The following is a 134,253-nucleotide window of genomic DNA, read 5'->3' on the forward strand; positions in this document are numbered from 1 at the left end:
CCAATGCAGTTATCTGTGTTATAGCTCAACCTGAATCCTAACTGAAAAGAATCCAGATAAACAACCTCATCCAATGTCCTTTATAGTGGGAGCCCACCTCCTTCTCTGCAACCTTTTTTAAAAAGGGAAGGAGATTGGACAAAAGTTATCTAAAACCAAAGGGTCCAAGGATGGCCTTCTGAGGATGGCGAACCACCACCTCTTTCAAGGCTTGTAAAAAGGCATTAGTCCAAACTCCAGGTGACAAAACTACAGCAGTAGAACCTCTGTCCACTTGCTCACAATTGACCACCTCAAACTCCTCCTAGATAACAGAGCTAGGATGTGACTTGGCTATTTCAGCTGGAACTGCCTAGCCAAAGTCCACTCCAAACAAAGACAAGAGACTTTATCCAACAAATGCCTAGAATATTTCTAACCATTGTCGACATTATTGTTGACTTTAGCAGAACATTTGTAGATTTCTACAGCCTAGATGGCTTCCTGTAAGATGTCTGTTCCAAAGTTGAGCTAACTTAAACAATATATGTATCTCTGCCAAAGGCTTTCAAAGTTTGAATTTGAGATATCAAGGATTCTTCTATTCTGACTATATTTACTGCTTCATCCAAGCTCAAGTCATGCTATATGAATAATTTCTCTTTCTGAATGGTGGAATATACACTGCTCACAATCCTGTCCTTTATAAACAACATAGGCAGTTCTCCAAATTCACATGTTTAAGAAAGTCTTTTTGGCATACAATCAACATAATCTCCTTTACTCTTTGAATCCTGATATTTAAAAAATGCCTTTCAAAAATTATGCCCTTCTAGGTGTAGGAATTTAGCACCCACCCCCCTCCTAGAAGAATGAAATATTTTAGAAAATATTTAAAAGGCAGAATATATTTCCCTGGATGAGAAATGGAGAAACATGTTTTAAAGACAAAGCAGCTTCCTGACTCCCCCCCACCTTTGTCAATGGGCCATTAAAAGCCTCAGCTAAGCTCACTCATTCTCCCCACCTTTCTCAATGGGCCATCATCATCTGCAACATAATAGAACCCATCTAGAACAGAAACTCACCACATGGCACCTGGGAAGATTACATCAGCCAGCAAGGCTAGCTAAGACCCCCACCCCCTGGGAGTCTGACAACCAATCAGGGTACTCTTCCTGTGCCCCAGAAAGTTCAAAGCTCAGAAAAAGCATAAAACCAGGGAGCACACAGGATCTCAGCCCTTTTCTGTTCAGGATCTCAAGCCATGTGATCCTGACCACCATTAAACCATCTTTCCAAGCAGTCTCCATGTTTCCAGTGTCTTTGTCCCCACTTGGAACTGAACCCAGATGGATATTTCTTCCAACATAGGATCAAAATACGAAGAAAAGGTGTCTATTATTGTTTGTTTATCCACCTTCTGCATAAACAGGAACAGATTATAAATCATCTCTGCCTGTTTGCAAGCAAAATACAAATAAAGCTCTGAAGTTTATTTTCTTCTTGCTAGGACCTGCAAACAATCAGACTGAATTGAAGCGCTGGAGCCAATTATTTGCAGTTTTCTTCTGTGAGCAGGACACAGGAGATTGGAAGTGAGGCCATTTAGAGTACATTCATTTTTGACCCAGAGTAGCTTTCATTAGCCCAGCATCATCCCAAGGCTCTACCTTAGATCTGAGGTCCCCAGACAGTTTGGATGGCAAGCAAGTCCTTTTAGTCATAGGAAGGGAGCCAAGCACACACAGCGACCAGTGTATGTAAAGTGATTGTGAAATCACTTTATATAAAAGTAGCTGTCTAATGGGCATCTGCTGGCTATCAACTCTCCTTAAAAGCACAATATTCTTATTCCACATTGTAGCATCCATCAGTTGTAGCACTGCAGAAGCCAGATCTAAGAAGATCTGGAAAACCACATCTCCATTTCTGGTCTATTGGCTTTCCAAAGACTTTAAATCACTTTAAATTATAAAAGTATATATTGCTATTTGATTATAAAGCTTTTGGTCTTAAAATGTTGAAGTATATGTTTCCTTTTCAGTCTCATGTTGAAACAGTAGGTCATGCTTAGTCAACCATTCATGCTATGTTAATATGAAATTTGCAGGATATTTCAAGAATGGCGAGATTCAGGAGATCAGCCTATAGAGGGAAAGCTAGATATCCTGTAACTTTTTTGTGCATTAAGCCATCCAGAGTTACCTTATAGCAGAGATAGCTGGCATAAACATTTAATAAAGAAAGAAAAATTAAATATAATATGTAAGCATTTCAGCACTAAACACAAAACATGAATTTACTGATGCACATGTATATGCATGGGGAAACCTATCTTATAAAAGAAATTTCTCTCCCTGCAACATCAGAAAAAAATGAAATGGACCAGATTCACAAATCATTGTATCAATCAGTTATAAAAAGAAATGTAGTCTTTCACAATTGAATACATATTTATGTACAAATAGCCATAAGCACATAAGTAGTATCACCCTTCAGTCTTTTAGAACTGTGCCTATGTGGCTGACTTATACATTCAAACCCTGATGCTATTAAAATGCGCCATCCAAATTGGGACGCACAACTGAGATGCCATGAATCAGCTTTGGTAGAATAACTGGTAGACTTTCCCTTGTTTGGCTTAATTGAATAGGAACGTATTTGAGTTTAGGTGGCGGACGTGGTATTTTGTAACACAAAGAAGAAAGATCCAAGATTCCTTCTTGATTCAAATTCCAGGAATCATAGATTTCAGCTGTAGGGCATGGATGTGGAGGATGTACCATCTTCATGAGTTTGGGCTCCATCACAAGTTTTAATAGATCTTTCTTAAACATTTCCCAGGCATTCTGTCGAAGGAAGATCTGACACAGCTCATCATCACTGAAAAGTAAAAGCAATATTGAAAACTGGATTCCTCTTTTTAAGCAGCAGATCTTTCTATTTTTCTAAGTGCCTAAGTATTGTTTCTCTATATTTAAATGAACTCATCAGACATGATTGTCACATCCCACCAGCATCTTTCCCTCTTCCCTGTAGTATTTAGAAAGTCATGATGACTCTCCTTGTTTCCTTTTGTTTCTTTTGGTTGAAGCTTATCATCTCACTTGATGCCTGACTTTTTATTTGTAAGTTGAGATATGGCATGTATGCAAGATCTAATCTGGATCGGTCACCAGGACCGGAGGTTTACTTTTCCGAGTTTTCAAACTTGTGCTGGAGCAGGGAACTTCTCCCTATTGGAATATGTGTTTTGGGCTCCAGTTCCCTGTGGATGGGCTGCAGCACGAGTCTGAAAGCTCGGAGTTATGATATTTCCAATAAAGCTATTCTTTGAGGTATCTACCTGCTTTGGAGTTGGAACCCTAACACCAGAAAAGTAAACCTCTGATCCCGGTGACTGACCCAGATTGGATTTTGCAACATTATCCTAGGACACATATTTGCCTTTGTTTATGGCATGCATGTATACATTCATTATGTCCACGGGGAGAGCATTTTAGATACTGTTCTTTGTGTCTACACTTTATCTTCTTCCTGTTCTTGACAGTTAGTCAAGTACCTTTGCATAGTGGGGAGGAAAGGGGAAGTTAAAGTGCTCATTGAGATTTGATATACAAAAGTGCTGAAGCCGGGTCAGCTGGATTCCAGTCTGACAGTTTGTGGTTTTCCACCCATGTCTATAGAGATTCCACAATGCTGGACACACAATTCTTTGTTACAAGGATGAGAATCCTTCTTCTATTAATCAGCTCTCAAAACTCCATCAGGGCCCTTTTTCCTTGCAACCATCATACTAAAATTGCTTTCACCAGTACACAGATCCTCTTGAACACTCAGAGGTATTCATAATGATTTAGTAATTATTGTTCAGTATTTTGAAAAGGAGCTATTCCTGGCTAGAGCTGCTGCTTAAAGTTTTAATGCTTTAAAACTGTTTTGGGAAATACCCTGAATAATTTGGGAAGGATAAAAGATGTGGTCAAGGAGAAGTTTGGTATTTGGAGGATAAGGAGACCAGTAATGTAACACCACCTTTTCTATCTTTTGCTTTCATACCCATCCATCCAGTTGTTTTCCAGCTTACTTACGAACCTGCCCTTATATATTACAGTGCTGCTAATAAATGCTTATTTGGATTCAGAATTATGAAGGGGAGGACAATGTATGTCTATAATAGAGACTTAGATACTGGAGGAGAACGAGGAAGTTAAATTTACATAGTTATCCATAGATTACCAGTTTAGGCCAGGAAGCCCTTTAAAAGAGAAGTAGCTTTTGAGGAAACCCATGTGTAGCTGTGGGTAAATGGAATATTTTTGCTCAAAGAAAAAGAAGAAAAACCCGACCTTTGTCTGTTTTGTCCTTTGGAAAGAACAAGCATGAGCCACTAACCAGCTGTTGTGACCCAGGTTCCTGGACCCGGACTCCTGGACTCGGATGATTCAGAAAGTGAGGGAGAAGACCTGGCAAGCCCTGCTTCTCTTGAGCCCTTTCCCTCCCTGGCACCCACTCAAAGGGAGGAGGAGGGGCCGGCAAAGCCTGATTCCCTGGAGCCTTCTTCTGATTTGGCAACGCCCCAAGAACAGTTTTGGAGTGATGCAAGACTGCGTAGGCGTGACCGCCGCGCGCAGCAGACGAAGCGTTGGGACAAAGCCAAGTCATAATTGTCATGCAGTGACATCTGCAGAGACTATAAATAGGAGGCGGGACTTCCTGGTTTTTTGTCTTGGACAAAGCAATGAATTTGCGCGGGCAAACTGTATCAATGGAGGGAAGAATATATTTGTGAGTAATTCTGGCCTTATCTGTAATTTCCTTGTTATCTCCAGAAACTTGGCAGGCCCGTGGGTAGACGTGGCCAGGACATTTATATATATGTAAATAAATCAGAAAAGGAGGCCTCTGACTGACTCTTTGCTGGGAGTATTGGGGGAAGGGAAACAGAACATTTTGTCCAAGACCCCGACTAAAACATCTTCCACCAAAGATGGACCAGCAGCAGGTACAACAGCAGTTACAGCAGCTACAAGCGGCTAATCAACAGCTCCAGCAGCAAGTGGCTCACTTGGCAGGCCAACTTGCTGCCGGGAATGTGCCTGCAGCCCCCCCCCAGTCCTCCCACTCCTCCTCCTCGTCGCAAGTGCCCGATAACCGTGCCGGATAAGTTTTCTGGGCAGCCTGAGATGTTCCCGACCTTCTTGGGACAGTGCCAGCTCTACATGGCTATGAGGCCAGAGGATTTCCCAGATGACCGGGCTAAGATGGCCTTCGTGATTAACCTTCTTTCTGGCTCGGCTGCTCGATGGGCCATGCCCCTCTTGCTCCAGGACAGCGACCTGCTGGCAGACCAACAGCGTTTTTGGCAGCACCTGCGCACCATGTAAGAGGACCCCGTTCGAATGCTGACGGCAACCAGGCGCCTTAAGGAACTCTGTCAAGGGAAACGCCCCCTGCAGGAGTACATCGCCGAATTTCGTCTTTTGTGCCAGGACTCTGACTGGAATGATGCAGCGCTGGTGGGGCGTTCAGGAGGGACTCTCAGAGGAATTGCAAGATGAGCTGGCCTGGGTGGAGGCGCCGCGGACCCTCGACAACTTGGTGCCCCTTTGTCTCCGACTCGATGCCCGTCTGCAATGGCGACCGTCCGTCGCACCCCGGGACCCGCCGTCGACATCTGCACCCCACTTCGTGCACCACCAACACCCCGGGTCGTCCCACCTTTTGTAACCGCTGCGGAAGAGCCCATGGAGTTGAGGGTGGCCAGACCTCGCCTGGCAGCCCACGAGCGGAACCGGAGGCGCCAAGGGGGAATGTGGCTGGACTGTGGGAGCCGGCCCGCCGCTTCTTGCCCCAAGCGAAGTGGGGCACGCCGCGGTCCCGAATCACAGCGTGACCAATCGGGAAACGGAGCAGGCCTGACCTCGGGAAAACCCTAGGTCGGGCACGTACTAAGCCCCCACTGGACGTTGCGGAAGTAGACTCTGGGCCCCCTCGGCATCTGATTCTGGACACACGGATATGGTTGGGGAACCAGTCGGACGGGCTCCAGGCGCAGGCGCTGGTGGACTCAGAGGCCACAACAAACTTTATGGACCAGGCCTTTGTGACCCAGTTTGCGGTCCCCGTGGTTCCGGTGGACCCTCTGATGCGGGTAGAGACAATTGATGGATGAGAACTGGTGTCCGGCCCCATTAAATTCGCCACCGAGCCTTTGCACCTGGCTATTGGGGACCATGAGGACGCGATCCAGTTTTATGTCACAGCGGACCTTCATTTTCCCTTGGTCCTTGGGTTGGCCTGGCTTCGGACCCACGATCCTCAGGTGGCCTGGTCGCGGAACGCCATTTCTTTCCCGAGTCTGCAGTGCATCGACCACATCCGCCACACCTGTGCTGGCCAGAACATCCCCACCCCTGCCATCTCCTTGCCTCCTGAGCTGATGGACTTCGCTGACATGTTCAGCGAGAAGGAGGTGGACCGATTACCCCCACATCAGCCCTACGATTGCCCCGTGGATCTTCTGCCCAATGCACCGCTGCCTGTGGGATACCTGTATTCCGTGTTGGAACCTGAGTTGGCCGCCCTCAGGGTCTTCCTGGACAAAAACCTGGCCCGAAGGTTCGTCCGGCCTTAGAAGTCCCCTCTCTCGGCCATGGTCCTCTTCGTGAAGAAGAAGACAGGTGACTTGCACCTGTGCTGCAATTACCACCAGCTAAACGCCATTACGGTGTGGAATTGCTACCCCCTGCCGCTCATCCCAGAGCTGCTGGAGAGGTTGCGGGAGGCCACGATCTTCACCAAGCTCGATCTCCCAGGGGCCTACAACCTGGTGCAGATGTGAGAGGGAGACGAATGGAAGATGGCATTCGGCACCCGATACGGACACTACGAATACACTGTCATGCCATTTGGGTTGACCAACGCTCCCGCCGTTTTCCAGCACTTCATGAACGACGTGTTCCGAGACATGTTGGATCGGTTCGTGGTTATCTACCTGAGCGACATCCTGATTTACTCCCGGTCCAGGGAAAGCCACCTTCGACACGTCGGTCTGGTTCTGCAACGCTTGCGGGAGCAACAACTCAATGCAAAGCTGGAGAAATGCGTCTTCTTCCGGACTTCCATAGAATTCCTCGGGCATATCATCTCGCCCGAGGGCATAGCCATGGACCCATGCAAAGTAGAAGCTTTGTGTAGCTGGGAAGCCCCTCGTCGGGTGAAGGATGTTCAGCGCCTGCTGGGCTTCGCCAACTACTACCGGACCTTCATCCCGGGCTTCGCCACACTGACAGCTCCACTTACCCAGCTCCTCAGGAAGAAGGTTGCGTTCCGGTGGGGTCCCCCGCAGCAAGAAGCATTCACAGCCCTCAAGAAAGCCTTCGTCACGGAACCCGTCCTGAGGCATCCCGACCCGCTCCGGCCTTTTGTGGTGGAAACAGACATGTCCAATGTGGCTCTGGGAGCGGTGCTGCTACAGGCTCCGATGAATGGCGGCACACTTTTTCCCTGCGCTTACTACTCCCGGAAACTCAATCCTTCCGAGCGCAACTACACCATCTGGGAAAAAGAGTTGCTGGCTATCAAGGCTGCATTCGAGGCTTGGCGACACCATCTGGAGGGGGCCCGACATCAGGTGGAGGTCCGAACGGACCATCGGAATCTCGAGCACCTCACCACAGCTCGGAAGTTGAACCAGCGGCAGATCCGGTGGTCGTTGTTTTTTGCCCGGTTCAACTTCCGCGTGACCTACATTCCCAGCGGTCACAACTGGAGGGCAGATGCCCTGTCCCGCAAGCCAGAGTACCTCTGCGCCAAGGACCCCCTTCCTCCACGGACAGTGCTGCCGGCAGAAGCCTTGGCCGCAGCACGGGAGCCAGTGGACTTGCGGGCCCAGGTGCGAGAGGCGCAGCGCCAGGACGCCTGGTCGCTGCAAAGGAGAGCAGAGGTGGGCCCCGCGTCTCCTTGGACCTTGGAGGAGGACTTACTCAAGTTTTGGGGGCGATTATATGTGCCTACAGGACCACTCCGAGCCCTCGTCATGACCCAGTGCCACGACAACCCTGCAGCAGGACATTTTGGGTTCTTCAAGACCCTCCACCTGGTGACACGGACCTTTTGGTGGCCCCGAGTGCGGCATGATGTACATGCCTACGTGACATCCTGCGTACCATGCCGGCAAGCCAAGGCCGCCACGGGGGCCCCTCCCGGGCTCCTCCAGCCCTTGCCGACACCCGACAGACCCTGGGGGGTGATCTCCATGGACTTCCTGACGGACCTGCCGCCGTCCTCTGGGTTCACCACGGTGCTGGTGGTGGTGGACATGCTCACCAAGATGGCACACTTCATCCCATGCCGCGGACTGCCCACAGCCGCAAAAACGGCCCGTCTCTTTCTGCAGCACATCTTCCGCCTCCATGGTCTACCGGACAGGGTGGTTTCGGACCGCGGAGTTCAGTTCACAGCTCGCTTCTGGAAGAGCCTGATGGCTGCGTTGGAGGTGCAGGTGTGTCTGTCGTCATCGCACCATCCGGAGATCGACGGGGGTACAGAGAAGGTCATCGGTATACTGGAACAGTATCTCCGTTGCTTCATCAACCAGCAACAGGACAACTGGGCTGATTACCTGTCCCTGGCGGAGTTTGCTTTTAACAACTCTCAGCACACCTCTACTCAGATGACCCCATTCTTTGCCAATGTGGGGTACCATCCATGCTCTTCCTCTGGCACCACCGGACTCTCCTGTTCCCGAAACGCAGACCTTCCTGACGGAATTGCATGCGGTCCAACAGTTGGTACGTCAGCAGCTGAATCGGGCAAAGGAGGACTACAAACGGTCCGCCGACCGCTCCCGACGGGCAACGCCCCCGCTGGCAGTTGGAGACCGGGTGTGGCTCTCCACCAAACACCTCCCATCCGACCGACCGGTAAAGAAGTTGGACCACCGATTCATCGGCCTGTTCCCTGTCGAGGCAGTCATCAACCCGGTAGCCTACCAACTGACCCTGCCACGATCCATGCGGATCCACCCCGTTTTTCACCGGTCCCTTCTGGTTCCTGAAGCCACACCGAGTCCCCTTCGGTGCCCAACAGCACCCGTCACTGTCGCCGAGGTCAGGTCGGAGGAATACGAAGTCCACAGCGTACGAGATTCCCGCTGGCTGAAGGATCGTTTCCAATATTTGATCGCGTGGAAGGGATACGGGACTGATTTCTCCTGGGTAGATGCCTCCGACGTTCATGCCCCTGACCTGGTGCAGGCCTTCCATCAGTAGAACCCAGCCCGACCGCATCCCGATCGTCAGCCCCGGGGGAAGGGCCCTGCGGTGAGGAATAGTGTTGTGACCCAGGTTCCTGGACCCGGACTCCTGGACTCGGATGATTCAGAAAGTGAGGGAGAAGACCTGGCAAGCCCTGCTTCTCTTGAGCCCTTTCCCTCCCTGGCACCCACTCAAAGGGAGGAAGAGGGGCCGGCAAAGCCTGATTCCCTGGAGCCTTCTTCTTATTTGGCAACGCCCCAAGAACAGTTTTGGAGTGATGCAAGACTGCGCAGGCGTGACCGCCGCGCGCAGCAGACGAAGCGTTGGGACAAAGCCAAGTCATAATTGTCATGCAGTGACATCTGCAGAGACTATAAATAGGAGGCGGGACTTCCTGGTTTTTTGTCTTGGACAAAGCAATGGATTTGCGCGGGCAAACTGTATCAATGGAGGGAAGAATATATTCGTGAGTAATTCTGGCCTTATCTGTAATTTCCTTGTTATCTCCAGAAACTTGGCAGGCCCGTGGGTAGATGTGGCCAGGAAATTTATATATATGTAAATAAATCAGAAAAGGAGGCCTCTGACTGACTCTTTGCTGGGAGTATTGGGGGAAGGGAAACAGAACACTACAGGTTGTCCTTGAGGTACGAAACTAATGGAGCCTGCCCATTAGGTTGGAAAGTCAAAAAATTTCTCAAATGAATTAGACACAATTTTATGAATTTTTAAAATCAGATTCATTAATTGACTCAAATGGATCTTTAAATGAATGAAGACTATTTCCTCTGATTCATTAATTGATTGCTGCCATCATTAACTGAACTGAGAGACTTTCCCACCAGCCGCCTATCAGCTGTTTCCGGTGCAGCCTTTGGCTGAGGAACTAAATTGCTCTCTGTTTGCAGTTGCTTTTTTAAAAAACCCATTTGCTGCTAGTCAGCTCAAGCTTCTTCAGACAGCTGGCTGGAGGGGATCAGATTCCAGTTGCTTTTTTTAAAAAAAACACTTGCCACTAATTAGCTTAAGAGTCTCCAGAGAGGCACCCAAAGGGAGATGGGGGAGGGATTTACAGAACTCTCAGCTTGCAACAGTAACAGAGAGATGGAAGGGACTTGAAGTCATCTAATCTAACCCACTGCTCTCACAAGAGAGTATTTCTGATAAATGCCTATCCAGTCCCTTCTTAAAAGCTTCCAGTGATAGGGCGCTCACAACTTCTGGAGGCAATTTAAATGTAAAATCTATGAACTACGGTAATATACACTAACAAGAGCCATGGTGGCGCAGTGGTTTGAATGCAGTTCTGCAGGCTACTTCTGCTGACTGCCAGCTGACTGCAATTTGGCAGTTCGAATCTCACCAGGCTCAAAGTTGACTCAGCCTTCCATCCTTCCATTTTACCTCATTGGTAAAATGAGGACCTAGATTGTTGGGGGCAATATGCTGGCTCTATAAACCGCTTAGAGAGGGCTATAATGCACTGTGAAGCAGTATATAAATCGAAGTGCTATTGCTAATCTCTAAAAGAAAAACAAGGAAAAACAACCTTATAGAATGCTTTGTCTAGGTGCTAGCTAGTATTTCTACAAGCAGTTTCAAGGCAAACAAACTTTATCTTTGCAAAGTACTGTACTTACAAACACAATAGTTTGCAAAAAATAGTACTTAAAAAGCAGAGCAAAGTGCTTACAAACAGTACAGTACTATAGAATAACAAAAAATAATATTTTAAAATACTTACAGAAGCAATTCTAGCCCGGTCCTCAATCCCACGCAGCATCAAAAACAAAAACAAAAAACCAAACTCGGCACCGTGCCAGCTGCAAAAACCACCAGATCTTGTTTGGCCATGTGACCAGGAACAAAAACAACAACAACAACCCGACCAGCTTCAGGAAACTGCATGTCATAACCCCAAATGGCATAGGCAAGTCACAGAATTAAAAATGGCAGTCATATGGCTGCAGAGGCCTCTTTTTGGTTGCATTTGGTTTAATTTCTAACGTAAGTACCTTTCTGAATAAATTCGTTCTTGTGAAAATTCATTAAATGAAAGTTTGTACCTGGGGGATTACCTGTATTATTTAGTTGTTCAATAGATAAATTGTCTTTTTCCAGGAAAACAAGGCAGCTTCCATAGGGTTCCCCCTTCATTTTATCAACCACAACCACAGTTCTGTGAGATAAGGGAGGGCTGAGAGCATGGGACAAGCCCAATCACTCAACGAGTTTCCATAGCTGGAACCAAGGTCCCTCCAATCCTAGAAGAGCGTTTATCTGCTGTATCACACTGGTGATAATTCTGTAGAATGATCCTTGGTTTCTTTTTCATCCCAAAGAAAAAAGTAAGCCAGCTGCTTGGAGTTCTACACGAAATTTTTAAATTTGAATTCTATTCATACTAAGGAAGTTCTGCAAGACTTTCACTAGATACAGTAAATGATGCATAAACCTCTTTGACCATAATCCAGATGTGGGTTTCAGCAGGTTCTGACCAGTTCTGGAGAACTGGTAGTGGAAATTGTGAGTAGTTCGGAGAACCAGTAGTAAAAATTCTGACTTGCCCTGCCCCCATCTATTCTCTGCCTCCCAAGTCCCAGCTGATCGAGAGGAAATGGGGATTTTGCAGTAACCTTCCCCTGGATTGGGGTAGGAATGGAGATTTTACAGTATCCTTCCCCTGGAGTGGGGTGGGAATGAAGATTTTCCTTTCCATGCCACGCCCACCAAGCCACACCCACAGAACTGGTAGTAACATTTTTTGAAACCCACCACTGCCATAATCCAATGTTGATCATGAGCATTTTCACACGAAATCAGCAAATGCCAGCCTCAGCTACACCTACCTGGGATATTTAACCTTTAGTTTGTTCAATTTCATGAGAATAACGTCATCAGCCCATGCCTCAATCTTTTCTTTTTTCAGTCTGATTAGCTCAACTCCTTGACTGACCATAACGATGACACGACTGTCATCTAGATTTGCCTAAGAAATACAAACCATGCACCTGTCAGCTTATATCATTGATACAATGACCATATGTTCTTTCTTTTAAAGATCATTATTTCAGAAAGCTATCCTTTGGATTTATTTTTCAAAAACTCACTTTTGTCCTTTATTTTGGTGATTTAACTTTTAACCTACAAAGAGTACCATTTAATGCCCAGTCTGCAAAAATACTTGCTTCTAATAGCGTTTCATGCTTTTTAGATATTTTTATTAGAACATGTGTTTTTGTAAAAATGTTCTTGGTTTTCCTCTTGAATCTTCCTTTGTATAGCAAAGTTATAACATAAGCAATTAAACATTTTTATCCTTAGGAAGCACTCAGATTTTCCCCCTTTTTTAGGTTTGTCCTTTATTTTTTCCAAGAAAATATAATCATTGTAACCATGGAGTAACTTTTGAATGTTTCCAATGGTCCAATGGGATATGAGGGGTGGAGGATCCCAGTGCTATATATAGACCATACATACATCCACTTCCATATAGGTTCAGATTTTTTACACAATCTAACTTTAAATCTTTAAACTTGTATTTTATTTCTTGATATAAGGAAAGATGTGCAACAACTGCCATTGTAGTTGCTGAGTAAATACCAGCAGCTTCCTATCCCACTATTCCTATTCGTAGAAACGCCTCACTTATGTTGGGTTATTTTAGAACAAAATCTACATTCTAATTTCTAAGAATTAGAATTAATTAATTAAGAATGAATTGTACCTAGAGCAGTCATTTGTCATGAATTAGATTGGAGTCCAGCAGGTGGCTATACATATTTTCTTTTTTTTTTTAATTGAAAAAGTTTTACAAAAACAAATGAATTTACCCCCCTCCCCCCACCCCCTCCCTTCCCCCTCCCTCCAACCCCCCCCCCGACTTCCCGGAGCAAACACAAGGTATAGTTCAATAAACAAACATTCATACACTAAATTTTTGGAATCTAACACAATTATAATCCTTCTCTTTAACATAACCTGACTTCTTCCATTAAAATCAGAAACGACATCCTTCATTCAAAGGCACTTCCTCTCAGATGCCATTTTTTTTCCCTTCACTAAGTTAAAGTGAGAAGAAGTTCTTTCCTTTTAAAAAAAGGGTAGAAGTCAGCTTTCTTCTTGCTGCCCCAATAATTGATCACTTGTATTTGTCCCGTCTGCATCCAGTATTCAAAACAGAATCATTCGAGCAGAGGTGGACGTCTTCCTCTCGTCCTGCTTAAAGCAGGATCGTGCCGAGTCCGGAGCGGGGCTGGGTTAGGCAGGCTCCCCTCCAAGGCTCCGCTAAACAAAGCAGAGCCCCTGGAAAGATCTTCTGCTCTCCAGCCGCTCTTTGCTATTTCCTTTCTCCCATGGAAAGCTTTAAAGCCGACTAACAGCTGGTATTCGCTGTTTCGCCGGCTTTTTACAGGGTCTCGGTTCAGGGTGCCTTTCCAGGCGTCCTCCGAGGAAGACGGAAGCCACCGGAAGTCGTGGCTATACATATTTTCATTTTGGTTGAAACTACTGTTTTCTTTGTTTTCTTTTTTTTCCCCCATGGAGCTTTGATCCATGATCAATTTTTACTTTTTAAAAATGGAATTCTAGTCATTGATCCTGATAAAGTACTACATGCACATACACATAGCCCTCATGTGGCTATCAAAATATATAATAAATGAAGTAAAGGAAATACATTAAATCACACTTATTCAGGATTATTTTTGCTTCTTTTGTGTTCATTGTATCTTTATCACTATCCCCAACTGTCAGTTTACAGATTTACTTACTATGTAATCTCCTTTATAGAGTTGATCTAGTCGGATATATACAGCTGCGGCAACAGAATTTGGCATTTCTCCATAGGCTGAGTGTGATTTCTGTCTGAATATTCCTGATACAACATTCTGCACCAGCTCTTGTTCTTCAGATGGTACCGATTCATAAAGGATGCTTGATTTAAGCAGATAAACTTATATATTAACTCTTGCTTGGTCGGTGTAGGGTTTTAGTCTCAAAGACCAATGCTTTCCCCTCTGAATTTACAACAAGAACTAACTGAGCCTCTGGTGGCTCAGCAGACTAAGTCTGTCTGTTATTAACACAGCTGCTTGCAATTACTGCAAGTTCAAGTCCCACCAGGTCCAAGGTTGACTCAGCCTTCCATCCTTTATAAGGTAGGTAAAATGAGGACCCAGATTGTTGGGGGCAATAAAAGTTGACTGTATATAATATACAAATGGATGAAGACTATTGCTTAACACAAGTGTAAGCCACCCTGAGTCTTCGGAGGAGGGTGGGATATAAATTCAAATAAAAAAAAACTTTAAAAAACAAACAAACAATGCACATCTTCATAACAAGGCAGCCCCTGCTGTTATTTTCCTTCCCTATATCAGCCCTTGGAGAAAGACCAAATCAGGAAGCAAATTCTGCAGAAGGACCAGAATTCTACTTTATTTAGGTGAGTTCTAATGCAAACTCCTGCAAATCTGATTCTGTTTTTTCTCTCTCTCTCTCTTATACCCTGGGAGGCAGGGAGGACTCAACCTGAGTCTCCTCTTAAGACAGTCTCCATTCCCAAGATTTAAGGAATGCACCTGTCATCAGTGTTTGAAGATTTGCTTCAAGGCCATTTCCTTGGCTCTCTCTATCCTAACATTCAGATGAGTCTGAACCACAAATCTCATAGTCCCCAGCCAACACATGTCATGTTGGGCAGCAGGAAGAAGCAACCTAGAACTAAGGAGAAATTTCCTGACAGTTAGAACAATTAATCAGTGGAACGACTTGCATCCAGAAGTTGTGAATGCTCCAACACTGGAAGATTTAAGAAGAAATTGGACAACCATTTTTCTGAAATGGTATAGGGCAGTGGTGGCGAACCTATGGCATGTGTGCCAGAGGTGGCACTCAGAGCCCTCTCTGTGGGCACATGCGCTGTCGCCCCAGCCCAGCTCCGTTGCATTTCTCCGTCGCGTGTCTCGCTGTTGTCTGCAGGGAAACAAAAGTTTGTGGGACTAAAAAAAAAAGTTCACTCAAACAATTCCAACTTCTTGAGAAAGAAAAAGATTTCACAAAGTTGGAATTGATTAAGTGAACTTTTTTTTTTAATCCCATAGACTTTTGTTTCCCTGCATACAATGATGAGAAAAGCAACAGAGAAACGCAATGGAGCTGGAAATCAGGTAGACAAAGAAATGCTTGGGGGAAGTGAGGGCATCTGGGCGGTGGTGGGTGGGGCAAGCTTTGTGGCGCAGAAATGGCAAAATAGGCAACGGAGCAGCAGGTACCAGGTAAGGAGGCAGCCACTTTTCCTCTCTTCTCCCTGCTCTCTTCCTGAAATTCAAGGGTGAGAAAAGTAAAGTCTTCTTTAGGCAAAAAAAACCAAATGCACATGTATAGAGCAGGAGCTATTTGGCTCAACAGCAGTAATTGTGAGGACAACCATTTCAGTATGAGACAGAAATGTGCTGCAGCTGCCAAAAAAGCAGCCAATAGCAATCCTAGGCTGCTTCAATAGAGGAACAGTATCAGGATCACATGAGGTGTTAATACCAGTACCATTTTATAATACCTGGTAAGACCACACTTGGAATACAGTGTCCGGTTCTGGTCACCACAATATTAAAAAGATGTTGAGACTCTAGTCTTCGTAAGAGTGCAGAGAAAAGCAACAGAGATGATAAGTGGCCTGGAGGCTAAACTATACAATGAACAATTGCAAGAGCTAGTTATGTCTAGTCTAACGAAGAGAAGGAAAAGGGGTGACAGATAGCAGTGAATGGCTATCAATACCCTCTTCTCTGGCTGTCATTTGAGAGTAGGACAAGGTATAATAGGTGAAAGATTATTAAAGAAAAATTCAGCCAAGAATTAAAGAGAAATTTCCTGACAGTGAAAACAATTAATCAGTGGAATGGCTTGCCTTCAGAAGTTGTACTCTATCAATGGAGGTATTCAAGAAGTGATTGGACAACCACTTGTCCAAAATGGTATAGGGCAGTGGTGGGATTCAAGTAATTTAACAACCGGTTCTCTGCCCTAATGATTTCTTTCAACAACCAGTTTGCCAAACTGCTGAGAAAGTTAACAACCGGTTCTCCCGAAGTGGTGCGAACTGGCTGAATTCCACCACTGGTATAGGGTCTCCCGTTTGAGCAGAGGGTTAAACTAGAAGGTCTCTTCCAAGCTTCCTTCCAACTCTATTATTCTAATGTTCTACGCTCTGTGTTCTTTGTAAACAAAATGGGCATCTGTAAAAACCTACTGTACCAAGGGTGGCATTCAACCCTGATATGCTGCTGATGGCCATCAAGCTGATATGCTGCTGATGTTTCCATCTCCTGTTTCTTTCTGGGTGGGGATGATGGCTGGAGTGGGGGCTTGTTGCAGATCATGTTTCCTAGGAATTTGACCCCCAGGTCCAAATTAAGATAATCCTGCCTTGGATCTCATTCATATAAAAAGAGGGTAAGGAAAAACATGTCAAGCTTTCAAGATATTCTACAATTACAAAGTTCCAGTAGTCGCTGGGTCTGTTTCCAAATCTACCCAAAAGGTTGACATCAGGGGTGAAATGTAAAAATTTTTACTACTGGTTCTGTGGGCGTGACTTGGGGGGAGGTAATGTGACTGGGTGGGCATGGCCAACTTTTTTTTTTTTTACTTTTAAAAGCATTTTTTCTACAACCTCTTTGGCCAAAGAGGGTGTAAAAAAATGCTTTTAAAAGCCTGTGATGATCAGGCAACTCAGTTGAGATCGCCAGAGGAGGCTTTTAAAAGCATTTTTTTACAGCCTCTTCGGCCGAAGAGATTGTAGAAAAAATGCTTTTAAAGGGTTTTGATGATCCCAGCTGAATTGCCTGATTGCTAGAACTTTTTAAAAGAATTTTTTTACAGCCTCTTTGGCCGAAGAGGTTGTAGAAAAAATGCTTTGAAAGGGTTCCGATGATCCCAGCTGAGCCAAGCGATCTATAGCTGCTCATCTCAACAAGCAACTCTGGGCAGGGTACATTATAAAACATTAAAACAATTAAGACAGCACAAAATAATACCTATGATACCAAGTAAAACTGTTACTATGGATGATATTACAGCCAGGCAACAAGGCTCTTAGCACACTCGGGGCTCCAGGCCTGAGCACACAACCAAGTCATCACAGCCTTGTGAAAGGCCCTCGGTGTCGGGATCATCTTGATATCTGAAGGGAGAATATTTCAGAAGGCAGGGACTGTGGCAGAGAAAGAACATCTCCAAGTCCCTACCAACCAGTATTCCTTGGCTGATGGGATATACCAAACCTGCCTGACCAAACTGGATGGATAGAAATGACTGGGAGAAGATGGTCCCTAAGGTGACCTGGCCCCAAGCTCCTCTTAAAGAAAAGCTACATTTGACAAAGGTGGTGTGGAAGTACACCAGCAAGAGGATGTCAAGATTGCAGTGGGAGATTTGGTGTGGCTTTCCTCTGGATTTTTACCTTCTGTGCCCTTTTTTTAAGAAGCTGGACTTAAAGTTCATTGATTCTTCCCAGTAACCCAGTAAATTAACCCAGCCGCCCTTGGTATAAAAGTGCCCACTTTGGTAAAAATTCATGCCGTCTTTGGCAAAGTGAAAAACTGGCCTCCAAAAGTATTTCTATGATTCATTTATCTTCTACACAACCATATCACAGCCTTATAGCCCCCAGTTCTTGATCTCCAGCTTTTTCCTGATCTATCTTTTACGCACACACGTCTTCAATCTACCTGTATCATGCTTGGGACTCCAAGGCAGCTTGCCCTCAGCAAGGCCTCAGACCTCCCAGGAATGAAAACTGAAAGTGACAACAAATATGCCATCCTTCAGAGACCCAAGCAATGCTCTTTGTACCTTTTCTCAGGCTTCTGCTCATCTATTACTACACTTTTACAACTCTTATTGGAACGACAGATCTCCTTTTCATAGCTTTTATAGTTTTCACAGGATAAATTCTTCCTCTGTAAGTAATAAGTTTTCAGGTCCCTCAATTTGTGTCCAGAATAGGAGCTCCACATACTGCTTTTAAATCTATCAACACAGGCAATCTCTGGAAAGTGGAAGTGGTGGGGGGGAAGAGAAAAGATATTGCAGAAGTTATTCAATCCAACTCTATCCTTTGTTTTCATACCTGATATGCTTTTAAAGTCAGGAGTTAAATTAGAACATTTTCACATTTCTTGTTTGTTTGTTCTTACAGTGTTTTCATCCATGCTATACTGTATTAAGATTCGGGCAGAACATAGAAAAGGCAAAATAAATATGGTAAGAATGAAGATTTGCTAATAGTGCTGCCATGCAGTTGAAGCAAACTTTTGGGTAAAAAAGTTATTAAAGCCAAATGCTGGTTCTGAAATATGGAAAAAAGGAAGGAATAGCTTTCAGTTGTGAAGGATGGGCATTTTTCTTGTTTTTGTCTCTCTATTCTTCAGTAAACTTTGAAAATGATAAACTAACAAATAAAAAATATTTCCTGTTTTTTTTTCCTCCCATTTCCCATTTCCTTCATTTTACTCCCCTCTCTCTCCCTCCCTCCCTCTCTCTTCAATGCCGTATATAATATAGGATATTTTAAAGAAAGCCCCTACTTTGTTTATTCCTTCCTTCCATAGTTTAGGTGGGCTTCCAGTCTTTCAACTATTTTTTGTTGTACCTTCTTTAAATAAATAAGTCATTTTCTCTCTATTGACAACTATTTTAAAAATAATGTTTATTAAATTTCTAACATATAAAACACAAAATAAAAAATAAAAAACCACAGCAAAAATTTAAAACTAATAACAGCTTTTCCATATCAGTATCTCTATCATAACAAACATATTTACAAAGATTCTAATTCTATAATTCTAATTCTATATATCTCTATCTTAAATTACACCCATATTTAAATTATAGGAACATCTATTCATATCCTATGTTTCTTCAACAGTTTTACCTTCTACATATTATATTTAACAAATTATCCCTTAGGTTTTACATTTACTCTCAAGCCAGAAATACCATCTGTTCCAAATTAGATAGTACTTGGTTTCTTTCCTCTCCCTCATTTCCATAGACAATCTATCCATTTCTGCACAGTCATATATTTTTTTAATTATAATTTGGTCTGGAGGAATATCTGATTGTTTTCAGTTTTGTGCTAGGACACTTGCGGTTAATATATGTAATATATATATTGTAAGTTTTTCCTCCATTTTCCCCTCAAAAATGCCCAAAAGGAATTGCTCCGGCTTCATCTCTATCCTCTGTTCAGTTATCTCTTCCAGCCATTTTCTTATCTTGCACTACTATTTTCTAATTTTAGGGCAGGTCCACCCACATGTGGTAGAACGTTCCTTGTTTATAACCACATCTCCAACATTCATGGGACCTGTTCAAGAACATCTTGCCCAATCTCACTGGTGGCAAATGCCATCGATAAAACATTTTGTAAAGATTCTCCTTATATGCAGCTGACATCGTTAGTTTGTAGTTTCTCTCCCATAATTTATCCCATTGATCTAATTGAATACTGTGTCCAAAGTTTCTCGCCCAACTAATCATTTATCGACAACTATTTTAAAGCAACAGGTTTCTCTAGAATTGCACAAGACTGTTCCAAAGAAATGTAAACTAAATTGTTTGATGCTTTCCTGAAAAGCATTTCATTCAAAGATTAGCAAAGGAGAATAAAACCTGATAGAATAGTATGATATAGTATCTGCTTTTTATCGTAATCAAATAAAATTTTAGAGTCTAATATTTTTAGATTTCCATTTGCAAATTAAATTGGGGAAATAATTTAACACAGGCAAATATATAGTTGCACAATAAAAATGATTTGTGTTGGTGTGTATACATGTGTATATACACAAAACATCATCAATAAAAAACAAACTAAAAAGATTAATTATGATTGCAATTGTGACTGGGAACCAAGCAATGCAGTCATGAAGTGTAATGTCACATGACCACATCACTTAGCCATGCCAATTCCAAAATCTCAGAAATTGCTATTACATGACCAGGGCTTGCTGAAATATTGTAATTATAAATTGGGCAGAAAGAACCTTGATCATGATAATATGATTGCAAGAAAGCTGAATTCTAAAGATTCTTTGCAAGCTCCCCTTATTCAGCACTGTTGTAATTCTGAAAAGTCATTGAAAAACTGGTCATAACCCAAAGACTCTCTGGAGTTGATACTTTCTCTCTATCTTCAAATCAAAAAGTATTTTTGCCTTAAATATTTTGCCCACAAAGAACTAATTATTTGGATTGTAAAACCAATACCATTGCCATATGTTGTGTTTACAAGAATTACACCTTTATAAAAGTCAACATGTAACATACCAGAATCCATCTGCTGCCTTTCTTTTGTGGATATTTTGTTTTTGGGAAAATGCAGTTGTTTAGCGATCCATTTTTGATAAGATGGACAAATGCTGAGATTCACAAGTCGCAATACTTCACAAATGCCCTGATGAAACAAAACAAAAACAAAAAGCAGTTGTTTTGGCTTGTTGAATGGAGGTCTCTGAGGTGAATGAATGAACAAATGTGATCCCAAAATGTAAGCATCTTATATTATCAAAAAATTTGTTCACCTAAATTATCAGTCAGTTTTAAAAATCAATATCTAAACCAATAATTAAACCAGTGATACAGAATCCATATATGATCCAAGACTGGGAGTTCATTGACAGTCCAAGGTAGACTAGTGGATTACAGTAACAGAATCTTGCAAGTCTGAAAGTAATTCACCCCCATCCAACTTTATGCTAAAGAGAACTAGGGAGGATCAACTCTGAATACTTTCTCAAATTACATTTCTGCCTCAGAACCAAGATTTCTCTTATCCGAGGGTTTCCTTGACTGCTCTTCCTCCTGTTCTTCAAGGTTATTTGCATATCCCATTATATTCATGTAGTTTCCCAAGAGCATCTAAAGTTAGCAATAAATTACCATCATTCTTTTATGAAACATAGGTGAAGAAACAACTTATGTATTTGTCCAACATGGTACAAGTGATGCAAATTACATAATTATGTTATTTGTGGGATATTATGACATGCATGCCATCAATTTGACATCATGATGGCCTATAATAGCTACCAATGATCCAGGGACCACCAGTAGTCTGTACTAATGGATTCCCTTATTTTGGCATAGATATATTTTTAACAGATACCTCTCAAAAAACTGCAAAACCTAACTAGATTTTGGTGTTCCAGATACAACATCACTGAAATAATCTGAATTTTGCATAGATCATAGGTTCATAGATTTTGAGTTAGGAACTGCTGTGCAAATCCACCCATTTTTGAATTTGTAGATTTAAAAAAACTGTAACTAGTAGAAACAAAATGGTGAAAACCATACTATAAAACATGAAACTAAAGTAAATCTCACCTTGGTAACAAATACCATACTGTGGGTTTCGGCAAGGTCAGTTGTAATCACCTGTCCAGAATAGAATCTCTCAACTTTGCAGTAATTAGCTATTTTATCTATTGAAGAATCAGGCAGTGTTTGAAAAAGATCTATAGCCCTGAAAATAAAATAAAAAATGTGACTATTCTCATCAACTGTTTATGTAACTACAAATTGAAAACTTTTGACTAACTACAGATCAAAGCATTCAGTTATGGCTGTGAGATATTCACCTCTAAATTCATGTCTATTCAACTATGTAAGGAATTCCATTAAAGATAAAGGGGAACACAGGCAAAGAAAACCCAATAATCACTTGTTTCTAAGTCTAGCACCTGAAACAGATTTGTTATTTTGTTGGCTTGATGCAGCTCAACAAACAACCCACCATTTAATTTCTCTGAAATGTCCTATATATCAATGTGCACACTGTGCTGTATTCTGGAAAAGTGAGCATGATGATTAAGCCTGGAGCAGATGTTTAAGATCTAAATAATATATATCACCACTGCTGCTGCTCTTTCTTCTTGTTCCCAAGCTAACAGCAACAAATGACAAATAAAGAGGAGGAGGAGGAGGAAGAGAAAAGGGAAGCCCAGGAAGAAGAAAAACTGAAATAGTTCCTGCCAGGTTTCTTTAGGGAGCCTTGGAGATGACCTTGAAGAAACCATCCAGCAACTGTTAAGAAAACAACAGGTGCAAAAGATGTTTGTGTTAAGCTCTCAAGACAAGAAGCTACTCAGGCCAGCTCCCCTTTGACTCTGGAGCATAAAAGATATGGCAGGGAAAACATAAGTGACTTGCAAGATTCTGCTACTAGCACAGATCTCAATAAAGCAGAATTCTGGCCTTGTCTGTGGAATCCATTTTCTGATCTGGTCCACCTATAGGGCTGAAATCATTTTTTCTCTAAGCTTTTAGAAATTGTGGTTCCTGACAATTTCAAATCAGCAACGTTTGATTTGTGAAGCAAATGTTACAGGCAAGGTAAAGGGAAGGTCTAAAAGGCCCTGGAGCTAAATTTCAGGTGTATTCCTATCTCTGCAAAGAAGCCATGAACTGTGAAGAGTAGCCTGCAATAATCTGAAATGGTCTAGTCTAGCCCAAATGGACAGGAATGCTTGAGGCAACATAATTGGGGAAAGTGCACTGCAGAAACAGGTGAGTGGGGATTTAGAGAGGGTGAAGCTTCTGCCTTCCAGAAGTGGCTGCCTGGATGTTCTAGGGATAGGCAATGGAGCAGCTGAGTTGATAAATATACCAAAGCAATTTGCTTCAGGCAGCCTTCTGAGGAAGATATCATGAAGGCAGAAACCAATGTCTGCTGCTGCAAAATTATTATTCGCTTATTCTAGATAGGGGAGTGGCATCGATTTGGATTTTCTTTTCAGGCAGCAGCATTGGTGTTTTTCTCTCAAGGCCCCTCTTTTATGAGACTCCTGAGCAAAAAACAGAGATCAACAATATGGACAATCTCTGTAATGCTGCTTTATTAATTAAAAACAAACAATCAGTGAATGCTTAACAACATGATTCTTTTTCCATCAATAAAATGAGTCAAAATGAAGTGATAAAGGTGGAATGATTAAAGGGAGATTATAAAAGGCTGAGTCAGAAAGAGCTGCATGTTTAACTCTCTGTAAATGGGAAAATAAGAATAAAAACCCCAACTGTAATTTCTGCAGCAGTGTAATAGTAGCTAACTTATTTTTGTAAATATGAGCCCAAATCATCCTTAATTTATCTTCAGCTGGTTGAGGGCGTATTCATTGAAGGTCATGGCCACAATTATTGGCCCCAATTTACCACATTAGTTCAGTGAAACTTGGTAGATGGATGTTTTCTGAATTCCCAGCCTGAGAGAGAGTTATTGGCCCAAATCATCCAACTGGCTTCCATGCCTAAGGGAGAAGTGGAACTAGGATCCTTCCACTAAGTTCACACTTTAACTGCCACAGTACAATGGCTGTCAGACAGATAAACAGGCAGATTATTTTATTTGTGTATTAAACAAGTTTATTTAGGCTTTCAACTCACACACAGTGACTCTGGCAGGCGTACAACATTAAAAATCCAGTTAAAAGTCCAGAATCTATAATCCCACCTCACCCCATGGGGCATCAGCAAAAACAAACAAGCCACTTGATTGGATCCAAATGGGATCCCCAAGCTGCTGGCAAAACCATGTCTTCAAAGCCTTGTGAAAAAGCAACAAGGTTGGAGCCAATATTATCTCTAGAAGAATGATCTTCCAAAGGGAGGGAACCACCACAGAGAAGACCTTTTTTCTAAGTCCCACCAGATGTAGTTCCTTGATGGTTGGGATCTGCAATATACTCTGCCTTCCTGTTCTGATGGGCTGGGTTGATGTAATTGGGGAGAGGTGGTCCATCAAATAACCTGGCCACAAACAATGCAGAGCTTTAAAGGTGATAACTAGCGCTGTGAATTGTGCCCAGAAGCAAATTGGCAATCAGTGCAGTTCGTGTAAGAGTTGACACTTGTGCAAATTTGGACTTGCACAAAACCATGAACATGGCTGCATTTTGAGTCAACTCAAACTTCTGGATGCTGATCAAGGGCAGTTCCATGTAAAGCTCATTATAATAGTCCAAATGGAAAGTGACTACTTTGTAGGTGACCAGGCCATTGATCCAGGAATGGGAATAACTGGCACACCACACACAATTGTGGAAAGGTCCTCCTAGCCATGACTGCCACTTGCTTTTCAAGCACAAGTCATGAGTCCAGGAGAACCTCAGATTATGAACTATGTCTATCTGGGGCAGTGCAATCCCATTTGATGATCAAAAATTGGACTTCTCCAACAAAGCAAGAAGCCCCAGATCCAAAGCCACTCAATCTAGCCAAGGGTTAGTATTAAGCTGCTCCTCCTCATCCAGACCTCAAAAGCATCCAGGCACTGAGAAAAGTTAGTTGCACCATAGCTTACCTCACCACAGACAGTGAAGTACAATTGAGTATCATCAGCTTATTGATGATATCTAAACCTATGATAAGTGATCTCATCCAGCAGTTACAGGTAAATGTTAAATGAGGACGGAAAAAGCACTAACTCTTGAGGAATCCTACAGAGCAGGGGTCTCCAACCTTAGCAACTTTAAGACTTGTGGACTTCAACTCCCAGAATTACCAGGAACTCTGGGTGTTGAAGTCCACAAGTCTTAAAGTTGCCAGGGTTGGAGACCCCTGCTACAGAGCACTCCTGATCAACACCAACTGGAAACAGTCTCAAAGAAAGGAGGTAAAACAAAGCAATACTGTGCCCCCACTCCCAGTCCCTGAAACCATTTGAGAACGATACCACAGACAATGGTAGCGAAAGCTGCTGAAAGGTTGAAATGCTTGATGTCTTATTGAAAAAGAAATACTCCTTATCTATGGACTTCTTTCTATAAAGGTTGATTAGTTGGACTAAAGCCAAAACCATGAAACAATGGACAAGAATGATATAAGGAATACCTCAAATAATCATAGCGAACTTTGAATTCCCGTTGAAGTTCCTTATCTAGTTTATAGGCAAAAAAATCCTTTTTATCCACCACCAGCAATTCTGTTTCTTCCATACAGACAACAGTGGCATTTCTTTTTGTTTTTTGTAAAAGGGCAATTTCCTGTTAATAAGCAAGGGATAAACAAAAGCGAATATTGTCATGGTTGATTCTTCCTCTTTTCCTATTATATACCTGGTCCTTTTCCTTTTATTTAATTTCTCTCTTCTCATCCTCCTCACCGGTCCACTACCCCTTCATATTTCCTAAACTGTTTCCATTTTTGCCTTTCCTTTTGCTTAGACAGCAGAATAAATTATCAATAGAAGCCTTCCTGAAGCCACCATCGTTTTTACTCTGTAATGCCTCTGAGTCTATCTGGAATCCTACAACACTTTAGAAAATACAGATGATCCAGGATGATGGAGTTGGCTTCACAGTACGTCACTTTATTTTGAAATTTATGTAAAATTCATTTTTGTGGTAAGGATTTTATAGCCCCTGGGCACTTTCCATTGTCCTATCTTTGTAACTCATTCAACAAGATTTTCTGATTATCAATTTCCCTGAAAGTTATCTCACTTGACAATGCTGCTTGCTGGATTCTGAAGCTGAAACTTCCCAATGCTTGGGAAGAGCAACATCTTCAATTGGAAAAGCAATAGTATAATTCTTATATATTGAGAATGCTCAGAGGCATAAAATTTGTTGAAGCTTGTAAACTTCTATAGATACTTCCTTTGTGAAAAAAAGTGTGTGTGTATGTATCCGTGTGCATATGTTTCTATTATGGAGAGAACCATTTTCTTTGCTAATACTGAAAAGTTGAGGACCGCAGCTGCAGTTCACACTCACACCAAAAGAAACACCCCTCTGAATCGTAGTTGGAGCTGTTTCCACAAAGGCACTGCTACCATCATCATCATCAGTGATAGCGACTGTACCACAATAAATGAAGTAAAAGGCAGTTGCTTCATGCCCTTTTTTAATGATCACTCTTCTGCGGCCAAATCTGGAAAACAGATCATCAGGTGACATCACAAGCTGGCAAAAATGAACCTGAACAAGAAGACTTAAAACACTAGTAACAGTTCGCTAGCCTTCCTCCACCTGATGCCCTTTTAAGTGTCGATTTATTTATTTATTTTTAAAATTTATACATAGTAGCTGCTCACCTCACAAAAGAAGGGACTCTGGGTGGATTTACAGTTTCAAGAATTCCAGGCCAACAAAGCTAAAAGTGGTTTTTCTTTGCCTTACGTTTCTTTATAGATTCAGTGACAATGTAGATGTTACAGGGGGTGTCTGCATTACACCAGCTGTGCAGTCACAGTCCTCATAACTTCACACACAGATTAAGGGCACCTTCACAAACTCTTCCTCTGACATGAGATACGCCATCAACTGCCAGCAGTGTCTCTCTTTAATGGAAGGTGGGAAGGATCTTGGAAGACAGGAGGAAGAGCTGCTGCTGAGACAATGGTCCGATAAGTGAAATTTTAGTCTGAAGAAGGACAGGTAGTGAAAGTGTCTCAGAAGGAACCCTCTCTAATTTTGGAGTGAATAAAGATGAGGAATGGGATGCCATTTTCAAAATGGTAAGATTCTGTTAATATAACCTTACAAAAAAGATAGAGCAAGTACTCCTGATTAGGCTTCTTGTCTGCATTAACTTACAAGACTAACACCCTCTGGAGTCTAAGTAGCAAACTATGATGCAAACTTTCTGTAGAAGAATAAATGCACATGTTTGATAACAGGACTCAAGACAAGGGCACAGTAATAACTGCATTTTGACCTGCCAATATACTCTGTAACAGACCATAAAGGAGCTATTCAGGAGCAAAGAAACTTCACCAGCACAATTGAGTAAAAGACTGCTGAATCGTTGACTCAGCCTTCCATCCTTCCAAGGTTGGTAAAATGAGGACCCAGATTGTTGGGGGCAATACGCTGACTCTGTAAACTGCTTAGAGAGGGCTGTGAGGCACTGTGAAGTAGTATATAAGTCTAGTGCTGTTGCTATCACATGTATTAATCTCAAAAGGACTCAACAAACACAATGGGTTTTTAATATAATTCAAATTTTAATTTATAAGGAACCTGTAATCTGTGTCTGCATAACTACCATCTTCTGACTTCTGCTTTTTCCCTTGCCGCCTCATTTCAGTTTAAATCCTACTTTAATTTGGTCATTTCTTGTATCCAATTTATGACTTTTTAAAATAATATGTTAATCTGATAAGATGCTACCAGACATCTGGTTTTTCAATTTGGGACATATCCAAATCATGTAATTTTCAGTTGGACACTAAAATAATACATAGCTTATATTCCTCTGCCTTTCTAAATCCAAGAGATTTCTTTTGTTTGCTATTTCATATGTAGTATGCCACTGCTACATTTTTCAAACCTGAGAGGGTTAACAGGCATCTTTGTTTTTGTGTCTGAATAAGCATCCTTCTCAGAGAACAATAAGATCATTATCTGTTCCTTTCTTCTTCATTAATGTCAGATTATTTATTTATTTATTTATTTATTTATTCGAATTTTTATACCGCCCTATCTCCGGAAGGACTCAGGGCGGTGTACAGCCAAATAAAAACATAAGAATAATACAAGTAAAAACAACAATTAAAAAACTAATTAATTAGGCCGAAATTAAAATATCACTAAAATAGTATAAAACCCCATTTAAAACTAAATTTAAAACTAAAAACCCTAGGCTAGCCCTGCGCAAATAAATAGATGTGTCTTAAGCTCGCGGCGGAAGGTTCGGAGGTCGGGAAGTTGGCGCAGCCCTGGGGGAAGCTCGTTCCAGAGGGTGGGAGCCCCCACAGAGAAAGCCCTTCCTCTGGGTGTTGCCAGTCGGCACTGCCTGGCGGACGGCACCCTAAGGAGTCCCTCTCTGTGAGAGCGTACGGGTCGGTGGGAGGCAATCGGTGGCAGTAGGCGGTCCCGTAAATAACCCGGCCCTATGCCATGGAGCGCTTTAAAGATGGTAACCAAAACCTTGAAGCGCACCCGAAAGGCCACAGGTAGCCAGTGCAGTCTGCACAGGATTGGTGTAACATGGGAGCCACGAGGGACTCCCTCTATCACTCACGCAGCTGCATTCTGAACCAACTGCAGCCTCTGGATGCCCTTCAAGGGGAGCCCCATGTAGAGAGTGTTGCAGTAATCCAAGCGAGATGTCACGAGTGCATGAGTGACCGTGCATAAGGCATCCCAGTCTAGGAAGGGCGCAACTGGCGGACCAGGCAAACCTGGTAAAAAGCTCTCCTGGAGACGGCCGTCAAATGATCTTCAAAAGACAGCCGTCCATCCAGGAGAATGCCCAAGTTGCGCACCCTTTCCATCGGGGCCAATAACTTGCCCCCAACAGTCAGCTGTGGGTGCAGCTGACTGTACCGGGGTGCCGGCATCCACAGCCACTCCGTCTTGGAGGGATTGAGCTTGAGCCTGTTTCTCCCCATCCAGACCCGTACGGCTTCCAGACACCAGGACAGCACTTCGATAGCTTCGTTGGGGTGGCCCGGGGTGGAAAAATACAGCTGAGTGTCATCCACGTACAGATGGTACCTCACCCCAAAGCTACTGATAATCTCACCCAGCGGCTTTATATAGATGTTGAACAGGAGGGGCGAGAGAATCGACCCCTGTGGCACCCCACAAGTGAGGTGCCTCGGGGCCGACCTCTGCCACCCTGCTGACCTCTGCCACCCTGCGACCGATCTGAGAGATAGGAGGAGAACCACCGATAAACGGTGCCTCCCACTACCAATCCCTCCAATCAGTGCAGCAGGATACCATGGTTGATGGTATCAAAAGCCGCTGAGAGGTCTAATAGGACCAGGGCAGAGGAATAACCCCTATCCCTGGCCCTCCAGAGATCATCAACCAACGCGACCAAAGCCGTCTCCGTGCTATATCCGGGTTGAAAGCCGGACTGGAACGGGTCTAGATAGACAGTTTCATCCAGGTACCGGGGAACTTGACATGCCACCACACTCTCTACAACCTTCGCCACAAAGCGAAGGTTGGAGACTGGACGATAATTACCTAAAACAGCCGGGTCCAGGGAAGGCTTCTTGAGGAGGGGTCTCACTACCGCCTCTTTCAAGGCGGCAGGGACGACCCCCTCCAACAATGAAGCATTTATAATCCCCCGGAGCCAGCCTCGTGTCACTTCCTGTGTGGCCAGCACCAACCAGGAGGGGCACGGGTCCAGTAAACATGTGGTGGCATTCAACCTCCCCAGCAACCTGTCCATGTCCTCGGGAGCCACAGGAACAAATCCATCCCAAACAGTCTCAACAAGACGTGTCTCCGACATCTCACCTGGATCCACCCAACTTTGATCCAAACCATCCCAAAGCTGAGCGATTTTATCGTATAGATAACCACTAAACTCCTCGGCACGTTCCTGCAACGGGTCATCCCGCATCCCCTGTTGAAGAAGGGAGCGGGTCACCCGAAACAGGGCGGCCGGGCGGTTATCTGCCGATGCAATGAGGGAGGAGACGTAAAAACGCCTCGCTTCCCTCAGTGCCACTAGGTAGGTCCTACTAAAGGACCTAACTAGTGTCCGATCAGCTTTTGAACGGCTAGGACCTAACTAGTATCCGATCAGCTTCTGAACGGCTAGATCTCCAGGCATTCTCTAGGTGTCTTCTCCGGCGTTTCATCTTTTTCAGCTCCTCAGAGAACCAAGGAGCTGGTTGAGACCTACGCCGGGTCAGAGGCCGCAAAGGCACGACACGGTCAAGAGCCCCAGCCGCGGCCAGTTCCCAAGCCGCGACTAGTTCTTCGGCCGTGTTGTGGGCAAGATCCTCAGGAAATGGCCCAAGCTCCATCAGGAACCTCTCTGGGTCCATCAGGCGCCTGGGACGGAACCACCGTATTGGTCCCGTCTCCCGTCTCCCTGTGGTGGTGAGTGGCGGTCTGATTAAAGCCAAAAGAATAAGATCTTGTGACCACTTGACTGAAAAAACAATCAGCTATTGGATATCTTTAAAAAGTGGGGGGAAATACAGGACAACAGTTCCAGAAAGCAGCCTGAGACCTTGCAAAACTTTTCCATAGAAACTGTCTAGGATTTTGATAGGTCTTATGTGATACGGACAGCAGAGGAATGCAAAGTAGGGGGATACCTTAGGCTATTCCAATCCCTGCAATAAAATATGTTGGGTAACCTTGATGGAACATTACCTTTAATTAGGATATTTGGAGAATTTTAAAGCTACAGACCTGGTTTGGATTGCTCCAAAGCCATTATTATCTTCCCCAGCCCACCTTCCCTTCCCGATTACCGTTCAAAGCGAATCACTTTGGCCAACAGATACTGCAGCGTTGGGCTATATTGGCGGAAACTTTCTAAAAGCTGTAAGCGGTTGCGCAAGTGCTTTATTTCTGATTCAGTCCTCCATGTTGGTGGCTTCTTAGTTATTTGGATTGCTCTAAAAGGGAAATGTTCCTGAAGGCAATATCAAATACATTTTAAAATAGATATTCGCAGGGGCAGCAGTAAAAGATGGCAATATCGTTCTCTCAAGACTCTATGCATCATTAGTCCTCTCTTGCTCTCTCTTTTTCTTTTGCCTCCCTTTAAAAGATGTAACTTCAAAGTTCTATTATTGCTTGCTACTTTGATCAGCATTTTATCAGGTCTCCTTGCAATTACTTCTCAGTTCCATGGAGAATTGTGTGATTTGCAACTTCACAAAATAGCAGTAAAGTTCCATTGCAATAATGGCCTCAGAATTTCTACAGCTTTCCCAATCCACCCAAGCTCTTCCCATCCCACAGTCAGTAAGAAGCCTGTGTAATAAGCCTAAATTAATGCAAATAATTTGAAGTAATGAAAGTAACAAAACAGAGAATTATTGCTTTCAGGGAAAAGCTTATGTACTGTTGAGGCATTCTTGCAACTAAGAAGGAAGCCGGCTGTGGAAGTAATAAGCAGAACATCAGCAGGAGAGAGGGGACATTAAAGTGGATTTGGGTCTGTATTAAAACTTTAAAAGAGGTGGGTCCTTGATCATGCAGTCACAGAGGCCATTTTGACACTCTCCCCCCACCTGCAGATGCTCTTGGAAATAAGATCCTCTCAGGTACTCCCATACTTCAGCTATACTGCTTACCGTTTGCCTTTAATTTTTAACAAAGTATGCAAGAATGGCTCAGATGACTGTGAATTGGATTTCAGTTGAGCAATTATATGAATGCCTGGCCTTTTCCTATGCAGCTATTGGACTATAATTCCAGCATTTCCAAGCCCACATGGTCACTAAGGGATTGTGGCAGAGATAATACCAATCAATCCAAGGATTCAGGAAGACAACCTTTAGTCCCCGTGCTCAATCATACTGAAGTGCATCTACTTCATTTTGTTCCACTCACTCTTTTGCACACCTTTCCTCCCTCAAGCATTTCACACTCGCCTCCAGTCAAGCTCAACTACTGAATCCGCTGCAGCAGGCACACAAAAGTTTTTGCTACTGTGATTCTGTAAAGCAGGACTAAATAATAGTAACCGGCTTGCAGGAAGTTGAGAGTGTATTTCACCTTAAACTCAAAACCGAATAGCTCAACTAAAACTTTGTGTCAGATTCAAGACATTTTGAATTGTTGTTCTTGTTTTTATCTTCTGAAGAGATATTTGTTCAGTTTCCCTACTTTATATTCCTACCCTTGTCCTCTGTCTGTCACTGCAGATGCAAAACAAATCCAAAAAAATATATGAATATATGGCTTGTCCATACCTTTGAAACGCTGAATTCATGTCGATCAAACACAATATTGGCACTTTTGATGTCCTAAAAAGCAGACATTGAATGCCAGTTAATTTTACATAGAATTCTGTAAAATAAAAAAAAAAGGCTTAAAAGTATTCTACACTTTCATGTTAGTTTTTAACAAATAATTCCATTTTATATTTATAGTTTGTGATTATATTATGGAATAGCAACGGAAGTTAATGTTAAAAAGCAATAATAAATAAAATCAATAATAAATAAAAGATCTTCAGTTATTTTTGTGGAACCCCTTACACCTTCCATTTGTCGACGACAGTCTTTCTCTATTAGGTCAAAACCTGCGAATCCTTTCAATGCGCTGCGGAACCCTCGGCATGCTTTTATCATCAGAATAATGTTCACGATGAGCCTGCGAAAGTTCTGGGGGGAGGGGCGGGAAGGGAAAAAGGCAATAAATTGGCCATATATTAAACATTTGTCAGCTGTATCACCATAAATCCTGCAGCAGACAGCCTTAGGCATGCTATCCTCACTGTCCTCTTTAATACATGTTTGATCCTTGGAGATAAGAAAACAAAATATAACAAAATCCCAGTAGTAGGATTTACAAGGGCAGCTAAAGCAGATTATTGTGTGGAGTTTTTCCTTCAGTACAATGGCTCCACTTTCTAAAAAGCTGATAATCGTTTTACCCATCTCTTCCCTCTCATCAGCCTTACATGTGGCTACAGAGAAAATCCTTAGAATAAACAAAACAGGTAGTCCTCAACCTACGACCACAACTGAGCCCCAAAATTTATGTTGCTAAGTGAGAAATTTATGAAGTTCCATTTTACAATTTTTTTCGCCACATTTGTTAAGTGAATCGCTGCAGTTGTTGAGTTGATAACATGGTTGTTAAAGTGAATCTGGTTTCAGGATTGACTTTGCTTGTCAGAAAGTTGCAAAAGGGGATTGTGTGACCCCGGGACACTGCAACCGTCATAAATGTGAGTCAGTTGTCAAACATCTGAATGTAAATCACATGACCATGGGGATGCTGCAGCGGTCATAAGTGTGAAAAATGGTCATAAGTCACTTTTTTCAGTGCTGTTATAACTTCAAAAGGTCACTAAGTGAACTGTTGTAAGTTGAGGACTATGTGTACATTGCAAATAGATCACCCAAATCTGTATATATGTTAGAAAATGTTCCTTCTACTCTAAGCATACAGGTATACAAGGTACCAAGACTAGATATAGAACTACTCTCAGGTGTCTTGATATTTTTCACATTCTAGAAATCTGCTGTGAAAAAAAATTAAATGTACCTTCTCAGAACTGTTTGGGGAGGTGTTAGAGAAAGGGCAGGAAACAGGATCAAAGAACATCATTGATTATGAAATCATCCCAAATGTCTAAAAAAATATTCACTTAGAAAACAAAACAAAACATGGTAGAAGATTTGTTCATATCTTTAAAGATTTATATTTTACCATTCTAATGCACTCATTTCACTGAAAGTAACTGATTACCTTAAAATTCAGTGCAGCATTTAAAACGTTAAACATATTTTTAAAAAATACTAAAAAAATCTATATAAACAAAACACAAAAATATCTTTAAAAAATTACAAAGCAGACAATAGCTTCTGCTTTTTTTAAGTTTCGTTAGTTGGGGGAAAAAGTAGTAAGGTAATTTCTCCATTTATTGCCAAGGTAGAAAGTTTCTACCTTGAAACTTTTTTTTTTGAAAGGACGCAGTGGCCTTTTGTTGATCAAAAAGCCAGCAGTTCAGTGGTTCAAATCCCTAGTGCCACATAACGGGGTGAGTTCCTACTTGTCCCAGCTTCTGCCAACCTAGCAGTTCGAAAGCACATAAAAAATGCAAGTAGAAAAATAGGGACCACTTTGGTGGGAAGGCAACAGCGTTCTGTGTGCTTTTGGCGTTTAGTCATGCCAGCCACATGACCACAGAGACTTCTTCAGACAGCGCTGGCTCTTTGGCTTTGAAATGGAGATGAGCACACACCCCTAGAGTCGGGAACAACTAGCACATATTTGCGAGGGGAACCTTTACCTTTTTAGAAAGTTTCAGAGTTTAACAGAACAACAGAGTTGGAAGAGACCTTGAAGGTTTTCTAGTCCAACCCTCTGCTCAAGCAGCAGACCCTATGACATTTCAAACAAATGGCTGTCCAATATCTTTTTAAAAATCTCTAGTGATGGAGCACCCACAGCTTCTGAAGGCAAGTCGTCCCACTAGTTTATTGTTCTCACTGTCAGAAAGTTCTTAGTTCTAGGTTGCTTCTCTCCTTGGTTAGTTTTCATTGTTTCTTGTCTTGCCTTCTGGTACTTTGGAAAATAGGTTGACCCCCTCTTCTTTGTGGTAATCCCTCAAATATTGGAACACTACTATTATTTCACCCTGATCCTTCTTTTCACTACAGTAGACATACCCAATTCTGCAACTGTTCTTCATATGTTTTCGCCCCCAGACTGCTAATAATCTTTGTTGTTTTTTTCTGCACTTTTTCCAGAATCTCAACATCCTTTTTATATTGTGGTGACCAAAACTGGATGTAGTATTCCAAGAGTAGTCTTATAAAGGCCTTATAAAGTCGTTAGATGTAGTCATTCTGTCATTCCAATCAAATATGCCTGTTCTAGAAGTGGGACATAATGACTCCTCTATCAGATGGCAGGGGAATAAGCAGGCCAGTATGGGAGAGGTAATTTCTGAGATACTATGTACCTAATTTGTTTGGAGTTTTAACATTTATAACCAATATTCTGATTTGTCACTGAAAACAAATTGGCAGCTATCATAACTCTTACAGAATGGCATAATATAATCCTCCCAATTTTTTTGTACCCACCTTCAAGATTAGTTATAGTTTGCAGAGATTTTTCAAATGTATTTCTGAATATAACACATTGTATTAATCTGATCTGGCTATAACTATGATACCACAGAAAGGTATGACCAGAAGGATACCCCAGTCAAAGGTACTGAATGCCACTAAGAAGCCCAGCAGAACCAAGTAGATGTATTCCTCCTCTCTCGTTCATGATGTAGATAACTTCACTGAATTGTGATCGTAGTCTCTGTTCTGGATCTACTCCTGGAATTGGACTGAAACCTTCAGAAATTTGCAGTTCTGTGCTAAGGATTTCTCCCTTAATAGATTACCTCTGTTCAGGCAAAAAACTGATCAGAAATAAAATATTAACTGATAACAAAAAATGAAAATTTTGAAAATACATTGTAAGCCGCCCTGAGTCTTCGGAGAAGGGCGGGGTATAAATGTAAACAAAAAAAAAAAAATTATGTCTTCAATTCAGTTAATGATAGTCCATAGTAATAATCTTTTACTGGGAACCTCCTAGAAAAAAGGACTTCTGCTAGTAAGATTTAAATTAAATTATTACTTCTCCCAACTCATAAAATAAGGTGAAGCTGGGAAATACATGGAAGACAGATTTTTTACGTGGGATAAAGGTCCCCAACTGAATTCCTCAGAAGATACACTGTTAAAGATACTCTATTTCCTGATCAGATCTTTTAAATTCCATACTGTACTATCTCAGTCACAATTTCTATCCACATAAATTCTGCACACATGAACAGCAGAGTGGTACTTGCTCATGGGAAGTCAACAGTCTTTTTTCATATTTATTTCTGATCAGGGATGAAATATTAATTATATAATTAATTATATAATATAATTATATTAATTATATTATATATTATATAATATAATTATATTAATTATATAATAATATTAGGTCCAACGATCTATTGGTATGACCGGAACATCTCCGCCAGTCAGGGATGGACATCTTCTCGCTATTTATTGACTATTTCCCATGAGATACTCGTTGCCGAACTACTACGATCGAGGTTCCCCGCCACTGCAGGAATGGCCCCCCAAATTATCGAGGGCTTACCTTAACGAAGGGTCTTGGGACCCAGAGAGGTGGCATGCGGCTAAGAAGAAGTTGTGGGGCTTTTTAAATAGTTTTTTAAATAAGGGTTTTTAAGGGGAGGGATGTGGCGGTGGGGTGAGAACCCGTCGGGGAGGGATCCAGCCCTGTGCTAGTTCGCGACACTATCCCATCTAGTCTGAAGGCAGGGGAGGACGCCCAGGTTTAGTGGGTTGTCCGATCTGTACGGTAAGTGGGAGAGGCAGATATGGCGGGGAGGCCGTGCGAGTTGAGGGAGCACGCGTTCGATGTCTGCGAGCGATCGCGTGCTCCGCCTCAGTCCCACCTGCCCCTCGGGTGGCCATGATCCTCAGAGCTTGGATCTTCGGCTGATGTTATGTAATGCTCGGTCCGTGGTTAATAAGGCCCCCCTGATTTGTGATCTTATTCAGGGGGAGTCCGCGGACCTTATGGGCATCACGGAGACCTGGTTGGGCCCAGAGGGGGGGGTCCCCCTTGTCGAGATGTGCCCTCCAGGTTTCCGAGCATTTCATCAGCCGAGGGTCCAAGGTAGGGGTGGGGGGGTGGCGGTTGTCATTAAGGAGGATCTAGAGCCGAGGGAGACCACTGTTCCTCAGATTGCCGGCTGTGAATCCCTCTATGTGCGGTGGGGCTATAGGAATCAGTTGGGCTTGGTGATCGCGTACCTGGCTCCTTGCTGCGTGACCACAGCCCTGCCTGAGCTGTTGGAGGTACTCGCTGCTGTGGCGGTTGAGACCCCCAGACTTATAGTCATGGGGGATTTTAACCTGCCATCAGTTGGCTTGTTATCGACGGCAGCTCGGGAGTTCCAGGCTTCCATGACGGCCTTGGACCTGATTCGAGTAAATGATGGCCCTACGCACACGGGGGGAGGCACGCTGGATCTGATTTATATCTCTGGACAGTGGCTTAATGATCTGGTGTTAGATGATTTAGTAACAGAACCAATGTCATGGTCGGATCATTTTCCTTCGCCAGATTTCCGGACCGCCATTCACCACGCAGGGAGACGGAACCTATACGGTGGTTCCGCCCCAGGCGCCTGATGGACCCTGAGAGGTTCCTGACGGAGCTTGGGCCATTCCCTGAGGATCTGGCCCACGGCACGCTGAGGAACTGGTCGTGCCTGGGAACAGGCCGCGCCGGGGCCTTGGACCGTGTCGTGCCTTTGCGTTTCTGACCCGGCGTAGATCTCGTCCGCGCCCTTGGTACTCCGAGGGGCTGAGGGAGATGAACGCCAAGAAGACGCCTGGAGAGCACCTGGAGGTCCAGTCGCTCGGCTTGATCGGACACTAGTTAGGTCCTATTCTAGGACCTACCTGAGTGGCAATGAAAGCGAGGCGCCCACGCCCACCCTCATTGCGCGGCAGATAACCGCCCGGCCGCCCTGTTTCGGGTGACCCGTTCTCTCCTACATCAGGAGGTACGGGATGACCCCTTGCAGGGACGAGCCGAGGAGTTTAGCGGTTATCTATACGATAAAATCGCTCAGCTGAGGGACGGTCTGGACCGAATTTGGGATGATCCAAGCGAGGGAGAGGAGGCACGCCTTGTTGAGCTCATTTGGGATGAGTTTGACCCTGTGGCTCCCGAGGACGTCGACAGGTTGTTGGGGAGGCTGCACGGCACGACATGTTTACTGGACCCGTGTCCTTCCTGGCTGGTACTGGCCACTCAGGCGGTGACACGAGGCTGGCTCCAGAGGATTATCAACGCTTCTTTATTGGAAGGGGTTTTCCCTGCCGCCTTGAAAGAGGCGGTGGTGAGACCCTCCCAAGAAGCCCTCCTGACCCAGCTATTTTGGGTAACTATCGCCCAGTTCCAACCTTCGCTTTGTTGCGAAGGTTGTAGAGAGTGCCGTGGCCGACAGCTACCCCAATACCTGGATGAAGATGTCTATCTAGACCTGCTCCAGTCCGCTTCCACCCGGATACAGCACGGAGACAGCTTTGGTCGCATTGGTTGATGATCTCTGGAGGGCCAGGGACAGGGTTATTCCTCTGCCCTGGTCCTATTAGACCTCTCGGCGCTTTGATACCATCGACCATGGTATCCTGCTGCGCCGGCTGGGGATTGGGAGTGGAGGCACCGATATCGGTGGTTCTCCTCCTATCTCTCCGACCGGACGCAGACGGTGTTGACGGGGGCAGAGGTCGACCGCGAGGGGCCTCACTTGTGGGGTCCCACAGGGTCGATTCTTCTCGCCTGTTGTTCAACATCTACATGAAGCCGTGGGCGAGATCATCAGTGGTTTCGGGTGAGATACCAGCAGTACGCTGATGACACCCAGCTGTATTTTTCCACCCCGGCCACCCCAATGAAGTTGTTGAAGTGCTGTCCCGGTGTTTGGAAGCCGACGGGTCTGGATGGGGAGAAACAGGCTCAAGCTTAATCCTCCAAGACGGAGTGGCTGTGGATGCCGGCATCGATTCAGTCAGCTGCAGCCGCAGCTGGCTGTCGGAGGCAGTTATTGGCCCCAAAGGATAGGGTGCGCAACTTAGGTGTCCTCCTGGATGATCGGCTGTCGCTTGAAGATCATTTGACCGTCTCCAGGGGGCCTTCCACCAGGTTCGCCTGGTTCGCAGTTGCGCCTTCCTTGATCGGGATGCCTTATGCACGGTCACTCATGCGCGCGCTACCTCTCGCTTGGATTACTTGTAATGCTCACATGGGGCTCCCTTGAAGTGCACTCGGAGGCTTCAGTTAGTCCAGAATGCAGCTGCGCTGGTGATAGAGGGAGCTACGCCGTAGCTCCCATGTAACACCGCTCCCGCGCAGACTGCACTGGCTGCCTGTGGTTTTCGAGTGCGCTTTAAGGTGTTGGTGACGACCTTTAAAGCGCCCATGGCTTAGGACCTGGGTACTTACGGGACCGCCTGCTGTTACCACATGCCTCCCACCGCCCAGACGCCCCATAGAGAGGACTTCTCAGGTGCCGCCCGCCAAACAATGTCGGCTGGCGGCCCCAGGAAGGGCCTTCTGTGGGGCTCCCACACCTGGAACGAGCTTCCCCGGTTTACGCCAAATACCTGACCTTCGGACATTCCGTCGCGAACTGAAGACCCATCTTTTATTTGCTGGGCTGGCTTAAATTTGGATTTTAATAAGGGGAATTTTATTAATTTTAAATGGGGTTTTAACTGATGGCAATTTTTTAACTTTGGGCTATTTTAAATAAGTTTTTTAAAGGGTATTTTAACTTGTATATTTGTATTGTTGGTTTTTATCTTGCCTGTACACCGCCCTGAGTCCTTCGGGAGAAGGGCGTATAAAAATTAAATTAAATTATTACTTCTCCCAACTCATAAAATAAGGTGAAGCTGGGAAATACATGGAAGACAGATTTTTTACCTGGGATAAAGGTCCCCAACTGAATTCCTCAGAAGATACACTGTTAAAGATACTCTATTTCCTGATCAGATCTTTTAAATTCCATACTGTACTATCTCAGTCACAATTTCTATCCACATAAATTCTGCACACATGAACAGTACTTGCTCATGGGAAGTCAACAGTCTTTTTTCATATTTATTTCTGATCAGGGATGAAATCTACTTACCTTCCCTATCAGTTTGGAAGTGTGCACGCCACCTGGGCACCCACTCTCCGCTCACTCACACGCCATGGTCACGTCCAATTTTTGACCCTCTGCACATGTGCAGAAGGCTTTGCGCATGCACAGTGTTAAAACCAGGAAGTAACGACATCCGGGCTGCCGTTGCCACCAGTTTGCCAAACCACACGCCACTGCTGCTACTGGCTTCTGTGAGCCAGACAGAACCAGCAGGATTTCACCACTGTTTCTGATGCATGCACAATCCTATCTTTATGAAATCATTCACAGTCTAACTCTGGTTTACCCAACACACTAAGCCATAAAACTATGTTTGACTAACATACACAAAAGAAAACAAAGGCATTATTGCACGTGTGAATGCAAATTAACTTAAACCTATATCTTTACATTCTCCTGTCAGTTAGTAACACATCTGTTTTCATTATCACTAGCTATTGATGTTAATGTTGATACTTTTCCTTGTTCGAAAAAAATCAAAATACGTACATAGGAGAAGTAACATACCTTAATTCCTCTTTTGTGGCTAGCCAATTTCTCCTTGTAACCTGTAAAAGACAATGGCTATGGACTTTATTTTTCTTTAATATATTATTTAACATACTCCCATTTTCTTTGTACTGAAAATATCTGTATGCACACAGAGATAAATATTTCTTCCTTATTTCTCTCGTCATGAATGGAAAAATATACCAAGAGAAAGGAAAGATTTCCCAAACATATGCAATAGCCTATATCCTTTTTTACTCTTTTTCCATTGTTTATCAGGTTGATCAATTCTAAATGGAACAAATGGACCATCATAGGACCAGCAAGGAAAGACATGGAGTATTGTTGGATGTAGTTTGTATAAAGATTTGACCGGCAATTGACATCCCATGTATGAGAAATGGCTGCCAGGTACACAGGCTGTCAGTTTACTCTCACTCCGCCCTCTACTGGAATTGAAGAAAGGTTTTATTTTTACTTTTTAACACAGAAAGAGTATAGTATAGAATTGGGTTTTTATCATCCCTAGCAGCATTGATTCACACTGGGTAATCCAAGCGTGGAAGTCTATGCAATTGAGGCAAAGGGTGCTGCTTTTATTTGCCAATCACATAGTTCCTTAAATTGCTCCCTTCCAGATATCTCTGAATGATTGATTGAGGTAATGGTCTGAATACTTAGTAAGATACCCCCTGGAGTATAGGTGATGGCAGCAAAAATTATCGACCTGCTGAAGCAAAGCAGGAGGGAGACCAGGATATGAAGAACTTGAGGGCTTTCAGTAGATAGGGTTCGAGACCTCCTGCCTTTCACAAAACAGGCTTAAACACTTGCATATTTAAAAATTCAAATGAAAAATATCAAGTGACAGTATGTGAAATTTGGTAAAGGCTCATATTCGCAAGAAATGCCTAATGGTGGTGAAGATGATCTACAGAACATTTCTCATGGTCATGGTTCATTAGCCACTTCATTTTTGGTCAAATCCCAGCAAACATTGTGGTGGCCTGTAAAATTAATCACCAAAAGCCCATATGGTTAAAGCCAACAACTTCAAAGGAGGAAAATTAATTCTACCTGCAGCCTGTTACATTTTCACAACAGAACCTCTGTTTAGCATTAGAAAAGGTGAAAAATAAGCAGAGATACTGTTATAAGGAAAGTTCAGCTTTGCTAGTATCCCTAACCCCACCACTTTTGCCAAGGACAAATTCCTGGTTAAACACAAGCTATTATTAGTTCAGATCTGCACTACTGCTTAGCCTAACCCATCTGGCAAAATAGCCAGAAAGGTAAAGAGATCATGATTGATGATGACGATATCATATACTTCACTCCAAACTTTCCTGAGAAGACTATATGAGACAAAGAGGATATAAATAAAATGATGATTTTTAAGAAATTGAACTCTCAAGTAAATGATTTCCAGCTAGGAGTGATGAAAAATGGATGAAAAAAAATATAGTATGCAAATACAAATTTCCTCTTTCCCTTCCACCAGATAAGAATAAATTATTATATTCTGTCCAATGCTCACTAAGCCAAGGACGCAGCAGGAGTCGTGTAGTAGGCAAACGTTTTTTCCATAGTGAACTAGGCATATTTAGGGATTTTCTCTAGGCATCTTTCTTGCAGAAACTAAGATGACTTAACCCAATGCATTTTGTAATAGGATCAGAACCAACTGTAACAGAACCATCTAACAGAATTCTCCAGACAATCTTCATTCCATTTTTTTTTTCAAAAAAGCTCCTATGAATTACAGTACATATCTACCAGATTGGAAGTCCACTTCATACAACATTCTGGTTCAGTAGCAAATTTTCCAAATAATGATGGAATTTTATAACTAAATGAAGAAGACAGTAATTCCTTCTTCTTTTCACAGCTGTGACTGGTGTACATGGAAATAGCAATAGCACTCAGCATTTATACTGTTTGTCTCTTTCCACACTCAAAACCTGGGGCTATAAGGGATTAAGAAGCTCAGTATTTAAAAACTACTTAGCAGATGTATCTCAATTTCTTACAATACACCTAGAAAATCCCCCCCCCCAAAAGCATTTAACAAAAATAGTAGTTTCTTCAGAAACTTCATACCAAACCTTGAATTTAATCAGTATCCTTCTTTCTGATGTTTCGTTCCTTTCTTGGAATATGTATCTCTCTCTCTCTCTCTCTCTCACACACACACACACACACACAAACTCAAAGATCATATGGATCTGTGAATAGCCGGTGCTATGCAAAGTCAACGAGACACAAAGGGCATTCTTCAAAAACTCAAGGGGACTATGAAAGACAACACTAGAAATCAACTCAAGACAGCTCATATAAGTGGTCATCAAGTGTGGCGTATACCAAAGTGATGCACTGTGCCCACTACTGTGCTGTATAGGGTTGAACCCCCTCAGCCAGATAACCACAAAGACTGAGTATGGATATGGGTTCAAGCGTGACTACCATCAGCCACCCGTCTACATGGATGATATCAAGTTGTATGCAAACAACGAATGAGAATCAACTCACCAATCCACCTGACACAGATCTACAGTAACGACATTGGGATGTCATTCACATTTAAGAAATGTGACTGGATGATAGTGAAGAGAGGGAACTTAATTAAGACTGATGGGATGGAGCTACTAGAGAGCCACATAGCAGACATGCAGACCAGTTACAAGTACCTTGGTATCCCACAATCACATGGGAACCATGAGGCAAAGAGGACAGCGACCTCCACCAAAGGATCACACAGGTCCTGAAGAGCCAGCTCAATAGGAAAAACAAGATCCATGCAATTAAAATATAAGCCCTGCCATCAGATGTCCTGCTGCTATAGGTAGCTGGCCAAAGAAAGAGCCAGAAGCTGCCAGTGTGAAAATCTGGAAGCTCTTCACAATGTACAGAGATTTCCACCCTAAGTCCAATACCCAGGAACTGTAAATTAGATGGAAAGAAGATGGTTGGGGTCTGGTGAGTAACAATGAAAGTATCATTGTTATCCAGGTATACCAGAGTATCCAGGAATACATCAGTAACAGGGCACCCAAAGATGAGCTGATGAGAGGCAGCAGTAGACATGATAGGAAGATCAAGCAGGAGAAGTGGCATGGAAAGACAAGAACCTGCATGAGATGTCGCATCAATAGATAGACATTTGGAAATCCTACCAGTGCTGGAAAGGGCTGTACAAAAAGACAGCACTGCGGCACTGTCCAGAACAGCACAGAAACAGGCTCTAAGCTCCAAGTCCATAGAGGTTGGAGTCTACCATACTAGAGGTGCAGACTATGTAGAGGCCTCAGAGACACTCCAACACAGTGGCAGGGTGATACAGGCAGGAACAGCATACAGTGAATGGTACAACCAAGGAGCTGGCATTGTGTACAAGAACGTCTGCACAGAATATGGACAACGAGACCATCCTATGTCTGGATGGGAGATTCCACAGAACACTGTGGAAGATAAGAAACCTAAAAGCCCAGATCCAGACAGACAGATAAATACTAGCCAGTCAACTAGAACTCATGAAAATAGACAAGAACCAAAGACAATGGTGGTGATAGATGTAGCAGTTTCAAGGGACAGTCACATCAGGAAGAAGCTGGAGAATTATCAGGACCTGAAGGAGAAACTGGAAGGAAATGGAATGTTAAGGCCAAAGTGGTCCCTGTGGTAGGAGCATTTGGGACTGTGTCTCCTAAAATTGGGGGAGTGACTCCAACAGATACCCTACTGTACCCTACATCAATTCAAAAATTGAAAATTCCATGAAAATGGAAATTGGTGATTATCTAAAAAAGGCCTATTTCTAAATAGTGAAATGATCATAATTATATTTTGAACATAATATCTAAGATGTATCATAATTAAAATATTAGCTTTATCATTTCAACTATTTTCTTTAGAAACATGAAATTTTATGTAAAAAGAACCTGAGGTTTGCATTTCAATAATAATATTAACAAAATCAAGTGTAAATCTTTTCAGCTTAAAAATGGTTTATTCTAAACCATTTTAAATATTTAGAAGCTACTATAGAAAGTTAGCACACCACCCCACTCTTAGAAGAAATATCTTGAGTAATATTTAAAAAGGAAGAATATTGTATTTCCCTGGATGAGAAATTGAGAAACATGTTTTTTAGAGGGAGAAAGCAGCCCCCACCTTTCTTAATAGCCTTCAGCAGATGTCAGCACTTAAGAGATAAAGAGCTTATTGAAAAAAGCCAAGTATCTAGGTAGTTCTATTCATAGGCAAAAATTCCCTGCAGCAAGGTCTGAACAAAGATAGGATTAGCCCTCAGCCACAATAGGAATTGCCCAATGCCCCTTCATTGCATCAGCAATCCAAACTTCAACCAAACTTAGCTCAGACGAACATGACCCCAAACATTGGCCCCATAGAAATCTGACAAGTCAATAGAATACATGTTCTTGCACAGGAACAGGAAGCTCAAGTTCAAAGCCCAAGAGAAGGTATAAAAACCCCTCACCCTCAACTCTATGTGATCAGCTACCCAGAATCACATGTGCTTGGCGGTTCTGCTTCATCAATAAAAGGACCCCCTTTCCAATCAGCCTCCAGCCTCCATTTTGTCTCCAGTGCCTTTCTCCCGGCTTGGAACTGAACCAGATGATATCTCTTCCAACACTACTAATAGCAAACAAGAATGTTAAGCATTTCAGAAAGTCTCTTTGCATAGCTACAGTATTAATTTGTGCATAACTTGTGCTTGATCCTAAATTACTTTCATTTAACTCATAGAGATCTGAGTAAGAATCCCAATTTTGGAATTCTATTCCAAGCACATTGATTGTTCATTGTAAAAGTGGACTTTTGACATTCATTAGTCTGTGTTTACTCTTTCCCGCTAACAGTTTCAAATAAAAGGAACAGCAGCTGCCAATGTATCTTTATGACTCATCTAGAAAGATAATGGCATCAAATGTACTTTTATATTTGAACAAAAGCTACACCATTGATTTCTGAACCAAGATCCCAAGTATAAATGAAATAAATATTAGATTTATTATGAGAGCCATCAAAAACTCTGGATCATCAAAGTGAGTGTTGCCAATTCCACATTTAAGGAACTAAAAATCAGCTTGGTTAGCATGTTTCTCCCATAACTGCATACTAAAAGAACTGCATTATTAGTGATATTGTTGTTAATTGTTAAGTGTAAGGAATTGCAGCTCTTTAGAATAGAATTTAGAATATAATTTTTATTGGTCAAGTGTGATTGGACGCACAAGGAATTTGTCTTGGTGCATATGCTCTCAGTGTACATAAAAGAAAAGATACCTTTATCAAGATACAACACTTAATGATAGTTATAGGGTACAAATTTAATACTTAATTATATATATATATATATATATAAACGTCGCCAAGACACTTCCAATTTTACACGGGAGAAAACCCGAACAACCAAAGACCTATATATATATATATATATATATATATATATATATATATATATATATATATATATATATATACACACACACACACACACACATAAGCAAACAGGAACAACATCAGTATAAATCATGAGGATACAAGCAACAAAGTCACAGTCATAAGTGGAAGGAGATGGGTGATGTGAGTGATGAAAAGATTAATAGTAGTGCAGGCTTAGTAAATAGTTTGACAGTGTTGAGGGAATTAGTTGTTTAGCAGAGTGATGGCCTTCGGGAAAAAACTGTTCTTGTGTCTAGTTGTTCTGGTGTGCAGTGCTCTATAGCATCGTTTTGAGGGTAGGAGTTGAAACAGTTTATGTTGAGCATGTGAGAGATCTGTAAATATTTTCACAGCCCTCTTTTTAATTCGTGCAGTATACAGGTCCTCAATGGAAGGCAGATTGGTAGCAATTGTTTTTTCTGCAGTTCTAATTATCCTCTGAAGTCTGTGTTTTTCTTGTTGGGTTGCAGAACCAAACCAGACAGTTATAGAAGTGCAGATGACAGGCTCAATAATTCCTCTGTAGAACTGGATCAGCAGCTCCTTGGGCAGTTTGAGCTTTCTCAAGAAAGAAAAGAACATTCTTTGTTGTCCTTTTTTCATGACGTTTTTCATGTTAGCTGTCCATTTTAGATCTTGCGATATGGTAGAACCTAGAAATTTGAAGGTTTCTACTGTTGATACTGTGTTGTCTAGTATTGTGAGAGGTGGCTGTATGGAAGGGTTTCTCCTAAAGTCTACCCACCATTTCTATGGTTTTGAGTGTGCTCAGTTCCAGATTGTTCCGGTCGCACCACGAGGCTAGTTGTTCAACCTCCCGTCTGTATGCGGATTCATCATTGTCTCGAATGAGACCAATCACTGTTGTGTCACCTGCAAACTTCAGTAGTTTAACAGATGGATTGTTTGAGATGCAGTCATTGATATACAGAGAGAAGTGGGGAGAGCACACAGCCTTGGGGGGGGGCTGTGCTAATTGTACAAGTATCTGATGTGATTCTGCTTAGCTTCACATGCTGCTTCCTGTTTGTTAGGAAGCTTCTGATTCACTTACAAATCTGTTCAGGTACCTGTAGCTGGTTTAGCTTAGTTAGAAGTGTGTCTGGAATGATGGTATTGAATGCTGAACTAAAGTCTACAAAGAGGACCCTTGCATAGATCTTTGGAGATTCAAGATGTTGTAGGATATAGCGCAGAGCCATATTAACAGCATCATCTGTTGATCTATTTGCTCAGTATGCAAATTGCAAGGGGTCTAACAGTGGATCTGTAATGGTTTTCAGCACTAGCCTTTCAAAGGTTTTCATGATTATAGATGTTAGAGCAACTGGTCTGTAGTCATTCAGTTCCTTGATGGTGGGCTTCTTTGGCACTAAGATGATGGTAGAGCATTTGAAGCAAGAAGGAACATAGCACATCTCTAGTGATTTATTGAAGATATGGGTGAAGATGGGGACCAAATGGTCAGCACCAGGGGTGAAATGCTCCCGGTTCGCACCGGCTCACCCGATTAGGTAGCGATGGCAGCTGCTGGTTCAGAGGATCGGTAGCAAAAATCCCTGGCCCCGCCCCCTGCCTCTGCTGAGCCGAACCATCAGCAGGTTTTTGTTTTTTTTAAAGTTTTTCTTCAGCGGAAACATGCCTTTAAACGTAAAAAAAAAACCCTCCTCTGATGATCGTGGGGCTGAGCAGAGATCATCAAAACCCTTTAAAAAATTTTTTTAAAAAAACCTCTTCAGCCGAAGGGGGAAAAAAAACAAGAAAAAAACCGAGGTTTTAAAAGCCTCCTCTGAGGATCCCAGAGGAGTTTCCTGATCCTCACAGGCTTTTAAACTCACTTTTTAACAGCCCCCACTTACAAGAGCCCCCACCCATGCCCACCCAATGCCCCCTCCTCACTTACCTATAATTACTGCTCTTTCGGGCTGGCATGCTTTCTTCAGCTACTGAAGAAAAAAAAAAAGCTTGCTTTGACTTCCTGCTTTGCTGGCTGAGGAACTCTGGGATTTGAAGTCCACAATAAAATAAATAAAATAAAATAAAATAAAATAATAAAATAAAATAAAATATTTGTGCAGCTTTCTGAGATTTGGTGTGTTTCTGTAATGTTTCACTCTAACTACACAAACACACAAAATCTCAGAAAGCTGTATGTGGCATTGTGTGTGTGTGTGTGTGTGTGTGTGTGTGTGTGTGTAAAGTGTGAAAGTTGGTTTTTGAGCTTTTTGTGGCTGTGTGAAGTGTGAAGTGTGAAGTGTGAAGTGCAGCTGCTTTTACATTGCGAGTCAGTTGTGTTGTGTTGTGTGTGTGTAAAGTGTGAAAGTTGGTTTTTGATACCTCTTGTTTTTTATATATTATTTTTATTATTTATTGTTATTGGCCACGCCCACCCAGTCATCTGACCACCAAGCCACGCCCACCAATTAAGCCACGCCAACAGAACCTGTAGGGAAAATTTTTAGATTTCACCCTTAGTCAGCACAGACTTCTAAGCAAGAAGGAGTTATTTTGTCTGGGCCTGGAGCTTTTCCTGGCTTAAGTCTTGCACTTCCTTTTTGGTGATTACTAGAGGTTGTGAACCCAATGGGATGGGATCAGTTGTAGGAGGCTTGGCTGTTGTTGGTGTGTCTGAGATGGGGGTTGTGGAGATAGGTGGCTATAATTTTCTTTCAAACCTGCAGTAAAACACCTTCAGGTCATCTGCCAGTTGTTGATACCCTTCAGCCTGGGAAGGAGGTTTGCCATAGCCTGTGATATTTTTAAGAGTTTTCCACATGTTTATATACTTCTTGTTAACCTGAACTCATAAAATGTTCCTTCTCACACTTCCAAGCCACAAATGAAACTTGCATCCAATGCTCCAATTGCTGTTTGTGAATATACATTTCCAAAGTAACAAGACAGAGAGTATCAAACAGTATGGCAAGTACTAGGAATCAATCCTACAGAAATGATACTTAAGGCAAAAGTCTTATTGGATTTATAAGATAAATGATAGCTTGATGCTGCTAATGGAATGAAGATTTAGTTATCCATACAACAATATTTGTAATTAATGGGGAACATAACATGAAACTGTAAAATACAACATTTGGAATAGTGAAATAATATTTTAACATTTTCCCAAGCTAGAAATGGAGCAATAAGATTCAGAACTTGTTTAGAAATGGGGGCTATGAGGAAGCACCTTAATGAACCCCACTCCAATCATCCCTAACTTTAAAGGAAAACTTTCTTAGGAAACTGATTTCATACAAGGAATAAAATAAAGCTTAGAAGGACTATGCATGTACATTCAGAACACAGAAATGAATTTACAAATACAGAACCATTACATTGTTTATTGTTTGAATCTCATAAATTTCAGTAATGCTAAATTCTAACTTTATACAGTTAAATATTCTACTATAGTTCTTTAAAATACAAGCAAAGTAATCTTCTGACTTGTTCAGAGCTCTGAGATCCAATCACTCTTTCACTTTGAATTTCATGACTTTTCAGAGAAAGGATTGTGCATTTAAAAATTTTTTACTGTGGAAGAAAAATGCAAAATACAGATGAAGCTCAAATTATTCAAGAATAATTCAAGAAAACTATAGATAGGACCATAATACATTTCTTCTAAAGTAAAATGTATTAAAGATTTTTTTCTGCACAGTAAATTAAAAAGACATGCCCTGGTATTCATCTTTTTATCCAAACCTATCTCAGAAAGTACAGGATAAACAGCACAAAGCTGAAATGTAATTCACCAGGTTTTCACCAAAAGTATCAGATGTACTTAGTCAATATGCCTAAGTTAGAGGTTAAATGCATTGGATGAGAAAGTTTTTCTTCCATAATTATTTTGTGACTTTTATTTGTCATTATTTGCCATTTATTTGCCATTGTTTTCTTGGAAAGTACTGTAATTTCTTTTTCCAGAATCTGCTCTCTCCCATATTCTGCATTTTTACTTTTCATCCCACCTCCAAAGAAAAAGAAAAGGGGGAATCTACCTATTATTTTTTGTAAAACAATCTCTATTAGATATTGGAATTGAAATACTAAAAAAATATCCATGTCTGTATCCCTTGGTTAAAAAATATGACATCTAGCAATCCAGCAACTTCATATGAGAAATTTGAGATCTCAAAATCAGCCATAGAGTTGTGGAGAAGGTGATCCAATGGTAGCTGCAGAGGACCTTGGATGAAATAGATTATTATAACCCCTTTTACTCCAAGCTACAAGTCCTCATTCAAATTATATAAGTCTTCAGACTCATAAAATATCAGAGATAAGATTTAAATAAAAGGCAAAAGCTGCAGTTTTTCCAATTACAGTGCAGATCAGAATTATTTCCCCCCAAATAGAATATATAGTTGTTTAACCTTTTATTCTTTTAAATAGTGAATAAATCAGTTATCTCTCTGCTCAGAAGCTTTTATAACATCCTACTACCGAAAATGAACTCTGCTTTACATTTTTAAAATATTTATTTATTCAATTTATATGGCTGCCCATCTCACATGACTCTGGGTAGTGCACTATTTTAAAATAAGTAAAAATATATAAAATAACTAAAATGAACCTAAACAATAAAATACACATATAAAAATAAAAGGACATTGCAGCCAATCATAAAATGCTTTTAAGATAGCCAGAAAACTGTTATATTCAAGTGCAATATAAAATATTGTCAGCTTTGGATAAAAACATAATTTATAAGCCGAGTGTTTTCTCTATTTGATGAAACAAAGTAACTGAAACAAGAAACATGCAGATCTATGAGGACACATCATTCTGTTCTTTAAAATGGCAGTTTATTCAGCAGTCTAACCAATGGTGCTTTTTTTGCAGAGACTACAACATGGTTCTTAAAGGTTAAGATAACCACATAAGCCAGGAGATGGCAACTCAGACCTATGGTTACCATTGCACAGCCATAAAACCACAAATTAATTTTAAAATTTGAAGTTTAAAAGATTTTGGTGTTCATATTGTTGGAAGAAATATCCATCTGGGTTCAGTTCCAAGTGGGGACAAAGACACTGGAAACATGGAGGCTGCTTGGAAAGATGGTTTAATGGTGGTCAGGATCACATGGCTTGAACAGAAAAGGGCTGAGATCCTGTGTGCTCCCTGGTTTTATGCTTTTTCTGAGCTTTGAACTTTCTGGGGCACAGGAAGAGTACCCTGATTGGCTGTCAGACTCCCAGGGGGTGGGGGTCTTAGCTAGCCTTGCTGGCTGATGTAATCTTCCCAGGTGCCATGTGGAGAGTTTCAGTTGCTAGATGGGTTCTAGTATGATGCAGATGATGGTTGACAAAGGTGGGGGGAAATGAGTGAGCTTAGCTGAGGCTTTAATGGCCCATTGACAAAGGTGGGGGGGGGAGTCAGGAAGCTGCTTTGTCTTTAAAACATGTTTCTCCATTTCTCATCCAGGGAAATATATTCTGCCTTTTAAATATTTTCTAAAATATTTCATTCTTCTAGGAGGGGGGTGGGTGCTAAATTCCTACAATGTCTAGGGATTACATAGCATTTAAAAAAAAATGATTGGGACCAGTACTTCTGCAAATGCCTTTACTCCACAGTTCAGAAAACAATGATTCAATCAGCAAAATCTGTTACAGAGCTAAATAGTGTCATCAGAACTAAGCATCCATTTGACATGTGAGAATGTTTAACATGTTTACAAAGTACAACTTTTAAAGAAGGAACAAGCAAATCACGTTAAATATTTGCTGATAGTTTCCACATGCAATTATCGATATTGTAAATTGAATCACTGCAACTCTTGTGCATCCTTTACTTAGATCTATGTCCACTACCTCTCTAAGTAAATGAATTTATGATTAAACTTTAATTTCAGCATTAGCCAAAATTGCAAATATTACAATCCCATGCGTTTTTAATTAAAAGAGATTTCTTTTTCTATTCAGTGCGGGTCCCGTTCAGCAAAATGAGTCTTGCCTCTAAATTATTGTAAACTGCACGGCATACTGGGTTTTGTTTTGTTTTTAATTTTCAAAAGTACTGTCCCATTTTGTATTCCAACGCCTTGGTAACGGGCGATAATGGGAATTATAATCCAACACTAGAGTTTGCATTGCAATACCTGGTTACAGAAGAATGGAAGGCTAATATCCGTCCACTACGGGTGACTAACAAATCCTACAACCGTCTCCTCCCCTCATATTTCTGTCTGTCCTTTGAATAAGCAAATTTCGACATCGGGGACATCTTTACACAGCGATCACAGGGAACAAGCTTCAACCAAGCCGAAGGAGGCTGGAAGCTAAGGAACAGGACTCCAACCCTGGCATGGGGAAGTCTGACTTCGCCTACCCCAGGGAGCAGGAAGGAGGCGGCGGCCACTAAATTGAGTGCGCGACTCAGACCTGATTCAGCACGCAATAGGGGATGGGAAAATCCAAAGCGAGTCTACCCAACCCCGTCTTGGGACTTTGCACTTACGTAACCACTCGTACCGCGCAGGAGCAGTGCTTAACACTACGCGAACGCTTTTCAAGGCAACCTAATGGGCCACCGTACTTCCCGGAAATGGATTGTCAGTGTTCACCAGGCTACTGGAAGGCCTTTTTGTTTTTCATCTTTTCCGGTTCCGATGAATTTTAGGCTATTAGCAGAGATTTAGAGACGTTAATAAATAAAAAGCCGATCTTTGTTTCCCCCTTTGCTTCACTGATTGTTGGAGGGATTTTATAAAACGTTATTAAAGAAGTTTAATAAATAAAAATAAAGTTTAATAAAAAGTTTAATAAATAAATAAGAGATTTAGCCTTCAATGTGTGGCTGGATCGATCGGGGAAAGATCACACTCAACTTTGCTCTAGGTCTAGGCTTTCTCCTGATAAGCGCAGGCTCTTGAGAGCGCTAGCAAAATAGGTTTTATTTCCCCAGTGAGGCTCGTATGTGCTATAGATTATTTCTTAATCATAGCTATTGGCAACTGCATTGATTATAATAACTACCCAAAGTGTTCAGTTGTTAATCGTTCAAAAGGTTTGAATTAATAGTATAATCAATTTGTTAAATGTTAAGATTACAAGAGAACTACAGCACAAGCATTCTCAAACTTCAATAATTAGCATTCCTACTGATTTTCATTCTTGTCTCTCCAACTGGCACTTTCACTAAGATTTCACTTTCTATATAAATGATCATAAACAGTTTTATGAATGAGATATTTTTATATGATTTCCAGAGAGAAAACAGCACATTACAACTGTGGACTGGAAATCAATTTTTAATAGATTTAGAAGTACACTCGACTGTTGCAAGTTGTGGAATTGCAAGGTTTTTTTTTAAAAAAGAAAATTGTTTGGAATGCCGTCCAGTGCCAATATATAGTACAGTATATACACAACATACTACTAAAACTCAGATTCTTGTAACCTTTAATTGGGCAAAACGGTGCACCACAAGGCAAAACTTTTTGAATCAGGGTACCTCAAATAGCCTAATGAACAGAATGTGTCCAAAATCTGGGACTTTTGACTCTTGTGGAATTGAAATTTGTCGAATTTTATAAAACATTTTATGGGATAAACATCAAAAAGCAGTTTATGATGCAATATAAAAAGTCATAAAACATTTCCTGTGCTGAAGTTCGTGCTGTACAGTTGAACATGTTATTTTCAAAGCAAATACATTTCTGAATGTATCTCAACTTTTGCAGTGAAAGCTAAGAAGCTCTGACTTGTTGAAGATACTGAGGATTATGATAAAAAACGATGACCCAACGGGACACGGGATATCTAGTAACAAACTATACTTGAAGTAAACTACGCATTCAAAAACTATATTATATGGGCATATATCGAAGTTCGAATTTTAAAACAATTTTGTCCAATATTTTCATCCTGCATACCCGAGAAATCTATCTAACGCAGCCCGGAATTCATAATTTATATATTCAGTATAACTTATTACTGTAAACAGCCCCCGCTTTTGTCTCAGATAAAAAGAGCATGGAAGGCAGGCACTGAAATCGCTGCTCGAACGTATGATACGGTCGCGAGTTGCATCATGGGAGTTGTAGTTTAAGATAGCTGCGCGTTTGATTCATCTTGTTCTGTTCTAAATATACGCATTCTCCGTTCATTTCATATTCTTTTAGCGGAAGAAAGCGGGTGCCTGGCTTAGAACTTCAATTCGACGTGACTCGCCCTGACTAAAGAGGGGTTTACTTCTGAGTAAACACGCCTAAATCGTGATCCTCCCGATGGGAATTCGCCTACTCCCTAAAAGAGCTTTCTTAAGTCTAATTCTGCAGAGGGTTGAAATTATAATCAGCTAACGAAATAATGAAAATGAGTACAGTAGCTGGGAAACTCGGGCCTCATCAGAAAATTAAGGCAGCTATATCAAGCCTGTTGCACTTCTGATAGAGATGGATTTCAGTTCTCCTAAATTCCCAGGCATTTGAGAAAATACTAGCTTGGAAACGGCTGAATTACATTATCCGACTTAACCGAGTCTACAGAAATGCTAGTTTAAAGTGGGGGGCGCCAGCAGTAAAGCAAATGTTTGCAAAAACAAAACATGGACATACAAAAAAAAACATATCCCCAAATATAACGGTCACCATTCGGCTACTCTAGTAAATTACAAAAATAAAAGACAAACTAAACTCAGAAGACGGAGAACAAAGTACAAGAGGAAAAAAAGGACAGGGAAAAAATTAAAAAGAGAGAAGAAATAAGTTAAAAAATGACTTTCAAACCTGGTTTACGTCAAGTGCCTGATCTTCGGACTTTTCGCCGTGAGCTGAAAACGCATCTATTTATTCAAGCGGGACTGGCTTAGAAGTTTTACTAAATTTTAACTGGGGCTATTTATATTCTAGGGTTTTAAACTGTTTTAAATTTTGGCCATCTTGTAATATGTTTTGTTTTAGTCTTGTTTTAAAGTGTATATTGTGGATTTTTATTTGGCTGTACACCGCCCTGAGTCCTTCGGGATAAGGGCGGTATAAAAATCGAATTAAATAAATAAATAAATAAATAAACTTCAGGACACATTTAGTTATTCTTCCCTCCATTGGGTTACTGTATTATCAGTGCTACGAGAGAATAAAATATAAAATACTGAAACTGACAGAATCACCCTCTGTCTGGAATTGTACGAGCAAACTACGAACGACCGCTGCACAATGTCAGGGCACTGTTCGTATTTCTTAAAGAATAGACGTGGTGGAAGCTCAGGGTTGCAAGACCACTTCCACGATAACACGCGGGTTAGAGAGGAGAAACAGTAAAAAATAAAAACAGCACCGGGGAAGAAAATGTTCTCCAGATCAGGGCTCTCTCCTTCCTCCTCGTGGAAAGAAGAAATATTAAAACTCCAAGGCTGAGTTCTGACCTTTAAGAGTAGACCTTACTAATCACTCCAGGAACTATCCATCAGCCTTGCAGGACTGGGCGAAGGGGACTCTCAGCCACGTGGGATCTCCGGATTTGGAGAGGCCGGGCATCTGTTCGCGTGTTGCGTGACCGCTGTGGAGCTCGCCAGCCGCAATCTTTGCTATGGCACAGCTTCAGGCTCGCTTCTTCACCAGCGATACGAAGTAAGTGGAAACGGAAAGACTCCGCGAAGGAGAATCGGAGCTGTAACTTTTCAAGGGTCTCCTTGCATGGGACCATCACCAATTGAGTTTTGGCTCCCTCCCTCACCATTTTTGGCCGAAAGTGAAACAGAGCTTTTGCCCTCTTCGACTTAAAGTTCGAATCAAAGCCGAGACGGAGGCAGAGGGGCATGCCCGCCTCCCCCCCGCCCCCACGCAAGCAATTTTGGAAAGCGATCTCCAAGATCCTGTGCTGAGAACGTAGCCAGAGCGCATCTGGGCTTTGCAAATGTATCGTCTACTAACCAAGCTTTTAATAGTAACTATGGCAGTTGGATAACTTAGGCAGTTTGTTTTGGAATGGCCATGTAGGTTTTTGTTGGGGAAGCCCAAATGTAATTTGAATGATTAAAAACCCATCATCCACGATTTCAGGGAGCAACATTATATACAATAAACTTTAACCAGAAACTGTCTACCATTCACCTCACCCCATTCCTAAGAGGTCTATAAGGGGCGTGATAAGTGCACAAAAGTGCCTACCGTCCCTGTCCTATTGTTTCCTTTCATTGTATGTGCTTGTATATAATTTTGTGACAAAATAAAAAAAAACTGTATTGGTTGCCGCTTCTTGGAATGACAGTCAGCTTATTTGTTAACCACTGATTACAATAGAAATATAATTAAAACAAAAACGGAATTTTGAAGTGATATTGGTTGCAGTTAGCACTCACTTGATAGTACATAACCAACTATATCAGTCTGTCTGCAGAGGAGTTCCGGTGGGCAAGAATTCTTGTTCCCTGATCAAACCAAGGAAGGAAGGAAAGTAGACAAGATTGGGGAGGTGTGCCTACACAGTTCCATAATAAATGGAACTACACCTGCCTTCTATCTTGTGGGAAACCTGTTGTAAGTAGCTGATGGTGCCTGTTTTGTAAAAATACTCATGGAAAAATTGTATAATAGAAATAAAAAGAAATGGTAAAAATTATTAACTCATTTATAGATTTTCCAGGCAAGTTATGTGAGTGTAACTAATAAGCCCAATGAAATATAGTAAAACTTGTATAAGCAGTTTGGTGCCATCCAAACAGTTGTATTTTCTGTTCCCGCCAAATTCAACTTGCATGGCTAATGACAAGGAATTTAGCTTTAGTCCAAAACTAACTTGCTTGGAGAACATGATAGAACTATAGTTTTGCAGGCAGGAAAGCTTTCTACCATGCTTATTTCTATTGTACTTGGTTTCTCTGAATTGGTTGTAGCATTGTGGTGCCACTGCCATTGTGTTTCTCTGAATTGGTTGTGACGTTGTGGTGCCATTGTGATGCCCTGTGAGGTAGACTAGCTTTATACAGATTGGGATTTATATCAGGAAGTTATGGTTTTAATATCAACGCTAGGATTTGAAAAGTCATGTGAAGCCTGTATCCTTATAAGCATTATGATTTATGATAATTTATATTATGATTTTATGATAATTTATAACTTATGATTTATATTGATATATTGTCCATCATTTGTGTTGTAAATGTTGTACCTTGATGAACGTATCTTTTCTTTTATGTACACTGAGAGCATATGCACCAAGACAAATTCCTTGTGTGTCCAATCACACTTGGCCAATAAAAAATTCTATTCTATTCTATTCTATTCTATTCTATTCTATTCTATTCTATTCTATTCTATTCTATTACAGTTGTATTGTGTTTATCATACTGGTTCTCTTAGAATCATATTACTACAAAGTGTCAATTTTAGATCATTGAATCCAACCACCAACTATAAGAATTTAACTTAAAATATCTAGACAGACAGTTGCCAAGACTCTTGAACACATCCAATAAAGGTGAATTTTTTGTAACATTGCATTTGTCTTCCAATTTGGTGAGGAATAGTTGATGGGCATTTATAGAGTACAACTTTCCTGAAATTGAGATATAATACAGAATGTCCACACCGATCAAGTGTGAGATAAGAACTAACCTTGTCTAGATAATTCTTAATGCCGACTTCTGGAAAGTCCCATACTTATTATGTTGTTTCTAAGATCAATATAATCTTCTCTGGAATCTTCCTAGGTATCAATTCCAGACTGATTGATTTATAGTTCCCTAAATCCTTGTTGCTAAATTTAGAGATGTTTACTTTTCCCAGGCATCTAGCATTTCATTAGTATGTTAGAATTTCTCAGTGATAGCACCTAAGTATTTAGCCATGAGATAATTCTTTCATTACTCTAATATATAAGTTAGCATTCTGGAGATACAAACTCATTGAAAGGCAAGAGGAATTCTATGACCATGTTTCTGTCAATTTCAAACTTGCTTTTGGTTCTTATTCTATCTCCTACTTTTGTTTCTATGGTTGACTGCCAATTTCTGCTATAGAACCAAGGTTTTTTTGTTTTGTTTTTGATCGAATAAATCTTTCTTTACACGCCTTAGTGGGTGGTATGTAGGCTTCAGGGAATCAATGTCCAGGTGTTAATCAGAGTTTTTTTCAGGATGTTTCACTCACACCCCAGAGAGGCCTTCTCAGTGCAACCATTCAGAAGCGGGGATTGTCTTGTAGGATTTCTAGTAGTGTCCAGCCAACTATTATAGCCTACAAGCTTGCATTGGCTATAAATACATGCTTTATTCAGGCAGGAAGATAAATATGCTACAGGAATTGCAAGTCACAAATGCAGATTGCATCTATTAATCTTTGCTTTGGCTGTTTAGGGCACCACCAATACAAAGGCTTTCATTTTTTCCATGTGTTCTCCTCTGATCATTTCACTTAAGGAAAAAATTGTAGATATTTTCTTGGCGAACTGCTGAGTCTGCTCTTCTTGGAACCAGGCTGTATTATATTCCTCGTAAGAGTTGCTGGTTACTCTGTAGGAAGTGGTTGCCAGTCGCCCACCCTGGCAATGAGCATATCTCAGTAGTTCTTGTAAACAGAAGCCATTCAGGAGAGCACTGTTTTTATTGCTCACAGCTAAGCCCACCAGCATGCAGAATACAAGACTTTGAAGTTATTTTCTTCCTCCTCCTGTGGAATTCTTATACAAATGAAGTCCTGTGAGTCCTGTTAGTGTTCTCTCTGAGCAGAGAGGAAGTCTTGAAAACCCAAATTATTAACCATATTTTTCCCTGAGAGAGCTGAAAGTGTGAGATGCCATGTTTGCTTAAAATATGTGATTCTTTTCTCTCTATAGATATACAGTAGATGATGTTCCCTTTTCTATCCAAGCTTCCTCTGAAGTTGCTGACCTCAGTAACATTATCAACAAATTGTTGGAAGCCAAAAATGGTATGTTTATATTGGAGATGTGGTGCCATCAATATTGATTCTAACTCTCGGGGGTATTGTAAAATCAGGTATCAAAAACATACAAATGATCACATTTATTTTGGATTTATAATTATGCAGACTTAACTTATTTTGATAACTGATCGCTTACTATAGAGTTTTCAGATTCAGTATTTAATCAAAAAATTAGACGTGATTATAATGTAATCCATGCATTAAATTATAATGGATTGTTTAACAGTTGATCTCTCTCTGCTTCGTTTCACCAATCCAGGATATGAATATGGTGTCTCCCACAGTATGGAAAAATAGATTAGACTGAGGGATAGTGATGTCAGGCTGGGTACTCCATTCAAAATATAGTAGTATTTACCTACGATTGAATGTTCATTTGCTTGAAATGAGAACAAACGTTAGAAAAAAATCTTTCTTTCCCTAGATGCTTCTCTACACAGACAAATTTTTATCTCAGCAGCTTTGGAATGAAGCCATATTGTCTGCAATAACAACTCAGTTTTGTTCTCATGATTGTTTTTAAAAAGCAGTCCAGAGGAAGTAATATATCTTGTAAAGGAGTCTAGCAAAACGCGTGATTGGAAAAAAACCAAGGTTCTGCATTCCATTTTATGTATATTGGTAATATTACTAGTGGTCTGGAAAGCAAACTTGTTTAAAAAAATAGGGCTATTCAAGAGAAACGAAAGAGAGACTATATCTTAGAGACGATCCATTTTCCAAATCTGCTCTTAATGAAAGTTATAACTTATGTAACTTGATACCTTTGATTTGTTTCTAGATGACCACAAATATGTGGAATTTGACTTCCTTGTCAAAGGACAGTTCTTGCGTATGTCTCTGGTCAAACACATGGAAATGGAAAATATTTCAACAGTAAGCCATTTTAATGTTTTTTGAAGAAAGAGGTGAATGTTATGAATTTTTAACATTTCTCAGAAATGTATTTTTAAAAATGCAGTGCAATTTTCTTCCTGGAAGCAATGCAGAAGATTTGAATGGGTATGCTGCCTATTTATTTATTTTTAATCTCTGCATTGTAGAGTTTTCAGATACATAGTGTCAACCAGTATTCACTTACATTAATAGCTACATTGGTAGCCACTTCTAGTAATGCCTTTTATAATGATGACTTAATCTGTCAGATTTGCAAGCATACAGGTATAAGACTAAAACACTACAGGTGGTTCTCAATTATTGACATCTCATTCAGTGACTGCTTGAGGTTGTCATGGCATTGAATTAGTGGCACTTATGGGCGGTCCCCAAAATTACAGTTGTCCACGGTATCCCCGCAATCATGTGGTTGTGTTCCAGCCACTTGACAACCAGCCTAGTATTCCATGGTCATGTGATTGTGACTTGCAATCTTCCCTGCTGGTTTTCCACAAGCAAAGTCAATAGGGAAGCCAACAGGAAGTCTAAAATGAGATTTTGCTTAACAGTAGTAACTGAGTACTGTTCCAATGCCTATTACCATTTTTAAGCAAAGACTCTGTTTTTTTTTTTTTTTAAAGTGTAAGATTCAGTCTCATGTGAATAGATTGAACATGCCCAGCAGCAGAGTTCCTACCTGCCCATACTCAGCACCACCTGGACAAAAGTGTCCCCCAACTATCTGGAGCATATTTGGAAGGAAGAAAAAAAATTAGATCTATTCCCTTGTGCCCGTTATGCTGATTGAAGACAAAACTCAATACAAAGAACATTTGTTCAACTTTTCCCAAACTCAAAAACACTGTAATGAAAAGTGAATGACCGTGAGAAGTTACTTTTTTTAAGGTTATATATTTAACTATATTTCTGACCACTAGAAAGGTGACTACTACTATTCTGATTCTAACTCAGTAATGTCCACCATGGAATTGACAGGTTCTAGAATTCAAATGCAATGGATGAGCGAATGGGCAGTGGCATGTTGATTTGGAAATATAGTCCCTTGGTTCCATTGAACCAAGGGACTATATTTCCAAGGGACAGTAAATGACAAGGTTGGGAACTTGTCATTTTCTAGATGATGATGATAAAACCTCCCAGCATTCCTAAGCACTGGCCATGTTGATTAGGGTTGATGGGATCTATTTAATACAGCAACATGTTTTCTGTTCCTAGGAAGTGAGATTATAGGCTTAATCTCTTATCTCCTAGATTATGTTTTATAGTACAGTAGATGATTTTTCTTTCTTTCTTATGCGTACAGGAAGATGTAGTAGAAATTGAATATGTAGAGAAGTATACAGCACCCCAGCCTGAAGAATGCATGCTACATGATGACTGGATCAGTTCCATTGAAGCCACAGAAGAATGGCAAGATATTTTTAAATTAGCTTTTGGCACTTTTTCATTTCTGATTATCCATCTTTCCTTGTCCCTTTCTCTCTTGTGTATCAATAGTTTAGGAATAAGGTGCTCTTGCCAGCTATATTAGTATTGTCATTGTCCTTTGCCAAAAGTCTTTTAAATCAGTTTTAAGACTAATTTCTCTGAGGAACTATTGCTTCTTTCAGAAATTCTTATAATCCATCTTTTTCCCCCTACATCGGGGTTTTAGGTAAGTGATTAATTCAATGAGCGTTTATCCTACACTAATATAGCCAGGCAAAATAAGAACATTTCTATTATTTAGACATTTCATTGCTATTTAGAAATAGCAGTGAAATTGAGCAGTGCAGTGGCCTAGAAGTAGAGCTCTCGGCTGTGAGTTTGATCCTAGATAGCAGACATTTCTCTCTCTGGATGCAGCTGCAAACTCCACATAGGCATCAAAAAGGGCGTCCGGCCAGTAAATGCTTGAACTCCATTAAGTTGCCCCGATTCCACTCAAATGCAAGAGATTACTAGGTTGTTAAAAGAAAAAAAAATGAAGCAGTGAAATTAAATAAGGTTAAAATTGTTTTCCAGATATACAGCTGCTGTCGTAGAAAAAGTTGAGGCCTCAAAAGTAAGGGTAGAAAGCCTAAATTACAATAAGCTCTTTCCATTCTTTTCAGACAAATATGATTTTCTGTTTCCTTTTTTCTTCGTAAATTAATGGGAGAATAAATGGGTATGGGGTGGAGTTGGTCATAAATTTTCAAATTTGTAATAGCCAAGTTCTGGCCTGACTTAAATTGTTTTTGTTAACAAATCACAAATATGGAATTTCTAAACAGTGCGAAAGGTGTTTGAACCTCATAAACACCTTGACATGGCATTCAAATAGTAAACAGTAATGATTGCTATATGGCTATAAAGACAATAAGAATTATTGGGGAATAGCTATATTTTTCTAGGAAAAAATGGGGGTTGCTTTGAACTATGCACAGTGTTCATAATTCATTACCAGTCACATCTTGGCATTACATTTACAAAAATACGGCTTTGCATAGAATCTGAAAGTTCTGTTCAATAGGTATAATTGAAATTTTTAGAGGCAAAACTCCTGTGCACAGCTTCAAAAACGTTCTTTGCTTTTGACTTCCATAGGATCTTGACTGGTTCCTATGATCAGACTTCCCGGATTTGGTCAGTAGAAGGCAAACCTATCATGACACTTGCTGGGCATGTAGATGTGGTAAAAGATGTAGCTTGGGTTAAAAAAGGTAAGTAAAATTCGTTGTCTGTAGGAAAAAATACATTTTGTCAAAAATCTTGTGACAGACTTTTATTATGGTCAGTCCAGGGGTTTTTTGTTGCTGTTTTGATTTCCACTAAAGGATGGCTGTCTCTTTGTAGCTAAATCGTCAGTTGTCTTTAGAATTCTTTCACATTTGTTAAGGATTTTTGGGGAAAAAAGATCTGCAGCTTTCACATCTTTCACAGATTTGACTGGTCTGTGTTACTTTTGTCCTGGTGTTATTTACATGCAGGAACAATAGTGCAAGAGGCTTCAGATCAGCGGTGAAATGGATCCAAAATGGGACCTAATGATGTCTGGATGGGTGGGCAGAGCCTCCCACCGCTCAAGCTGGATAGATCCGGCCAGATTTCACTGCTGTTTCAGATTTCTGCTTACCTGAAGTCATGACATTTCTCCTGGCCTCTCCTGTTTTGAGAGACAATTCATGAAACTGGGGAAAGGGGGAAGCGTTTACGTTATTTAAGGCTGAGCTACATGCTATTTTAAAATGCATAAAAATGTGGCTTAATGTTTACTCTAGATTTAGTGAAAAGGACCCAGTTCTGACCCAGCCTTAGTATAAAAGAGGATGTTTGACTGGCTTTTATCCTTCCGCTGTGCTTCTGACATAGATATGGCTATAGCAGTTGGGCTGTATCTCTAATTTACAGCACCAGAAAGTGCTGTGTTCTTAATACTATAAGTTTATGCAACATTGATCCATGTTGGCATTTCAGCAAGATGCAAAGGAATATAGTAGCTGGAATTCTGTAAGTTTACTGAAAAGTAAAATAAAAAACAACCGGGTTTTAAAGCAACATCTAGATTTCACCTTTAGAAACATAGGCAATGTCTGCCTAAGAGGTTGTCCTTCAAAGGCTAAGAGGAGCTGTATGAGGTTAAATGATTCTCAGAATCCCATATATTCCTATTACTTTTTCAGACAGATAATACTCATACAGGATTATTGGTTCACAAATGGTAATCACTAGTTATGGATTACCACTGATCTTCATATTCCTTAAAATGTATGTATTATATTTCCTTTAGGTGTAGTGGACTGTCCCATTTTAAATACCCTAAATCTGATTATGGTTTTGCTGTACAGTTTTGCTTTTTTTTATCCTATTACTTGATTCTGGGGTAGAGTGAAATTGGATGATTGGTTTAGGAAATGCTCAGTATACAGTATTTCTGTCCTTGCCTATATTCTTCAGACAGCTTGTCATGCTTGCTGCTCAGTGCCTCTATGGACCAGACTATCTTGCTCTGGGAATGGAACGTGGAAAGGAACAAAGTGAGGGCTCTTCATTGCTGCAGGGGACACGCAGGAAGCGTAGAATCTGTAGCTGTGGATAGTTCAAGGACCAAAGTAAGTTATATGCCTTCCTCCTCTGCTCTCGTGTTCTAAAAAGTAGACAGGTGTGTTGTACTGTAAGTACTACTGCAGTTCTTTTGAACATTCAGATCAAAACCTCATAACATGGCCTTGTCAGGCTCTGAAAACTAAGAAAGACAGATTGTGATTCTTGTGAGCAGATTTCTTTATTGCTCCTCACTTATAGACAGAAATCTTGCCAAACTAAAGCAGACTACTTGCACCATAAATCATTTATCCCGGGAACTATTAGGGAGGACTCATCTGCACCCTCTTTCTCTCACACAGACTATCTAAACTACATTGTCCCTTGCTCTTCTGGAATGTACTCCTACCCTCCTGGGAATCTAGGTAACATTCCATTACAGGTCTTGTAAGATGATGGCTTGCATTGGCCCTCTAATTGTTTTTAAATAACATCAGTTACAATTGCCAAGGGCTTTAAATGCATTTGCTTCCAAGGTTTTAATGAAATACAGATGTTTAGAGTTTGCAAAAGCTGATGGATTAGGACTAGAGGGGTGTAGGTTCAGGTAGGGGAAAGGAGGGATATATACTGTATCTAACAAATAACATATGCTGGTTTTATGTCCTCCATTTCTTTCATTCCTGAATTTCTAGGGATTCCTGTCATATCATATATGAATTGCATTGTTGACTTGTTGATGACACTAAAATCTCTTAATCTGAGTTGGAGTTGGATTAGTGAAATAATGGGGGCAGCAGTGTTGAGGAACATTGTGGCAGCAGAGATTTTACATTTTAAGACTATGAAGATCCTGGAGGCTTCTATACATTCAGTGTTGTTGGAATCACTGAGAATATTTTTCTGCCACTGATGTCTGGAAGTAATTGGAACATCAGCTTCTCTGCTGCTGCAGCAACACTACCAGGGCAGGTTGGATAAGCGGGGAGAGCTGATGATTTATTTATTTTATTTATTTAATTGATTTCTATACCGCCCTTCTCCCGAAGGACTCAGGGCTGTGTACAGGCAAGAATAAAACAGACGGTACAATATACAAATTTAAAATGCAGTTAAAAAACTTATTTTAAAATTGGCCTGAGAAGTAAAATATATAATAAGCTAAAAAACCCCATTTAAAATTAATTTCTAAGAATTTAAAAATTTGTTAAAATCAATTTAAGCCAGCCCCGCGCGAATAAAAAGATGTGTCTTCAGTTCGCGACGGAATGTCCGAAGGTCAGGTATTTGGCGTAAACCCGGGGGAAGTTCGTTCCAGAGGGTGGGAGCCCCCACAGAGAAGGACCTTCCCCTGGGGGCTGCCAGCCGACATTGCTTGGCGGACGGCACCCTGAGAAGTCCCTCTCTGTGAGAGCGTACGGGTCGGTGGGAGGCATGTGGTAACAGCAGGCAGTCCCGTAAGTACCCAGGCCCTAAGCCATGGAGTGCTTTAAAGGTAGTAACCAACACCTTAAAGTGCACTCGAAAGGCCACAGGTAGCCAGTGCAGTCTGCGCAGGAGCGGTGTTATATGGGAGCTACGCGGAGCTCCTTCTATCACCCGCGCAGCTGCATTCTGGACTAACTGAAGCCTCCGAGTGCACTTCAAGGGGAGCCCCATGTAGAGAGCATTACAATAATCCAAGCGAGAGGTAACGAGCGCATGAGTGACCGTGCACAAGGCATCCCGATCAAGGAAGGGGCGCAACTGCCGAACCAGGCAAACCTGGTGGAAGGCCCCCCTGGAGACGGCCGTCAAATGATCTTCAAACGACAGCCGTTCATCCAGGAGGAACATGATGAGGAACTTTCTCAGGATTCAGTGCAAATTTGGTTTGAACACAAGAATATTAATTTAGCTGGAATCAGATCAAATCAGATATTTACCTTTTTATTCAAATGTTGTGCTTTTTATTAGTTTTGCAGTGGCTCCTGGGATAAAATGCTGAAGATATGGTCTGCAGGTAAGGGAAATATTTTAGATATAAGAATGTTTTTTTCCCCACAGGTCACCCCTTCAGCCTACACATCTTCCTAACAGTTATGAATGTATTTCCATCGTACAAACATGCTGCGTTTGTTGTCTACAGACAATTCTAAATGTAGCATTTTAGTGCAAAATTGTAGATTACTACACATATGGTGCTACTTTTGACTCTATAGCTACAAAGTATGATAACAGTCATATATATAAAATGGCACATCATGTAAAGCATATGATAAGCCAGTTTCATGCTGAGAAGCCTGAATAAATGGAATTCAACTTTAGTTCCATCCCATTTAATCTCATTTGTACAATAAAGAAATGAAGACTAGACTTTTTCATTCCCTGAGGGTTGTTAGCAAGGTAAATTTCATGACTAAATAATTTTTTTTTATTATCTGGTTGGACTGACGACATCAGAGATAGAACATTTCTATGAAAAACAAATTTATCTTTTTCAAGATTTGAATTATCCTTCACATTCCATAAAGTTGAACACAATGCATAAGAAAATGATAATAGATGATAGACAGACAGACAGAGTACCTGCTTAATAACATCCAAGAAAAGATCCAGATTGTTTCTCTCCTTTCATTTCCTGCAATGAACTTTGAAAATCTGTTGAAACCCAAGAGATAAAATATAACTCGTAGCTAATTTAGGCTACTTATATTTATTTGAGATTACAAGTATGATAATTGCCTTCCCTGTTTTTGTCTTATCTCATTTTCATTTCAGTACCTGCCGATGAAGAGGATGAAGCAGAGATGGAAGAAGTAGTAAACAGACCAAGGAAAAAGCAAAAAACCGAGCAGCTGGGACTAACGAGAGTAAGAAAGAAATGAGTGGAATCAGACCTGACAGCCTTTCATGTGGGCAGTTGTCAGGGTTGATGACTGATAGTGATGTCCCCCCCCACCCGACCTATACTTCAGAATGAAATTGGCTGTCGCTGTCTATTATCTTAAGACTTCCCAAAGAGCTTTATGTCAAAAGTTCAGTTTTGTTTCGCTAGTGTTTCACATGGCATCCTCTAGTCATAATTCACTTAAATAACTGAACTCTCAAGGAATGTAACTATGACTAAGACATGCCAAGGTTCTACTCAGCTGCCCATATACCAATATGTTCTGCTAATGCTTTCTAAAGTAACATCTCTCTCAAGCTTTTAGAAAGTTCCATGTTACTTGACAACATTATGGAAGCTGTTCGCCATTGTCTGGGATGTTCCAAATCACTTCCTCAATCTAGTTTTTAATTGATAATCAGATTTTTCCATTTTTAAGAAACCCAGTGTTACCCATTTTTTATTGGTTTTACTCCTCATGTCTAGACTCCCATTGCAACCCTCTCTGGTCATGCAGAATCCGTGTCTTCCGTACTTTGGTCAGATGCAGATGAAATCTGCAGTGCTTCATGGGACCACACCATTAAAATTTGGGATGTTGAAACTGGAAGCTTTAAATCCACTTTGGTAAATGCCACTTTAACATGACTTCTCTGCATTTAATTTGTTTATTTTTTTCCAAAAGGGAATTTCTATAAAATGCTACTTATCACATTTTTTATTGTATCGTAGACAGGGAACAAAGTGTTTAATTCAATAGCCTACTCACCACTTTGTCGGCGTATAGCCTCTGGGAGCACTGACAGACACATTCGGTTATGGGATCCTCGGACCAAAGGTGAGTAGAAGTGAATATTTATTTATGAGATTTTTTTCAGTGCCTTGATTTTTCAAGTTTAAGGTCACTCATTTACTGAGTTGAGTAATTGACTTAGCATTGTACAGAATTCATGTGCTTTGGAATGTGCTATCTAATAAGGCTTTATTCCTTGAATAATAATGTGGCATTCTTGATGTGGCAGAAAAGTAATGGCCACGTCTTGCCTTCTCGGCCTCTTGTTGCAAACACAGTGATAGAGGACATACTTTACATGCAGAAGATCCTAGCATCTCCAGATCAAAGAGTCAGGATTGGGATGATGGGAAAGATCTTTACCTGATTCTTTGCAACATTTCTACTATACTATGCTATACTATACCATGTTAGTGAAGCTGATCCCTATCTCTCCTGATGGCCAATAGGTGACTTGTTTCCATAGTTGTATCAATATCATGACACTTTAGTTTAACAATCTAGTTTACATTTTGAAGGAAACTATTCAGCTCATGAGTGGCTGAGTTCTGAAATGGTGGCCACAAATAGTACAGGTAAGGCTGTGTTAGGATTATTCCCCTATCATTCTCTGTCTAGCTGAGATGCCATCTGTCCTCTACCCTGTGTTAGTTACTTGGCTGTAAGAATAACTTTAGGAAATAGAAGAAAAAGCTGCAACCATCTGATAAGCAAAATTTGTGTCCAAAGAAGGGAGCAGAGTAATGATATCAGAAGGGTCCCTCCTTCGTTCTCTGGAAAGTAAAAGAAGAGAGGGGAGAGGTGCTTTCACACTGCAAGTTTCTATTATAGTAACCTTACAATAAAGGTAGTATTATTACTTAACATTTTGGTTTCCTGTCTGGACTACCTTGAAGTGACAGTGGTGTCGACCTTCGAGTCAATGTTGGCTACTGGTGACTATTGACAGGTCCGTGAAATTTTCTTGGCAACATTTTGAAAATAGTTTGGTGCAACATCTTTATAGGGCTATGTGACGGTATGTGGGAAAGACCTTGAGTAATGGGGCAAAAAGATGCTGCCTAGAGAAAGGTCAGAGAAGAAAAGGCATAGCCCACAGCTGGATAGTGGGTAGAGCAAAAGGCTCAAAAGGGACCCTCCCTAGTTTCTTGGGCTGTAAAAGAAATGGTGGGAGAATTGTACCTCCAGACTTGCAAGATTGATATCAGTGATGTAGTGGAATGTGAGAATGACCATAATAAAAGGGGGCGGGGGTGGTGGAGAGGGATGCTGCCTAGGGAATGATCAGATAATAGCATGAGTCGCCCACAACTAAGTACCATATTTTTCAGAGTGTAAGGCGCTCTGGAGCATAAGACACACCTTAGTTTTGGCAGAGGGAAATAAGAAAAAAAAAATTCTGCCTCTGCCTACCAGCATCCATCGGTATTCATCTGGATAGTGTCCTGTCACTGTGTGAGAGAGAGTTGAGGGCTGTTTGGAAACTGAAACAGTATTTGCTATGTGAACAACAAGGAAGGAGACAGCAAGGAGCCTGGGCGTGGCTTAGATCAATTGTTTTAAAGCTGCATGCTGTGCTGATCTCTGAAACTAAAACTGAAGCTGAAACGCCTTTCCTCTGCTTGTGGTTTGCTTGCTTGCTGCAAACTCTGACAGTCCTTGCAGCAAATAGCGAATAGCCAGGTCAGCTTCAGCACATTATTGCAGCCTGATTCAGCATGAACAGTTGATTAGCGGGTGGATCTGCCGCCTTGAATACCCCCAATCAGCTTTCAGGCTACAGAGATTGCGATAGACCATCACCTCCTCCATGCCTCATGTTTTTGGCTACATTCAATATATAAGACACACCCAAATTTTCACCCTCTTTTGGGGGGGGGGGAAATGTGAAAAATACAGTAATGGGCAGAGAAAGAAACTTTAAAGAGATCCACCCTAACTATTCAGGTGATAAAAAGAGACTGTAGGAGATTTGTACTTTAAGATTTTGTTCCTGTAGCCTTAAAATAAAGTAGATATAGTTGTTTAGTTTTAGTTTTCATCATTGGGTTTTTTTTTTCTGTTTGGTCTACTTGGGAGGCTAATAGCAGACAGAAAACCAACCAGATGAGATAATTTTGCTTTACTCTAAGGCAGGGGTGTCAAACCAGATTTTAGCCTGCAGGGTGCTTAAATCTGCTCTGCGGGGCCGGCCTGGAAAAAGAAAAGTTGCTGCTCATGAATAGGAGACCATTGGTACTTCTGGCAGCCAAAACATTTTTGACCTGGAGGGCTACCTGCAGCACTCCGCCAATCAAAATGAGGCGTGGGGGGTGCACATGCCCCCCCCGGCACCCCATTTTAGCCAGCAGGGTGCTGCAGGAGGCCCATCCCATCTCCCCCACCCCCCGGCCAGCCCACAGAGGAGAACTACAATGCTGATCCGGCCCTCAAAAAAATCTATTTGGCACCCCTATTCTAAGGCTACAGTATAACAACCATGCAAGTCTGAATGTACAAATCTGACATCTCCTTTACTGCTCAAGAAACTAAGGAGGCCTTTCAAACCCCTCCCCCTCCCCACACACTATCCAGCAAGGGAGTGATGCTTTCTGTGAGAGAGAATAATTCTGACATTCGCTAGGCAATATCTCTCCTCCTTCTCTCCCAAGGTCTTTCCCACATATCATTACAAGTTGAAAGAGAATGGCTGCCATCCAGCTGGCTGAGTGCCTCAGACAAGACTAGAATTCAGCTTTCCCCATCCATAGTCCAGCATCACTACATCAGATTGCCTGTCAGCGTCTACTTTAGCCAACTAAAATCAGAACCCTACAAAGGATTTTGTGTTTCTTGCATTTTCAAAAAGACCATTACAAGCTTCTGTGTTAAGTATGCATTTATCTTGGTGTCACATTGTACCTTATGGCTATTGAATCTGTCTTGTTTCAGATGGCTCTTTGGTGTTACTTTCTCTCACCTCACATACTGGCTGGGTGACTTCAGTGAAATGGTCTCCTACTCATGAGCAGCAACTTATCTCTGGTTCTTTAGATAACATTGTCAAACTCTGGGATACAAGGAGGTAAGCTGAAATCTGAAGTTCTCTTTTGTTGTATTTTATATATGATTTCAGATTACTATATAACATGCAAAATAAAGAACTGCAGCTTTAAGGTTTTGAAAATTCTTGCTTTAAAATATACTCATTGGTTGAAAAATCTTACTTCACAGATATTCTTGTTGGCCCATTAGATCTGAACATGCCAGTAAATTTTGCAAATTGTGCCTCCAAATTCTCTACCAGAAAGCATTTGCAGTACATGATGTCAGCCACTCAGAATCCAATGACTGTGAGATGGGCAGCATATAAATTAAATAAATAAAGTGATATAATCACTTTAACTTGTGAATACTGTAAAGCCCAACATATTGTTTTTTTAATTTGAATTTAGTACTAAAGCGCTTGCAAGGCTATCATACCATGCCTGGTCTTGAAAAAGCTACTTGGTACATTGGGAAATTGGGGAAAAAACATAGAAAAGTAAATGATCTTTATGAACATTATCAGGAATCAAGATCGACTTAAGTAAGATTTTTTTTTTCATCTCAAATGGGTGGACAATATGTGTGTTCTGATAGATTTACATTTAAAGAAAAAGAAAATAGAGAGGAGTTGGAGACAAAATGGATTGAGAGGAAGCTTTGTTTCAGCAAAGAACTATCAGAGTCATTCTACTTAAGTAACAACACAACACTAAAACTGGATTTAATAATCTATTTCTCATCAGTTGCAAAGCTCCTCTTTATGATTTGGCAGCTCATGAAGACAAAGTTTTCTGTGTGGAGTGGACCGAAGCTGGGGTAAGAATTGATATTTCAAGAAAGTATAGAATAGGTAATTCTTACTTCTCAGGAGAAAGTACTATAGCCACTATCCAAACTCACAAAAGGACACTTAAAATTGATTGAAATTGCTGTTAATGTTAAAAGGTAAAAAAGTTAGTACTGCGTATGTAAACTCACATGAATCTCACATGAATGCATGAATATGTATAAATGCCACAAAAGGGGAAAATAGCCCAGGTAGTAAAGGAGCAGAGTCATTTTTCTTAGGGCTAGGATTCCATTTGTTTTTAAAGTCAAGTAATGTGATACTTCAGATGGTTGGATCAGACATTGCAATCTGTTAGGAGTTGGTGGTTGGGGGATTTAAGTCTTCAAGAGACTTAAGGCATTCCTGTTTTTCTTAATGCCTCCAAACGAGGGAAAATAAAGACAATTTGTTGTTTTAGAATGAAACAACTTCTTAAATTCTCCAAGATTATCTCAAAGGGCTAAGATAAGGTAAACCACAGGAATCTTCTATAAAAATGAGAGGTAGTTACCATAACAGAGAAGGCAAACTTCCTAACTCCCACCATATGACGTTGTTTGTTTGTTGGGACATAGAACATACTTATTTTATAGCACAGGTGTCAAACTCACTCTGTCACGTGATGTTTCGCGATGTTTTTCCCTTCGCGGAGCTGGGGTGGGCTTGGCCTGCGTGTGATGCATGGGCCCACGGGCCATCAGTTTGATACCCCTGCTTTATAGGATTGTACAGGATGAGTCAGAGATAGGTAATTCCTATGCTATGAAAGCCTTTTTTTAAATAGTAATTTTATGAAAGATTGAAATTACAATGATACCATGAAAGTCTGCACAGGTAGTCCTCGACTTACAACAGTTCATGTAGTGACCATTTAAAGTTATAACAGCACTGAAAAAGGTGACTTAGGACCATTTTTCATACGACCGTTGCAGATCCCTGTGGTCACATGATCAAAATTCAGATGCTTGGCAACTGACTCATTTATGATGGTTGCAGTGCTTTGGAGTCATGTGATCACCTTCTGACAAGCAAAGTCAGTGGGGAAACCAGATTCATTTAACAACTGTGTTACAAACTTAACAACTACAGTGATTCACTTTAACAAATGTGGCAAGAAAGATTGTAAAATGGGACACAGTTGTGGTCATAAAGGAGCTGGTAATCTGAAAGCCAAGTAAGTGGTCACTAGTGAAGCTTGTGGAGCAGCAATGTTACATGGGCATATCACAGCATCCTCATCATCATTCACATCCTCCATTTTGGATCAGCTGCAGCGTCCCAGTGGTTTCCTGGGGCAGCCCTGTGGTTTCCTGAGGCAGCCCAGCACATTGCATTAATCATCCCTTCTGGTGATTGGGGTGTGAATGAGCAGTGCAAAGGCCTCCCTGGCCACAGCTGTCATTTGTTCTTTGAGCATAAATTGTTATTGTAGAAAAACTCAGATTGCCCACGAGGCCCAAATGGGGATATGTAACCCCATCTAGAAAATTTCTGGGATTGGGGGGCTCAAATACTGAAGCCACTCAGTCTTGTTAGAGTTGAGCCTGAGTCGGTTCCTCTCCATTCAAACTCTTAAACCTACTAGACACTTGAACAAGATTTTGACAGCATTGTTGTCAACCCCAAACCAATTGATGACCCACACACAACCTAATGTAGCTAATATTAACACCCACAAGTTAGGGGCTTCAGTTTCAATGCTTCCTGCCCCAGTTGATTAGAACAGTAATTAGAACACAACAGTAACAGTGCCACAAAGAAAGGCAGAGAAGCACTGCCACATCATGCTGCCCCCCGCTAATCCTTACAGATGGTCCAGAAGGACACCATGGTAAACTGAAAGCTACTGAGGGATCAGGAAGAATGAGGATGGCAGCACCACTCCAACCCAACCCTGGATGATCTTTTTTCCAAAAGGGCCATCTGGAGCTGTAGCCCAGCCAGTTTTTAAAAAGGACAATTGAAGACAAGATAGAAATTTTCCACACTGTTGAATCCAGCAATAGCTTTTTCAGCAGGAGGTGCACTGGGCTTCCTTCAAGGCAGAAGGGACCACCCCTTCCCTCAAAGAGGCTGACGCTGCTCCATGAATCTAATTGCATGTTACCTCCCTAGCAGCAGCCTTGGCAAGCCAAGAGGAACATGGATATCATAAACAAACGATTGAGCTTGCAGTCCCAAGGGCCCTGTCCTCTTCCTCAATCTCATCCCAGCTATTAGAGATATAAATATTTAGAATTCATTTTCTTCAAAACCAAAACAATTGAACCAAGGGAAGCTATGTTAATAAAAAGTGGCTTAAAAAAGATAGTAAACTGGAACTGAGTTTCAACAGATCCAAATTATTTATTTCCTTCCTTCTCATTTTTACATCCAGGTTGGGGCGTTTTGTTTTGTTTTTTGCATTGAGGTTCGGCTAATTTTGTAGAAAGATCCCTTTGCAAAATTCCCAAGCGGCTGCAGCCCCTTCACTACCCACTCTAACAAAATAAGCTAAGCCTCTTAGTGTTGGGTTTATAGGACAATTAGATAACATTATTTTTACTTTATAGGGTAGCCTCTATGCATGAATTCTTGTCTCTCTGGTTTTAGATAGACCAAGGTTAGCTCAGAATGTCCTGATTAAAAGAACATAATGTGATTTGTTTCATTTTTGCTTAAATGTAATATGAATGTGGCCATTCTACATTCTACAAATTACTGTTACTCATGTATGTATGCATTTATTTATTTGCTTAGTAAAACTGCCCTTCTGTTTACGGTTTAACATTTAGGAATCAAACCATTATGGTTTACTTAGCAAGTCTTGTTAAACAGTCACTCCTCATGCGAAGTGAGTATGACACAAGTAATTGTTTTAACAAGATGTATTAAATAAACCATCATGGGTTGATTCCTAGATTGCAGTGCTTTTTCCACGAGGGTGCCCTTAAAGATACCTAGAAGCTCCAGCTGATCCAGAATGCATCAGTGTGGATAGTGATAGGCATGCTTTGCTATGCACGTGGAACATTTCTGCTTTGTCAGTTGCACTGGTTATTGGCATGCTTCTGGATCCAGTTCAAGGTGCTGGTTATGATCTATAAAGCCCTACATAGCCTATCTGTCTCCCATGGTATCATGCTGGCTGGTTCGATATAGAAGAGTTGGCACGCTAAGGCCTTTCAATTAATCAGTGTCATCTCCTGGGAGCCAGGAAGTGTGCCTTCTCTGCAGTGAGGTTCCTCCTCCTGTCTCGGCGGTTGCTATTCTGATGGCATCTCGAAAGCCTTAAACACCTGGCTATTCTTCCAGGTCTTGCTTAGGGTATTTGGAGATCCTGTCAAATTGTGTGGTTACAGTAGCTAGACTCACTTTTGGTTCTTGTTTTTTTAAATTCTCATTTATTTTATAATGTTTGTATTGCACTTTCTATACAATACTTTCTATATTGTACACCGCCCAGGGTGGTGAGTTTGGAGTTGAGCGGTTCCTATGTTATGTTCATTATTTTTATTAAATTAAATTGATGCATTTGTTAAAACATAATTAATCTAGTCAACATCATGATACAAAACTGAGCTGGAGTTGCATGAACAAGAAACAGCATGACTATGCAATTATAAGTATTATTGGATATAAAGATGCTTCCTTTTCAAGTACAGAAGTAGAGATTTTCCAGGGATATACTACATTTTGAATCACGTTGCTGGGGTTTTTTTTCTTCATGCCTTGAAGATCTTACTCTCATGATATAATAATCAAACATGAGGCTATTTTTCTGTTTTCTTCCATATTAGGGATAATGTTAGGAGAATATTTCCTGCAATTTGGAAATTATTGAGAGAGAAAAGTCATGGTGATTTTTGTATTATTATTTAAAAATATAGTTTTCATGGACTTTCTTATCTTGCATTTTCATCTCCTTTGATTGGAAAAACAATTAGTTTGTAATAGTGTCTTATTATAATTTGATCCTCTCTCCCTCTGTTAAAGCTGCTGCTGAGTGGTGGAGCAGACAACAAACTATATTGCTACAGATACCAATCAACCACTTCAGATGTTGGAGCATGAAAGTGAGTGAGAGGACAGTTAAAAGCAAAAACTCTTCCCCTGGAATCTACAGCTACCTTGTTTGCCGCATATGTAGAAAATGGGTTGTTTAATCACTAGTCAAATCATGGGTTAGTTAGATCCCAAAGTTCTTGTGAGTTCAACACTGCCTTTTAAAGAGGTGTTGTTTGTCCACTCCTTCTTTCTTTTCCCATTAGACTCTAGGGATTTTCCAGAACAGTGTGGGAAGTGACCTAGGGGTTAGCAATGATGAATTGGTAAAAAATTCTTTTCTTCTCCTTCTAGGGAGGATTTTGCTGGATCTACATCTCATATATGAACAGAAAGTGGCCTGCTATTTGTAGAAAGGATGTTATGGAGCCAGTCATGTATATTCTTATAGCATGGAGCAAAATTCATTGCCTTGACTTTCTTCAGGGATGAAATTGCTGTCCTTGTATTTAAAGCTTTTTTAATGTACATATATGAACTGAACAAAAAAAATTAACCACTTACACATGATATTGGATTTCAGTATAGTATTTATGTCAGTTAATCTTATTTTGTGCAACTGTATTTAAATGTTTCGGTTCATTATTGTTTTCAGCTTCCCAAACCATTTGAGAAGAAATGTCCTTAAATTGGAAATCTGTTTATTGCAGATGGCTAGTGGTTATTCTATAAAATGTATGTTTTTAAGAATTTTTAATTAAATAAATACATTCACCTTTGAGAAGAGATGGTAAGATGAAATCCATGGTTGGGGCAGGCGGTGGGGGGGAGAAAGGGAGAAGCTTTGGAGGCTTCCATTTTAGCTGACTTAGGAGGAGCAATTGGAATCAGGACATTGTCAGTCTTGCTCTTGGTCAAGACATTTCCTACTGATAGCCCCAAAGTTTTCACTAGTATATTACTGTACCTTGGATATCTATGTGAGGACTTATTTGATGGATTGAATTTGAAACAAGCTCTGGAAGCACACGGTCCTCCAAGAACTGATTTGAAAATTTTCCTCTGACTTCATGGACATTCTCTGAATGTCATCCGTAATGGAGAGTTAGCTGCAGAAGTTGGATGTGACAATACATACCTCTGCTCATATTTCTTTCTGATAGCACCTAGCACTATATAAATGCCTTTTCCTCTTCCGGTCAAAACTTAATAAAGTCTTGCATTTTTTAAGACTGTTCCTTGATTACCTATGTAATGTTCAGCAAAGTACCTCTTCTTCAACACCCAAGAGCAGTTGCTTTGAAGGGAGTTTTGTGATGTGTCAGTCGGGCTTTTCTAAAGTCCTGGGCAACATTTCACATGGATTCCTTGGCCTCTTGCCTTTGACTTTGTAACCGGGTGCTGATATTTTACCAGTGTAAGTGCCCCTTTAGAGACAGCAGAAGTTTTCCATTTCAACAGAAAACTCTTTAACAACCAGCAGCATTTGTAAAAGTCTTGCACGTTGGGGCCATGGAGAAGCAGGGGGGGGGGTTTGAGTGTGTTTCTCATTGCTTTAAAAAATGTTTTTTTTTTAAATAACATTTTATTAATTTATCAAAATATAAAATACAGAAATACAAAGAAAAGTGAAAATAATGGTAAAATAAGGGAGGGAAGGAGGAAGAAACGTGTAGGGTAGAAGGGAGAAACCAAAAAGAAAAAAAGATTAAATAAACCGTGTGAAAGGTTACCAGGCAGCTCATAATATTTGTTTGTAAATTTGCATCGTGTTTCATTCAAGAGCTTGTGCAGCGTGCTCCAGCCCCCTTATTTTTCCCCATAATAAAAACACTGGTAATTAAACTGAGCTGAGGGGGTTGATCAGCCAAAGTCACACAGTATGGCCAAGGATTGATTTGAAGCAGCATCTCCCTCATGTTAGTCCAGCACCCAAATTACATTATATTAGCTCTCAAGAGTTTTCCCTATCCAGATTTAGCACCCCAGCCCGATATAAATACTGGTACAACCATTCATATACTGACCATTTAAAATTACAATGGCACTAAAGAGCTATAGTAATTTGCTGTCCTCGGTAACCTTTATATTTGGTTTGCAACTGGGTGCTTAGTCCTAGGCAGCATGATATTCTTTTTCTGTTTATAAGCTATCCAGGAGTCAGGCATATTTCAAATTGGATATAGGAAAAATAATTTATCTGTGTAGATGGAATACTCAGGAAAGAATGAAATAATGATGTCAGTTTGGATATTGGTCTCAATACTGAGAAAAGGCAAGTTATTACTTCGTACATATGCTGTGCTTCTGGAGAAAATAGGTGTCAGCCACCGTGCTTCCCATCTCTCTGCTGTGAGATATTCCTGCATGTCTGTTGTTTCAGGAGAACTTGTAATCTCACTGCACAAGGAACACAGCCATTTTTGCTGCATTTAGGACTAACCCCCACTTAATGAACAACTAGGGCTTCTGCTTAATTCTCCATGTCTCCTTGCACCAGACTTCATATGCAACATGATTCAATTGACGTCTCCTTCAGCAAGCAGATGTTATGTTACAGTTATTCCTAGTCACAGGGGATGGCAGCAAAAGGTCTAATCCTAGCTGGGTATATAGCATGGAATCTGTCCAGCTAAGCATATTTCTTGGTCAGAGTACAAAAATGGATTTTCACACGTATCAGGATATTTCCTTTTCTACAGTGGGGTGGAGAGCATCTACAGCTAATCCAATGTGCCTTTGATTTTCAACAGCCTATTTTTATTCCATCTGGTGACTGTGAAACCTGAGATTCATCAGTAGTCACACTTTACGTTTAAATGGAATACAGGGCTATTTTTGAGCCCTCTGCAGCATTGAATGTTACTATATACTAAGCTTTATGTCTCAAAGGATGCTTTTTTTTTTCCAAGGGAAAAAATAACCTCATTCCTCTGCACAATATATTGATTGGAATGGGAGAAGAAAGGAGCAGTTAGGGTTGGAAATTGTTTCTACTTTTTCCCCCAATTTCTAGAACAAAGTTTTCTGATTATTGGGCAGGAACGGTATTGTCTTGACAGATTGGGGAGGCTGACCCAGCTTGTATCTGTTGAGCATATTTCATGTTCCGCATAATATTAATTAAGCAAAAAGTATGAAATGATATTTAGGATTTGCTCTGTATAACTTCTATCATACTTTTGCAAATATGATATGGTTTATCTGATTCTTTTAGAGTTACATATTTGTAATACATACTGTAATTCTTCCAAGAATGAAGATTTTTTTCCCCATATGCAGAATCAAATAAGCGAAGGAATTGAAAATGTTTGGGAAAAAGAATTTTAGGAAGAATAATTTTAACTGCAGTTATTCTAACATGCCATGCCGAAGTAAAATCTTAAATTCTTTTCTGCTGTCACAAAAGAAAGTCATAATTACCTTTCCTTCTTTGCTCTCTGTTTTTTGTAATTCCCAAATATCTCATCCACCTGGATTAATAAAATTTGGTTGATTCTTGAAGCTGTTTCTGTAATTCAATTAATATTATTGACTAACAATATAATGACTAATTAATTGGTGACCTTATTTATTCAGATGATGCATTTTATGATCAGCCTGAAGCAATGCCTACTGATTTCATCCCAGCATACCACCAATGGGTATCTCCCTACTTACAGTACAGTAGCTCAATACTTCCTAAGCATAAATCACACAGAAGTGGAGTGATATGGAATGCTGCCTCACATGTGAAATTCCCTTGGGTGGCATCATCTTTACTGTGGATTTTCAAGAGCCCTGAAAAAGACGTGTTCCCCAGACTTTTATTGCCAGGACTTCTCTTTGCTCTTAATATGGTTGACATATTTTTATTTACAGTACATATGCTTTAATTTGCAAGCTATGCTGAGGATTTAATTCCTCCCTAAAATATAAATCAGCTTTTTTTTCTACTAAGTGTGTGTGCATCCCACTGTGTTAATGATTTCCTGTAGCAAATAGGAAGCAGAACACCCAGGCAACAAGAGTTCCTGCTCACACCGCCTTCTGGAAACTTGTAACAATTTCAGTATGGTAGGCCTCCAGGGGCCAGGAATATAATGTTAATAATGATGTAGTTAGTCCTAATTCCTCTTGACTGCCTGGGCTAATAATCCCTTTCAGTTTTCTTGGCAAGGTTTTTCAAAAGTGCCTTGCCGTTGCTTTCTTCCTAAGGCTAAGAGTGAGTGACTGGCCCAGGTCACCCAATTGGTTTCACACGTAAGGCAGAACTAGAGTTTATAGTCTGGTATCTTAACCACTACACCAAAGTGGCTCTCACAGACAAAATTATCATCGTCACTATCGCCATTGTGATCTAGTATACTGCAGGGGTGGGCTGCGGCGGGTTTGCAGGGGTTCGGCAGAACCTCTAAGATTCTGTGCAATTTGGGAAAAACCCCAAATCCCACTCCTGGCTGGCCCCGCCCACCCCGCCCCTCCCAGGAGTCCCCACATGGCCCGTTTTGGATGCAGGTAAGTGCAGGGCGCGCACAGAGGCTCGGGGAGGGTGAAAAACGTTTCCGGCCTCCAGAGGGCCTCCGGAGCCTGGGGTGGCGATTTTTGTCCTCCTGGAGGCTTGAGGAAAGCTTCCAGAGCCCAAGGAGAGCAAAACGCCCCCCCCCCAACCATGATCATGCCCACCCAGCAACTGGGCAGAGAACCCCTTGCTAAAATTTTTGAAGCTCACCCCTGGTGTAGTGGTTCTCAACCTGTGGTTCCGTGGACTCTTGGGGGCAGTGATGTCACAAGCAGTCCGTGAAGGGTTGAAGAAATGGTATGATTTAAATATTGTATTAAGTCATGGTGGTCTATGGCCATGGTCCATGACCACAAAGGTATTTAAAGGGAGTCCGTGGTGAGAACCACTAGTCTAGTTTACTACTTGAGCCTAGTCTATTATTTGGTTAATGTGAGATGGGCACTATTGTGATGAATATAATAAAAGATTGTAAGAATCTAGAAAATGACTTAATTCAGTAGCTAGGTTGATTGTAGGACATGAACACAGCAATTACAAACTTGCTTTCCCTTTACGATTTAAGTACATTTTGATGGAAAGTCAATGCAATCTTCACAAACCTTTTACATTTATGGTGCAACTGTGCCATCATAGAAAATTATGGCTTAAACTATTAAAATGTTGATAGAATTGCAACCTTTGATTTGTCTCTTGATGCATACCTGCAGGCCAATGTGGGCTTAAAAAGGACATTCTTTGAAAAATATAAAGGAATTTGCATGTTCATGCTATTCATATTCACTGCTTTTTGATCCAGTGAAAATGATACTATTATTATTATATACTTTATTCATTAAACTCAGTCAACTGAACATTCAAAAATGTGTCACAACTACGGTTGATATGGGTTGCTGCCAATGTCCTAGGAATTATTATTATTATTTTATTTACACAAAATGACAGTATACACAGCAAATGAGATAACTATGCTGGATTTCGTATCACAGATCACTAGTCGAACACTTCCCAAGCGTTTAGGACTGCGTGATGTATCGGCGAATTATGCGAGCAGATCCCAGTAAGGTGGCCTTCTGCAGCTGACCAATGGTGATCTTGTCAGCACCAATTGCTTTTAAGTGCTTGCCTAGGTCTTTAGGCACAGCTCCCAGTGTGCCGAGTACCACTGGAACCACCTGCACTGGTTTATGCCAGAGTCTCTGAAATTAATTCTCAAATCTTGGTATCTGGTGACTTTTTCAAGTTGTTTCTCATCAATTCTGCTGTCACCAGATATAGCAGTTTCGACTATCCACACTTTTCCCCACCACCACAATTGTGATATCCAGGTATTGTGTTCCAAAACTTTTATCAGTCTGTATTTGGAAATCCCACAGTAGTTTTGCATGCTCATTTTCAATCACTTTTTCAGGCTTATGAACCCACCAGTTCTTTGCTACTGGGAGATGGTAGTTGTGACACAAGTTCCAGTGGACCATCTGAGCAACTGTGTTGTGACGTTTGTAGTCGGTCTGAGCTATTGTCTTGCAACAGCTCTGTATGTGATCAATGGTTTCATCTGCTTCTTTGCAGAGTCTTCATTTGGGATCATCAGCAGATTTTTCTATTCTGGCTTTGATTACATTTCTTCTAATGGCTTGTTCTTGGGCCGCAAGAATTAGGCCTTCTGTTTCTTTCTTCAATGTTCCGTTGGTCAGCCATAACCAGGTCTTTTCCTTATCTACTTTTCCTTAGATCTTTTCAAGGAACTGTCCATGCAGTGTTTTGTTATACCAGCTGTCAGCTCAAGCTTGCATTGCTGTTTTTCTATATTGATACTTAGTTTGCCATACTTTTAGCAACTTCCTCTTGTTGACCTCCATCAAAGCTGGTTCAACACTGTCTTTCACATAATCTGCCAGAGCATGTTTCTCTTCAACTGTCTGCTTCACTTGCAAAAGTCCTCTGCCGCCTACCTTTCTGGGCAAATATAGCCTGTCAACGTCACTACATGGGTGCACGCATAGTGTATGGTCATCAGTTTTCTTGTTTTCCTATCCAGACTGTCCAGCTCTGCCTGTGTCCAGTTTACAATTCCAGCAGTATATCTGATAACGGGTATGGCCCAGGTGTTTATAGCCTTGATGGTGTTACTGCCATTCAGTTTACTTTTTAGAAGTTTCCTGACCCTTTGCCAACCACATTTTTCACTTGCCCATGCTTGATATCGTCCAGCTGCAGTATGCCCAGGTATTTGTAGGCTTCAGGTTGGTTGCACTTGATGGTTTGTCCATTGGGCATTTCAATTCCATCACTTTCTACGATCTTCCCTTTCTTCAGTGCCACTGTGGCACATTTGTCCAGGCCGTACTCCATGCTGATGGCAGTGCTGAAAATTCGAACTGTATTGGTCAGTGACTGGATTTCAATTTCTGATTTTCCGTATAGCTTCAGATCATCCATGTACAGCAGGTGAGAGATTTTCTGTGAATTTTTCATGGTTTGATAACCCAGGTTAGTTTTCTGTAAAATTGTTGACGGGGATCATAGCAATGATGAACAGCAGAGATGACAAAGAATCACCCTGGAAAATCCCTCTTCTGATGATGACCAGTCCGTAGTTTTCACTTCCAATAAACAGTTCTGTTTTCCAGTGCTTCATCGTATTTGCAATGAAATTACCGATGCACTTACACTATGATGATGATGGTTTATGGTTTATGGTTTATTAGATTTTTATACCGCCCTTCTCCCGAAGGACTCAGGGCGGTGTACAGCCGGAATAAGAACAAAATATATACAATTTAAAACAACAGTTAAAAAGAGCAAATTTTAAAAGGCTGAATTATTAAAATTTAGATTTAAAATTTAAAAATATAAGAATACCCAATTAAAATTCATCAATAATTATGCCAGTCCCGCTTTAATAAATAAATATGTTTTGAGCTCACGACGGAAGGTCCGAAGATCAGGCACTTGACGCAGGCCAGGGGGAAGTTCGTTCCAGAGCGCCACTGCCCCCACAGAGAAGGCCCTACTCCTGGGGGCCGCCAGCCGACATTGTTTGGCGGACGGCACCCTGAGGAGACCCTCTCTGTGAGAGCGTACGGGTCGGTGGGAGGCAAAGGGTAATAGCAGGCGGTCTCGTAAGTACCCGGGTCCTAAGCCATGGAGCGCTTTAAAGATAGTTACCAGAATCTTGAAGCGCACCCGAAAGACCACAGGAAGCCAGTGCAAGCTACGGAGCAGCGATGTCACGTGGGAGCCACGAGCGGCTCCCGTTACTACTCGCGCAGCCGCATTCTGGACTAATTGCAGCCTCCGGGTGCACCTCAAGGGCAGCCCCATGTAGAGAGCATTGCAATAATCCAGCCTAGACGTAACCAGAGCGTGAGTGACCGTGCATAAGGCTGATGATGATGATGATGATGATGATGATGATGATGTTATTTTATCCTGAAACCTGGAACTCACCATTTCCTGGTTTCTAGGCCAGCATCTTCACCATTCCATCATACTGGCTCCCTTAATAGGGCTATAATTCACTGCATTTTGCTCTAGTAATGTACTTTTTTTTAAATGAAATAGTTTGGTAATTTTGGATTATTTTGAAAGCAGTGTACTAAATTTAAGCAATTAAAATCTTCATTTATTTGATCTTTTTTAAGAAGCTAACTGCTAATTCTACTGAGGTATTCAGATAATACAATTCTCAAGGCAGGTAATTAAATCGTGCTTAGGCTAGAAACTGTGCTAGCTATAGAACAGAATGGTAACTGCTCTGTTAGAGAACCTTGCAGCTGGTGCTCGGACAAATTAAATGTGAAAGCAGTGAATTGGGTCAGGCAATCTAAACCAGAAGACAAACAAAATGAATTTCCCTTTGTTTTACAACCTGCATTGATGGCAGGATGCTCATCCTAAAACTTGAAGTGAGATGATAGACACGGTTACTCAGATTTAAGTCTCACTGAGTAGTTCAGGGAGAATTACTGCAAAATAATGAAACTATTATATTCCACTAAGCATATCAAGCCAATCTGATTGCGGTTTACCTATTATCTATAATTCACATTCAACAATTTTATGTTTCAGGAAAAACTAAGTTTTAATACTTTTAGTTTTTGGTAACAATTTTCTTTTGAAAGAGTATGGGAAAAGATCAGTATGCTAAATAAATTATTTTGATGTCAGCTGATTTGAATATAGACTATTTATTTTGAGCTATGTTTTCTCCTTTATATATAGCTTATCTGATTTTTTTCTAAAATGAATTTACATAAATGTAGACATGTAAACACATATTTATTAAATAAGTTGTTTTATATTTAACTGGGATGTACTGATTTGTTTTCGGGATTCTTTTTATATAAATATAACAAAGATTGCTAAGGATTTGTAGAATCATGGAATAGGAATGTTCTTACAGATGACTACTTAAGTATTAAGCCTTTGCTTCTCTTAATCCATACTGGAATTATAATAAATCTCTTACTTGCAGATGGTAAATAAATTAGTAAACTAGCATTAGCCTCATTTCTGTGTTTGGATACAGATATACATTTATACACATGTGTGCATGCACAAACACATAATATAGTTCATGGACAGCAATCCTTTTTTCTCAGTTAATGACTCATGCTTCCACTCCGTGAAATAGTGATGATTAGTAATGGTTCAGCTGGGAAGAAAGGGAAAAAAACGTAATTTACATAAATGTAAAACATCAGACACTGTGTTTTCCAGGAACTATTTCCCGTGGCAACTAATCGGAGGCTTTGCTGGCAGCAGCACTGATTGCAATGATCATATGTTCCTAGCAGAAATCCTTAGTAAATAATAGGCAGCGTCCATCTTCTTTGGGTGGTATGTAGCAGGGGTGGTTCTGGAACTGGCTAATCCTAGTCATGGCTCTAAGTAAGGGTTTAGTTTCTCTCATATTTTTTCATCTCCATTAGTTAGAAGCATAATTCATAGAAAGAACTACATTCCATTGTATATCCACATTGTTTCTTAGATGGCAATCTTGCACACACCACAAAAAGCTGTATGAAAATTTCAGCAATACAGTATGATCTCTTCGACCACTAGCTTAAGGGCATACCACAAGAGCCAACCACTACTGTTTCCAAATTTTAATGATCTTGATAGAGAGCTTGAAAGCAGGAAGCAGAGACTTCAGGAGGAAGGGAGGAAGGGAGAAACATGCCTAGTCATCGTATTATTTTACAGAAAACAACTTACCACCATAGAATTATGCCGAGCATTGCCTGAGTCCCCTGGCAACCAAAGCAGCAGGCAACAATTAAACACAATTATTAATATTTTGACCATCTTTCTCAGAAGATTCATCACTTGCAGGTGCTGCAGGAAATCTTCTATTCAATTGGAATATTTTGAGTTTTGTGCTTTTTTCCTCCTGAAAGGATCCTCCACTGCCAGATTAAAATTTTAAAAAGCCACATCCAATAAATTGAGAAGAGATCCTGCATTCAGGCACACCTGAGAAAATCGGGAGCATAACTGCCGGGCTCCTACCGGCAGTTATGCTCCTAATCAATGTACTCTAGCTCCCTTACAAGGGGATCTATCTTTGCATCCTTGTAAATACAACAATAAGAGGTAGTTTGGGCTGAAAGGATGCCTGGCTATGGGTGACCTTGAACCTGGATCTGCCAACTCCTAACCAACATCCTAATCATTACAGCTGTTCTGTCTCCTTCCCCACTTCAGACCCATGAACTGGCCTTCAGCCAGTGGATTCACGGCTCTTATAAGTCCTGGCAGAGAAATCGCAGCTGCCTGCCAAAGTTCAAACAAATGACTCACTAGCAAGACTTTCAGCTCTTTTTGAAACGATTCAGCTAAACTTTTGCTTCCCGTGGAGTGAGAGCAGTTCCAAAGCTCCTCATATATCCTGTGGGGTGGGGCTCCTGCCCCACCCTTCCTTTTGATGATACCGCCTCTCTAATCTTCTGAAGCACCAGTCAAGCCAAGCTTGATTATTATTATCAGCTGGGTCTGAAGGCGTAGCCTGGGGAAGGGAGGAATCAGGGGATGACGGCCTCATTACGTCCTCCGACTGGTCTGGTTCTGGCTCCTGGAGCTGAGCCAAAGGAATCAGTGCTCCCGAGGTAAGCCTTAGAGGCCCTTCCCCCTCACCTTCTGAATCACTTTCGGGCATGAGGCCAGATTCGGGGGCTGGAGTCACAACAACAACATAGAGGCCCATATTTATTGGGCCAACTGAGACGTCACAAAAATAAGAAGACTTTCCTTACATGGTTTCAATGGGAAATGTTTAAACCTGAAAATTATTTGCAGCTAGATGGATTTATATACTTCATATATAAATCCACCCTCTCATAATGTCCTCCACAATTGCACTTTTTGAATGTTCCACTTTTCCCTACAATCATAAGTTAGGCAAATAATGATGTCTTCTAATGAATTCTTAATGTGGCACCCAAGTTTTATAGATCACTTTTAGGAAAGCTTGCTGCCAGCTAAACTAGGTAAAGAGAACAAGGATGAATGATGTATGCACCATATGTATACACCCGAGGTGAAATCCAGCAGGTTCTGACAGGTTCTGGAGAACCAGTAGCGGGAATTTTGAGCAGTTCGGAGAACTGACAAATACCACCCCTGGCTGGTCCCAGAATGCGGTGGGAATGGAGATTTTGCAGTATCCTTTCCCTGCCACACCCACCAAGCCACACCTCGCTCACCATGCCCACAGAACTGGTAGTAAAAAAAATTGGATTTCACCACTGGTATACACACCTTTGGACTATAACAGGTATCTCTAGCAGTGCAAAGTTTAGAAATCGCCTTTTGATCAGCTGCATACCACAGCATCTAGTAAAGAAAGTTTAAGGTCCTTGAAGTTAACAAGCAAGGGAAGAACTCAACATATAGGGCCGTGATGGCGAACCCATGGCACGCGTGCCAGAGGTGGCATGCAGCACCTTCTCTGTGGGCATGCGACCTGTTGCCCCAGTTCAGTTTTGCCACACATGCATGCATGCCCCCGCCAACCAGCTGTTTTTTGGGTCCCTGCCACGCATGCGAGGGGGTGGCGTGAGTGCGGGGGGCTGTGCACACATGCATGGGGGGCAGGACACATGGGGACGTGTGTACACATGTGAGTATGGGGCACATGCACAGGGGGTGCACGCATTGCATTTGGGGGTTTGGGGGTGCATTCGTATGCACATGCACACATTTTGGGCACTCAGTCCAGAAAAGGTTAACCATCACTCATATAGGGTATATAAATTTCCCTGGAAACATCACCTGGCTAAGAGGAAGAATTTAACTGCAGTTGTGGGATGAGCTAAAGTTAGATTCAAGAAGGAATCTAATTCATCCTGACTTCTATCTGGTAATCAGAGAGATTACATTATATTATTCATTCATTTAGCAGAATAACAGAGCTGAAAGAGACCTTGCTGGTCTTCTAATCCAATCCCCTGCTCAAGCAGAAAAAACAATTGCTACCAACCTGCCTTCCATTGAGGACCTGTATACTGCATGGGTCAAAAAGAGGGCTGCGAAAATATTTACAGACCCCACACATCCTGGACATAAACTGTTTCAACTCCTACCCTCAAAATGATGCTATAGAGCACTGCACACCAGAACAACAAGACACAAGAACAGTTTCTTCCCGAACGCCATCACTCTGCTAAACAAATAATTCCCTAAACACTGTCAAACTATTTACTAAGTCTGCACTACTATTAATCTCATCACTCATCACCCATCTCCTTCCACTTATGACTGTATGACTGTAACTTTGTTGCTTGTATCCTTACGATTTATATTGATAGTTTCCTGATTGCTTATTTGTACCCTATGACTATCATTAAGTGTTGTACCTTATGATTTTTGATGAAGGTATCTTTTCTTTTATGTACACTGAGAGCATATGCACCAAGACAAATTCCTTGTGTGTCCAATCACACTTGGCCAATAAAAAATTCTATTCTATTCTATTCTATTCTATTCTATTCTATTCTATTCTATTCTATTCTATTCTATTCCACTGATTGATTGTTCTCCCTGTCAGGAAATTTTCTTTGATGCTTTATATTGCTCCCCATCATTTTAAGTAGACATTCTGGATGCAAGAGTTTGTCTTAGATGGGGTGGCAATATGTCTCAGAAAGCCCAATAAGTTTCAGATTGTCTACCAAATGTTGAAGATACTTTTGAGAGTTGTCAGGTAATAGAAAGAGGAAGGCTATTTCCCTCTTTTGACTTTGTTTCTATAACCCAGTTAAGGAGAGGAAACAAAACAGTGGCAACAACCCTCAATGCTGAAGGCCATAACTGTTGCTATTCTTGTTGGATGGACTAGGTGAAAGACTATCCTTACAAAAAACCTGTATTGTTTTAATGTGGGTTTTCTGTTTATTCCCCCCTCCCCCGACTGCTGTTAAGTTGTACTTGTTATGATTGTTTTAATGTTTTGACTATGGTAATTGGCTTCTATTGAAAAGCAGGATCCCCCCTCAAGTAGTCCTTTACTTATGACCATTCACTTAATGATGGTCAAAGTTGCAAAGGCCTTGGAAAAAGCAATTTATAATCTGTTCTCATACTTATGATCATTGCACCACCCCAGCAGTCACATGACTGCTTGGCAACCAGTTTGCATTTACAAAATTGCAACATCCTGGTCAATTTGCCAGAAACTTTTGCCTATTTCTGGCAAAAAATGCCCATTGGGGAGCTGGATTCATTTAATGACTGTGGTGATTTGTTTAATGACCACCACAAAAATTGTTGTAAAATCTGGTCTGACTCAATTTATGACTACAATGATCTGTTGACAGAAATTCCTGTCCCAATTGTGCTCATAAATTGAAGATGTACTATACATTTTTTAGACAAATATGCATATAGCCAAAACAATCTTTCTCCAGTGTTCTGACCGAGGAAGCAACAGAGAACATATCTAACCACAACATTTCAACAGTCAGAAAATCAGTTCCAGCAACCAGAGAACATTTCTGGATCCCACCCTACTGCACACAGCTCATTAAGTAAACGTTAACATCCCAGCATGAAATGGCTGACATACTCATTTTCCAAAAACGGTTTCTTCACATTCAAAGAAATCTTGGATGCATTCCCAGTTTCTGGAAAATTCAAACTGCAGCTGCTTCAGGTTCAGACAACACAAATTACCACAAAGCTTGATTAAAATGCAGCACTAAATCGGGGTGGATTGTGGAAATAAAATTGTGGCACTTGCATGTTAATTAACATTTTAGCTCAACCCATTTTGTCATGCAAAAACCTCCCTTAATAAAGAACCCAGACTCAGTTATCAAGTACTTTAACAAGTATTAGCACAGTAATCATCTTGAGTTTTAGTAGATCAATTGATCAAGTAATGTTATTTTGTAATTTAACAAAGCCATTTCTGCCTTGGAAGATGTACATAAAAATGTTATTATACAACCACTGCAAGGTTATTTTTTGGAAAAGATAGCAAATTTTTTGGGCTAAAATTGTTTTGGCATACTTTGCATTTCTCTGTTTGAGATTCTTTCTCCTCACTTGTAATGTGTGCATGCCCACACATGTATTTACAGGACAAACATGCCCTTTTTCTGCATATACTTGAGGAAAAACTCTGGAAACGCAATTCTGAGATGTTCATATTTCTTTTCAGAGTATACAAAAACCTTTTGGGCTCTTCCACATATAGGTATTTGGAATTTTGAGTTAATCTAGTTGTTTCACCAAATGATTAACATAGTAAATAAGTCAAATAACACACACACATATATATACAGTACATATATATATGTGTACAGTATATATGAAAAACCAATAGTTGAGACTGTTCCTTACCAAACAAAACATTGGTTTGGAGCCATTTTTATTTTTCAAAAATCGATTTAGGAATTACATAATCTGAGGGACATGCTCACATATAATAATCTACACTCAGCATAACAAAATTGACAAAAGTGAAGGTGGGTCTGAATACTTTCTGAATGCACTGTAGATAATGCAAGCCAATGCAGATACTTCAAATATGATTTTTCAACTTTTCCCTTTAAAGGGATTTTTAAAACATGAAGTAATGTCTGATGGGCACCTTCAGTAGTTCTTTCAGTTCCATTTCAGAAATACATTTTCTTGTGCTTAAACAATTAACCTGGATTTCATAATGTCAGAGGTCGTGTAGGGTTTGCTTCCCAGCTGTGGTGCCACCACTAAGAACAAGCTATTTACTGATAAACATTATCTTTTTAGTTATCTGTAGGAATAAGAATCTGTCTTGTTGTAAACTAAATCCACTTCAAAATACAACCCATCTCTGCAATTTTAGTCTTTCTGCTGTAATATAATCATGATCACATTGGAAATCTATAGCTTATTTTAGCCTATGCTTTCTAACAAACATTCTCCCAGTCGGGGGAAACGGCCATCAGGACTGGGTATATTCTCCTTGTTGCTGATTGGACCGAGTCTTTAATTTGCAGTTTATGGTCCCCGCCTCCTCCTATCTCCCTCCAGCTTTTTCGACTCGGTTATGCTTCGGACCGAACGTGTTTGGAATTACCTCAGGCTTTGTAAAGCAGCGTTAGAGGTTTCCAAGATTTATTTTCCTTTAGTTTCTTTGTAATTCTTACCATTTGTGGTTACAGAAGTTTTTTTTTCTATTTTTATATTTTTTTTTCCGTTTTTGCATTCAGTGAGAAGGGACTGCCTCCCGAGCCCGCTGAGGGCAGCCTTGGCGTTTTTCGCCTGGCTAGCCAAACAGCTGAGAAGCGCTCACGGGCTTGTCCCCGATGCGCGGAGAGCCGCAGCATTACACGAGCGGAATACATCGGAGAGGCTCACGGGCAGGTCCCCGACGCGCTCCCGACTAGCGGCTCTCTCTCTCTCTCTCTCCGCCTCGCTCCCACTCTAACCAGCATCGGAACGCCTCAGGGAGCCTTGCAGCCGCGCTAGAAGCCGCGAGGCGAGCGGCCCACCCCATCTCTTCGCAAGCAGTTTAGAGGCTATAAGAGGCACACGGAGGAGCTTAATTGGTCGTGCTTGCGGCAATTGGACTACCGATCGAGCGGTGGCCGCTGGAGTGCGCGGCCAGAGGCTAAAAAAAAAAAAAGAACTGTTTATTTTGCCGCTTGAATCCCAGCGACCAGTTTTGCTAGCCCCGCCAGCTGGGTGTAGATGGGCTGATTCCTCTGCAGCCTCCACAGGGAGCCGATTATCAGCAAACTGTAAGTAGGCCACAGCGGCCGTAAATTGGCGGGAGAGTATCAAAATGGCGGATGCCAGTAACACCCAGCCAGAGTTGCCTGCTTCACCTCCAGAAGTTTCAAATCAGGATAATCCTGGGGAGGGCACATCTTCAGACCCTCGAGTTTCCCCTCCTAGGGGTCGGAAAGTAGCCCGTGCCAAGGCCAAGAAGGGGGCGCGGGCAGAGGAAAGACGCCATAAGGCGCTCGAAAGGGTTTTTTCCAAGGCCTCCAAGAGAACTCACAGATCCCCTTTGCCAAGAGAGAAGGGGAAGCAGTATATTGCAGACCTTCCTGCCCCTCCAAGCCCAGATCTTATCTCAAGGCCAATCCAATGGTCTGGATCCTGGTCCCCAGACAGGACATCCCCCTGGCCTATGGCCCAGGCTGGGGTAACCCCATGGTTCCGCACTTTCTCTGGGTTGGACCTTCAGAATAATCCCGGCCCCCTACCAGGCCAGTCACTAAATATGACCCAAGGGACAGGGGCGCTTATGCAACAACCAGAGGCCACATTATCCCAGTTGCCAGTTTTTCAGCTCCCTGACTCCTTTGGGCTGATGATTCAACAGGCTATATGCCAGGAATTAGCTCTATCCCTTCAAAGGGGAACTCCGCCCACTTCAGCTTCCAAATCCCGTAGCGGGGAAAGAGGAAGAGAGACTTCAACTCCAGCATCAGCTATATTCAGGCCTCATAGGGAACAATCCACCGAGGAGGACAGCCAGGCATCATTATCTGAAGAGGAAGACACTGGAGAAGCCTTGTCGGAGGACGAGGGTCTCGGGCCGGATCAACTATCATTTGTGGGGCTCTTTAAGCCACATCTGTTTTGTTCTCTTCTGTTTAAGGCATTGGCAACCACGAGTCTGGGTGCTGTTCAGACCCCTCTAGCAGATCCTCAGGCCCTGCCTAGCACCTCAACTAACCTTTTTGTGGAACCCACAGTGGTTGCAGAAACCATCCCTGCACCCAAAATGTTTGTGGACGTGGACTCATCCGGGTTCGGGCTCTAACCCCAACGCCATGGACAAAAAGTTCTATAATTGTGCTCCGGATCTTGAAAACATCTTACAGGTGCCCACTGTGGATGCTCCGGTAGTGGCCCTGACAACGACCTCACATGTCACGGGTCCGGAGAATGAGGCTCTTTGTCCGGAAAATAAAAGGGCGGACCAATCCCTGGTCAAGTCCCATCAAGCCTCGGCCTGGGCCGTAAGGTCCTCCGTAGCGTCTTCATTTTTTAATAGAGCATCTATTATGTGGCTCAAACAACTTCAAGGCTGTTTACCATCATCAGACGTAAGAGCTCATCAGGACCTTAACAAGGTTATCGCAGCCCTAGAATTTTCTACCGATTCAACACTGAACGCGGCCCATTTTTCAGCCAAATCTATTGGGCCTACGGTCATATCCTGCCGGCTCTTATGGCTGCGCCACTGGAGAGCAGATACCAGAAACAAGTGGCGCCTAGCTTCCTCCCCCTGTGCGGGTTCGCACTTGTTCGGTGCCTCTCTGGATCCGATCCTAGTGGAAACTAAGGACAAGAAAAAGGTGTTGCCCTCGTTATCTCGACGGGGGGAACTACGACAACAGCCATATTTTCGGCCCTCGGCTTCCTCTTCTTCTTCCTTTCGTAGCCAGGAATTCGGAGGGTCGGGGTTTCGACGACAAAGATTTCCATCGTACAGAGGAAACTCCCAACGAGCCGACCAGGTTAGAACAGGGCCCAAATTCACCGCCCGTAAACCATTCCGTGGGGGCGGGGTAAACCGTACAACTGTTTCAAATAATCCCGCAGTGGATCTCCCCATTGGAGGCCGGCTGGCTTATTTTTACTCCCAATGGGATTCTTCCACTTCAGACCGATGGGTCCGAGATACCATCCGACAAGGTCTGGCCTGAGAGTTCCTCTCCACCCCCACCCCCGACGGTTTTTGTGCATTGCCCTGTTTCCAACCGCAGTTCCAGTGCTTCCCTTGTGGAGTCAGCGGTCAACCATCTTCTGACTATCCAGGCCATTCAACAGGTCCCAATTGATCAACAGAAACAGGGCTTCTATTCCAGGCTCTTTGTAGTAAGCAAACCGTCGGGTGGCTGGAGGGCTATTCTGGACCTTAAAGCCCTAAACAAATACATTGTGTACCACTGCTTCAAAATGCACTCATTACGTTCCATCTTAGAGTGCATTAGGCAGGGGGATTACATGGCCTCCATTGATTTGACGGAAGCCTATTTGCATATTCCCATTAGACGAGATCACCGTAGGTTCCTCCGGTTTTGCTTTAAAGGCTCTCACTATCAATACAGGGCTTTATCCTTCAGGTTGTCCTCGGCCCCCAGGGTTTTCACTAAAGTTATGGCGGTCCTAATGGCCCATATTCGGGGGATTCCTGTTAGGCTTCAGGCCTACCTAGATGATATTCTTATTCTGTCAACTTCTAAGGAAAGGGCAAACAGGGATATCTCCTTGACCATAGAGGCATTACAATCACACGGGTTCTCGATTAACTGGGATAAGAGCCACCTTCTACCTTCTACCACCATTGTCCACTTAGGGGCGCAAATTGATTCACAGAGGTCGATGGTCTATCTGTCGGCGGAACGTCAGGCTAGTTTAGCAGAGTTAGCTAGCATCTCTGGGATGTCATGGTCAGTTCCCTTAGACCAACTTTCCCAGCTCCTAGGGAAAATGGTATCGTCATACGATATTATTCCATGGTCTCGCCTCCACAGTCGGCCTCTTCAGTGGTTCCTCTTGCCACAACAGAGGAACCTGCGCAGTCCATCCAGGCGACGGATGACTCTTCCACAGGAAGTGGCCGACTCTTTGGCATGGTGGAATCCAGAGGTGGTAGCCAGAGGCTCGGTCTTCAGGGAACCAGTGAGGGTCGTCATCAGTACCGACGCCAGTCTGTCCGGATGGGGAGCACATCTCGACCAACACCTGGCGCAGGGCAAGTGGTCTCTCTCGGAAATCCGCCACGGCATCAACTTTCTAGAGCTGCGTGCCATCTGTCTGGCACTTCTAGTCTTCGAGGATCTCATCCGGGACAGGAATGTCCTTGTCCTCACGAACAACGTGATGGCGAAGGTGCATATAAACAGATGGGGTGGCATTCACTCTCGCTCACTAATGATGGAAACGCTCACCCTCGGTCATTGGGCCGAGTTCCACCTGCGTTCATTAAAGGCGGAACATATTGCGGGGACAGACAATTGCACGGCGGACTCCCTCAGCCGTCAGACTATCGATCAATCGGAATGGTCCTTGTCCCCAGCGAATTTCCACGAGTTATCAACCCGCTTTGGACTTCCGCTGGTGGACTTGTTCTCCTCAGAGACCAACAATCAAGTCCCTCGGTTCTTCTCGAGGTTCCCCTCTCGGGGGGCGGAGTCAGTGGGCGCCCTACGCAGCAGATGGCCTCCGGGCCTGCTATATGCCTTTCCGACAATTCCGCTGCTCCCCAGAGTGATACGGAAGCTCCTCACGGAGAAGGCAGAATTGATTTTGGTCGCCCCCTTCTGGCCCAGGAGACCCTGGTTTGCGGACCTGATGACTCTTTCAATCCGAGACCCGTGGAGGATCCCGGACAACCAGGTGTCTCTCTGCCAGGGACCAGTTCTACACCCCGATCCGCAATGGCTTCGTCTAGCCATGTGGAGATTGAGCGGGGCATCTTAACTAGGGCGAAAGTTCCAGACCAGGTCATTCCCACCATGCTGGCCTCGCGCCGAGACTCTACCAAAAGAATTTATGAGGCCACGTGGCGCACATTTGATGGGTGGTGCTCGTCTGAATGGATAGTAGCATCTGCGGCTTCTGTCTTGGACATTCTGGCTTTTCTGCAATGAGGTCTCGATTCCGGGCTGGCGACCAATACTCTCAAGAGACAAGTGGCGGCGCTTTCCTCAGTGTTGAGATGTGGTTCACTTATATCCCTTTCAAAAGAACCTCTCATTCAACAGTTCCTCCCAGGTGCTACTAATGTCAATCCACCTGTGGTCCACCGTTTTCCAACCTGGCGATTGAACGTGGTGCTCAATGCTATGACTAAGACGCCGTTTGAACCACTTAGAGAATTGTCTCTTCGCTGTCACTCAAGGTCGCTTTTCTGATAGCCATTACCTCGGCCCGCAGGGTTTCGGAACTGTCGGCCCTGTCGATCCGTCAGGACCTCTGCACCTTCTTCAACGATAGAGTGGTGCTACGACTAGACTCTACCTTTCTCCCTAAGGTTAACAGTCAGTTCCATAGGGCTCAAGAAATAGTATTGCCTAATTTTTGTCCGAATCCCAGGCACCACTTAGAGAAAGTGTGGCACACTCTAGACGTATGAAGAGCATTGAAAATTTTCATTGATAGAACATTGGGTTTCCTCAAAACGGAGGCTCTCTTCGTATTGTTCCAACCCCTCTCTCTGGGCCAGAAGGTGACCAAATCGGTGCTGGCACGTGGATTAGGGCCACAATAGCCACTGCATATGAGAGTCAGTCTCTCCCTGTGCTGCACAATATTACGGCACACTCTACCAGGAGCACGGCTTCTTCAGCCGCTTGGGGCACCCAGGCATCAATCGATGAGATCTGCAGAGCGGCGACGTGGTCCACTCCCTCTTCGTTCATTCGACACTACCGGGTGGACTCCTATGCGTCGGCTGACGCAGCGTTTGGCAGACGTGTCCTGCAGACGGTTCTTTCTCACCAACAATGACAAGCCACCATCAACCCTCCTGGTAGGACATTGGGGCTTTGGTATGTCCCAGTCCTGACGGCCATTTCCCCCGACTGGGAGAAGGGAGCGTTGTCTTACCTGAACATCCCTTCTTGGAGAGGGGGAAACGGCCATCAGTCCCACCCAAGGCGACTGTCAAACCTGGGTTCAGGGGTGGGAGGATGCTAATTCTTTCTCATTTCAGTACGACACGACGGCCTGCAGTTGGATCCTCGCTGAAAAAGCTGGAGGGAGATAGGAGGAGGCGGGGACCATAAACTGCAAATTAAAGACTCGGTCCAATCAGCAACGAGGAGAATATACCCAGTCCTGACGGCCGTTTCCCCCTCTCCAAGAAAGGACATTCAGGTAAGACAACGCTCCCTTTTAAAAGAATTCTTTTACTACTACGTTTTAGGAAGAAACAAATTAAACAAATTTTTTTATTCTAAGGACCAACAATATATTGAAGCAACTGATAACAGAAATAACTATGATTACCTAGAATGTCCATTTGTTAGCAAAATTCCTTTCACAATTCAGTATTTATAAATTACCACACAACCAGTGATTTGTTGGGTCATTTCAGACATACTTCCTTACCTAAAGAGAGAAACAGAATGACCATAGGGAGGGGGGAAAAAGCAGAACAACTTCCAGATTCCTGCTGGCTTGCCCATTCCCTTGTAGGGAAGCCAGCAAGCAGCATTGGAAATAATGACATGACTATGGTTGACTGTGGCAATGTGACAGTGCTTGAAGTGGCCACAATTTTGCCAAATTTCAATCCCATAGGATTAATGGGTCCCGGATTTTGGACTCCTTCTTTAAGTTAGTCCATTAGAGGTATGTTGATTCAAAAATTGTTGTCATGTGATGCACTGTTTTGCCCAATTGAAAGTTAGAGACAGACAGGAATGTTTTAATAATATGTAGCTAGTATACATAAATTTTGCATTCTTCATATTTCACTTTTAAAGCAACCAAATCTGAGCTCATTTTAGAGAAGGCTATTCAGGGTTTTCATCAGGGAGAGAGAATGAATTCAGATCACTTAAGGACAATATCCATGACAAACAATAAACTTCTACAATTTAAGTAACTTTTTAAACCTTTAAATATTATCTTATTTAACTGTTTTTTAAAATAAACAATTTTACATCAGTGTTTCCGTGGGGATAAGGCAATTTCACTATACCTTTCAGTTTTTCAGTTGTTTTAAACCTTCTAGTAAGAAAAATCAGATTTATGTTATGTGTTATGTTATAAACCAAACACAGGAAAAAAACAGAAGCAATACATGATTTTGTTGAAGTATTTATTGAAAGTGTACAAGTTCCATAAAGGTGAGGAAAACATTTTTTTTTGTAAAAAAATTCAATAAAATTTCTTGTTGACATATTGTACATCAATCATTAAAATAAAAACAATAGAAAAACAAATGCCCAAACACACCAGTGTGCACTGAGAAGAAAATTTTAAAAAAATCTTACATCATTGGCCTTTGCAATTATAGCACATAGCTGTAACACCTTTATCCCTAGTACTGGCTCTAGCAAGAGAAGATGAACCTGGAAGGGAAATAACACCCCATACATACCACTGGCAGTGAACTGCTGTAAGGAGGTTACTTATACACTATCTAGGCAGAACTAGAGTGTGAGGAAAGATACAACTTTATAAAGATTTTATTGGCATTTGAACATATCTATAGCTAAACAAAATCAGGAAACCAGAAATCATAAAAACATTCATGTTCACTAAATCATCTTTGAAAATTAGCATGTGTGTGTGAGAGAGACAGAAAGAGGCAGACAATCAGAGAGAAATTTGACCTTTTTGACATTTTTTTATATTCTATGTGTGACCTCAATTAGCCACAACTGTAGTCTTGAATACAGTTTTATGCTGAAGCACATACTATAAACATAAAAATCTTCAAACTTGCTGTCTAGTCAGTGCTGCAGCTACATTCTCATGAGTCAATCACAAAACTTCTCTAAAGGGCCCACCTTCAGGTCACTAATAGCTTACATAAGCAGACAACCATTTCATCAGAAAGAATGCTTTTTTTCTAATAAGGAGTTATCATAAGTAATACTGGTGCAAATCGACGTAAAAAAAGCAGCATCTTATGTTGTAAGGATTAAGCCACGGGTGTCAAACTCGCTGTGTCATGTTGCCATCACATGACATATTGCGATGTTTTTTCCCTTCACAGAGCTGGGGTGGGCATGGCCTGCGCAATGCAACCGGCCTGTGGGCCGCCAGTTTGACACCCCTGCATTAAGCATATATGCAATTAGTTACAGGTAGTCCTCAACTTACAACCATTCATTTAGTGACCATTTGGTTACAACAGCACTGAGAAAAATGTCTTGATTGTATTTCACACTTATGACTTTTGTAGCATCTCCATGGTCATGTGACTGGCAAATATGGTGGCTGCAGTGTCCTGGGGTCATGTAAGCATCTTTTGCAACCTTCTGACAAGCAGTCACTTAAAAACAACTGCAGCAATTCACTCTTAACAACTGCGGCAAGAAAGCTCATAAAATAAGGCAAAACTTATGTAAAGTCTTGCTTAGCAAATTTTGGGCTCAATTGTGGTTGTAAGCTGAGTAATACCTGCATTGTTCTCCAAGGCCTTGGCAGGGCAGAGCTTTGCTATCTGTCCCACTGAAAGTAATCCCCTGCCTTAGAGTAACAAACAAATCACCAAGGCAAAATTCAATGCTATCCTTAAGACTTTCTCATTGTTAAAGTTTCCTCTTTTCCTTAAAAGCATTCCAAAAACATGAACAGAATATTATCAGAGTGTACAAAGCAATATCAAGGGATTTTTGTTCTCCATATCATTGTTCTTTTGGTGATGGAAATAAACTATATACTACACTTCAGAGCAGGCCTATTGATGAATTTGATCTGGCAAGAATCCCTGTTTGTTATCTTTTATAACCAATGTGTAAAATAGTCAGAAAATATGTAGAGTATTATAAGTTCTTAATAATGCATTTCCTGTTATATGAACATGACTGCAAATCAGTTGAAGACAATGGATTTTTAATGTCTTCACATAACAGTTACTTTACTATGTTGTAATTTCTATTTCCAAATACAGGATACAATAATAATTGTTTTTGAGAGATTTCAGGAATCCTTGCCACATGACTACTTCTGTTCAATTTACATGTCAGCAGTCAACTTCTAAGTAAGTATGTGGATTTTCAACTCCAAAAACTTGCAACTCATGTAGTATTACTACATGTGCTAATTTAAACTTGCAAAGAAGCACAAGGATAAAGAGAAGTCTGTTCCTTGAATCCCATTTTGCCATCAGAAACCTGTCCTTACTTTGGGTATTCTGTTTTGCTTTCTTTCATTTTCCTAGTTTTTCTTCTCCCCTTATCTCAATGTTGCTGCTTCTCTACAAGTTGGGTGAAAATAAGATATACTCCCCCCACCTTTTAATGAAAGTAGGGAATATTGGTAGCTCTAGGACAAAAGAGAACAAGGGGCAAAGGTACATGAAGAATACCCAGTTCGACTTTGGTCACTGCCTTTAGGAATAAGAGGAATTATCCTTTCTCATTTTTTCAAATATATAGCCCTCATGAACTATTAACCATGAATCATCCATGGCAAATAAATTATCTTCTTTATCAAACCAATTCCTAGAAAATGCTTCTCAACAATCTCGTAAGTTCTTTAGCTCCATTTGGAAGAGAGAGGAATGCTTCAAGCTCTCCATGTGACTTGGAAGTACAATGCCTTTGACTGTGGAAAAGAGTCCAAGTTCTCTGCCTTGTTTTTACAATTTCCTTGAACTTTATCATTCCTACCTCTCTTGAAATCATTAGCTTAAATGCTCACATACCACAGAAGGGGAACCTACCACACAGACAGCTAATAGGAGGTTTGAAGAAAGATAAAAACTGCAGTTCTAAACGATAACTATGCTTGCTATGAGCTAACATCTTGTGACTGCAAATCAATTGAGTCCTCTCACTGCATAAAAGTAGAAATTAAGCCCTTGCTGGTTATAATATACAAATCCTCAAATTATTACAATCACAGGGGCTAAATAAATTCTGTTCTCTTAATAAAAGTTGAAGTGTCAGTTTTTTAAATGTGCATTTGAAGGCCAGCCTCAAATGTCTTGAGTCATTTACTACTAACATTTGTTCTGGCATCAATGAGGATAATAAAAATCATGTCTAAAAGATTTCAATATATTCAAGTTGAACACATCTTACAACAATCCATGAAAACAAAGTGTTCTGGTTCACAGACCCACTCTTTCATTATTCCTAATTGTAATTTGGCCCTTTAATATTTCCACAAATCCCCTGAAGGATTTGACAAAGTCTGTCAAATCTAAGCTGCTCCTTAACATGAAACAACAGGAGTGGATTTAGATAAAGTGCAGATATCCTTTTGCACAAATATAATCCAACTCTCATTTCATGAAGCTGGAGCATTAAACATTTTGAGAATGCACATATGTGTCTAGCAGTAAAAGGGGCTTCACATTGTTTGTGCAATGCTTTTTTTTTTTACAAGATACTGTTCTCTCACACAACCTACATCTGCTTTAAACTAAAATTATAATACCATTAAGTCAAGTAAGAAATACTTAGCTCTCCCCTTATGTTTCATACAGTAAATTTAGATGACCCACATATTTAAGACTGTGGAATAGGTGTAAGACTATTTTGCTCTGCTAAAATATCTGAATACAGAATAAAACAGAAATAAAGATAAAGCAATACAATATAGGATCAAAATACAACAGCAATCAAATAAAAAACTTCCAGAAGGATAGTGTTGTTTGTCCAACCCCTTCATGCATTTGCTTGGACCGGTGGAGAGAAAACAGACCTAGGCATATAACATCATCTCCACTCTCACAAACTTCCATTATGTTCAGGAAAAATGTTGCAGAGTAGCTTTATTCTGGTACATTCATGTACCATAAAAGCACATAATGCTCCTCACTTGCTTTAGGAATGGACTACAGCAGAATGCAGATCACATATGTGATCTTGCATGCAAGTCCAGCTATCTTTTAAAGCTTCTACTGGTATGTCAGGCTGTAGAAAGTTGGCGGAGGAGGGAGCTCTGTTAAGTACAGCCTCCGCTCTTTCCCCCATGTTCATGCATCCAGGAAATATCAGAACAGGGTTCGGTGGCAGCAAATTCAAAGATGTGTTTTGGTACCTTAAAAACTAACAGCTATATTATAACATTAACATTTCTGCATCAGAACCTATGTTGTAAAATGGACAAACCAATCACCTATCTGGGTAAATCAAAATGCAAGTTTTTACTCAGTTGATTAATTTTAACAAGAATCAAGAGGCCAAACAATGTAGGAGTAATTATTTAAATCATTGTATTACGAATGTTGCAAAACAAATCAAAGATCCACTTGAGGTGGAAGTGGTTCATTTCCAACCAACATTGCATCAAAAACATGCTGATGTTGCTATGTCTGTTTATCTGCCAGTCTGGAATAGGTTACACTGCTATGATATTTTTGTTTACCTAAAGATACCAGAATATATTGCTTTCTAAATGTAACTTCTCTCTAACTATCCCCCAACGGCTATATCTTGTGCCATTTAATCAGCTTGGTAAATACACTTTTCTATCCATATTAGCTCAGACCCTTTCACAAGCAAACATAACAACAAAAATTTCTTATCTTCAATTCTTCCATAAGTATAGTTCACTTAAAAAAAGTACTAAAAATGAAATGGGCCACATCAATGAAAGCATAAAAAGATTCTTAGCTTAACACCCTAACAATATTGCTACTCCAAAAGGAGACATGTCCATTGAAATAAATTGCTTCAACAATATCATGCCCGACAAACTATTACCCTTAACAGACCCACAAAACAGTACTTTGACAAGCAAAAACCACCATGCATGCATGGCCCTTTTAAGATCATATGACTACAGGGTTTATATAGTATAGTGGCAAGACATGATAGAATCAGGTATATATGCCAAAGGCAATTCAAGATTTTGACAGTAACATAAAAAACTAAGTTGTCCCAAGAGGCACCGTTGTGACAGTTAGTTGGCGTTCTGGGGAAAAAGGATGGAAACATGTCCTGAAATACAACATTAGGAATAAATCATGACATGGTTAGCTGAAGTGCACTAAAATGCTATTTTCAGACAAGAAATTCCACACATGTGCTTTTCCCCCTTCCCTACCCCGTTCAGCATGTGACAATATTGCTTTTCTTCTTTGTCTGAATGATGTTACACTAATCTGGGAAAAGGAGCAAAATCAGCTGGTCTTATGACAGAATACTGAAAAAGTTTCAATCCATTGGTCCCAGTGAAAAAGATGTAGCAAGAAAAGTGCAATTATCCTGATGATGATGAAATTTAAAAAATGCACATTTGTAAATACTATCTTCATATGAATTAATGGTTTCCTTTTTTTTTCTCCTGAAAACAGATATTCTGCTAAGAAAAGTTGGGATGTCTTTTTCATTGTTCAAACTCGAAGTTTACACTGAAACACAAAGTATCAGAAAAAAAATTGGTCCCTCCAGTTGTGAGGATATCTCCTTTCTTTATGGTACCAAAGCAGCATGCTCAGAGTCTGTACCTGAACCATCCCAAGACAAATGCATTTGGCTCTCTGCTGCTCCTTTTTTCCTAGATCTCACAGGAGGCTGACATTCGTGGCATGGTGTGTAAGAGACTACCTATGACCTGTTTATGGAACCGTCAGCTGTTGTGATACAAAGAGATGTCGTCTAGAAAGTTTAATCACAGTTGTTTCCATAAAATCCCCTCCCCCCCTTAGCCACGCAGAGCTTATCCTTCAGTTTCTTCACTATGTCCTGACTGCTGGAGCACAGACATCTGTGATATTACTTTGCTCGTTCCACGAGAGAGGCGCTCTTGGTCTGTGTTTGCTGAAAGGGAGGCCATGGAAAGAGGTTGCAGAAGTGTGGGTGTCATACCAGTCGTGACGGTCAGATTATGAGTAGCACCTTTGAGAGTAAGATCTTGCGTGGGAAGAAGGGGCTTGAGAATGCTGACAAGGCAGAAGGCAGAGCCACTTTTAGGAATAAAGTTAACTTTATTCTTGTCAGGACAATAAAAAGCTGGAATTTCATGCAAAGGTTTTGGCCTACAAACAGAAAAACAACACCACAGGGTATTAACATTTGGAAGTTAAAGATTAACAAAGTTAAAGGCTGCAAGGAATTATCAAAAGTTTATGGCATCTTGTATAACATAACATGAAATACTTTTCTCTTTTTGTCCCAAATAAATGAGAGTTATCCACAAATAGAGGGGGAAATGCTTTCGCATACAGTAGCAATTTTATCTCTGAGTCTGATTATTTGTAAAACAGTCAAAACATGTTGGCACACCTATTATACTATAAGTAGTCCTCCATTTACTACCACAGTTGGGACCAGAATTTTTGCTGCTAAGTGGTGCAATCGTGCAAGTGCAAACTCGCAGCATTTCAGGAAGCCCAAATAGTAGGGGTGAAATGCTCCCGGTTTAGACCGGCTCGTCTGATCCAGTAGCGATGGCGGCTGGTGGTTTGGAGGACCGGTAGCAAAAAACCCCTGGCCCCGTCCCCTGCCTCTGCTGAGCCGCACCATCAGCAGAGGTGTTTTTTTTTAACTTTTAAAAGCAGTTTTTCTTCAGCTGAAAACATGCCTTTAAAAGTAAAAAAAAAAAGCCTTTGAGGATCCCGCGGCTCAGCTGAGATCGGCAGAACCCTTTAAAAGTTTTTTTTTAACAACCTCTTTGGCAGAAGAGGTTGTAAAAAAAAAAAGCTTTAAAAGGCTCCTCTGGCGATCCCAGATGAGTTCCTCATGACCAGAACCTTAAAAAACATGTTTTCCGAAAAGTTGTTAAAACAATTATTTTAAGAGGTTCTGAGCTGCTATGAGGGAACTTCAGCTGAGATCGTCAGAGGAGCTTTTAAATTCTTTTTTTCCTCTGGCAATCCCAGATGAGTTTCCTGATCCTCACAGGCTTTTAAAATCATTTTTTAACAGCCCCCACTTACAGAGCCCCCACCCAGAGCCCCTTCCAGTCTCGCAAAGCCATGCTTTACTTCAGCTACTGTAATCAGTTGCATTAGCTAGCAACTGATTCTGCCTGCCTAAAATCCCCAGAGCCCCTTCCAGTCTCGCAAAGCCATGCTTTACTTCAGCTACTGTAATCAGTTGCATTAGCTAGCAACTGATTCTGCCTGCCTAAAATCCATCTCCTCTGAGCAACTCAGTCTGCCTGCTTTGCTGGCTGAGGGACTCTGGGAGTTGAAGTCCACAAACCTTAAAGTTACTAAGGTTGGAGACCCCTGATCTAAAAAAATAAATAAAATAAAATAATAAAATAAAATATTTGTGCAGCTTTCTGAGATTTGGTATGTTTCTGTAGCATTTCACTCTAACTACACAAACACACAAAATCTCACAAAGCTGTATGTGGCATTTTTGTGTGTGTGTGTGTGTGTGTGTGTCAGTTGTGTTGTGTGTGTGTAAAGTGTGAGGTTCCTGCTTGTTGCAGGGGCCATTTTGGGTGAAGTGCAGCTGCTTTTACATTGTGTGTGAGTCAGTTGTGTTGTGTGTGTGTAAAGTGTGAAAGTTGGTTTTTGTTACCTCTTATTGTTTTGTATACTTTATTATTTTTATTATTTATTGTTATTGGCCACGCCCACCCAGTCATCTGACCACCAAGCCACACCCACTCATTAAGCCACGCCCACAGAACCGGTAAGGGAAAAATTTTAGATTTCACCCCTGCCAAATAGTGTGGCACAAAGCTGCAGCATTCTGAGAAGTCCCAACAGCACTGCTGCCCAAGCTCAGTTACCTTTGCCACCCTGCCTTTCCAAGCCCCTGCCTGGCCACCACCCCAGTTGACCTTTGCAATCTGCTTGCTCTTGCTGCTGACAACACGTGCCCGCTCTGGCTCTTTACAAGGCAGGTGCTGGCTATGTCAGGTCTCATGAGGAAACTGCCGTGCATAACCTTAGGAAGAAAGCCTTGTGCAGCCCAGCAGCTGCTTTGTGAAGGGCCAGGCCACGTATGATTGGTCAGCAGCAGGAGCAAGATGGCGAAGGTCAGTTAGGCTGACAGAGGCTGAAGAATGTAGGAGTCAAAAAGGCATAGATGGAAGGGAGATAGGAGAGGATTGAGTTGATGCACCACTACAATCATAAACATGGGAAGGCTAATCAAATTTTGATCATATGACCATGGGAACGCTACAATGGCTGTACTTCAAGGACCAGTTGTAAATTCCTTCATTTAACACTGCTGTAACTTTGAATGGTTGCTGAATGAATTGTCATTAAGTTGAGGACTACTTTTATCTTTTTCCTCTCTAATCCTAAAGAAACCAAAATTGGCTACTCCTTGATTCTAACAGGGCCAGTACTGGATATCTTGTTCTTAGCTGTCACCTTTCTATTGGGCCGCAGCCTCACATAGAAAGTGCACACAGAAAGCTCTGAATTGGCACTTTATCCAAAAGGGTATGGTTCCTTGGCAACTTCCAGGTGTGTGGATTTAAAAATTCCAAAAATTCATAGCTAACATGGCCACTGATGAGAATTCTGGGGGCTGATGTACATACACCTGGAAGTTGCCAACAGTGGGAAACTCAGGTTTAGGTTTTCAGCAGATATCAAAAAGGGGGAAATGTTCAAAATACATTTTTATCAATACATTTCTGCAAAATACATATGAATAGCAAGGGGGAATGATCCCTGCTTTCTCAAAAGTGGTCTAGGAACTGCTTTAAATAATTATAACATCCCCCCCAAAAAAACAAACACAAAGCTAAATGTATTCATATGTTCACCTCTGCTCCAAAAAGTAAGAAACATTAAGCATAAAGCTATACCATCAAAGTTTAGAAACAGGCATCTAGTGAGATATTATGATTCAAAAAATTATGAAGTAACATAGCAACTTACAAGCTTTCCTCAAACACTTTGACTTTCTCACAGCCTTCAGGAGGTTCACGTTTGAACATGTAGCTATTGTTGGGTTTTGGTGATGTAGCATATTTGGGCAGAGGAGAATTGTTTCCATTCTCTGTAATAAGCAAAGGGCCAGTTATATATACATATACATACACATATACATACACATATACAAACACATATATTTGCGTGATAATTTTTTTTTTTTTGCATTTTTCATACTCCTCTATTAACAATGTTAAAAGGCAAACAAAAGCCTGATCACCTGGCATAAAACAGTTTCTTACTGTCTGCATGGTTTTTGCTATAAAAATAAGCAACCTGGTACTCTCCAGATGTTTTGGATGATCACCTAAATAATTCTTGATCATTAGTCAAGTTAGTCAAAGCACAGACCTACTGATTGACCTATGTAGCCATTTTACTCATCAACATGTAACAGCTGAAGTATTACCTCTGGCAGCATTCAATCCTACAGCTAAACAAAGGCATAGCTATCCAAAAGGCAGATACTGACTCATTTGCTTTAAAAATGTGATTAAATTACAACTTTCTATGATCCCTCCATCTCCCTTCCTCAGCTCCTTGAGTCTACTTAGATATGTATATGCATGTTAAGAAAAAAACAAATCAAAACAACAACACCCTGTATCAGTGATGGTTAAACTTTTTGGCAATGAGTGCTAAAACGTGCGCAAGCATGTGCGTGGGCTGGTGCACATGTGCTTGGCGGCCAGCTGCTATTCTGGATATTCAAACGAAGACCACCTAGCTGGGGCGCATGCGCATGCCAGAACCTGAAAGAGAGCAGCTGGCTGGTGCACGTGCCATAGGTTCACCATCACAGCCCTATATGAATTATTTTTAAACATTTACATATCTCCATTAAGTACCAAGAAATAAAATATAGAAATAAACTGGTGGCCAACAGAAGAATGATTACCCAAAAAAGCCCCAACTAAAACAATACAATTTTTCCCGCTGATAATAATGGAGAAGAACCTATTCCCCCATCTCTCTCCCCTGCCGCACCCTCAAAATGAAAAAAAGTAATTTTATTAGCCCACTGCTTAAAACTCTCACACAGCACAGGGAAACTGCAAACATTTTAAAAAGTGGTTTATGATATGATTCAAAGTTGAGTTTCCCTTTGGCAGGTGATAAACACCTTGCCTGGACCGACAAAGGACTGTGGATTTTGGCCTGTAAGTAAAATACCTAGGAAACAAACAAGGTTCCTTAAGAAGGGTTAGTACTAGAGGTTCCCCTCTAAAGAAAGCGTTGGAATACTGTTCAGGAAATACCTTTATCTCTGGGATCCATAAGCAAGTCATCTGCAGAGCAAGGGCTCTCCTCACTGCCCTCATTGGAGATAGCAAGGAAGGAGCTTGGGGAAATAGACTGAGATCGGCTGCTGTTGTTACTGCCTTTCTCTGCTCCACCCGGAGTTTGTGTGTCAATGCTGCGAGTACTGCTGCTACGCTGCACTAAAGGAGGTGGCGCTCGATGCCCATCTGGAATATCTTGTGGCTATTGAACAAAAACATATTACATACATTTTACACACCACACACTATTAATCTTGTCTGGTGACTTTAATAAAATGAAAAATGAAGACAATTTTATTGCTTTGCCAATAAATCTCATCATCTGAAAATCAGTTATTCTTCAGGTTCCCAAGAAAAAAAGAAAACCAAACTAAATGAATGAAGGATTGGGGGTCTCAAGCCTTTCAGAGCTTTGGAGCTCCAATTAATGCACAAAGAAAACAAGGCTCAATGTAAAGGTGTTAACTAGAAATAAAAACCTAATTCTGGTTTAAGATTATGTTATTACTGACATTAATACAGTTCCCAAGTTTGAACAAGAAGAACTATGATTTCAGATAAATCTAGATTAAAAGGTAAAGTCAACATGAAGCAGGCCTAATGATAAGAATCTGGTATGCAGGCATGATACTCACTCCTGGCTTTGTTTATAGATGCTGAATGTCATCATTCTAAATATTATATTTTCCCCAGACAGATCTCGATGTAACAGCTCCAAGATGATAGCTTATCTTTCATACTCCATATGTTCATATATACAGAGGCATGCTTGTGTATAGGCATGACGGACTCAGCTCTCCTTATCTGAAGTACAAATACATCTGAGTACAAATATACTCACAATAAGTTGTTCCTCTTTCTCTCCAGTCTCTTTTATGATTATTTCAATCTCCTGATTCAGCCCTTCTATGCTATTACGGAAACGGGATCCACTTGACTTAGCTATTGGTATCACAGGAACCAGCATGCTCTTTGGGACTGGAGCCTGAAAACCCAACAGAGGTCAAAGAAAATCAGGGTTATATCATATAATTTCGAACAGAAAATCAAATTATCTATAAGATTTTATTATGACAAAATGCATCTGGTTTATTTAGAGAATTTTAGATGATATGTACTATTTTATTATTGCACATTTTTGTATTTATAATCTTTGAACCTTGAATCTTGCATATAAGTATGGATACATAAAAGTATCCATACTTCAATTGATCTTTGTATTCAAACTACCATTCTGATACAGATGCCTAACAGGAAGAACCCAAACAATGAAAATGTTAATTTTTAAAATAGATGCTCAGTTGTTTTTTTGGATGTTTTTAGTTTTTTTAAAAAAAGAATCAGAACTAGAAATGTGAAGAGGAAGTGAAAATATCTCTCAGATTTGAAAAGTTTTGGAACAGATAAATCGCAAACATAACAGTCAATTTAGTTCATAATTTCAGTTTAGTTTAATTTCAATTTAGTTTCAGTTTCATGAAATGAAAATGCTTGATGAAAATGCTCTGCTTCTCCATCAGCATTTTCACAGCATCTAGTTTCAGTTCTTTTGTTATGGAGATGCAAGATACACAATATCATAATGAAGTGCATTATGAAGAATTAATGTGCAATTTAGCCTTGAGTACAGTTTTGCTTTGGAATTTCAATTCAAATTTATATATTTCTGTCAAAGGTGTAAGTATCTGCTGGAGGCTCAAAAGAAGCATCAATCACTAAGCAACCAGTTGTCAAGACTTACAACAGAATTGTTCTACTTCTTTTACTTTGTTAATACCACTTATCAAGAAATGATAGCAAGGACAGTATTCAACTATTACTTTTTTTTCCAAACTATAAAATGCAGTGAGGCCCCTGGTGCTCTCTTGAGATTGGTTGCCACAATGAGAAGTCAAAGCCAAAAAACCCAAAAATCTCAGGAAAAAAATTAACAAAGCTTCAGGGAACTGTTAGAAAGAGACCAGAAGCAGTATTACAATTGTGACTGTAGGGACTTTGAAGATGGAAACAGACATGGAAAAACAACTTCCAAAAGATCTCTAAATTCAGAAGGTTCCAATGACAGTGGACAGATAGTAATTGATTTAAAGAAAATTATTAAAAAGATGGAGGGAATATACAGAAATATGTACAATATATATGTCAATATCCCAGATACTTTAGAAGATATTCCCTACTTACAAGAATGTCTAGTGTTAGCACATGAAGCTACATCAGCACTCCGGCCCTTACCAAGTCAGAGGGCTAGAGAACTGATGGAATAATCACAGAAATATGACAAGCAACTGGAGAAGAACCAATGAAAATTCTAACTAAGCTATGTCAGCAAATCTGGAGAACATTATGATGGCCAACAAACTGGAAGTCAATCTACATTCCAGTACTGAAAAGAAGACTTAACAGTGTGTAAACTATTGTACAATATCCTTAATTTCACACACTAGCAAAACAATCATCCAATACAGATTTGAGTCCCACATGGAAAGCAGGCTTTTGAAAAGGCCTTGGCCTTGTTCCTTGGAAGAAACAATAGACATTATTGCTGAAACATATTAGATAATTGAGATAATTGTACTTCATTGATTATAGAAAGCTCTTTGAATGTGTTGATCACGTTAAGCTATGGAAGGCCCTTATCTCATTGCCTCTATGTGAAAAACCTATGTAGGTAGTCCTCAACTTATGATTTGTTTAACATTCATTCAAAGTTATGAGGGTCCTGAAAAAGTGACTTGCAACCCGTCCTTGCACATACAGTAATCACCACCCTGAGGTCATGTGATCAAAATTTAGGCACTTGGCTACTGGAGTTATAATGGTTGCAGCATCCTGGAGTCACATAAGCATTATTTGCAATCATTTCAGAGGACCAAAGATAAGCAAAAACTATGGGGGAAGCTGGATTTGCTTTAATAACCATAGCAAAAAAGGTCATAAAATTGGACATGAGTCACTTAACAACAACACTGCTTAATAACAATTTTGACCCCAACTATAATTGTAAATTGAAGACTACCAGACCATTTGAATGACTAATCACAAGAAAACCAATCAGCTGCTCAGAATTTAAAAACATCTCCAAACGAACAACCAATCACGCAATCAACTGATCAAACTGGCATACAAGACATTTATAAGCTAAGGACAACAGGACAAGAAAATTCTGCTGATGAAGTCACCTACCCTGGTAACAAAATGTTCAGAAGCTAAATTGAAACAAGCTTGGAGAGCAAACCACTGCTAAAATCTAAAACATTATTTCCAAGACTGCCTGTATACAAAACAGAAAACTACAGTATATCATAGACAGAACATGGGGAAACAGACGGATTGGCCAAAGAGGGAGTCAAAGTTGTATAGTCTCTTCTTTTTAAATCAAACTATATGCTGGATATACATTAATGGAAACTGGATCAAAAGAAGATGAGTGTGGTTTTAAAAGTGAAGAAAAAGCACTATGCTTATGAGACTACTCTTATAGCTGAAATGCAAAGTATTTGCAAACTCTGATGATAAAAGTCATCAATGACCATTAAAAAATGGGACTTAAACATAAAGAAAACCAAACTAATGACAGCAACTACAGAACCGACAACAAATATATCAAAGTGATAAACAGCTTCTGCCTTTTAGAATCAACTATCAATAATAAAAGAAAAAACAATCCAAAATATAGACAGATTTGGTAAAGAGACCGGAAGATCTTAGAAAAGAAAGTAAATTTAACTTGCATTACAGACAAGATGGCACCTTACATTAGTTCCTCCAATGCTACTCATTGTGATACATCTTGTAGGTACAAATGGCACCACTATAAAATATCACTTTTTATTCCCAAATCACAAAAATAATTCATTAGCTATCTTGGTTAAATGGCAGCAAGAGCAAGCAACCGTTCATCTCCTAGTAAAGATCATTCATTTGTGCAAAAAAGACTCCATTTTCTCTAAGTGTACCCAGAATGAGACTTCAACCACTCTCAAGTATCTAAAGTAAAATACTTTAGAGGGGCTGTGTAACTATTTTCCTTTCAACTCTGTCCATAGAGCCAGAAGACAGAGTGATACCCCATGCCTGGAGTCACGAGTTCTCATACAGGAAAATGGTCTCTTCCTCCTGTAGTGCTAACAGCTTTCAGACATTCTTTCTGGCAAGTCAGTGCCTGAAATATATTGAACTTTTCCTTGGCAACAACTTTTACAAATCTTACATTTAGTGCTCATCTTACCTGGCACTGGTTAATAGCTGCATGATTACCATGGAATGGAGACTGTCTTTCTTTATCACGATGGTGTCTGCTGCTGTGTTTGCTTCTTTGCAGTTGCTGGCGTAACTTGGCAATCTGAAAGGACAAATGGTTTGTATTTCTTTTTAACTCTTCAACAAAAATGTTGAACTTTTGAATCAAACTTCACCATAAGGGCTCCCGGTAACATTATTACATCGGATGCTTATATATAATAACATTCTCATTTGTTACCAACAAATCAGAAAAGAATTTAAAAATTAAATAAACAACTTTCTGGAGTTTTTAATTTTGTTTTTAAAAAGTATTTTAAAAAGTCAACAAAGAAAGCAATTTCTCAAATGCTGAACAACCACTGTGCCTCTAGCATTTCTGGATCAGACACAAAGACAACTCCCCAAAGAGGGTATTAATGAAACTTGGAGAACACCAATATAAGCACACCTGCCTCAGTCTGAGAAACCAGGGGAAGGATCGCATTCAAAAGCATCCCCAAACTGTGAACATGGTCCTTCTGGGATATGCAAACCCACATAGAATAGGACTTTCAGTTTTGTGGAATTTCGTACTGACTTAGATCCAAAGCATATTCCAGTAGCAGAAGCCTACTCTGCATGAAGCTCTGATACTATTGATGATTTGGGGGAATGATTTTTCCTGATTACCCCTTTGTTCATCATTCCTTTTGAGCTGGAAGGCTGCAGGGAAAAGTAATCACTGTCTTCAGTTTTATGAATAGGATTCACCTTACTGAAGCAATTCCTTTTCAATGGAAGTTCAAATTTTATAATGCAGAAAGGGTATATTTTTTGTTGTTCTAAGCTGTGAATTGGTGGGCATGTATAATTATTATACCAAACTATTATCAAGATGGAACAAAAACAGCATGTTTATTCACCTCTTTGAGTTGGTCTGTGCTGCCCCAAGATGCTGAGCGCTTATGAGATCCCTTCTTCTTTTCCAAGTATTCTTCAGCCCAAGCACTCTCAGTCTTAAGAAAAAAGACAAAAATAGTAGACTTAGGCTAGTATTGATTATTAATTAGACTATTTTAATACTAGTATATTAAAATAAATTTTCTAAAGTTATTGACCAGGTTTTATTCTGTAATTTCCCTCAACATTCATTGAAAGCTAGTCTGGCATAGTGGTTAATATATCAAGCTAAAAAAAATAGAACACTGTGAGATCTAGTCCTGTCTCAGGCATGAATCCAGCTAAGTGACCTTGGACCGGTCACTCACTCTCAACCCTAGGAAGAAGGCAAAGACAAGTCACTTTCAAAAATGTGGTCAAGCAAACTGCAGGGACTAGTCCATGCAATCACCAGGAGTCAATGCTGACTTGAAAACATGCATACATACAAACAAACAAACAAACAAAAAGGCATAAAAATATGAAAGAAATTATCTAGGTTTATAGTACATATGCGTATTTGTAGGATAACTATTCATCTGATAATCACATTACCCATACTTAATTAATTTGGTCATCAGAGTATTATGGAGTATTTTGTCAAATGTTTTGTTGAAGATATATTTCACTATAGCCTTACTAAGTAAGTAACCAATTTTTTAAAAATACACAAAATAGATTAATCTAATAAGAACCTGTTTTTGACAAATGCATCTTACTTCTAACAATCATACATTTTCCCACAAAATATGTACGAACTGATCTTCATGATCTACTCTAGAATCTTCTCCAGCATCAGTGTCACACTGATTGATCTATATTCTCTGGGTCTCCATATTCTCTTTTGTATTGCTATTATCAATAGAAACCCTTCATTCTCAAAAATTTCTCAAATATGTACAAAAATTCCAGTATATACAAAGGCAATCAAATTTCTCCCACAATTTAGTATGTCATTTTGGCCCAGGGACAATAAATGAAGTCAAGAAATAAATATAATATATAATTTTAATATATATAAAACCAATAATTCATTACTAAATTCATGTTCCTCTTCATAAACATAGTCTAACTTAACTTATGAAAGTTATTAAAATCATCTATTATATTAATACACATATATTGCCTATTTTGCTTATCACTCTATTTTAATTAGAGCAGTTTTATAGTTTTCATCTTTAAAATGATATATAATTTTAATACTGGCATTTAGATTTTGCATATTCATAACTGCATTTCCTTTTCATCTAACTTCCTTTTCTTTTTTAATTACAACAGAATGTATATTTTATAATCTGCATGATTAAATCAAAGAAGCGTTTATTTAATAAAGTTTTATCTATACAGCTTCAAGGAACAATTACAATAGTATTTTCTTTCTTTTGCATTAATATATGGAAGCTGTCTTACCTGTGTGGCTTTATCCCTCATACAAGGTGTGACTTGCCCATGATTATCACGAGGCCATTGCCCAGCAAGATACGGAGCAGCAAGTATGTCTAGTGAAGGGGTACGGCGGGAAATACTAGAAGGGCTTGATGATGGTGGCCGTGGTTTATCTACTTGGAGACATACATATGATTCAATCAGCAAAAATAATACACATTATAGACAGATTTCATTAAATTCATTACATCTTATGTTACTTTGTTAAATAATGCCTTTACAATATACTAGCATGTATTCTTTTTCTTACAATTTTTCAAGTATCCTATGCTTAAACAACATACAGATTACTAAATGTAGACTATACACAAATGCATAAAGTACACAATGTTTTCCTAATATGGACAGTAGGGAGTGCATATCTGGGTCCAGAACTACCGTTAATCTAGCATGTGATGGCCCTGGGCAGCTGCCAAGGCCATAGCACCCTAGCAGAGCTCATTGCTAATGCTTACAAATCCTTTATTTTTTCCTAGTTCAGTATTCCAAACATAGTTAAGTAAATAAAGCTGCCTTTTCAATTTTCTACATTAATCCTGACGTAAGTCTCCAAGAGGCATTATGAGAAATTAATTCACTGCCTAACGGTCATAGTCTATTAGGTAAGTTTTCTAAGATTCCAAAGGCACTTTTCCTAAGAATTACTCAAACCTGGAATTGTTCCTTGCTGACTTTATTCTTATTTTTATTTAACATAAATACTTCCATGCATTTTTGAACCCCAAGCCAAATGAAATGAATAATCATATATTATTACAATGCAGACAAAATTTAGTAAGCATCTACTTATGCTTTAGTAGCATCTACTTTATACAGATATAAATTACTAGGAGATCAAAATTTAGACAACATAACTACAGCAACAATCAGGAGGGGGAAACACTTTTACAACAATGCAATTTAAAATTATTCTTGTTAGTGTCAAATAGCATTTCAATTTTACTAGACAAGCTGTGGCCATTGGGTCATCCTTTCAGAGACATTTTCCTACCTAAGCAGAGAAACAGAATGGCCACCTACTGCTTTGGTTTTAAAATTAAAGAAGAAAACATCATTTTTATCAAAGAAGGATGCAGAGCAAGCAAGTATAGATGCTTCTCATTTAATGAAGGATGCTTTTGATGACAACATTTATGGCTGAACTGCCATTCTTTAAGAATACTATAATGTTTTCACTTCTTTTTCCTTGTCTTAAAACAGCATACAGCTGACCAGGCGGGAATACCGGTTTCTCCAGATAAATCAGCACATTTTCCATTGTTCTTGGGCTTTATGTATAGTGAAAGCAATGCATGACTGTACTGGGAACTGGGTCCACTGAAGAGGGATATCTTCACCTGATAAATTGAGAGAAATTCTTGGAATAATAGTATCATTTTTGAACACACCAATGTTTATCTCTGCTACAGTGAGATTCTTGGGTGGGTGGGTGGGTCTTCCAAGATCTTCCAAATTCCATTACAAAGACTTGGAAGATTGAAGTTCCTAATTAAAATGACAGGAGTTTCTATATTTAATTCCATCTTATGTTGTGATAATACAGAGTACAAATGAGTCAAGGAATTCTGTTGGAGAACAGTTCTGCAAACACTGTTGAATGTTGGTTAGGTGAAATTTGCACATTATATTTTACGCTTCTATTTCATCATTTTCATTTTGTCTGAATTTTGTCTTCTGCAATATTCAATAAGAATTCAGAGTATCTTCCTTTTCTTTCACCCAACCACATGTTGTTTTTCAACTGAAACTTCACAGAACTTCTCCGTAAGTATGATTTTTTGATGCATTAATTATCAACATTAACATAATTTCCTCTTTCCACAACTAGTAGAAGCTGATAGAAATCACCACAGCAAATGGTTAAAATTCCCCCAAGGGCCTCATTCTTGCTCCATATAACATAAAGAGTACAGCTTTAAAACCCTCCCTCCTAATCATTGGACTCTCATCCCAGAAAATAAGCATGTGGAAGCAAATTTGCATGCAATAGTGGAGGGTTTTGTGGGTTTTTTAAAATATTTAGAGTATTTTATACACTGTCCCACCACCAGGCATCAAAGTTGGTGCAATACCAGATGATGCTACAGCAAGAGCAACATCTCCATCTCCCCTTGCTTTAGCAAGGATCAAATTGTTGATAAATATCAAAAACCCGGGTACATCAATGAAAATTGTCCCAAGGGTGCTTTTTCAAGAGGCAACTGGACTTTTTGGTTTTTCTTTGAAAATATTTCACTTCTCATCCAAGAAGTTTCTTCAGCTTCTTGCATTCTTTTAAAAGAATGCAAATGACCAGCTGACTGCAAGTATAAATCCTTGCACTCCCCACCATCCAGTCAGAGCTAAAGAAGCTTCTTGGATGAGAAGCGAATCGTCTTCAAAGAAAAAACAGAAAGAGCAATTGCCTCTTGAAAAAAAGCACCTTTGGGACAACCATGACCTGGATGACTGAGAATATCCATAGACATTAATGAAAACTATTGAATAAAAGATTGCTTTGCAAATAGTTACACCCATAGTTATATATTGCTCTTTGCTCAATGTTCAATAGGGACTCATTGTGTAGTACAAATTCCTGCTGTCTGCTGTACTGCATGCACTTCATGCAATAATTCCAGATTACCAAATTTGAATTAATTGTATCAATTTGTTGGTTTTAGCAAATTATATTCTTTAGGAGCTTTTCAAATTTTACAAGTTTATCTTAGAAATACAGTACAGCATATTCACTATGCCTCTCATTGATAATATTAGTTCTCTTGATTTATAGGAAATCTTCAGACTTCTTGAACTGGTTCCACAACTGTCACAGGATTGTTGATTTCAGTGTTTGTTAATAAGACAATAATCAAATTTCTCATTGCTCTGGGGATTCTTGTTATTTTGGCATCTTCCATGGTTTGCTGCAAATGATCATCGACTTGCAACAATCCTTTCTCTTTGCAGACATCTTTGAATAATGGAAGGATTTTTCTATTATGTGTCTTCAATTATTTGAAAGACATTGAAACCTTTATGTAATGGAGAAGTAGTTTCAAGTTGTAGAGGTCACAACTTGGTGGAGACACAGTATACACTTGATCTAGAACAGGGGTGTCAAACTGGTGGCCGGCAGGATGGATGTGTCATTTGTATAGTGACCAGATTTTAACATTGGTAAAGTGGGACATCATTGACCTGGGGGGAGGCAGGGGGTGTTCTAATTTTTTTTACTACCGGTTCTGTGGGTGTGGCTTGTTTGGTGGGTGTGGCTTGGTGGTCATGTGACTGGGTGGGTGTGGCCAGCTTGATGTCACTCACGTCAAAGGTTAGGGTGCCTGGCCTCTCCTCACCTCAAAGGTCTCAATCAGATACAATTTCCCTGTCTATTTATTTACTACTACTGAACATCCAAAATATACTATTTAAATTAATCATATTACATAGTAGAGTGTGTAGGATGCTGCAAAGATTATAACTGTGAAAAGTGGTAATAAATCACTAAGTGCCATTGTAACTTTATTCAGTACTGTTATAACTTTGAACGGTCACTAAGTGAGCTGTTGTAAATCAAAGATTACCTGTACTCTGTCTGGTTTGCATGTTCTGAGGGATCAGACAAAGGTAGCTAAGAGACTGAAAAGTGAGACTGGGGTGAACCTCAATAGATGGACTACAATGGTGACCTTTAATGTTGTCTTTCAGCATTAAACTGATGCCCCCTTAAGGTCCCAACCTTGAAGGTTTCACAGCCCCCAGTAGGGACTTTTAACTCAATCCTTTGTATAGGACCCTTCCTTCCTTCCTTTTTTCCTTTTTTCTTTCCTCCTTCCTTCCTCTCTCTCCTTCCTTCCTTCTTTCATTTGTTCCTTCCTTTTGTTTGTTCCTTCTTTCATTCCTTCCTTCCTCCTCCGCCCCTTTATTCCTTTCTTCCTTCTTCCCTCCCTTCTCCTCCTCCTCCTCCTCACTCCTCTCCATTTGTTTTTGTTTTTTACTATCTCTCATTCGTTCTGGTTCAGTTGTAAATCGGTTCTTAAGCTAAAAAACGAAATATGGTTGTCACTAATAACAGTGGGGCAAGGCGGCATCTTTAGAAATAAAAAGGGGGGAGGGGCGACAAGGGGTCGTCAGAGCAAAAGGAGAACGACCTGTTTGAAACAGAGGAGAGGTGGCTTCCGGCCTTCTCATTCCCCCCCACTCTTTCAAAACAAAAGCGGAAGGGTTGAAATGAAATGAATCGCTTGATCGCAGATCATTTGAAGTGGGGGGGGGAAGAGCGCTTAGCGATGAGGGAGGGGCGGAAAGGGCGGCCCAAGGTAATTTAGGAAACTGGAGTTTGTTTGGAAGGAGCGGAAGATCAAACCTATTTCTGGGGATTCATTGGGGGAGATCTTTAATTTAATGCCTACGACGCAGAGGGTTGAAGAAGTCCGTTGGATGCCGGGATTTTGTGTTGGAGAAATTCAAAACTGGTGATGAACGCTTTCGGAAAAAGATAAGGGGCTGAGAAAAAAAAAAAGAACTTAAAAAAAACTACGAAAAATTGATTTGGAGACTTGGAAACTTAATTTGGTGATAATCAGGCCAAGCCAGGGAAACAGGCATTCTTAACTGAATAAAAAGCGGAGTATTTTAAAAAAAAGATTATTAAAATTGGAGATATATAGATATATATTCTGTCTCATTCCCTCTCTCGACATTTTCCAAGGACAATGCAAAAAAGAAATGTATATATTTAAAAAAGGCTCCAAGAGAGACAGCTTTCCGACCTTTTGTCCCAAAATCTCACCTTTACGAAATACTTTAGAATTTGGAAAGAGCGGGGAAGAAGAGTTTGGTTGTTCGATTTTTAATAATTTCTCTTTCTGTGCTGCGATGGCCAGCTGAACAGACTATTGATTGCTTCACAAGGACGGTTTCAAAGGGTTGGCTGCCAATTGGCTGCTGCGTGAGGGGAAGCGCGCGAGTGTGTGTGTGTGTGTGTGTTTGTGTACGCGCGCGCAAGCGTGGGAAAGTTCAGCCAACCCGTCCAGGCAGAAAATGTATGTAGAGATATACACCACGAATGTTTATGGAAAGGTGTGTGGGTTTGGTGCGCCAGATGTGAAGCTACCTGTCCTCCACCCCACCCGTCAAAATCTAGAGAAATCGGAAAACATTAACTGTGGGATCGCAGAGTTTTTCTCCCGCCCCGCCAAAGGACAAATTGACTTTCTTCTTTAGTCCAGTTGCCTTTTTTGGGCGTGGGAGGGGGAACACCTTTGGGACATCTATGACCTGAATGACTGAGAATCTCCATAGGGATTTATTTATCTGTGGAATGTTTGCTTGACGCTTGAGAGCGCGTGGAATGAATAAATGCAACCCCCCCCCCGAATATCTTATTCGCCTTTCCCCAATCCACCCTCCCCGGGTTGGATTATTCTATCAATTGGCCTGTTTTGATCAGAGGAGAATCCTTTCCCCCAAGGATAGGGAAAAGGAAATAAATGGATGAAGAAGGGAAGGGAAGGACAGAAAGGAGAAAGGAAAAGAACGGAAAGGACGGAGAAAGGAAAAGAAAGAAAGGAGAAAGGAAAGGCGAGAGAAAAGAAAGGAAAAAAGAGAAAGGAAAGGGAAGGGGAAAGGAAAGGAAAGGAAAGAAAGGAGAAAGGAAAGGGAAGGGGAAAAGAAGGGAAGGGAAGGGAAGGAAAGGAAAGGAAAGGAAAGTTGTGGCGCTCGCAAGCACATCTCTGCAGGCTCATGCAGCGCCGAGCCTGGATCTCCTGCCTTTACTTCCCCCGCTGGAAATGCGAAGCTGCCACCTGCCAGCTTCCCAAGTCTTTCCCCCTCTCCTTCCCGTACGATTCATCCACTCCCCTTTTCAAGCCTCCCCCCCACCCGAGCGCTTGTCTCCTCTCCGAGCTTTGATTTGCATCGTAGAGCCCCACCCACTCCTCCTCCTCCAGAGACCGTTTGGCTTTATTTTTAAACATCTCCCCCCAAGCGAGGCAGGAACCTTACAGTGGGGAAGAGAATGCCTCTTGAGATTTTGCTCTCCCACCCCCCCCACTCCCCCATAGGGGAAGGGGGGGCGTTAAGAAACCGGCAAGGGGGGGAGAGTGGGGGTGGACAACGGAGCCAGCCAGGATATTCTGCGCACGGAAAACAGCTTCGAAGTTCCCTTCCAGGCTGTGACGTTTAGTGGACGAGTTGCTAGGAACAGGGGACGAGCCAAACCGAGGGGGGGCGGTTCATAGGAAAGCGGCACCCTCCTCTCCCCCTCCCCCCACTTCCCATCTGGGTGGAGGTGGGCCGAACAGCAGGAAATAAACAAACCCACCCGAGCCAAACCCTCCCTCGCTTGGCGAGGCTACTCGAAAGTAAATTGCACAAGGAATTCAAAAAACAGGCTTTTCCCCAATGACTGCAAGTGCCCCCCCCACAAGCCTTTGCCTTCATTCCTCCCCAAATCGAGGAGCCAAGAGGCGCCCCTCAACTTTCCCCACCCTGTTAATCCCTTGTTTGGGACACGTCATTTGCAATCCTGGTGAAAATCGAGGCTTTTTTAGAACGCCGCGGGACGCGGGACAAATTTTTAAAAAGCAGGACTGTCCCGCCAAAAGCAGGACGTCTGGTCACTATAGTCATATGCAAGTCATGGCAACACCAGTGTGAAGGGAAAAAAGTCACGATGTCATGTGATGGCAACGTGATGCGGTGAGTTTGACACCTGTGATCTAGAAAAATGGCTTTAAAAATTCTGGAGAATCTTGGAATATTCACATAGTTATCATAATTATCATCCTGTCTCCAACCTTCGTTTTGTGGCGAAGGTTGTTGAGAGTGTGGTGGCGCAACAGCTCCCCCAGTACCTGGATGAAATTGTCTATCTGGACCCATTCCAGTCCGGCTTTTGGCCTGGGTACAGCATGGAGACGACTTTGGTCATGTTGGTGGATGATCTCTGGAGGGCCCGGGACAGGGGTTGTTCCTCTGCCCTGGTCCTATTAGATCTCTCTGCGGCTTTTGATACCATCGACCATGGTATCCTGCTGCGATGGCTGGAGGGGTTGGGAGTGGGGGGCACCGTTTTTTGGTGGTTCTCCTCCTACCTCTCTGACCATTCGCAGACAGTGTTGGCAGGGGGGCAGAGTTCAACCGCGAGGTGCCTCATGTGTGGGGTGCCACAGGGGTCAGTTCTCTTGCCTCTCCTGTTCAACATCTATATGAAGCCGCTTGGTGAGATCATCCATGGGTTTGGGGTGCGATGTCATCTGTACGCTGATGATACACAGCTGTACATTTCCACCCCTAACCACCCCAACGAAGCTGTTGAAGTGATGTCCCGGTGTCTGGAAGCCGTGCGGGTCTGGATGGGGAAAAGCAGGCTTCGACTCAACCCCTCCAAGACTGAGTGGCTGTGGATGCCGGCTTCCCGGTACAGTCAGCTGACTCCATCGCTGACTGTAGGGGACGAGACATTGGCTCCCATGGAGAGGGTCCGCAATCTAGGCGTCCTCCTGGATGTATGGCTGTCTTTAGAAGAGCATATGACGGCCGTCGCCAGGGGAGCTTTTTATCAGGTTCGACTGATACACCAGTTGCGTCCTTTTCTAGACCGGGATTCCTTATGCACGGTCACTCTTGCCCTCGTCACTTCCCGCCTAGACTACTGCAATGCTCTCTACATGGGGCTCCCCTTGAAGAGCACCTGGAGGCTCCAACTGGTCCAGAATGCGGCTGCGCGGGTAGTAGAGGGAACAACTCGAGGCTCCCATGTAACACCTCTCCTGCGCAAGCTGCACTGGCTGCCGGTGGTCTTCAGGGTGCAATTCAAGGTGTTGGTTACTACCTTTAAAGCGCTCCATGGCTTAGGACTGGGTTATTTACGAGCCCGCCTGCTGCCACCAATTGCCTCCCATCGACCAGTGCGCTCCCATAGGGAGGGTCTCCTCAGGGTGCCGTCTGTCAGACAATGTCGACTGGCGACCCCCAGGGGGAGGGCTTTCTCTGTGGGAGCTCCCGCCCTCTGGAACGAACTGCCTCCAGGGATTCGTCGACTCCCTGATCTCCGGACCTTTCGACGCGAGCTCAAGACATTTTTGTTCCCCCGCGCAGGGCTGGCCTAATAATTTTAATTGGGGTGTTTTATTAGAGTTTTAATTATTCTAAGCTAAATTGAATCAGTTTTATTCTTGCTTTTTATCTTGCTGTAAACCGCCCTGAGTCCTTCGGGAGAAGGGCGGTATAGAAGTTAAAATAATAATAATAATAATAATAATAATAATAATAATAATAATAATAATAATAATAATAATAATAATAGTAGTAGTAGTAGTAGTAGTAGTAGTAGTAGTAGTAGTAGTAGTAGTGTTTTTGCAAATGGATCCCGTTTGCAAAGATCCATGAATTCTGTTAAAGTGTTCTTGCCATATCATTATTTAATTGCATAGCAGCATTATCTCAAGAGTACTTGACGCTGTTGTTGAAGGTATACCTGAAAGTGAACATTGATGGGTTTCCTTTTATGAATTTGAAATCTAAGTATCAATGCAACAGATTCAGACAGCTCAATATATCTGCCTGTCAAGTACTGTGTGATTTTGTCTTCTTTTTTCAATGCAAAAATTGCCTGATCACTCCTTTTCATGGAATACTTGATATTTGACAGATTTGACAGATGAGCATATTTCTATAGATGACAATTTAACTCCTTCAATACTTGTAAATTAGAAGGTACCACCTATTGAGAAGTTATAGCTTGACTTTCATCTGCTTATCCTTCAAATACTCTCATTTCTGAAGACTATCTCCTGTAGATAGGATATGAAACATTGTCACACCTTGTATACTCACTGAATGGCTTTGGGTACCTCTTACTGCATGTATCATTTTCCCAACACACTGATTTTTTGCTGCAATATGGATCCTTGGATCATGTAACTTCAATACCAATTTATGCAACTTTGGATCTTAATTTGGGTCTGCTATTTCGGCTTCAACAATGTACCATAATCTTGATTTCTTGGCTTGGATTCTTCATCAAGCCACAGCAGGTAGTGCAAGTGAGGCAGATACCACCTTTGGTATTTCACACTTAGTACATAAGTGATACACCTATCAGGAACCATATTTTAAAGATAAGTTTGTCGTACAGCTCTTTCTATCTTTTTACAATTTAGAACAGAGATCTAATTCACTTGAAAAATCAATCCAGCCAGTACTACACTCAGATATCTAAATTGAACTATTGAATGAACCACGTATTTGCTAACACTCAATTGTTTATCCAGTATACATAGGCAAATTTATTAATGCAATTTTAAAACTGATTTTGCATCAGTTCTCTGTTAAAATATTGATTATAGCAATTCAATCAAAGCCATTGTTTCTGAACATATACATTAAAAAATCCACAATACTGAAAAAATTTATACAGAGACCTGATTTAGACATATACATTTAACAAGACAATTAACATTTCCTCATTTCCCCCAGTTTCTTTTGAAACTGAAATTAATATTCGGTTTGTAAAATAAACCTTTGCTTTAACAAACATATGTTTTTGAGACTTCCAACTATCATATGCTTTTGTATATGTACTAAATCCCATCTGCTATTTTGTACATACACCATACACAAAGCACACATGTAAAATTTCATTTGGATTCAACAGATGTTTAGATTTAATGGATGGCCCATCACATTAATTTATTAAAGGGAAGGTATATATAGAAAGGCAACTTGGAAACATAAAAGCATAGCGGAAATCTATTGTGTGGTTTCATATTAAGGGCACAGAGCTTGTCACATAATACTTCAGACAACTGTAAATTTCTCATTATTGTATAATCTTGAGGCTTGTTTGCTCAATTTATTACATAGTATCCAGAAATATTTTACCTTTATGTGTCAGTAGCTGTCCATCTTGATTCTTAATTACAGATACAAAGATTAATTAAGCAAATGCCAAAATATATGTGCAGTTTCAAGACTGCAAATATCAAACCCTATTTAATTAATGTTATCAGATATGAACTGCAGAACTCCAAACAGCCTTTAGATGGCAACAATTTTTTTGCTCTTTTAATGTGTGTGTGTGTGTGTGTGTGTGTGTGTGTGTGTGTGTGTGTGTGTGTGTGTGTCTGGATTGTTACTACCTAGATAGGGTAGCACTACACTTACTTAATTCTACCAATGAAATATTTTTAAACTTTTTTTCTGAATCCATTTTCTTTCATATCATTTTCTGGATTGTCTGAAAATATTTCATAAAATACAATCTGTCTCCATGCAGTATTTTCATTATCATTTCACCTTAGTTCTGCTATTCATACCCTCCCCCACAACTGCCCAGCTGCTAGCTTCACATGATGTGACCTACATAACAAGAGATGTACTTGCTTCAAGATAGCAGTTACAACAGCTGGGCTGATGAGAACAGTAGTGGCATTTGAGCAATGTCTTAATTTTATTGGGCCAAATTTCACTATGCCCAATCTTTACAAAACTATTCAGTGTTTCCTCAGTTTAATGTTCTCCTCTCAAAAAAAGAAATGTGATTATAAAATCCTCTTTACCATACAGATGAATATATATTGATTATATAGTTACAAAGGCATTGAAATCAGAATCCATGTTAGCTCCCTACACAATATTCCTGAATATTTTTCAATATTTTTAATTGGACAGACAATTACACTACAGAAAAAAAATCTATGGTAAAAATTCATTGACATCCTGTATGAACTAAAAATTAAGTAGTATCAACAAATAACATGGTTTGCTTAATGTATGTTTCATCACAACACAATATAGTCTTTAAATTATACTCAAATATTAAAATGCAGTGGAAATCAATTAAAAGTGTATGTCTTTTCTGTTCACTATAGAATCATATTCATTCATCTAGGAAAAAACAAATGCATCTTTATAGTTTTAGTTTTGGTTAACTAATATAATATGAGCAAGCTCATTAAAATACATAAAATCATTTCTCAGGTAGTTATTTCCTGGATTTCCCTGCTCCCATGTCTGGGAAAACTAACCTTGGATTACATGCAATCTGGCTTTTCACAAGAACCTAAAGAGATGGTTTTGCCAATGGGCATGGTGACAAATGAGTGTGATGCAGCCAGTAGAGTGGCTATATTGACTGTTTTGATGAACAGGATTGTGAGCTTTGTGCATTTATGATGACTTCTATATGATTTTATATTGCTTTACCTTGTTTTTTGTTGTTTTTATATTTGTTTTAATAGTTTGTAAGATGCCCAAAGTTATATAGATGAAATGAGCAAGTGGCTATATAAATCTGAATAAATGAATGAATAAATAAAGTTCTGCAACATTGACTGTATTTAGAATAGGGAGGATTGGTAATCCTGAAAATCCTGTTATGGAAATAAAACTATCTGAGTTGTATCTCTGAAAAAAATGAACAGAAAAGAATATGCTTTTAGTCCAATGTTTCTCTGAAATGTATAAAAAGTTTATCAGAGATTACTTTTTACAAGAAAATGCACACGATGTTTGTATTTTTAAAAAATAACAGCTGAGAAATAATTGATTTGTTTGTGCTGTTAAAAGCTGGTAAAATAGAAGTGTGTTGGTCATCTCCATAAGAAGGTTGCCACTGTAGAGAATGCCATTATTATAAAATGGAGCAGTCTATGGCTTTGCTATCATAAAACTATAGCACAGAGTCAATTTCAGAATAATTTTAAAACAGTCCACATGTGGCATGCTTTATTAATCATCTGCTTCATTAATGTTTATAATTAACCATTAAGACAAAACATTTCTCTATTCTGATTATAATTTATAAAATAGCATATCAAGAAAAATATAAACTCATGGCAGAAGAACTGAATAGCATATGTCCCTCCTCATAGTAGCGTCAATGCTTCTATTCTTATACCGCAAAAACAGAAATGGGTTTCTTTGCATAGCATCTGGGTTACATGCTTTCAGGTTCAAAAATAACAGGGCAATGGATAAACTGGAGGAGCAGTGGTTAAAACACTAGGCCTGGCAACTGGAAATTTGGCAGTCCAGATTCAAGACCCAAGTGCCACGCAATGGGATGAGCCCCCGTTCTCACCCCAGTTCCTGCCAACCTAGCAGTTTGAAAGCATGCAAATGTGAGTATATAAATAGGTACCACTTGAAAGGGAAGGTAACAGTGCTCCATGATGTCATGCTGCCATGTGATTATTGAAATGTCTTCAGACAGCGCTGGCTCAATGGCCTTGAATCGGAGATGAGCACCACCCTCACTAGTCAGCAACGACTAGCCAAGTACAATCTGCAGGGACTCATTTACCTTTTAATGGATAAACTACTGCACATAAACTTGAACAAAATCTAATCAGGTAAAATGCTACCCTTTCCTTCATTCATCATGTTATTACATTTTTTCCTAACTTTTTCCCCACAAGTGAAGGAACTGTTGAATGTTGATCCATTGGTTGCAACAGGAATTAACCAACTAGCTTCTTTACTTCAAGTTGCCAAATGCATGTCAGATTGAATAATATGCCAGCACATGAATTCTGACACTATAGTAGGCATAATAGCTAATGAACAGTTTGAATATAATCTAGTGCCAAAATTGATGTGAACAGCTGCTGCTCTCTCACACCCATAACTGAATGGATAGCTAACTCAGACTGGTAGATTGGTAAAGCAGGAATAAGAAAGTTAGCTGAAAAGTACTATTTATGAATTTATACAGCATTCGTGTATATGGAAAAATTCAACAACATGCTCTGCAATTTACATAATGTCACAGTAGAACCCCTGAAGATCCAGTCTTACGTTTTTGTCCTACTCTTAGTCTTACAAATCTGTTTAGCAGTAGCAAAAGTGCATTCTTAACTGCCAATTTTATCAACCACATGATTTATTGAAAGGCACAAAATATAAATCTTTGCACAGAGGCCCACAAACAAATAAATTGTATCTTTAAAAAAATGAATGCTAAACATGCTCCTAGACATCTGAATTAGTCCTATCTTATTCCATATTCAACAAAAACTTCTGATAATTATTTCAGCTTACTGGTTTATTTTTTCTCCATTTATTCTCCAGGCACTAATACATACAGTGACATTCCTTTTTTCAAATGATAAAATTCATATAATTATAATATAATTATTATTTCTAGATAAAGATCATTAATAAAATCTAACAAATCTTCATACCTACAGCAAGCTAGGATTTCAGGAGACAAAAAGGATGACAAATCCATTGTATACTATCCAGGGAGTCAGATAGTCAATAGTATACTATGTTAAATACATTTCCGCATTTAAAGAAAAAATGTTCTGTTTCTCTTTCCCCCTAGTACAGGTAGTCCTCAACTTACAACTATGCTTTTAGTGACTAACTTATTCAAAGTTATAACAATACTGGGAAAAAAGTGACTTACAATCGGTCCTCACACTTGCAAATGTTGTAGCATCCCCACAGTCACATGATCAAATATTGGGTGCTTGGCAACTGGCATGCATTTATGATGGTTGCACCATCCCAAGATCATATGATTGCCATTTATGACTTTCCCAGCTGGCTTCCTACAAGCAACGTTTATGCTGGAAGCTGGCTTTGCCTAACAAACGTGGCATGATTCACTTAACTGCAGTAATTTGCTTAACTATGACAAAAAGGTCATAAAATCGGGCATGGCAACCACCTTCCTTAGCAATGGAAATTCTTGTCCCAATTGTGGGCGCAAATCAAAGAATACCTATATCCTTGATGACAAGTTTGGAAAGACAAGAAGGATACACCCATTTCTCAACAATGAGAAAACAAATATAATTCAAGAAACCATTAAACCAAGTCACATGACTGTAGAATATGGGAATCACTAAGTACAGAAGGCCTTCTCTCTCACAGAAGCAATTGCTAGTTCTATATCATTAGGTTTATTGACACAGTAATCAGGTCATGAATTTTCAAATAGCACCCAATTCAGAAATGATGAGAGCAATTTTATTCACATTATTTCATAAGAAGCTTCCATGTTCCCAAGTGCAAGACATTTAGAAACATTGAAACTGCAGACTCCACATTTTTGACAAATTTTCCAGCAATACCACATAATTTTCCATCTTACTAATACCCCCAATAATGTCATTTCTTTTACAAATCTTTGTGTCTTCATCAAAAAGACTAACTTTACCTAGCAATCTTTCTGTCGTATCATCTACAAACACACTGAAGAGAACAAGATCTAGGACTTAATCTTGCTGTAGGTACACCGCTTGTGATTGGTCTCTGGTTTAGACAATATCCCATTAACAATCATACACCGAAATCTATCCCCAAACCAACTTCCTATGCACTGAACCACCACATAAGAAAGAAAAGTTGCACTGAAGTGTTGTATTAGAGACAATGGAAGAAGACAGTAGATGAGCTTTGAATCTGATGCAGATGTGCTCTTTGCAGACTATGTGTTCCCACAGAAAAATCTTGCATATCAGCAAGATTTCAAATTCTATTATGCATAGATTGGTTTATGCTTAAACCTTGGCCGACTTCCAAAAGCCCAACAAGAAACAGAACTCCACTACTCTTGCAGATGCATTATGATCCATCTATTCTCCTGAGAAGATACTCTACAAATCTCAAATACCTAGACTGGTAACAAAGATAGCTTTGATGCCACAGAGAATTATAGTAAGCACCTTTCTCCCATTCAATTTTGTAGCATGCTGCGTTAAAGCAAAAAAATTGACACTTAAAAAAAACTTTCCAAAACTGATTCAATATGCAATGACTAATTCTGCAATAATTATTTTGGGGGGACAGTGAATAATATTACCGTGTTTCCCCAAAAATAAGACCCTGTTTTATATTTTTTTGAACCCTGAAATAAGTGCTTGGCTTTATTGCCATGTGCTCAAAAGCCCTATTGGGCTAATTATCAGGGGATGTCTTATTTTGGGAAAAATACTAACAGGGTAGTATTTTTAAATTTTTAAATTTCAGAGATGAATGACAAAGAATATGAATATAACAAGGATGTTTAAGAACTTCAGTCTACAAAATACAATGTCTAAGTGAATATTGTAAACATTTTAACCAACCACTATATATAAACTTTACCACCCCTTGAACTCTGAATCTTGTTTTAGTATCTTCCAATACAACCCTGGAGAAATTTCAAGCTTAAAGAAACAAGGGATGACATTACAAAGTCTTAAAGAACAAAAGGCAGCACAAAAAACAAAAAATCAAAACTAACTTCCTGTTATATTTATATTCTGCATTATCTTCAAAGAGTCTGGAGGTTTACAGATAAGTTCCAGCTGATCTCTAGTTGCTTTTTGTTTCTTCAAATTATTATGTATCTTATTATAGTTTTAAATTACTGCTTCTGGTGCTAGTTATCTCTTTCAATATATTGTTTAGTTTTCCATACCTGTTTGTACACATTTAGAGTACAAATAGAAATCCTGCTCTCATAGAATTATAGCTTTCATTTTCAATTTTTAGCATGAATGTAGCAGTGAATTTTATCAATAGACAAAACATCTTTTTAAAAATAATAATATAGCTCTTTAAAGAAATTTCTTAACTCATCTTAAGAAAGGGCAAACACTCAGCAAGATAGCAAGCATGCTTACAAAAATTCATACCCAGCCATACACTCAAATATTTGTTTTTCAAGACAAGGAAACAGATGAGTTCTCAATCTTTTTAGGTCTATAAGCACATTCAGAATTTTAACATTATATTGCTTACTGTAGTGATTACAATACAGTACAATCTAAACTCACATTTAACAGAAGACAAAGAATCTTCTTAACTTAGTCTCTTTAAACCATTCAAATGTATTCAATTTTATTACTCCAATTTGTTTGTATTCAATTTTATTACTCCAATTTGTTTGTATTGCTGGGTTTGGGGTTTTAACTTTCTTTCTTTCTTTGGCATGTGAACTACAGTTATTTTCTAAGAATCATTTTAAGTTATACCACAGAAATATTCTTCAAAGATTATACTTGACAGATGTTTTACATCATACTATTTTATAGTTTACATACATATATGTGCACCCACCATGCTGGATGTGGGATCTTAGATATAAAATAGGATATCAAAATGTGAATTAGTCACACAATAGTTTGGGGAGATTTTATTCTAGAAATATAGCTATAGACATATGACAGGTAAAAATAAGTGCATTTAAAAAAAAACTTCAGCTTTTCCGGAATTATTCAAGGAATTTTTAAATTGCATTTATCTACTTTTCTTTTTCTTATTATCCTTAGTTTTGCCGTACATAATGCTTATCTAGCCATTGATTCACACATGAAAGGCCCACAGAGTGTGAGTTTCAGCTTTCTGATAATTGACTCAAGTAATCTGTCTTTATTTGTTCAGGACAGATTGATTCTTTTTGTAGTTCATGGTACTCTTAGACAACTCTGAATTATGGTTCCAGAGGTATTGGTACCTACTATCTTTTTTTATCTCATTCTTTCTCATTTTCCATTTTTCAAAGGAAAAGCTACTGCTTTACTGATTCTGATTTTTATCATACACCTTTCTTTATCCTTTATGATCCTAAATTTGCTACTGCCTTCCTCTAGATTAATCTTCCAGTGTCTGTTATATTTTGCAGAATTCAAGAAAACGAAATACTTTGCCACATTTGTCATCAACTATACATCCACTAAAATGTTAGATTTTTATTTTCTATTTTACTTGCATAAGGTCCTGTAAATCATCTTTATTTGGAATAGAAATGTGACAAATTTTTATATTTCAATTGTTTACTATTTCAGCCTCCAATTTTGATTTTTGCTGACATCTCTTCCAATCCTGCCATTCTGCCATAATATAATCACTCTGAAAATTAAACAGAGATGTATTCTTCTCTCACACTCTTTCCTGGCTTGAATTATTCTCCAAAATATGTTCTTATGGTCCTATCATGTTCATTTATATAAATTTCTCAAACAATAAAATTACTTTGGCATTTTCATTAGCTTTAATGCATGCCACATGCTGTACAAATAAAGACCACTGTCAAGAAACCAAAGATACACTTCTTCTCTTGCTCTATAAAACAACTTATTTTTCCCATCTGATCTATTGCTGTGCCCCACTGGTATTTCTTTTTCAAAGCTACTTCCATACTTTTCCTCTCTCCAGGTATGGCTTTATTCTTTTGTGTAAGATCTTAAGCAAAAATACACTATTGGTGCAATAGTTCATTAACTTGTATATTGTCTTCTTCAGTATGGATAAATACATTATATTTTCCAATATTTTGGCCAAATATTCATGTTCCATATTTGTTGATATAATTTTTTTTTAAGTTTTATTTTTACAATCATATCAAATAATTCATCCAATGCACAGTTATATACAATTAGTCGGGCTTGCCCAGTCACCACCCCCCTTTTTAACACTCTTCCCTCTTCTACCTTCTTTTACTTTCCAAACCTTCCTCTCCTTCTCTTATCTACATATTTGTTGATATAATATTGTTAGGTCTTTAACCTACCTGTTTGCCTGCAATTTTATAACAAGAAGTTAGTATTTCATATAAACACGGGCTCACAATCTATTATCCCTCATATATAATTTTTCTATGCTAATACAGTCAGTTCCTGAATAAATTCTCTCGAAAAATGTCTGTGACATTTTGCAATCTTGATTCTTTAAAGGCTGCAAAGTCTTTCTATTTTCCTTTAACTTCATTTGTCTCTATTATATGTTTACAATTCTTGAACAGTCCTATTTCATTATAAATATTCTACAGATTTATTTTCCTAAAACACTTTCTCATTTTTATCTCGTTATTTTCCTGAATCTATTGATGCTCTTAAGTGAAGTATCTGGGCCCATCACCACCACCATGTAGATTTGTAAAAAGTATATCCTCTTTTCCAGTAACCAAAAGAATGTCTCCTGATGGGGTTCCCAACACTGGAGACCCAAACTTACAAATTACTGCTATGCATATACAGTTTTCTTGGCACCATTATAGGAGGTTATAAGAAGTTATATTTAGATTATCTATAATCTGTGGGAAAGCTGTCTAGCAACATTACAAATGTCATCAGTTTAAGAATTCACTCCCAGGCTGCTTACACCAAATGCTCTCAACCATAAAACACTATACTTTGGCCTCTTCAAACCTGAATCTTCTCTTGTTTCCTGCCCAGCAAAGGCATTCTAATAGCCACATTGTTTCACTTGGAAAATTCAGATATCACTTTCTCTTCAAGAATGAAGAGGGGTTGAAAAGCAGTCACTGTTTCCAAAGACCATAGCAACTGACAATAAAAAGTCAATTTAGTCACTTGCAGAGTAGGGCAAAAAACTTTAGATACAATTCTGTACTGTTGAATTTAGCACAGTTTATTTATGAACAAATTTAAAATTGCACTGAATTAACCAAGGACAGGCATGCTTTTCAGCAAGTAACAGAAGATTGCCCAGTGTATTTAAAATTCAGTGGAAATGAGCTATGATAGCAGCATAGGCCTCCTTAATACCTATCCTTAAAACATTAACATGCCATTTTAAAGTATGTTTAATATAGGCACAAAACATATAGTTATTTGTGGTATTTGTGGCAGGGGTAGGAGCTGTAGAGTACAAGCAAACTTTTCCCTGGTTTGCAGAAACTGGCACTCATCAATCACCCAAAACAATGAGGTAATCTACATTACTATTTTGTAGTAATTGAAACTGTACCAATTTCAAGCTAACCACTTAATCTTATTTTATAAAGAACGATCACCTCTTCTACACATTCATTAATATATTAGGTAAACAGCTAGCTTCCAGGGTGCATATCAAATTAAATGTGGGAGATACATGTTAGCAAGACCTTATTATTGCCTGTAACCTTTGTAGTAAGCATTTTTACTCAGTGAAATGAAAGCAAGAACATTGTTGCCAAATTTTGTAGATGACAGTTACATTATTATTTTTTCCTGAAGCTAGTTATTTACCTTTATTTGCATATATCTCATCTTATTCCTGTTTTATATAAACCTACCTTCCTCCTGGACTAAGGATAAAATCTTACAGAGCCCCAAAGTAGCTATTGATTCTTTCTCCTGCTGCATAGCTGTCTTTTGTGTTCTCAGAGATCAGACAAAATAAAGCTTAAAGACATACCAATGTCACTCTTAGACATTAAATCAAGACAAATTCTTCAAGACTATTATCTCTAGGCTAGGATTTATTATTTAATCATTGTAAGAAACTCTTGTACTATGTTTGATTGCAAGTCTTGTGTGTTTATATAAACAGAAAAGCTGGGCATACATTTAAAAATAGCTATGAATATCTGCTTTAAAAAACAGACAAGTCGAGACATGTACTTGTAATCTCCCTTAGTCTTTGCAGACATAACATTTGTCGTTTCACAGCATTTTACTTCTGCCGGTTGTGGCATACCATCACACCCACCCTCCCTCCCAGGGACCATCAGAATTAGGAAGGAAAGGTAATGGGAGCAGGGAGAAGACATTTCAGACAGTTAGGCAGGAGAACGTCGGAGGTTCACCCAAAAACAAAACGAGAGGAAATAAGAGATTTCCCTCTCCAATTTTAATTTCCCCAGGACAGCTTCAGAAAGGGAAGGAGAAGTGCCCAAAGTTAGCGCCTCGTGGTCAGTTCGCGGGGCTGCAGAACTTGGGACTTACAACTCCGGGATACAAAAGACAAGCGATTCTGTACCATCCTGGAGGCTCAGCCCCAAATCCGTTCGCCCGCCGAAAGGGTACCGTTACCCCCATTTTTCTCACCTTTACAAACAGGCGAACTAGGACTCTTCCTCTCCGGAGAGGCCCTGTTTTGTTCCGGCGAATGCCGTCGCTGGCGATGCCGGATTTTTCCTCCCGTTGAAGAGGCGGCGGCGGCGGCACAGGCGCTGCCCTCAGGCACCGGCGGCGAAACCGGGGACGAGCAAGGCGAGGGCGTCGAACCGGGCAGGGGCGGCGCCGGCAGGCGAGGGGGGCTGCTACGCGCCCCTCCCCCGCCCGTGGGGCTGCCGCGCGCGGAACCCGAGGAAGAGGACAAGGAAGGTGTCCCCGTGGCGGAGACGCCCGCCCCGAGAAGCGTCTGCGTGCCCACGGTCGGGCTGCTGCTGTTGCTGTTGCTGCTGCTGCTGCTGCTAAGATTGGTGTTGGCCCCGCGCGCGCCAGCGTTGTTGCCGCTACCAAGCATCGATCGCGTGGGGCTGGCGGCACGCGCGGAAGGCAAGGGAGGCGGCGGCGGCGGCGACGGTTGGAGTGGGGCGTTTGCTGCTGCTGCTGCCGCCGCCGCCGCCGCCCCTCGTGGAATGCTGCTGCTGCCGCCGCCGCCGCTCCTCGTGGGGCTGCCGTGCTGCTTAAGCTGGAAAGGCACCGTGGCCCGCATGGGCTGTAGGCGGCTGTTGGTGCCAGCTGCCCCGCCTGCCGCCGCCGCCGCCGTCGTAGTGGCCGCCACGGCCGCGGCTCCCCCTCCCCCCGCGGAGGTTGCTGGAGTCGGGGAGCCGCTGCGCCTCACGCGCGGCTGGGAAGACATCCTGGTTTCTTCCGGGCGGCTGCCCGAGGCTGAATCAGTAGTAATAGTGAGGCGAGGAAGCAAACAAAACCCCCCACCTTCCTCCCGGTCCCTCCCCCACACCAGCACTGAATCCTCACACACGGGGAGACACTCGTGAGGCTTCTCCGGCCGCCTCATCAACAATAGTAGCCTCACCGGCCTCTCCCATTGGAGGCGCATCGACTCCGTTCCTGCCGCTACAGCGTCCTGATTGGCTGAGGGGCGTGGTCTGGGGGTGTGGGGGGATGCGGCTTAAAGGGACAGGGCCCGATCTGGACTACGTAAGAGGAAGGTGCGTGAGTCGTATGACAGGGCGCTGTCTACGCCTGTGTGCCTACTACTCGATTGAAGCAGGGAGGGGTCTGGTAATGCCATTGATGCAGCGCACTCGTAGTCTTACCTTTCGTCTAGGAAATGCTGAGTGCTTGTTTACATTTCTACCCTGGGCACAATATCGCAGCTTTGAAATTAAATATACGAGAGAATCCCGTGCAGTTTCCTCTTTTGGCCACATAAAACCAAATAGAGGCCTATTCACTAGGTCTCCAGCATGTGCCAATCCACCCAGCAGAAATCCCAGGGGAGTGTGTTGCTTTCTGTCCCACAGTCCACCAGCCCATCCACCACTGATCCTTAAC

General features: G+C 40.7%; 3 protein-coding genes across 4 annotated transcripts; 1 reads left to right on the forward strand and 2 right to left on the reverse strand.

The window, feature by feature from the left end:
- Positions 1-2,475: 2,475 nt before the first annotated feature.
- Positions 2,476-54,888, reverse strand: CNBD2 (cyclic nucleotide binding domain containing 2). The gene is made up of 13 exons (XM_058186963.1): positions 54,777-54,888; positions 39,954-39,994; positions 32,221-32,346; positions 31,933-31,986; positions 30,481-30,644; positions 26,024-26,180; positions 25,140-25,291; positions 21,636-21,774; positions 20,577-20,703; positions 18,099-18,294; positions 14,015-14,177; positions 12,092-12,231; positions 2,476-2,865 (listed from the first exon to the last, which is right to left on the reverse strand). Exons 3-13 carry the CDS (start codon positions 32,311-32,313, stop codon positions 2,535-2,537), a joined length of 1,716 nt encoding a protein of 571 aa, XP_058042946.1. The 5' UTR covers positions 32,314-32,346; positions 39,954-39,994; positions 54,777-54,888; the 3' UTR covers positions 2,476-2,534.
- On the forward strand, positions 54,807-78,204 carry WDR12 (WD repeat domain 12). Its single transcript, XM_058186970.1, has 14 exons — positions 54,807-54,981; positions 58,187-58,281; positions 59,078-59,172; positions 60,497-60,603; positions 61,762-61,877; positions 63,112-63,266; positions 65,155-65,200; positions 65,959-66,050; positions 66,554-66,694; positions 66,800-66,905; positions 69,792-69,924; positions 70,631-70,703; positions 74,692-74,771; positions 75,055-78,204. The coding sequence occupies exons 1-13, from the start codon at positions 54,941-54,943 to the stop codon at positions 74,767-74,769; spliced, it is 1,278 nt and encodes a 425-aa protein (XP_058042953.1). The 5' UTR covers positions 54,807-54,940; the 3' UTR covers positions 74,770-74,771; positions 75,055-78,204.
- An 18,261-nt stretch (positions 78,205-96,465) lies between these two features.
- On the reverse strand, positions 96,466-133,810 carry FAM117B (family with sequence similarity 117 member B). 2 transcript variants are annotated; one of them, XM_058186990.1, is made up of 8 exons: positions 132,835-133,810; positions 113,051-113,199; positions 111,625-111,717; positions 110,709-110,822; positions 107,322-107,465; positions 106,457-106,682; positions 105,144-105,264; positions 96,466-102,326 (listed from the first exon to the last, which is right to left on the reverse strand). In XM_058186990.1, the coding sequence occupies exons 1-8, from the start codon at positions 133,793-133,795 to the stop codon at positions 102,008-102,010; spliced, it is 2,127 nt and encodes a 708-aa protein (XP_058042973.1). In that variant the 5' UTR covers positions 133,796-133,810; the 3' UTR covers positions 96,466-102,007. The 2 variants fall into 2 exon arrangements, with proteins under 2 accessions (XP_058042973.1, XP_058042965.1); XM_058186982.1 differs by having other exon boundaries at positions 113,051-113,202.
- Between the last annotated feature and the right edge of the window lie 443 nt (positions 133,811-134,253).

The sequence above is a fragment of the Ahaetulla prasina genome, chromosome 1, assembly GCF_028640845.1.
Source record: "Ahaetulla prasina isolate Xishuangbanna chromosome 1, ASM2864084v1, whole genome shotgun sequence".
In the NCBI taxonomy this organism is placed as follows: Eukaryota; Metazoa; Chordata; class Lepidosauria; order Squamata; family Colubridae; genus Ahaetulla; species Ahaetulla prasina.

Coding starts and splice junctions, on each gene's coding strand:
- WDR12 (XM_058186970.1), top strand. CDS start 54,941: ATGGCACAGCTTCAGGCTCGCTTCTTCACCAGCGATACGAA. Junction 54,982..58,186: donor TTCTTCACCAGCGATACGAA/GTAAGTGGAAAC, acceptor TTCTCTCTATAG/ATATACAGTAGATGATGTTC. Junction 58,282..59,077: donor ATTGTTGGAAGCCAAAAATG/GTATGTTTATAT, acceptor ATTTGTTTCTAG/ATGACCACAAATATGTGGAA.
- CNBD2 (XM_058186963.1), bottom strand. CDS start 32,313: ATGATAAAAGCATGCCGAGGGTTCCGCAGCGCATTGAAAGGATTCGCA. Junction 14,178..18,098: donor GAGCAGAAGCCTGAGAAAAG/GTACAAAGAGCA, acceptor GCTTAAATCAAG/CATCCTTTATGAATCGGTAC. Junction 12,232..14,014: donor TCTATAAAGGAGATTACATA/GTAAGTAAATCT, acceptor TGTATTTCTTAG/GCAAATCTAGATGACAGTCG.
- FAM117B (XM_058186982.1), bottom strand. CDS start 133,795: ATGCGCCTCCAATGGGAGAGGCCGGTGAGGCTACTATTGTTGATGAGG. Junction 105,265..106,456: donor TATGGATCCCAGAGATAAAG/GTATTTCCTGAA, acceptor TGCTTATTACAG/AGAATGGAAACAATTCTCCT. Junction 102,327..105,143: donor AAAGTGTTTGAGGAAAGCTT/GTAAGTTGCTAT, acceptor TTCTGTTTGTAG/GCCAAAACCTTTGCATGAAA.